Source organism: Ptychodera flava, chromosome 8 (assembly GCF_041260155.1).
Source record: "Ptychodera flava strain L36383 chromosome 8, AS_Pfla_20210202, whole genome shotgun sequence".
NCBI classification, from domain to species: domain Eukaryota; kingdom Metazoa; phylum Hemichordata; class Enteropneusta; family Ptychoderidae; genus Ptychodera; species Ptychodera flava.
The window spans coordinates 35,245,032-35,389,210 of record NC_091935.1 but is presented as its reverse complement, the minus strand read 5'-3'; the positions used below and the strand labels follow the sequence as shown (position 1 = coordinate 35,389,210).

The 144,179-nt window shown below is 37.7% G+C and overlaps 2 protein-coding genes across 2 annotated transcripts; one reads left to right on the top strand and one right to left on the bottom strand.

The window, feature by feature from the left end:
* Window positions 1–52,960: 52,960 nt before the first annotated feature.
* On the bottom strand, window positions 52,961–99,536 carry LOC139139174 (galanin receptor type 1-like). Its single transcript, XM_070707985.1, has 5 exons — window positions 99,306–99,536; window positions 66,524–67,149; window positions 57,388–57,511; window positions 56,463–56,831; window positions 52,961–54,222 (listed from the first exon to the last, which is right to left on the bottom strand). Exons 2-5 carry the CDS (start codon window positions 66,946–66,948, stop codon window positions 53,767–53,769), a joined length of 1,374 nt encoding a protein of 457 aa, XP_070564086.1. The 5' UTR covers window positions 66,949–67,149; window positions 99,306–99,536; the 3' UTR covers window positions 52,961–53,766.
* LOC139139173 (cholecystokinin receptor-like) lies at window positions 85,643–132,393 on the top strand. The gene is made up of 5 exons (XM_070707984.1): window positions 85,643–85,950; window positions 111,593–112,376; window positions 128,271–128,394; window positions 128,895–129,287; window positions 129,497–132,393. The coding sequence occupies exons 2-5, from the start codon at window positions 111,946–111,948 to the stop codon at window positions 129,992–129,994; spliced, it is 1,446 nt and encodes a 481-aa protein (XP_070564085.1). The 5' UTR covers window positions 85,643–85,950; window positions 111,593–111,945; the 3' UTR covers window positions 129,995–132,393.
* The last annotated feature ends 11,786 nt before the right edge of the window (window positions 132,394–144,179 follow it).

Genomic DNA, 144,179 nt, shown 5'->3' with positions numbered 1-144,179 from the left:
CCGAAGGACGCGCCGAAAATGCGACTGAATGATGAAATTTGTGGCTGACACGATGCATTTTAGGCAAGTATGAGCCCGTGTCGAAATTCAAAAACATACTGACCCCCCTATTGGGCATTTAAAACATGGTGACCCCCTATCACCAAAGTCCAAAACAGGGTGACTCCCTATGAATCCACCGCCCGCCCCCCCCCCCCCCAAGCCGAAGAAACTGACCAGTCCTTTAGTAACACACAGATGCAACTCCAACCGACCGTAAAATAAAATAAAGGATAAGAACATAGGGGTGTGTGGGTATAAGGTATCAGAACATAGGGGTGTCGGAATGTAGGGGTGTTGGAACATAGGGCGGTCACCGACAGAATATGCAAATATTGACTTGAGCGTGAGAAGTTACTCACTAGCAACCCTCCAAATTTGGACTTTGAGTGACAACGAACTGTAAAAAGTGCCATGAATAAAGCCTGTACTCTATCCGTTGTCTCGAATTGCGTTGTAGACGGTAATTTGCGATGGCAATGGCGTTGATTTCGGAAAGCAATAGAAGGTGAAATATGCCATTATCCTATTTTCACTATTTTTCAATCAATCAAACGCACCTTCTGAGTATTCCGTGCAGTAAGTTTGTACATCTTGTATTTGATTTTTAGCAGAGTCTGTACATGTAGGGCATATATTGGCATATGTTGGTAAACGGAAACACGGACGTTTTAACAGGCTTTGTGCCGGAGAAAAACGTAAAACTTCTGTAAGCCCTTTTAACATGTGACTGGAATTTTCGATCGAAAACACACATATATTTATTCAGACAGTTTCTACCTGATGTTCAATGGTCGAACTGAAATTTGTTAAACTTCTGATCTTAAAATCTTACTATCATTCAAGTATTAAACTCTGACAACTCATACAGACTTATTTCTGTCTCGAGCAAAACATTGTTTGCATTTGATGACCTATAGTCACCTCTGCCAACATGAGAGATACTGCCCTTTTACGGTGTAACAGATACTAAAATATTCGTATAGAATATACTGACTGCACAGAATTACAATCAGCCTGCTTACCTTCGTAAATGTCAATCTTTTTAAGTTTTTGTATTCAGGGATTAAAAGATGGTTGACTTGCAGACAGTAGCATTTTCATTTTCTTCTGAAGTTAACGGTGTCTTCGTATTCAGCTTACAACTTACTGAAAAATTGAACATGCTTACTGTCGACGGAATTGAATGTACATCTGAAACACACTTATTTTGTTGATAAGAGATTAATTAAGTTTCGTGAAATATACATAGCTTTAAATCGTGTTACTTTCTTGGTCTAAATTAATACCAGACAGCAAAAAATATGCACCGTAAGTACGCTGATTTGTCACCCTGTAGAGACAAATGTTAAATCTTAAAAGTTAATACCATGACAACTATTTTACAGTCGAGAGGTTGGTCTCATTCGGTTTCATAATTTTAATAGCAGCAATTTCGCCAGTGCTTGTGTACGTACAGGCATAATTAATTGAACACCTAAAAATTCAGGTAAACTTAGTTGATAAACAACTAATATGATTGTTTTTTAAATTAGCCAAACGATGGAACTGACGCCTCTGCACTACATTACAATTCAAACAGTTTCAAACAGAGCCATAAACATGTCAGTGGCTGTACATGTAAAGTGTGCCTTTTGTGTTCAACATCTTTCGTCTGTATGTGATCAATAATTTATCCATCTTCTCCTGTACGCATGATAAAATTTTAGTATTGATAGTACATGTATTCTTATTTATAAAAACTCCCTCTTACTACCTAAAGAGATGGACTTCGATTGCTTTCATCTGATGATATGAGATGATCAATTGTCCACTTAGACTAAACATAAATACTACAGTCTCATCCTTGGTCTCCTTGGTCTTATCAAAACCGATTGTCCAAACATCTGTGCCAGCTCAGTATATTTAAAAAGCCAATTTGACCTCCATACAACTGTTATTTAATTGTATTTGCTAACCTGATGGTGTCTTGTGTTGTACATGCTTGCAATATGTGTGGAATGTGACCAGGTCAGAGAAACCAGTAGGGAGACGAAGTTTTCACGTACTCAAGAAGACTAACTGTTACTGAACTTAGGCAGTGGCTACATACAGTGAAGAATACCCCAGGGTGAGACGCTGTAAAATATCATCGTGAAACCCAGTGACGTAAAGCGTCTCTGGTGAAGGTAGAAATGTCTCTGCGTTTGAAAGGCGAGGTTTCCCGTCGATAAAGCAGTTTTGACTGGAAAGGTCTACGAGTTATGAGAAAGGTACATCAAGGATTGAACACATTGTTTTAGCAGACGGAATCCCTTGTTGGTAGAGTAAACAGTTATAGAAAGCAGTGCCTCAAAGGTGAAAGCTTAGAAGAAATGTTATCTGAGTAGCTGAAGTGAGACAATATATAGGGGAGAGAGAGAGAGAGAGAGAGAGAGAGAGAGAGAGAGAGAGAGAGTGTTAGTTGAAATAGGTACATCGACATATAAGTATCTCGGCAATAACCTAGTTCCTCATTTGATTTCCACACTTGCATTTCGGTCCATCTCTATATATATTCTCTTATCGACATCCCGTACGACGATCGATTTATGGAATATTCTTTGTCTTCAAGTCCTTCTTTTTTGCAAACCAAATTCCATCAATCTCACCTTTTTAGATATTACAGCATGTGCGGTACATTTTGCAGCCACTGTTGTTTAAATGGCCGCAAAATTTGAAGTAATCTGAGAAATGTGATTTTTATGTCACATCTTGGGGAATGCTCGATTCTAAATCAAGTTGCTCTTGATCGAATGCTGGATACTGTAATAAAAGTAACCGTTGAAAATAACGCGATTACTGCGGAGCAAAAGGTCCGACCCCAAAACGTGACCGCGGACAATTTTATTTGAAGTAGATAAAGATGAATGACGTTATCATCATCATTTTCATGTCTGAATCACCCCGTGGATGCATTGTACACATCATAGCTACATCACATTCCGATGACAACAGACATTCGCCAAAAGTAGCGCATCGTCACTGAAATTTGCTACTTCCACCTGTGCAAGTCTCTCTCTTCCTATCTCTATTACCACATATACCTTGATGGTCACGATACCGATTCCCGTGCTACTTTCAAGAGCAAAGGCGCTTGCAAAATGGTCAATTTACGCTGAGTGTTATTTGGGGAAGGGCGCCTGACGCATTGCATCTACTGGCCACATTTCCTTTTGCATGGCCGACACTTGAAACATAGCTTCAAGTAAAACCATCCTCAGCGAAACTGAAAATGACGGGCAAATGGACGCGGATACCGCCACCAACAAGGCTGTGTACTAACATAAAATTGTAGCAATCCTTAACAAATTGACATGTTTTGTATTCTTACATCTTGTCACAGCGCCATCAAATCACCTAGCAACTCCTTTAACCCTCAACACCCCTCGGCCCAAATTCCCGCCAAATCCGAGTAGAATGCGACATTCTGGCAATAGATAAATCTATTAGGCCATGGTCCCTCGGAGGTACTGTGATTAGGCTGAAAACCGAAATACCGAAATCAAATTATCACTGAAGCTACTTGCCCAAATGATATACGTATTCATCAAGTTCAAACGGAATGAATGAAATAATCGAATGGCCGTATTGTGTACGGCGAAAAAACATTTTTTTTTCTTTATTTTTTTTTATTCATTTATTTAAACTGAGAAACACAAAGAGCAAAGGACAGAAAAACGCAAACAGGACAAAAAGCAAAAAGAGTTACAGGAGAAAAAAAGAGCACAAACTATTATTTCCACTTCATTCATTTTTCGGCGAAAAAATAATGTTACAAGTTTGTAAAAGGCAATCGTTTCGACGAACTAGATAGATCGCAAAATGAAAATTTAGCAATAAAGCTATAAATCGATGTGACTATTCAAAACACATTTATTGTTTGGTCGCGAAATGTCACGGATTATTGCTTTTCCCGTAAAAAAGGCGTCCGACGTTTCGGAATTGGAAGTTATTTATCATTTATTACTTGAACACCGGGTACGTCAACTGACAGATTGTACTGCACACTAACGCATTATCTCGAAAGTGGTTAGATATAAAGTACAAAGACACTGAAAATAACTCCACACAGCTTGAATCAAACAGCCAAAAACTGAAACATATGTTACTTTTTGAAACATTTACATATCTTAGTATAGCATCTTAATCTGAGCAGCAAATGCTTACATTGCCTTCATTCGAAAATAATTCAGCAAATTATATCGATCATATAACTGACAATTACAGACACTCTTAGCTGATAGGAAAACAGAGTAATGCATTTCTTAGTGTGTCCTCTGCAGGAGTTAGGTCACAATGGTTAAATACTTATAATTAGCTCTTTCTTGAATACATCATCCTTAATACTAGTAAATCATTTATAAGAGCACATAGTCATCGAAAGTTGCTCTGACATCAGTATCTAAAGTTATCTTTCGTCACCTTGGACCATTTCAATAGATGGGGTTAAATACATCACTCTTTGAACAAAAACACATCCTTACTGAGATAAGCTTAGAATAATATTCGTTAAGCTCCTATGGTACTACATGAAGTCTTAAGATCCTGTTATACTTGTCAGATCAAAAGTCATTAGGAGCCCCCTTGATTTAAAGCTGCAATGACAATATTGACGGCAAACAAAATAATGAATACCACTGAGGCAGCACCGTCAAATATCCCGCCATTTTGCTTCATCTGTAAGAACAAGATAAGGATTCATTAGAAGAATACTTTTTAAAATAACGATATGATTATTTTATCAATCTCATAAATATCACATTATTATTTGATTGGTGGGTGGAATTTATTCGAAATGAAACAATTTGCCCAAAATACGCAAAATGGGGTTGTATTGGGAAATGCTTCAGGCCGTATAAAGGAAAATGTACCACAGGACTGTTTTTGAGTCCAGAGGCAGGGAAGTTAAAACAATCTAGACAAAATTGGCGATTTATACGGTCTTACAAGTGTCAAGTAACAGTTGTATACAAACGCTATATATACCAAGTATCACAGTGGCAATTTAACCTTCATTACCTTGCAATGTCAATACACTATATAAGGAAAGTAAATTTTAATCAATTTAACGAACAATGCCCTTATGCATATCATATCTGTAGTCTTTACTCATCTTTGAGTACATTTGTATCAAGAGAGTAAAACGTAGGTATTAATATTCATCCATATACTTTACATGCCATCTACCGTAACTGACTCAGAAAACGACAGTAACAAATAGTATTCAATGTAAGAATACCATACACTCAGTGAATTACTATTTCACATTAAAACCATTGACACTACAGTGTCCTAAATTAGTCGAGTCCCTCGCCGGACTATTTCGCCTTCGGAAATTTTTGGCCTTCGCCAATACTCCGTCTAGCCGTGAAATTGATGATAAAGCAACAGTATGCAAAATTGCTAATTTTAATGTAAATGGTCGCCAACAGAGACCGTGATGTCACAGGCGTTAATCACTCAAAATGACCCTGTCATTTGACTTGTTCGGGGCGTAGCTACAATGTACTTATTGCGAGCAAAACAAACTAGCCAGAGAACGCGTAGCAGTTTTGCATGTAGCTTTATCATCGATCTCGCGGCCAGACGAAATGCGGACGAAGGCCAAGGGCAAAAATACTCCAGCGAGGGATTAGATAGTCCTAAATAAGCATGAACCCTTTTTCATACATGTGTTACACAGGGAGTGTTGTATTCGATGAATCGACTCAACCACTGAGCGAAATATAAATATTTACATGACTTTTTGTATAGAAAAGCAGCGAGTTTTTCGACATCACACAGCACTGCACGATATTGTAATATTTGCATCAATTGTTATATTCTTAGTATCTACTGTAATATATTGTTTATCAGACCAATTAATTATTCAGTTTTTTCTCTGTGTTTCTGACTTCACCTGTGTGTACTTTAGCTTTTCGTGACTACCTTCCGTTTTGCTTGAAACTATATCTCGATGTTTTATCCAGACGCAAATGTGTAACTCTATGATCAAATTTCATGCCAAAACGCTTCATCTGAGTCTTGTTGAAAAACTCAGATCATAAAGAACAAGTTGAAATCTATGAACTTACCCCAAAGACGAGAAGAATGCTCGCAATAACTTGCAATACAATCGATGTAATGGTCATCCCAAGTAGCACTTCGTAGTTTTTTAAACCTTGTCCGGAGGCAACGACATAGTTCAAGAGTCCCGCGGACGTTGTCAAGAGGTTCACATCCATAACTAATTCAGCCAATGCTCTTGGTCCTTCGAAAGTCTTCTGTAATAAATAATTAACCAATGTCGTACTGATTTAATAGGTGTAACAATAGTACATTTGTGTCGATGGAACAAAACTTGGCCATTGCTATGATTAGACATTTTCGCCAGTTTAAGATTGCATTGTACATAACACAGCGTATTAAGCAAATATCACTGATTTGGAAAGATTCATTTAATTGTAATTAATTTGTTAAAATATCGGCTAGCTTCATTTTTTAGAATGACAACCAGTCGAAATGTGGATTAGGAAAAAGTGTAAATTTATGCAAGTACAGAAGGTTTTCTTAGTTATTTCTATCAAAATATTATTGAAAGTAGACTATAATTTGGTGTTATAATATTGTACATTAACAGTGACAATATATTTTCCTATTTCTAAACGGGTCATGTCAAACATGATAGCTTCAATCAGGACGTTATAGTGGTGTATTATGTAACTGTGACGATGATTATTCTACAGTTTTTATAACATTTTAAAATAAGCATCTTCGTAGAGTTATTTGTGACTGTGTATTTCTCCGTAGATGTTTTTGTCAATTTTTGATACAGATAGTGTCTCTTTCCTTGGTCTCAACGTTCCTTGATTGAGTGCCAGAAGAATGGAACCGCTTGTTTATTTCAGTGATAGTGATATCTTTTGTGATTCACTGCAACTTAACAAAAATACCTTTTCAGTCTAGTCTATGTGACAATAATCTGTTTATGTCTCTTGCATGTAATTTCTTCATTTTCGATTTTGTAGTTGATTATATTTATATTTTATATTTCATTTTTTAACATGTCTGTTTTAAAAGCGGCTGCTAACTTGTGCTGTTGTCGAGAATGAAAGAAAATAAAATCTAATGCCTCTTGCTAAATGCAATTACTCACACTAACGATGGCCGTTGATATCCCATGTAATATTTTTCGTTGCAATCAACACTGTATTAAGCAAGTGTCAACTGATTCCGAATAAAGAATATTACATACACACATGCATGATGTATGACAATTACAAAACCTTCTTATCTGATTTGGCGATGTGTCCACTGCAGAATTTAGGAAATAATGGTTAAATACTTATAATTAGAAATTTCTGGTATACATCATCCTGAATAAATCATTAACAAGAACACCTAGTTATCGAAAGTTGCTCTGAAATCAGCATCTGAATTTATTTTTGATCATGATCTCAGACCATTTCAATAAACGGGGTTAAATACATCACTCTTTGAACATAAACACATCCCCACTGAGAAAAGCTTAGAATAATATTCGTTAAGCTCCTATGGTCTACATGAGGTCTTAAGACCCTATTATACTTGTCATACCAAAGTCATTATACGAGTCTCTTTCAATGAAAGCTGCAATGACGATATTAACGGCAAGCAAAATAATGAATACCTTCTGAGGATCGCCGTCACCATCTTGTGACATCTACAAGAACAAGATAAGGGTTCATTAGCAGAATACATTTTTAAAATAATGATATGATTATTTTATCAATTTCATAAATATCATATTATCATTTGATATGTGGATGGAATTTATTCAAAATGACATAATTTTTAAAAAATACACAAATTGTTCATTTTTACGAAATGCTTCAGGGCGTATAACAATGATTATTCTAAATTTCTGTAATAGTTTAAAATAAACATCTCTATAGGGATATTTGTGACTGTGTATTTCTCCTTAGATATTTTGTCACATTTTAATACAGACAGTGTCTCTTTTCTCGGTCTCAACGTTCCTTGATTGAGAGCCAGAAGAATGGACCCGCTTGTTTATTTCAGTAATATTGATATCTTTTGCGAATCACTGCAATTTTACAAAAATACCTTTGCAGTCTTGTCTATAGGACATAAATCTGTTGTATGTCTCTTTTAATATAATTTCTTCATTTTCAATTTTGTAGTTGGTTATATTTATATTTTATATTTCATGTTGTAACATGTGTGTTTTAAAAATGGCTGCTAACTTGCGCTGTTAGCGAGAATGAAATAAAGTAAAATGAGTAAAATATAATGCCTTTTTCAAACTTGCAAGTACTCACACTAACGATGGCCGTTGATATCCCATGTATAATATTTTTCGTTACAATCAACACTGTATCAAGTAAGTGTCAACTGATTCCGAATAAGGAATAATGCATGCATACATCCATCCAAACATCCATACATCCATACATGCACACACATACAGTCATACATACATACGTACATACGTACGTACATACACACATACATACATCCATACATACATACATACATACATACATACATACATACATACATACATACATACATACATACATACATACATACATACATACATACATACATACATACATACATACATACATACATACATACATACATACATACATACATACATACATACATCCATCCATCGAAAACAAATTAATCAACTCCAAAATCAGGGAAACTTTATGGGATTTCACAGTCAGATGGGGCATTTGAATGCAACTTTAGTTTCTAAGTTGAGACATTAGACAGTAAACATCTTAGTGTTTTCCGCCGCTTTCACAGTGATGTTTCGGTATAATTTACACCGAGTGAAAAGTTTGATGCCCCGATGGTACTCTGAAATTTTTCAAGGCCCCGGTTGAACACCCGAGGGTTTTGTGGTCCCCTACTTTTTTTCCTTGCCCTTGCTTTTAATTGTGTTCGTTCCCTAACAGAAGTACGGCAACAAGAGTGCATGTGTAAGCCATACGTACGAGCAAACTGCTATCATGACATTTCATAATTAAATTTTATACTGGGACTATGAGCTTTCTGTCTTGTGCATGGTCTTAGGGGCTTTTGCTCGCGTAGGTGTTGCTGTATACTAAACATAAAATAACACACTGAAGCAAATGGCAAAATTAATGATATACCAAATTAATTACCACCAAGAAAAATGTAATACGGTATCTCTGAACTCAATAAATGAAACTTTCCGTATAAGCGTACAATATTGTTCAACTCGACACACTCTTCAAAAAGAATATGACAAAACTCAACAGTCGGGGTCTTCGAAAGAAATAAAGATTTAAACAATGTGTCCATACACTAAAAACTCACTGGCTCACAAGAAAGATAAAAATCTTCAGCACGTTGGACTCCAGCTGTGTATTGTAGACGACCTTGCAAATTCGATTCACTGCCATGAAGCATCATCCCGTATTGAAAACGATAGGTGATTTATACAACTTCATTATTAAAACATTATGATTACACATGCTATGGCTGTGTTGCCATTGTCCTATCGTCTAAAGTGTACTGATTGTTCCATACTTTATATGCAATATCAAATCATATTTTCACTCTTACAGGAACCAGTTAAGCCAGGCATACCCGTTGGTATGTTCATATATCTGAGAGAACAGAATTCACAATACTCCGAACGACATTTGCACTTCAGTACCAGTCAAACTTTTGTTGCCTGCTTTCATTATTTAGCCATTATATTGAAGTACAAGCATAGTTTTACCAAAGACAAACAAATGAAGGCATTGAAATTGTCTCTGTTCATTTTTACAACACGCTTACGATACTGGAAACTCAACGGGAAATTGTAAATTTTTACTTAGTGGTTCGGAAAAAACTTACCTTGTTATATTGTTCACGATGAAGTTTAACCAAGTCAAAACGTAGTATTTACAGGTACCGAAATCTTGCAGATTGTGTCTGTTGCACCCTTGGACACAAACTTATATAGTGAAAGTATGAATGAGACCAAATCAACATATAAATGGTACAATAAAATATCCACCAATGACCATCTTCGAGATAATGACGTAAACGTTGTTAAATTACGCCCTTAACGACAGAATCAGGTCATGTAAACAATAAACTGGTCTAATGCAGTGCGAGCTTTGACGTGATTACCGAGTCAAAGACGTAAAGGCCCTATTGATAGACCGCAATATACATGTAGGTAAACCATGCACATTAAAGCAATAAAACTCAGTAAGGATAGGCTTGTCTACTTTCCATAACGTTTTAGTGAACAAGGGGATTGATGAATACAAAAATAAAGCAAATAATGTAAGTAAAATATGTGACAGAATTTTCAACCGTGTGGCACTGTATGATTCAGAGTTTTGGCTGTGTTTTTGCATTCCTAATTAGGGAATGATTAGACAAAAGTTTAAACTTCAGCATCTTTACTTTATGAAACTTATGACTACTACGTAACAACAGCAAGAAGCAAACACTTTTGATACGGCAATATTGCCGGCCCCGAAAATCGGAGGTTGCCGTACCAGAAGAAAACATCGGAATCGTAATTTGTGCCCACGCATGCGAAATATCTCACTGGCCCTGGCCAGAGAGCAAGTGATTGCCAATTAGATTTCATAAGGTTTCATCACCAGAGGTTCCATCTTGCAGACTAGTGACGGCTATCATCGGCAATTTCTTCCTTACTACGACTTTAAAAAGTGATCACAATGATACTGACTGTAACAGAAAACCGTTCTCGGACATTTTCCATGAGTTTGCGATTTCAGTCAAATCTTTAACTTGAATCATATACTAGCTGACATGAAACTGAAAAATTTTGTCCACTGTTCAATGATCGATATCACTGGCAAATGAATGACCTGTGATGCAGCAACTTTGAATTTGATGTTTTAATAAATAACACGTAATTAGCTTCGATTTTGTAGCCTTGGTTGGTGGGGATTGGGCTTCTGTCGTGCGGCTCGCGCCTTGCCCCAACCAGGGCTACAATTTCTCCCAATACCTGCTCGTGTAAAAGCTGCAGTGCGGATCTACACTGCATGGTCCAGGCACACACGGGGCCGCATTATCAGAGAATCTCCCCTTACCGTGTGCAAATTTCACCATAATCCTGCTCCAGATAATGTTAGAGCCCTTGTAACTCCTATCGATGGTCAACTTTACTCCTTGCGGCTGAAAAATGACAGTTTAATGACTCAGGCGCGAAGTCAATTCGAACCTGACCGCCGTCGTTGAACTCTGTACCCAGCCGACTTGTACCATTACATTTTAGGGGTGGCCGACAGGTGTGAGGGACTAATGAAAACGGTGGCACTAGCAGTAGCGCGCTAGTGGCAGTAGTTGTTATTTTAACGTTATCTTTTCGAAGGATTGTAAAAAGGTCATAGGACCGTTTGCTCCTTTTCAACTACTGCAAGAATACAACTATCGCTGAAAGCAATGAGAGACCAGTGACCATTGAAGAACTTGCCATCTTTATTTCTGAAGAAGTGAAAGAGATATTCACGCCATGCAAAGTCTGTCGTCTGGTCTTTGTCATTTTATACAGATGCTCTGACAACAAGAGGACACCGCAATATAATTATAAGATATCCAATCGATATTTACGGCTACTATACTATACGATATAGATCTCTAAGGCTATAAAATCTTCGATATATATCGGATATTTACCCGCCTAATTAACAAACTCTAGTATCATCTAGTAGCGAAGTTCGAACCAGACTAGCGCTTGGCCAGAGCTGTAAAGTGGTGAAATGTCTGACATATATTCGCGACTCTTTTTTATTCTTGAAGCTTATAGTGGTACAATTCCCGACTGTTTCAAATGTGCTGAAATAGTTCCGATTCATAAGGAGGCTCTAAGAGTGATGTCAACAACTATAGGCCTATCTCCCTCCTACCAGTTCTTCTACCTAAAATACTAGAAAAACATGTTTATATTAGTTTTTACAGTTTTATGCATTTAATCTTTTTGTCACAACTCACAATCATCAGACAACGTTAACATCACTCTTGTCACATTGCTTTAGTCAAGTTAACTGACCAGGGTCTATACTTTTACAGAATATGGATGAAGATTTACGTGAAGATTTTTTCATCGTTGATCATAACATTTTGCTGAGCGAACTTTCTGTGTACAGGTTTTCTGACTTGTCACTGAAGTGGTTTCGATCATACCTTACAGGAAGAAGTCAATGTTAGTTTTAGGTGTACACGCTCATGTTTTGTCGATTGGTGTGGTGTATCTCAGGAGTCCATTTTTGGTCCACTTCTGTTTTTGATCTTGTTATGTATGTCATTTTACCCCACACTCATCATGACATGACTGTAATTAGTCTGGAACATTCTCAACTTTGTGTAAAAATGGGAAGCTTAGATACTACTACTACTGTGACTACTACTACTACTACTACTACTACTACTACTACTACTACTACTACTACTACTACTAATAATAATAATAATAATAATAATAATAAAGGGACAAGTCTTCGTTGCGGTGCTTCAAATCTTATTAGATTTATTCAAAAACTGTTGAGCTCAATATCAAAGCAGGTATGTAAAACATGCTGATTACAAGGAATTTGTTACAAAGAGAAAGATGTATCCATGAAAAAGCACAGACGTGAAAATGATGTAAAGAAATCCTCATACAACCCGGCCTACTACGTCATAAAGATGTATGTTGACAGACAAGAAAATGCCGAAATTTTAAACTGATAAACACTGCATTATTGAAGTAGTCATGAACAAACGGATGGAGGAATTCCATCTGATTAAAATCAAAGGTAGAGTACGGCGACGTCTTCTTATGCGTACGCGGTACTCTCTCGCTGTCGCCTCTCACTACGCGACAGCGAGAGAATACCGCGTACGCATAAGAAGACGTCGCTGTACTCTACATCTGATTTTAATCAGATTGGAGGAAGTCGTTCCTATATTGACCCTATTTCCATACTGAATTCATCATGCACACTGTAAAGTTCACTATGGTTCGAAGCGAGACTACATAAATGTCCTGTGAGAAAATTAACCTGGAATGTAATCCGCGTTTGTGTAATGAGTTTATTAAGATAAAAAATGTTACGACCGTACAAAAACAGTAAAATACCTACGTGTAGTATACAAATAGCAAAGTATTTGGCAAAGTATAAGTATAGTTAAACTATAAATAAATATCGGCAATTTCACAGACCCGGCGTGCCGTGGCACAAGGCTAGTCATTGTAGTATCATCTAGAGTCCGGAAATCGCCGATAAATATTCGGTAAGTATAGGCGATTTCACAGACGCAGCGTGCTGAGGCACAAGGCAAGTCATTCTCGTCCAGTGTCGATCGGCGATTTCACAGTAATCCCGAAATCGTCGATATTTCAAACTTTGATACTAGATGGTAAATATCCGATTAAAAAAAATTGTGCAAAGTCACGCCGTCATGGACAAGAATGCCGTTTTGGCACCCCACTTCACACATTGTGACCTTTTTAGTCGAACAGATTTTGCTTGGAACCACTCTTTCCACATTGAACAACAGCGGCATCTTGTTCATGTAGTTGTACCATGAAGGTGGATGGTTGAACTTAGTTGTGAAAGTTGAACTAGTTATGGAGTTTAACTTAGGCACGCTCTGAACAATGTGCATGGGCACTAAGCTCTCACTGCTTTAAATGACCCGTTCCCGTGTAGGATTTATTGAACTAGTACGTAACTTTAATATTTGAGAAAGTTGGGAAGATACAGCAGAGGATTTATTGAACTAATTAAAATGCGTAGTTGAACTTCGGCAAAAGTATCTCTCTTTATTCACTAAGAGTTACATATTGTCATGAAAATTACCCATCCTTTCACTCCCATAAGCTAGTCCTACGAGTATGGCAAGAGTGTCCGGCTTTGGCTCCGGAGGCAGTGTAGGCTCGTAGGGCTACCCGTAAGCATGCTCATTCAGCTCCCTCACACCTGTCGGCCACCCCTAAAATGTAATGGTACAAGTCGGCTGGGTACAGAGTTCAACGACGGCGGTCAGGTTCGAATTGACTTCGCGCCTGAGTCATTAAACTGTCATTTTTCAGCCGCAAGGAGTAAAGTTGACCATCGATAGGAGTTACAAGGGCTCTAACATTATCTGGGAGCAGGATTATGGTGAAATTTGCACACGGTAAGGGGAGATTCTCTGATAATGCGGCCCCGTGTGTGCCTGGACCATGCAGTGTAGATCCGCACTGCAGCTTTTACACGAGCAGGTATTGGGAGAAATTGTAGCCCTGGTTGGGGCAAGGCGCGAGCCGCACGACAGAAGCCCAATCCCCACCAACCAAGGGCTACAATTATTGCAGCTAACACGTAATTAGCTTCGATTTTGCAAGCTACGCCAACAAAAACCAATTAGTTCTTGCAATCCTCAAGACATCATTTATATTTGATTCCAATCAGATGAGCTTCAAATGTTTATAGGCATGGGGTACAAGAAGTGAGCAGTACACCAAAATTAATATTTCCGCCAGTCAGTAAGTCAGTATTAGGTCTGTGATAATCAGCATCTTTAGTAAAGGACTCTCTATTTGCACTGTAGTACATGTGAATAATGCGTATCGATGACGCACATGATTACCATATGAAAGATATAACATCAAGATATCATTCAAATGAGCGAAAACAAACGCTTAAATAATTACCCGGGGAAGCTTGTCACAATTTGTTGCCATGGGTACGACGATAACATTCTACGGTGTAAAAGTATAGTATCGCGGGAATGTCATTAGGTCATGCTAATGGCATATGCTAATGACACATCATTGTGTGAGTTGTCTAGACATGACCAGGTGACCGTCGCTAAACGAGAACGAAGTTTAAGAATTAGTTTTGACAAATGTCGGATTTGTGTGTCTTCAAGTATTTAGAAAAATAATCTTATTTCGGGGCTTCATAGAGGAGTAACCGGTCAGAAATTGACACTATATAGGAACACATTGCCAGACTGGAACGCTTTCTCGCAATTTCAGGATTATCATGAAAGTCGTTAAAGGGATATGCGTCATTGCTGTTTTCTGGCAGTCCAGTCTACCAAGTATATTTATAAAAGGAAAGAAACTATGCAGTGAAAAGACAATTCTCAGCTGTTCAATTGTAATCGTTTATATTCCTAAATCATAATGTTCAAACAGGGACAGTATTATACAAAATAGCCAAATACTATTATCAATACATGTTGACTTATCTACAAACAATATTTTAAGACTTAGTTAATGACTATAACTGTTCTGAACCACTGGGACGTTTTGATGACCCCTACAGGACCCTGCAAGATCATACTATTGCAACGTTTGCAGTTAGTCGAACATTTATGTGGAAAGTGTAATATTTTTGTCTAGAAATAGGAAAAAAAAATATAAATGCCTTTCGCTGAATGGTCAATAATCAAACAGGTGGATTGGAACAGACTCGATTCGAAGTAAATTATAAGGTCATGGGAACTTACGAAAATTACATATTCAACTGATAGTCAGAAGTTAGATTATTAGTGAGACTGCCAAAAAGTAAGAGACAGAAACGGTTTAAACGTCTCCGATTTTAATGTATAATTTCTGTCAATTTTCGTTTTCATGTAGATCGACAGAGATTTTTGGTAATAAGTTAACAGGAAAGCGGAGACAGCCGAATGTCGCCTACGCGAAAATGGACCACCAGAGTTGTTAAGACAGATAATGTTATGGAGTGAAATATCGCGCTATACTACTGTATACTACCATTTTGATCCCTCTTTCACTCCGTACCTGAGAAGTCAGAGTGTCAGGTGTCGGTGACTTCCACCCCACGGACCTAGATCAATCATCATTTTACGACCAGTAGAAATTTTAGGGGGAATATGAGGAGGGGCAAAGGATTAATTTTCAAGTCTCAGTGCATCAGTCGTCTCTCTGCTCTCATTGAAGCAATTGAGTGTCGGATATTTCAACTTTTCCCGACACAGAAAGTGACCTTATTTGGATTATGACACTTCCACTATTGCACCCTATCAATGTTTTGCCGCCGGGGGGGGGAGTGCGGGACTAACAGGGGAATTTGATATTTTTTGTGTCTAGCCATGTCAAATTCCGAGTTCCCCACTCTCTGGCGATAAAATGATGTCGAATACACAGGGATGGGGGAAAATAGAGGTTCATGTACTGGTTACATGTGGATGACGAAAGCGAGAAAATTTGCTTCAACACAGATGAACTGCTTCTATGGAGGATGGCTTTCTCTACATGACTGACCAATCGTACACATACACTAGGGCATGAGGTTTGAAAATGGCTTGCAAGCTGAAAATCGTTCTCCTAAAATTAGCTGCGTGAGTGCTATAAGAAGATGACTGAATAGCTCTCTGAAAACATTACGTGAGTGCATGATAAAATTTTTCATGAAAATATCTTTTCTATTGTAATATAAAAAGAAGCAAGACAATACCGGGTATTTTGATATGATGTATGCCATGAAATAGGACAAGCAGTATTCTCCCGCCAAAATTTCCATGGCACATGGGCTATAAACTTTCAACATTTTTTCAAACAATAAATAGGCTTCAATGTGGCCTCTATTGCATTCATGAAGAAACGGATAAAGTTATACTTTTAAAAGGACAAGTATCGTAACTTTTCCGTGATTTTTTTTTCATACAGGGTATCGTAAATTGACGTTAAGACGAAACCTGTCGACTAACATGTTTGGTTTTAAACATGGATGTATTTCTTTACCTCCGTGGTTTTGAACTTCCCCCGATTACAAGGACTAGATTGTGCACGGCATCTCAATCCTGCCACAGGCAGCCGTTAGTTAAGTTGATTTTTTTGCTGCATTAATTGTGGCCCTCTAAACGTTCTGCGTGATCGTTGGTCTTCAACCAAAGTTCACAAGGCCGATTGTTGCCACGATATAACAAGTTTTCATTTCATAAAACAAAGCAAACTTATCGTAACAGTTACGTAGAAATTGACGATCCGTCCTGTATACTCTCGGAAGACGAGAGAAAGGCCGTGGCCGCAAATTATTTCGACAGGTACCATTTTACGAAGGAATGCAAACACTCACTAAACAAGCATATTGTAATATTGTATCACATTGTACCATCAAAATCGATCCATTCCAATGCTATAGAATCTGCATGCTTAACTTAATGGAACACTGCAAGCGTAATGTAAAATGTCGCAGGACAAAAATTTTGCGACATTGTCAAATCCCATGTCTCGCGTAACTGTAGCGATCAAATTCCCCACCATCGGGACACGACGTGAGATCATTTCCCCCGCTGGAAAATATTGATAAATGTATAATTCTAGGGTTCTCGATGATTGTCCACAAATGTGAGATTAGCCAAATGTTTTTGACACCTTTAACGAAACATGTACCTGGTTGGTCAAAGTGGCTGCTCTGACCATTAGTATGACCTCAGGCCTATATATTGGCCAGGTGTTGTGTTAGACATTCTGTTTGGTTGAAAATAAATAACTTCTAAACTACCAAAAAGCAGTTATTCCTCTACAAAGTTTTGATTGAGTCGCAAGCTGACTGCTTTTAACATCTATGAGCTGAGTAAAATTTACTCAACAATGTATCGACTTCCTGTTATGGGCTCCTGTACCTCCATGGTCGCAAAAACGAATATCCCCATGGAGGAAATGTTTTTCGAGCGGTGGCAGACATGCAATGACTGATACTTATTCTTGATCAGTGCTTCAGCCACACTAATAGCAGATATGCACACTAGTCTGGAGCAATTTATAATTTCAAAGATAACAAGGCAGTATTGCTGAAGGCAATGAGTACTTGGGCCGTGATAGAGTAATTTTGAGGACAATATATACTACTATTCAAATATGGTCTTGAATTTCCTCCTGTCAATTAGGCATTTGATTGACTGGTTATTAAACAAAGCAATGGCATGACAACGGCAAAATATGTCTAGCAACTTTTGTGGAGTTTGAGGCAGGGGTTCTTTATTTATAGTGGAAATTGCTTAAACTCCTTAAATATTCAAATTACAGCAAATTTCTTTTGTTCTCGATGGTAGATGTCTAATATTTAGATGGGCATATTTAGATTTCTACCCTATAGTTATCCCTATACACCAAAAATCGGACATCCAGCTCTATTGGCTTGCTCAGAATGAGATATGCGCATAATTAATAAGGTACAATATGTGGTGTCATAAGGTGTCCCATCATACCAAATATGAAGGGTGTAGCATTTGTAGTTACTGAGTTGTGGACAAATATATATATTTGAGGTCAAAGGTCATTGAGGTCATGTGACATTTTGTCAAATAATTGTATTGCTAAGTTATTCCTATATACCAAACATCAGACCTCTAGCTCTATTGGCTCGCTCAAAATTAGATATGCGCATAATTAATGAGGTACAATATGTGGTGTCATAAGGTGTCTTATCATACCAAATATGAAGGATGTAGCACTTGTGGTTACTGAGTTGTGGACAAATATATATATTTGAGGTCAAAGGTCATTGAGGTCACGTCACATTTTGTCATAATAATTGTATTGCTAAGTTATTCCTATATACCAAAAATCAGACCTCTAGCTCTATTGGCTCGCTCAAAATAATATATGCGCATAATTAATGAGGTACAATATGTGGCGTCATAAGGTGTCCCATCATACCAAATATGAAAGGTTTAGCACCTGTGGTTACTGAGTTATGGACAATAATGTATATTTGAGGTCAAAGGTCACCAAGGTCATATGATATTTTGTGAAAAAGTCTGAGATATCTGCGTGAACCGATGGACTCACTGATGGACTCACGGACGGATATGACCCAATCTATAAGCCCCCTGGACTTTATCCGTGGGGACAAAAAACTGTGTCAATGCATCCTTTAGGCAATATGAATACGATGAGAAATTTTTATTTTTCTTGGCCTTATACATGGGAGTCTATGGAGAACTGCCTTATACATGGGAGTCTATGGAGGTGTAAACTAAAAAGTCCTCTAACACGGCCAAATTCGATCGCATTGTGAAACAAATCGACGTGCATCTGTATGGGGTTGGGTACTATTCTTGTGCAAAGTTTGAAAGAAATTGACCAGGGCATGTCTGAGATATCTGCGTGAACGGACGGACGGACGGACTGACATGACCAAACCTATAACTCCCCCTGGACTTCGTCCGTGGGCACTAAAAACAACGCAACAGTTATTACAGCTACACCGGCGCGCCGCGGCGGTAGGTTCATATCCAGAGCCCCGTACGGTCTGCCGCCGTCGCTTGAAAATCTTACCTAGATGAAATTTTGTCTATAGGCTGAAATTTCGCCGAAGTTTGACAAAATTGCATCGATTTTTCAGGTTCATATCCGACATTTTTGAGTTTTGAGTGCAGACAGAAATAAGTTTTGAGGCAACATGGCTGCGACCCCATGTTGACCCCAAGCCCTGCGTACGATGCTATGTGCTACAGCTAACACACAGCATCGTACGCAGGGCTAAAAGTAGCGAGAGTTGCCGACATCGACGGTTATTTACGAGAAGTGAATAAAAGACTGTCATTTTTGGAAGCGATCGAGTAGCTGAGCTAGGCTGGGATGCGACTTGGGCCCAAGAACGCTGAATTTCGGCAGTAATTTGGCTTTTTACGTCAAGTCCCAAAATGGATTTGAAGTCACCGAACCTACGTACGGGTCTTTGCAGGGCTGTGCTGAGCGGGGCGATTAGCTGTAGCGGAACACACAGCATCGTACGCAGGGCTAGTTGACCCCAAGTGAAAATGTGTTCGCGATCAAATCTTCCTATATTTTTTCAGAATTTTCGACAAAATCATTGCTTCTTAAATCTTTTGTAAAATATAAAATACTAAAATAAAAATGCGATGTGCCATGTCTCCAGATTTCTAAAATATCGTTCGTTGACCGTTCGACGGAATACTCATTTCACAAACTTGTGACGCAGTTGAAATTCAATACTGACCGCCAATAATCTTAATGAGACGAGATCATTCTATACATCCTCCAAATTATCCAACCATTCGCGTTAGAGTTCAGCTCGCTTAGAGTATCATAACATTCTTCGGCCTTCGTTTAGATCGACCCTAATCTCTCCCATTCAGGAAATAAATACACAAGCTACCTTGACAAAACTTCGTGCACCATCGAGGACCAACGCACTACAAATCTGTCTTGACGTCATCATCTCCTTACATGGTAATCGGCATACCGTATTTTTTAGCAAAGGAGACACAGAATACGTCGGAGTATTCAGTTTCAAAACGTATTACATTGTGTGATGTTGTCAAAAAAAGGTAATGTTACTGCAGTGGTATAAATTACAAAACACAAAAGTTCAAATCAGTTTATATTGACTGGCTTTACCCAACATTTCATATTGTTTCTTATGCCAGATTTGACCACGTGCTTACTGGCGACCCCTTTACATGCAAATTTTGTGTCAAATGGTGTGTTCTGCTGGAAAAACAAACGTACGATTTCTATATGAAGGAGGCGAAATTTGCCCTCAAAACTCGAAACCACCCCTTTATGGGGTGTACCTAGCTATTTTGAACGAGCTTCTCGAATCTGCAGCTCTATTTCGAAATGATGGTGTGGTTTTCTCAGCTCAAGGATAAGTGTTCTCCATCGCTGTGGGCATTACTATTCTCAACTGGGGGTACAGTTTCCAGTCGTAATGTTTTTCATTGTGTCCGGGATATAAAACCTTTCTTTTTCACACTTAATACTTTGATTAACACTAGTCCACATCTTGTCAGCGATTAAACATGTTTCAAGTTTAAATGTTAAATTCTGGTCTCGAGCCCTCTTGTTCGACCAAACTGAAATTACCCCTCCCACTTTGGCTCGTCCAGTGGGTGTAGCAAGGGTCGTGCCATCGCCTAGGAAACGGAGGGTGCATTAATTGTTGCATTTCGATGCACATTTTGATTATATTCAGAAGATTTTGTGGCAAAAACTCAGATAGAGAAGCATTAATATTCACATCTCACTTATTCAAGACTGGCTGAGAGCAGCACTTCCATTCAGTTAACATCATTACGCCATTTATTATGCCCAGAAAGATGAAGCCAAGACATTTTGCCCTCCCTGGTCTCAGCCAGAAATGGTTATACCTTACAGAGTTTTTTCCCACGGAATGAAAACAAATGTACTTGGGCTGAGGCCCAAGTACAACAATCTCCAGCGTACACGAGGTTGTTGCGAAAATCCAATATGGCGCGGGGCAGACCACAATATATGTACTATATTTTGTGAAATCGCGCGAGTATCAGTGACGTCAAATTTATGGAAAGCGTGGCTCGCAAGATGATTATAACGCTTTGATATTAATTTTTGTGTGAAACTCTTTGAGTAGTGGTGATCGCAGTACTATGCTCTTATCGCATCCGATCTTGCGCATGCCTTGAGTGAATGCTATCGGCAGTAAGTTTCGCCCGGAATCACCGACTATAGAGGTAACTCCACTGCGTCGCTGTCAGAAAAAAACTAACGATTTCTCTTCGCATTCACAGACTTGGACCAAATCTAAGTGCAGTGGTACCGCTGGTCATTGCTAAATGCAAGAAATCTATAGGTACTTGCCTCGTTTTCTAGTAACATTGTAGGGTGGGAAAATCACAATGTTTGTGAAAGAGTTAATAAAAAGAGCGAAGGTCGGATTTCTCATTACACAATTACTCTCAGTCTCAGTAGGTCTAAACTTGATCTTCATAACTATTTCTGACATGCTGTTTACCTCCTAGCTTGTAACGCAGCCTCATGATGCATTTTAATTTTATTAGGTAAAGAACACTTTTTAAAGTCCATTTTTAGTACTTTAAAGGATTTCAATGTTATTTTTAAAACGTCAGCTAAAAGGTACTGGTGTTACTAATCTAACGTAAGATCCAACCTTTGACGATTCGGGTGTCATTAGTGTGAAAGCAGAGAGGTAAAGTAAACGTATGAATATTAATAGTTGTTGCTAACTGTTGTGTCTCTTGGCTCTGATAGTCACATCTGTTCACGTCTAGATCTGTGTTGGCGAAAAACTGTCATGGAAGTCATCGCTTCAACCTCTCTCTGCTATATTTTAAGTCGAGGGAGCATGACATATTTTTGAAGCCCATCGAGTGTTTCATAATTCTGCTTTCCGGATTTTTTCCGCTCTTCGGTTATGATGACCTTCCTATACCAACTAACCAAATGTTATCAAACACAAATACTGTAACACTAAGATGAATGATGGGGTCAGTTGAGTTTAACAACGTTAAGATTGTTGTGCCAGAAATCCAAGGTATAACGCTATGATATCTGTTAAGATTCGCTAATTTGTACACGCAAATAAATAAATAAATGATCAATAAATAAATATTATAAAATTGAAAACCCCTGCCTAAAGCATTGCAATTTTCGTTTGCCAGTTGTAAATAATGATTTACCTTGTATGTACAGTTGACATTACGGAGAGGGGATTTTGGAAGTATCGTGACAACGCGAGAGTAGGTTAAAACAGAATGAAATTGAACTCGATGAAACTACTTGTGTGGAATCATCTTTGGTGTCTGTAAAGGATTATCAAGTCACAGCTACTCGTTCCCAAGCACAGCTATCGTTGATACATGTACTGCGTTTATATCTTTTTTCATAACATTTGGTTTAAAATTGTAGAAACATGACGCGACTTAGGAGGCAAAAGATCTCGGAAAAAAATAAGACAGGGTTTTATCAACACATGTGACACTCTCAAGAATAATTCTAAAATCTTCACATTTGATTATTACAACACGGTACGGTTTTAGGGGTCTATCAACTGCAACTAATTTATTATCATATGTTGATTTTTGTTTCCAGTCTCTTTACTCCAAGAAGCAAGTTGACAGCATTTATATTGACTTTGCTAAGGCCTTTGGCACTGTCAACCACAAGCTGCTTTGTCATAAGCTCTGCTCATTTGGTTTGTGTGGTCCACTTCTTCATATTTGTTACTTCCTATCTTTCAGACAGATCTCAAAGTGTTGTTATTCATGGAAAGTCATCCTTTAGCACTCATGTCCCACCAGGGGTGCCTCAGGTCTTAATCTGATGACCCCTGATATTGTCTTATACATCAACGACCTCCCCTATGTACTTCTTCACAATCAGATCAGTATGTTTGGTACATGGTGACGACTATAAATTCCTTCGTAAAATAAAGTACTCTCTTAAATGGGCATTTAGTAAGGATCGTTAATTGGTGTACTTTGTTGAAGTTAAACTACAATCTTCTGAAATGCAATGTTTTTTCCTTCACCAACAAGAGAAATGTTATTTTGTATGATTATTCTATAGTGGTTGCCAGTCAAACAGTGTCAAAGATCAGGGACTTGGGTGTTATCTTAGTTTCTGATCTATCATTCAAAAATTCCATTGAAGCGTAAACAAGGTTTCATAATGCTCAGTTGGATAAAGAGATCCTGTACATTTTATTCTCCGAGAGCTTTGACATCCTTGTATGTATCTTTAGTAAGAAGCAGAATAGAGTAATGCTCTGTGATCTGGTCTCTCCATTGCCAATATTTGAGAGATGGTGCCGAGAAAATCCAAAAATGTTTACTGCAAAATTTGTGTTTGAAGATTATTGGGCATAATAGTAATTACAAACAGTTCTGCGTGCATTTTATTCTCCCTTCTCTCTCGCTTCGGTGGAAAGTTTGGATCGTACGTTTTTAAACGGAATTATTTCAGGGAGATTTTCTTGTCCCCACCTTGTATTTCAATCGCCATTTTATGCACCGTTAAAATGCCTTTGGGCTCCGTCTGTATTTCAAGTTCCATGTTGCAGGTTAAATATAATAAAATTTGATTTTATCCCTAGGACTATTAAAACTGTGCAATAACATTTCTGTCGATACAATTGTGCCTAATACTGCTCTTAAGACATTTGTGTCCAGAATATTTTTATCCTTAGAGTCCACTCTTTTTATACACGTTGTAAATATTGTATGTATTTTGAAACTCCTTCTGTTTAATTTTGTCTGTTACTATTGTACTGCTTGTTTGTTTGTTTTTGTTGTTTATTTTTAATGTTTATTTTCTCGGAGTCTGTAATTTAGCCTTTGAGCCTGTTAACAAAACAGTTAAATAAATAAATAAATATAAAAATATGCAAATCTTAATCTTGTAAATATCTGGCCACTATGTGAAGATTTGGGGAATAACAAAATCGCTGTTGTTTGACAGTCAAGTTTACCAACTACACTGATTAGAGGAAAAAACTAGGATATTTAAAGATTTTCTTAGCTTTTTTTTACAATTTTCAATACCGTTTAATCTCCTAAGCGACAATGTTCCAACACGACTAGCACCAAAAATATTACCAACACATGTTGACCTGTTCGCAAACGATGTTGTTTTTTCGTGATTGCAGTTGTTCTGATCCTAGGGGCCATTTTAGTGACGACTTAATGACCTAGCTTGATCATATGTTGCATTGAAGTTGACCAATTACATAGAAAAAAATGTATTTTTGCCAGGAAAACGAACAAAAATCACACTCTATGCTTATTGAAAATAACTGCCTGTCCCTGAATGTTCAACAAAATTGGTGGATTCGGTCAAACGAAATCCCTTCATGTATGACCGATGGAGATGTAGCGATAATTAACCAGTCAACTGATCGCCTGAAGTTACATTTCTTTGTAGGACAATCAAAATAAATGTGTGTAGACATAATATATTACCTCATTGATATGGACCTAATTTCTGTTCATTCGTGTTCGTTTTGCTTGACAGAATTTTCTACAATGGCTTACAAAAAAAAGAAGTAAACACGTTGTCACCCACGTGCAAGTGGACACAAAGTGTTCTTCCACCTGGTTACTTTAAGTGGTAAAATTTTGCGCGATAGGTATTAAAATGTTCCCACTAATTTACTCCCTACAAGGGAAATTACAGTATCAGGTCTCGGTGTTTTCCACACCACAAGCCTCCTCAATTGTCACTTTACCGAAAAACAATTATTGGTTATACTTCGGGAGAATGGGGTCAGCCAAAAATATAATTGTCAGTCGCAGAACACCAATAATTTCTCGCTGCCCAACAAGGATTAGTTATATCTGGACGTTGATTTAACCACCTTTACTGTAAGTCGAGAGAGCATGATGTATCTGTTAAGACTTATGATGGAGTTTTTCATAATGGTGTCTTGTCGGTACTGTCTTAACGATTATATTTTTCCATCAAACCCAACTTCACCTAACGTAAATACTGTGACACATATCTAAATAATGACCCCTCTGCAGAGAATTTTGGTAGTGTTAGAAATACAATACAAGAACCGTTGTGTCCACTGAAAGGTACGCGTTTGCACTATGAAGTCAAAATTGTCCATTTATTTAGCATTACACTCACATTAATGGGCAGAAACTTGATCATGTATGTGGTGATACAAAGATATCTCCCTATTTGCGCTACATTTCCTATTTGCACAATATATGTGCCGCGATCTAAGACGAGCCTCTGACAAACATAAGCTAGGTTCATGACAAGGGTTCTTGAAAACCTGCCAAAAAGGAATACCCAGAGGCATTTTTCCAAATGGAGTAGCAGTGCAAATTTTTTTTTACTGGTCATCAAGTTTGTAATGCGTTGTATATAAGGGAGCCGTCATTATTGACGGCCTGAAACTCCGAAATTTCGAGTGACCCTCCCTCCTTCACCAACCATGATGAATTTGAGTAACCTTCCTCTCTAACTCTGAAATTTTGACCATTCCCCACTTAGAAAAGTTAAATACCAATACATTTAATTGTAAAATTTACAAAATACAGCAACAGTAAAGACTCTTCAAATTCTGATGTACCCTGCTAGACTATCATCAGCTATCTCATGATGGCTCAAAAAAGGTGAACATATCAAAATGAAATTCAAAGTCACAATAAAATAAAGGTATAAAAGATCACGCAGTATCTAATCATATAGTATATTGTTTAATTTGGATGGATATTATGACACGGTTTTCACTAGGATATCTGACCGGGCAGAATTTGAAAGTACAGGGGGAGAACATGAGAGAGGCTTAGGGGGAAAGTGTCACAGGGGCTTTCCCCTATCTTGCATGGAAATTTTTAAGATATTGATGTGTGCAATGGTGCAGTCTGGTGCAATCTGAGAGTTTTTTAGTCCCCGCGGACGAAGTCCGGCGGGGACTTATAGATTGGGTCCCGTCTGTGCGTCCGTCCGTCCGTCCGTCCGTCCGTCCGTCATCAACAGTTTCTCAGACACAGCTAAACCAATTTCGTTCAAACTTGGCACAAAGGCATAGCACTATGACCTACAGATGCACGTTGATTTATTTTGTGATATGATACAATATGGGCGCGAGGCGGCCATTTTGTTGCGATTTTTCAGGTCTTTGGACCACAACTCAGACATCCTTGAACAGATTCTGTTCAAACTTGGCACAAAGGCATAACACAATGGCTTTTATATCCATGTGAAATTATTTCGCGATACGATCCAAAATGGGCGCGAGGCGGCCATTTTGTTGCGATTTTTCAAGTCTTTGGACCATAACTTATACAGCCTTGAACAGATTCTGTTCAAACTTGGCACAGAGGCATAACACTATGGCCTACATGTGCATGTCAAATTATTTTGTGATACGATCCAATATGGCCGCAAGGCGGCCATTTTGGTTGCCATTTTTCGTGTCTTCAAACCATAACTCAAATATCCTTGAACTGATTCTGTCCAAACTTGGCACAAAGGCATAACACTATAGCCTACAAACACATGTCGAATTACATTGTGATACTATCCAATATGGGCGTGTGGCGGCCATTTTGTTGCGATTTTTCATGTCTTTGGACCATAACTCAGACATCCTTGAACCGATTCTGTTCAAATTTGACACAAAAGCAAAACATTATGCCCTTCATATGCACACCAATTTATTTCATGATATGATCCAATATGGCCGACAGGCGGCCATTTTTTTGCAATTTTTTCATGTCTTTGAACCATAACTCAAACATCTTTGAACCGATGTTTTTCAAACTTGGCACAAAGGCAAAGCACTATGGCATACATATGCATGTATCAATTAACCTTGCGATAGGATACAATATGGCTGCAGAACTGCCATGTTGGAATTTTGCATGTCTTTGAAGCGTAATTCAAAGGTCATTACACCCATTTTGTCCAAACTTGGCACAAGATCAAGCACTATGGCATACATATACATGTCAATTTCTTCGTGACATTGTTCCAATATGCCTGCCAGATTGTCATTTTTTTTTTCCAATATCGCTGCCAGATGGTCATTTTTGGATTTTTTCATGTCTTTGAGGCTTAATCATATGCAAATATTCCTTAACCAATGTTGTTGAGACTTGGTACAAAGATACAGTACTATGGCATACATATGCATGTCTATTTTGTGCTATGATCCATATGGTCAATAGACAGCCATTTGATTTCAATTTTGGTGTGATTTTTTTATGTCTTTGAAACATAAACATAGGTCACTGTCCCTCGATGGACTGATTTTGTTCAAACGTGATACGAAGATAAAATACTATGGCTGCATTCTTGTGCACATTAATTTGTTTCATTATATGATCCCAAGTGGCTGATTACAACAACATACCCGATCCCATACCATTTCGAAAATTCCACCAAACCATGTGTATAGTATGTGCCGTCATGACACTAGAGGCAGTGAGGGCATTGTTGTGTGTGATGTAATCAAAAGTTCCTTCAGTGGTCATTACCGGCAGAGATGAGTCATTTATTGAACGTTCCTCAGATTATTTTATTATGCAAGTCACAGCCCGGATGCACCCGTTGCATCAATGTCATTCCACAGCTACCTAGACCACAGCTACCTAGACACCAAAGATTATAACAAAATGGACAAGCGGGGACTGTGTCATCAACGATGACTTGTCAATTTGTTTACTAAGTGAAACTGTTAGAATACCCATAGGGGGAGAGCACGAGAGGGGCTTCCCCCTCTCGTATTGGAAATTTTGAGAAATTGATGTGTTTAATGGTGCAATCTGAGAGGAGTTTCAGTTTATTTTGCACTCGGTAAAACTGTTTGAAAATGACATTGAACACTGATATTTTTTACATTTTTTGCATGATCAGTTTTTGAGTCACAATATTCAACAACCAAACAATGACAATACAATTTGTGAAAAACAGTTCTGTTTGCCAGAGACTGAAGACAAATGAATATACAGGAACGGAAAATCTGTGACCTTCTTGTGTCATTTCTACAGCTGCCAGCTTCTAATGAAAGCCTGAATATGGTATGTTTGCGATCCGGTGTTTGTGGTCAGAAAAACAAGGCTCACACATGTATTTCATTATATTTTGTTTTTCCTCAATTTTTCTTTGTCAAGGTACATCTTTCTAACAAATTTATATTGAGAAAATCATATATTGGCTTTAACACTAGTTGATTGACTCCTGTCTTGTGTTTTAAATTTTCACAATTTACAGAAGTCAAATAGTCCCCTTTAGATAGTGCCTATGCCATTGAGATATTGCAACAGAAATCGTGAAAATGATTTCTTGGGTCAGAAAATGGAAGGAAAACATTGAGTGTACTGAGGTGTAAAGTAGACCTATGTAGTGCATGCTTATATCATAAGTGCTGGGAAAAGAAACATAAGAATTGCTTGTGGTAAAACATTTGCGCCGCCTGTGGCGGCGCGCCGGCAAAGAATACATGAGAATAAGGTTTCCAAATTTTGCTTATTTCTGGTGCATTGTGACAATTTTTTTTTCTCTTCTGTCCGTTATGACAATTTTTTTTTTTCTCAGGCCATGACAGGATCAATTTTTTTTTCTTCTCTCTCACCTGGTGACAAATTTTTTTTTCTCAAAATCCTCCATACCCCCCCCCCCAGAAATCAAATGGTTCTCCCCTAATGGTACCTGCCATGCCGGCGAAGTTCTGCTGGGGTTAACGGCCCAACCCAGGCCAATAAAACACTGGGAGTCGTGTATTACAGCTCTCTGCCATTCGGCTTATATTCTTTAATGGTTAAATACAGCATTCAACAGGAACTACAGCAACAGCTTACTGGAACTAAAGCAACAGCTTTACTGCTAAACTCTCTGCTCTCTAAACTCTCTGCTTTAATACTTTACTCAGGATCGTACGTAGCTCCACTCAGCAGGGAATGAATGTCTGGAATGCCAAGTATGCCCACTGGAACTACACAGCAACGGAGTACGGAGAACTGGAATTTTCAAACTAATATTAACCCCTTGACTACCTATGTCGCCGGATATTTCCGGCGCCATATTGAATTACCATATACCTTGAGTGCCGGAAATATCCGGCACACTTAAATAGGCGTATTTGCTTCGTTTTTGTCGCTAAAAATCCCGTAATTTCGGCGCCTGCACGCAGCGCAACTAAGTTTGATGTATTCCGATCTGGCTTGAATGTGATTGCGCCACCGTACGTCCGAATATGGCCAAAATCCGGAAGCAAATGTCGTGACCCATGACCTCGACCCTGAAAGGTCAGGCTGATCACTGAAGCGTCGCGCTGATTGTTTACAGTTTTCAGAAGTACGGACGATCGCGAAGATGTTTATGGGTTTTTTTGTAATGAAATGAAATGTTTATTTATTGAAAACAAATGATTTATATGTAAATATGTTCTATTAACAGCAATATTCGTGAATGAAACTAGAGGAAATACAGTGTTTTACTATAAGCCAGTGAAATTTTATAGCAGCCATATTATCAATATGACTGGTCACATGACTGGTCATGTGTTTGGTCATGTGATATGTTGTTCCCTAAAATGTATTTTTAAATATTGTGAAATATTTTTTGATAAATTATAACCATTTTAGATGCATGTTTCTGCAAGGAAGACTTAAAGCAGGTGTTTACAAATATAAACTTTGTTGATTTTCAAATACATAATCATGTCAGATGCTGATGTTTATGGTTCATTTACTCTGCCTTTTGTGAGAAAAATCTTAAATAGGTACATCTATAAATAAAGTAAAGGGTAGTTATTATTACATATATGTAAGACAATGTCATGAAAATTGCAACTGTATTCAAATTTGCATCATTTTGTGGATTCAAAACACGTCCTGATGCTTCAAATATTCATATTCTTTGCCGACTCTGGTCACATGACGTGTCATGTGATCAGTCACGTGACCTGGAAATACAAAATTTATGTATGAAAAAGTGGAAAATTTCATGCTGATTCAGAAAATATATGGTTTATTGGTACTTACTAAATTTTTACTCTAAGCAGTGTTCATGCAATGACCACACCCCAGATTTTATCAATATTTACATAAGGGGCCTGGTATATAGGAATACATTGGCCTTGGTAGTCAAGGGGTTAAGAGCCACTGTGTATTTTCTAATAAACTTATTTTCACGCCTACGACATTTTAGTGCCTGATGTACAAGGCAGTGGTATTTTTTTACGAATTTTCATTAGTTCTACGCGTGAATTTTTTGATCGAAAAATTGATGCTTTGTAAAGTTTGGTCAAACATCAAATGTATTCACTTTTCCCCGGACGTTTTTTGATGAAAGTCATATGGTCAACCCGGTCAATGTAGTATCATTCGACTCTTAATGGTACGAAATGTGTCAAACTGTCATCCGACCCCTATCGACCCCTAGCGTTTTCACGTAATGGGGGCTTTCTTTCTGCCTACTTTTAGTGATTTTCTAAAATGTGGACGCCTTATGTAAACATAGCCAGGCCGTCAGGCCTGCAGTTGAGGACCGGGGCAGCAGGTCACCTCGACCCCTGTCCGTTCGACCCAAGTAATTCACACCCTCTTGTCGTTGTTTGTGGTCAAATCAATCCCGGTGCCTTAGTCACTTCGACCTCAGTCAGTTTTCATGTTACATGTACCTGACAACGTTTACTGAGTACATTATGCAACTGTTTCTGTGAGAAAAACTGCTGGCTTCGCTACAACAATCCACGGGGTAGCTGTGATATCGCAGCGGTACTTGTGGCGTGTCGAACGCGCTCGGGTCATTGGTTTGGGGTCATCACCACAGTCCCTGTGGCGATGACCCCAATGACTCGATCGCGTTCGCCACGAGTACCGCTGCGATATCACAGCTATCCACGGGGCTGTGAACACTCTGATACTTGTGGGAGGCCTGGGGTACCCCGGCCCCATTGTCATTTACTGACTGGGGAACGTGTCTCACTGAAGTACGGATGGATAAAGCATGTCATTTACTGATTTTTGGAAATAAAGCATTCGTCATTATCGCAATTGCTTGCCATATGCGGCAAGATTGGATGAGCGAGGCCGGTCCGCTCGCCTTGGTGTCTTGACGCCAAATGAGCCTATTTCCGGTTTAGGCGTTGGGCTTACAGCAATGCATTATAGGATATCTTCCAGGGCGGCGTGGATCAGTGTGTGTGTGTGTGTGTGTGTGTGCGAGTAGATATACGCATGCGTATTTCGTTCCCCCTCATGTAAACTTTTCAGAGCAGTGTGTGTGTGTGCGAGTAGATATACGCATGCGTATTTCGTTCCCCCTCATGTAAACTTTTCCGAGTAGCAGTGTGTGTGTGTGCGCGAGTGGATATACGCATGCGTACTTCGTTCCCCTCATGTAAACTTTTCGATCCTGTATGTGTGTATATGTATGTATGTATATATGTATGTATGTATGTATATGTATGTATGTATGTATGTATGTATGTATGTATGCATGTATGTATGTATATGAGTGTGTGGGTTTGTGTGTATGTGCGTGCGTGCGTGCATGAGTGCGTATGGGCTATGTATGTATGTATGTATGTGCGTGCGTGCGTGCATGAGTGCATATGGGCTTGTGTATGTATGTATGTATGTATGTATGTATGTATGTATGTATGTATGTATGTATGTATGTATGTATGTATGTGCGTGCGTGAGTGCATGTATGTATGTATGTATGAATGTATGTATGTATGTATGTATGTATGTATGTATGTATGTATGTATGTATGTATGTATGTATGTATGTATGTATGTATGTATGTATGTATGTATGTATGTATGTATGTATGTATGTATGTATGTATGCACGTACGTATGTATGTATGTATGTATGCACGTACGTATGCACGTATGTATGTATATGTCTGTCTTCATAGGTCTTGTGTGAATTGGTTCACATATATGTATGTTTTTTCACTCATATATGTATTTACTTATGTCTGTATTGATTTATTTATACTTATGCTATAGTAGTTTTTTATTGATAAATGCATGCAAATACACCCTTTTCGTATGAATATGTTCTTCTAATGTGTAAAATAATTATTTTACATTTGGCGCCTGGTAGAAAACACCGAGACCTGATAGTGTAATTTCTCTTGTATGGAGTAAATTAGTGGGAACGCTTTAATAAGCATCGCGCGAAATTTTACCACTTAAAGTAACCAGGTGGAAGAACACTTTGTGTCCACTTGCGCCTGGTTGACAACGTGTTTTCTTCGTTTTTTGTAAGTCATTGTAGAAAATTCTGTTAAGCAAAACGAACCTGGTACGAATGAACAGAAATTATGTCCATATCAATGAGGTAATGTATATTATGTCTACACACATTTATTTTGATTGTCCTACAAAGAAATGTAACTTCAGGCAATCAGTTGACTGGTTAATTATCGCTACATCTCCATCGGTCATACATGATGGGATTTCGTTTGACCGAATCCACCAATTTTGTTGAACATTCAGGGACAGGCAGTTATTTTCAATAAGCATAGAGTGTGATTTTTGTTCGTTTTCCTGGCAAAAATACATTTTTTTCTATGTAATTGGTCAACTTCAATGCAACATATGATCAAGCTAGGTCATTAAGGGGTCACCAAAATGGCCACTCGGATAATAACAACCAAAGTCACATAAAAACAACATCTTTTGCAAACAGGTCAACTTGTGTTGGTAATATTTTTGGTGCTAGTCGTGTTGAAACATTGTCGCTTAGGAGATTAAATGGTATTGAAAATTGAATAAAAAACTAAGACAATCTTTAAATATCCTAGTTTCTTTCCTCTTATCAATGTATTTGGTAAATTTGACTGCCAAACAACAGCGATTGTGTTAGCTCACACATCAAATTTTGCAGATTTTTATTTAATTTTATTCAATAAATTTTTATCCGTTCTAGTTCTGTTTTAACTGATTTTCAACTGAGACACAGCTCATTTGTATCAAAACTAGTGAGACAGGGATACACAACAAATAAACTCGTTAGGACTTTCAAAAAGTTTTACGGTCGATATGACAAAATTGTGGCCAAATATGACACCTCGGCCACTCAAATGATTAGCGACAGCATTCCCGGCTTTGACTTATTACAGTGATTCATATCCTGTATCATTTTATACAATATTTAGACAATTTTGGGACCAATCCTGACGGGTGTAGCATGCTAGCAGGGTACGCTTATCCATTCCGGACACCGGTACCACCACTAACTATCAGTGGTTCAGGATGGTCCTACTTGAATTTGTAAATCACAAATGTCCCATAGACCTGGTTATGTATTACCTTGAATGGAAATGATTATTGGACCTGGTTACCAGTTTAATGTCATATCATATTACCATGATTATTCTTTTCAGCTCTCTTTTTTTCTATCAAACAGTCCTTGTTTCTCTGTTGTACTTTATGTAAGTTTATGCGAAAGCTTTGGCAGGTTGGATTAAATTACACCGCCATGATCCTTTTGTTTTAGCTGTTTTTTCTGTAAATTCCTCTATCACACATGTTTAACGCCTTCACAGAATGCTCAAAGGAGCAGGTTACTCATCAGCTTTATCTAAACGTAAATTGACCTGCTTGATAAAAATGTAAATGGAAAATAAAGGGATTACACAATGTAAATACCGAAGGTAGAATGCGTCGTAAGCTTAGAGTTAACACAGGGAAGGTGGCCTTTTTGAATTTCAAGTATCGGTATATCTCGGGTAATTTGTTTCTCAAGTACATACATTTACACGGTGCCCCCGATTTTATTCTTGATTTTGAAAGAGAATTGTTGAAAATTCCTTGAGGAAAGTATGAGCAAAGGTTTAAATATTTCACTTTGGAGGCGCGTACTACCTTAATGTCAACAAGAACTAATACGACAACCAGGGATTGAGGCTAGGACTTCCCCTTTAAACGTGACTGGAGGAATTATCTGATTCTAAAAATTGCTATGATTTGCACTTTCACACCAAAGCATGGCAGGTTTCAAATTTACCGAAAGGACAAACGTTGAGGCTCGTTTTGTTGCAACTGGTGGATGAAGGGTGAAGGACAACAAGACATAATGTGTTTTTATACATACGTACAGCCTGGAGCCCTGGCTTTTGGTAGAATGCGCCTCGTGGATAGATATTCAGACACTCAAACTTTTTTCATTATTTTCTGATCCACCACTTGTGGGGGTTCATTTTAAAGCTCTTTGTGTAAAATAAAACTTTTAATTGTCTTAATTTTTTGAAAATCGAAAATTTTATTTTTCTCTGTAGAGCTAACACAGGGATGGCGGCCATTTTGAATTTCAAATATCGGTAAATCTTTGATAATTTGTTACTCTAGAACCACAATTTGCAGTTATCCTCAATTTTATTCTTGATTTCGAAAGAGAATGGTTGAAATATTCCTTGACGCAAATTAGAGAAACAGTCAAGTCTTTCAAGTTCGAGGCGCATACTACTTAAAGGGCCATTATTTGTAACTTTTGACCAGTTTTTACCTCGAAAATTCCATGTTGGAGGCTCATATTTGTTGCAAAATATTGTTTTACGAAGAAACAAACATGATTAGTGATGTTATAGCCAAAAAAACTGCTAATTTTTGTTCAAACGTGTTGCCGTTCAGAGCTCATTTGTTGACGTCTCATGCTCAGCGTGCTAGGGAGAACGCAGATATGGTGACGCCGCGATCACGCCAGATGTACAAGTTCACGTTTATTGCGGGATCCAAACAACATTGCGTCGAGGATTGCCAGACATCTGGCTACGCAACGTGCTCGGACAATGGACTACGACGTAAGTGCTGGGCATAAGTAATGAATATTTATTTCGAAATTGCTGTAAATGGCTCGCGCAGGTGCAGAAGAATGCCTACGTTGCAATCCGCGTGTCAACAGAGTTTGTATTTCTGTCCGGACAAAAATTGAAATTTTCGTTGTCAAATCACATGTTATTTAGTTGTAGGGCACGTAATGTTTCCGAATAATGTGCGATTCTCTGTTATTTGACAGGCTATTCAACATGAGCCAGTGATCATTTCAATCAAAACGAACGGAAAAATCGCAAGAAGATACAGCTAATTGAACTTTAAGGTGTTGAACCAGCGATAGGGAATTGCCTTCAATGCGCTAACAGCTCGGCGAGACTAACGTTTATGACCCTTGTGGCCCATATCACTGCCTGACTGCCCGACGAAACGCAATGTGGAAGTCACTTATTTCAACATACGTATGACTATTTCAATCTATTTCAATTCATTTTCTTGAAAAATTTAATTCAATTTCCTAATTTACGGCCCGCAACGCCATGATTCGGTAATAAAACAAACTTTTTTTTCAAATTTCCATCTTTTGCGATAATCTGCTGTAAAACCAAACCATGATTTTAAAAATAGTAATTCTTCACAAAAGTCGTATTTGATGAGCTTAGGGACACTTTATCAAAACACATTGTGAATGGTATGTCGAATTCAGGAAACAGAAAATTAACATGATCGTATTACATTTACTACTAATAAAAACTTTTCTGATACTTTTGATTGTCAAAATATTTCCATCCTTGAAATGCGCGGTTAGAAAATATGATAATTAAATTACTTATATTTTTCAAGATTAAAGGAAGTTTTGTTTACATGTGATAAAGTTTTGTTTTTATTGTACTTGCATTATTTTTTAATGTTAACCAAATTTTCTTTTCTAATCCGAAAAGAATGTTCGGATAAACAGTAATCACATTCTACAGTAGACTCAGCCTGTACATGGGTATCTTATTGTCAAATATGAGCACGATAATCATGGCAACACACTGTCAACCTACACCACTCAGGCCGATTGAACTTAAGTCGATCCATTGAATAAGTGTTTGTATACGAACAGTGGATACGTGCTACACAACAATCATGGCATTTAGTAAATGAGCTAGAATTACGTAAAGGTTACACTGCATTGTATTGCACACGAAGAGAGACCATACTGGAACGCAGGGCGAGTATTGACGTATAGTTACCTTGCAAAGAGAGACGCCTCTTCACAAAAATTTGAGATCGATCAACACAATAGACTGAGGACTGGGGAAGAGGGCTAGGTCTGAATCCTGTCGTAAGGTAAAAATGATACTCTCAGTATAAATTGTGGAGAGAAAAAAAATCCGTGGAATGCTATTTCAAAGAGACTAGAGCCGTATGCATGGCCAACACCAAAGAATACAAAACCTTTTATGATATTCGTGGATGCCTTTTCACGATCAATAACTCTTGAGATTTTTGACAGAAGCGAACAATAGTAGATGACGGTCTGATATGCTACTCCAGTTCGTCTGTGATTTATGCATCTCAAAAAAGCTGACTATGCATGTAGTCAAGGTATACAGAGATGTCTGCCAACAAGCCGGTCAAATAATTCCCTCGAATGCAATGACTTTAAGGTAGTAGACAACTCGACATTGAAAGACTTAAACATTTGCTCAAGCTGTCCTCAACGAAACTTTCAACAATTCTCTTACAAAATCGAGAATAAAAATCAGGGGTCAGTGTGCAAAGTTTTGAACTAGAGAAATTACATAACATTTTGAAATTCAATATTGTCGCCACCCATGTGTTACCTCTACGGGGAAAATAAAATTTTCGATTTAAAAAAAACAGGATGGAGGAAATATTTCTTACAATAAGAGCCTCAAAATGAGCCCGACAAGTGGTAGATCAGAAAAGATTAGTAAATATTTGGGAGCCTAAACACCTGTCCCCAATGCACATTCTATTTTTTAATAGCATGCATGTACATTAGAAGATGCTTTTCTCGCAATTTATGCTTTCTTTGTATCTTTACATTTTCTTCAGTAAACTTCACCGTAACATATTGTCAAAATTACGCAGCATGGAGCAAAGAAAATAGTTGTGTTAGAGCGTAGTGTGCGAGAAAACGACGACTTCTAAAAGTGTCATGTTTTCGTTCAGAATAGAGAGGAATGTTGATTGTAAAAGTAAAAACCACTGCCAAAAATATTACTGTTATTAGTTGCCAGTCGTTAATATTTATTTTTAATTATAGCTAGCTCAGAAAGTACGTAAATGTAAGCCTGAAGAGAATTATTCACAACAAACGTCATCGTCATTAACAGATATTATATGTAGACTACATGCATACCATCCAACACAGTCGACTTACGAGTGCGCCCAAGGTGACCCGCAGTACGCAAGATTGCGGACAATGGGTTCCGTTTTGGGAATATTGTCGCAAGGGCGCGTCCTGGCGGCAACACTTGTGTCAAGTTGCGGTTGCATACTGTCGATCAGTTTCTTTGTTGTTGGATACAACATCATCGTAAGAGCATAATTAAAATACAGCTAACCGGTTCCAAACATATTTATCTTTGATATATGTACTCCACTGGGCCTATGTTCTATAATGTTTAGTTTTGTAGAAATAGGACGACTGAACAGACGAAAAAAAATTAGGGTGAAAAACAGACAATCTTTTTTAAACGTATAGCACTCTCTGAATTTGGGTAATTTTTTTTTCTTCTCAAAATTAACAATTGAATCTCGTGAATATCCAACCACTATGTGAAGACTCGAGTGTTAATATCATCGCTGTTGTCTGGCTATCAAGTCTTAGACTACCAAAACACATTTATACGAGGAATGAAACATTTTCATAGTCGTTATTCAACTTTCATGACAGTTTCCTGGCCTAAGCAATACTGTTCCGACACAAACTAAAACACTATAAACAACAAATGTTGACTTGTGGTGCACACTATGATACAGTTGTTCTTATCAACGACGCCACTTTGGTGACCCCTAAATGACCTTGTTGATCATAACTGTGCCAAACCTGTCTTATTGGTCACCCTTACAGAGTGATTTCCTCTTCATTGTGGTCACCTTGCAGTGATCCTATGGCATTTTACCTTTGATGGGCCCTCCAAAGAACAGCCATCTCCTCCGTGTGGTCACTGGTCATAAGGAATTGATCCAAGTTGGAACAAAATCTGTGTATGATGGCCAGCAATCTGACTTTAAATGACCTCTGCCAAAATGATTTGAATGGAAAGCAAGAAATGGATCTATTCATACTGATCTATAGCAGCAAAATGATTTTTTCAGAAAGTAAAAACATATATCATGATTTTTGAGAGATCAATTATATTGGACTTTATTACAGCTGTTTTCTGTTCCTAAATTCACCGCTCAGCACAGCACCTACACTGAAATTAATGCCACACCCACGCACCCTCTATAGAAAGGCCACCTCCATAGAGTGGTCACTTTTTCTTTGACCCTTGGGTGACCACCACACAGAAAGTAAGAACATACAAATATCAAACTTCTCACAAGGTGCAAATAACCGCCTGTCTCTGAATGTTGAATAAAACAGGTAAATTTGTTCAAATGAAAATTCCATCATGGAGAGGTCGCTAATAGAAACTATAAAATTCTTCTTATTGCCGGAATTTAGATTATTTCTCAGACTATCAAAAACTAAACGTTTTTGTACATCCCTAGTATTCTGTCCATTTTCTTGTTCGACAGAATTTTCAGTAATCGCTTACAGGACAGCACGCGCATGTTGTTGCCCACTGGCGTGTGACCACTTAGAGTTCTTCCAACTGGTCAATTTTGAGTCACTGTGGTAAAATTTCGCCAAATTCTTATCAACCTTTCCTCCTGTTTACTCCCTACAAGAGAAATTACAGCGTCAGGTCTCGGTTTTATCATCTCTACAGATCACCTCCAATCATTTGCGACTAACAATCACTTAGGGCGTATAATTCAAAGGATGTCGAGCCAAAGGTATAATTGTCGGTCCAGTACATCTATCTTTTTTTAAAGATAAATTTATTTCAATACAGTCGCAAATAAAACAAATCTGCATAACTGTGAATGCGTTAAAATTACAATGAAATATGTCTGAAAAAAAATAGTCGTTTAACTACAAAGATCATCGTATAAATGCATTCAGGATGCATTCTTCTCCTTCAAGTCTTACAAGGCTTAAGAACTTTGTGATAAAATCCTCAGCTTTGTTCGTCATCTTATAAGTGAAATATAATGTATTCATCCATGAGGAAAGATAACATTTTAATTGCATAACATAGGATTGAAGGAAAACTTTAATCCCATCAAGAGTAGCCGAATTTCGAATATTCCAAACTGTATATTTTACAAAGGAAGTAATACAGTAAATAATGTCAGATGTTGCGTTATTATCATTTTCGATTCCTGCAATTGCTAATCTTTTGATATTGATATCGTTATATTTATCTTTTACATATGTACACTCAAATACGATGTGTTCCAGTGTTTCTTCTTGGCCACAAATATGGCATTTCCCGTCACTTAAATTGAAAGTTTTGGCCAAGCTTCCTGTGGCTAGGCCTATGAAAAATCTTCATTTACTGAATTGCTAACAATTCCTGTTGAATTAAGACGACTGAATAAAGTAGTTTTGTAATTGTCAGTGAGACTTAGATTCTCAGCCCGTTTTTGACCAATTTGACTTTTGACTGCATTCCATTTCTTATCAACTAATTTCCAATAAAGTGACTTGGTTTTGACATCGCTCTTTGTCAGACCATAATTCTCTAAGTCTAAAATACCATAGTTTTCTTCATTTTGGATGTTAGAAGTGATGATTTGTTTCCAGGAATCTGGAATAGCATTGAGGAGTGTTTCATACTCTGTCTTGATTTCCTCTTGCACATGTCTATTTGTACCTCCTCTAAGTTTTGCAATTATTTCCCACTGTTGAAGTTCCAGATGCCCTCAAGCCTTGAAATTCTACTCTTTGACCATTTTCATAAAAGAGGACACTTCCTTCATTCTTAATATTGTCGTTATACCACAGAACTTCACTAAGAAGATTCTGTTTTGATGTTGGTAAATTCACTCTTGTAAGTCTAAGTGACTTCTACGTATTTAACATATTCCCATACATCATAGGGGTTCGGTTGTTGTTGACTTTGAAATTTAGATGGAGATACTGATAATCACTATTCAGTTTATTGTCAAAAGTCGCTACGAAATTTTTTGATAAGCTGGCCCATTTAGGGGTCCCTTTATCGGGATTTTTTCAAATAATTTCGTAAGCCACTTTAATTGGAGTGCATTGATTTTTTCTTCAATATCGACAACTTTTTTGCCACAGTCATCATATCTTTGAAAATGCCCCTTTTTAAACTTTTGTTTGCCTCTCCAAATAAAATTCAATAATTTTCTATTTGCTTCGTTAATAATTTCTTTAGGTACGTGATCAAATGATGCCAGCTACCATAATTTTGATGCAGCCAGCATATTAGATTATTATTAGACAGATAGATATTAGACAGATTTCTAGTATACCGGATCTTAAGGCAGTTCGTAAATTTTTCCATCACTGTTTTCCAGTTTTCTCTAAATGTGTTACTGTTTCCAAACCCAACTCCCAAGATCTGTAAAACCTTGTTTAAAAAATCGATCTCTTCCACTGAATCATTGCGGGTTTTAAAACGCCCAGCCCATAAACCGTGCATCTATATCATCTCTCTATTCTCCCGACAAACCGCCCTCACTGTTTGTCGAGACAGCGTAATGTATTTGTGAGAGCTTATTGGGTTTTTCATGGTGATTCCGTTTTCTCCGACGGGTCTGACCGCTGTTGAGTAACTATTTCTCCGATCAAACCAAACGTCATCAAGCACAAATACATATTAACACTATTCTAAATAATGACATATCTGCAGAGAACACTGTTAAACTAAACAACGCTATGAATGCTGTGCCTAAAGTTACGTGTTTGCACTATGACATCTGTTAAGGTAGATCGCGCCTCGGGGACAGATATTCGAACTCTCAAACTTTTACAATTCTTTTCTGATATACCATTTGTGTGGGGGTTCATTTTAAAGCTCTTGGTGTTAGAAAACATTTTACCGACTTAGTTGTTCGAAATTCAAAACTTGTATTTTTCTCCATAAAGTTAACACAATGATGGCGGCCATTTTGAATTTTAAATATCGGTAAATCTTAGATTATTTGTTTCTTTAGTACCAAAATTTGCAGGGTGATCCCCATTTTTATTCTTGATTTTGAAAGAGACTGGATGAAAGATTCCTTTAGGAAAGTTTGAGCAAAAGTTTAAGTCTTTCACTTTCTAGGCGCATACTACCTTAAGATTCTACCCTGGAACACGCCGACGCACAAATCCGAGATCAACACATTTTCCTGCCATGATCGTTTACAGCTATACAATGATCAATCTGATTACAATCAGATACGGCGACGTCTTTACTTGCGCGGTATTCTCTTGCTGTCTTGGGAGACAGCCGCAAGGGAGCCGTTATTATTTTCGGCCTGGGGAGGAATTCCATCGGAAACTCTGAAATTTCGAGTACCCTCCTGCCAACCATAATGAATGTTAGTAAAACCCGTCTATAACACAGAAAGTTTGACCGACTCCCCCGGAATTTAACTCCCTGCCGCAAATTCTCTGGATGAAATGACCCTTAGCGACTTGTTGCGCGGGGGCGATAACACACGCTGTCTCTCAATTTGACAGAAGTGGGTCATTATTAGGGGCAACATCAAAAGTTCAATATAATAAATCTAACTTAATTGCTTAAGTTTGGCCCCAGACCCCCCCACCCCCCCTTCTAACTTAACTGACCTAAAATTGAAAAACATTGCGGACTCATACTCTGTACTATTTCTTTCAAACGACATACCAATGTACCATTGAATTAAATATAAATCGAAAAACCATTATAAAGTAACTAAATACCTTTATTGCAACCCAGAACACAACAATAACAACAACAATAAATTTGCACATAAGTCATAGACTCCACAGTCACTGTGCAAGGATCAGGCAGAAATCTCTACTGGTCGCTTGCAAGAATGTCAAGACGCTGAGATTCCTGTCTTCGCGTGTTCCAGCTGATACACAGGGAAGAACCAAATGGCAGGGTCTCTTCCAGACTAATAAAGTCACTAAGTGCTTGAACACAGCTTCACTTCGGAATCAGTCAACCAACATCAGCACCTGCACAATGCAAACAAATTAATATTATACAATAAATATTCAGAAATATGGTGCTTCCTGAAATATATCAATAGCCATGGAAATATGAATTGTATGATTTTTAATTGCACTATTAAGAAATACAATTCATATTTTCATGGCTATTCATGCATTTCATGAAGCACCATATTTCTCAGACATGTACAAAAATTTTGAGGGTTGCATAACAAAATTAGATATATTGTGAAACTGGTATAACATCTGAGTAGGTTTAGTGTTTTTCAGCAGATTTTGAAAATTAGTAGGGTATATGTACAATGTATATCCCATGGTAAATACATGTAGAATACATGCATTTTCCCTTTATACCAATGAACAAGTAAAATTTTTAACAAGAGCAAGTATCTAAAACCATGAAGTTGAAGCTAATTTAAACTTTCATGAAACCTTTTGTGTTGTTTACTTTTACAGGCAATTTTTATAATATACTTTGTTACAAATTTCAGTAGCGTAGGAAATCAAGCACACAAATGAACATTAATTCAAATCTGAAATGTAAAACTACACTACGCCATACAACTGAAAAAGTACAACTTACCTTGTGCCTGCTGTTTTGGGTGCTTGATATGATTGGTCACTTCAAAAAATGTCATGTAGTGATCACTATGGACGGCACTTAGAGTTTGGGTTGGTAGCTTGTTCCCCATACTCTTAAGGTAACTCATTAGAGTTGTAGCCTTGATAGCTGGGTTTATTGAACAGTGAGTGCACATTGGAGAAGGACATTTGGTGAATTCCAACATATATGTTCTGCACACAATGTCTTTGGAGAAATAGATACTCTTTTCGAAGCCTTTCCAGAGCTGGTGTCGCTCTGATTTCACGGATTCCCTTTTTGAATAGCTTTTCCACATTTTCATGATCTTTGTATGGTGTGTTTGTTTTCCTGCAAGGCACAGGAACTGGTATTATAGGAAAACCATCGTGATCTTTTCTCCAAAACTTATTCAACATTGAAATGGCATTATCATGGCATTACCATGGTCTCCACGTATAGAAAATACGTCGCTGCTATGTCCCACAATGGGGACATGAACGATTGGGCACCGACAACATCGGGGTTTAAAATTTCGGATGGATCGAGTTTTAATCTGATAGGAAACTTTGAATCAATCGCAGTCGGCTCTCACTAGTACATGCATCCTGTCGTGATTGATCAAAACGAACGCCACCGGTATTCGGGCTTTTATGGATGTACCTTCCGCATTTGAAATGGGGGACCTTTCCTGACTACGCTCATCTGACTCACGATTACCAGCAACACTTTCATCGGGTGAGTTCTGCTTAACCGAAAAATATTTCGAAATACCGGTATACTGTTTCGGCTCGACCTCCTGGGACAAAAACTCAACCAAAGATCGTCGGTCATTTTTGAATTTGGCATGCCACAATTTCGTTGCGCTCCCCTGTACATCAGCACGGGATTTTCCCTCTTGTTTTTGATATTTAACTCCCAAATCTTGTTCGTTAGTTTCTGAAAGTCGTTCGTAGGGATTTATACATTGTGTGAGGAGAACATATACGAGAAAATTCGAACTCACCAAATGTGCCTCACTATCCAAACCCGCAGCCGCTCAGCGTTTCTCAAATGTAAGTAAGTAATGTGTGCGCACGTGCACGTACACACCGGGAACTTGAACCACCTCGTCCAAGACCCCCATTTTGTAGCGCACATCTCAAATCTCGTATGCTGAACTTCGACCGGGTGGCTGGATCGATTTTAGTGTACAAAAAGCAGCCTTGAAATCGTAAAATTTGCAAAAAAAGACGTTAAATCGTTTTTGACGGCACAGAAATTAATTTGGTCAAAAACCCCCCACCCCCAAACTTAAGCAATTAAGTTTTTTTTCAAACATCGATCTTTTGACGGCGTCCCTTAAGAGTACAGGGATCTGTATTTTGGAGGCGAACGAACATGCCGAGATCATGTTATATTTCGTGGACGGACGTAGGCGTTTCGTCAAATATCCTGGACTTGGTGGCTAATCTGGATGGCAATGTAATGTGGTGAATCAGGTTTACTTTCAGTCAATTCTAAAACCAACACAGGATGTACTCTTAATAATTACCCACTTCAGCCAAATTGAGAGACAGCGTGTGTTATCGCCCACGCGCAACAAGTCGTTAAGGGTCATTTCATCGTATAGAATTTGCAGGGAGTTAAATTTCGTGTGAAACTGCGCGGTGTACCCTATCTCCACAGCTTTTGTGACCAAAATCCATGTAACACTATATACCACAAAGTTGGTCATATCCACACTACAGACCTTCAAACACAAATCGTCGTTGACACGTACGTGAGGCCAGTTTCACCACTCATTGTGCCATGAGCGACCTCTGCATTGACAAATTTAAGATTGGTGTAACGCTTTGAACAAAGCTAAAGGTTCATTCTGAAATACTAAAGTGTTATAAAGAGTGCGCCTGCGAATCGCTCTGATTTGACGGGAGTTCAACCCTGTTAAGATACTATAGTAATGATGCCAGATGCAGGAACATATATCCCTCAACTAGCACATAATCGAAGGCGAGCCTCGAATCATAAGGCGCTTAGATAAGGGGAGAACCATTTGAATTCTTGGGAGGGCGATAGAGGAAGTGGGTGTGGGAGCAATTTTTTTTCCAGTCAGAGTGATAGCAACTTTTTTTATACTGTCAGACCTGCATCATTTTTTTTTCAAATGGAGTAGCAGTGCATTTTTTTTAAATTTGTCATCAAGTTTGTAATGCGTTGTTCATAACTATACCACGTCACTGGTTCATAACTATAAATAACTTGTTCTGTGCAAGTAGAAAGAACTAGCAGTATGTATGCAAGATGTCTACCAACCATACTTCTTCTACTTAAATTTTTATGTACAAGAGGTAAGTGATAAAATATCCCTGAGGAGCTAAATGATCTGGGGAGTGCTGTACCCCTGACCCCTGTGAATTGCTTTCCTTTAAGCCATCATAGTAGTACCAGGAATCAGAAGTTTTCATAGCTGTAGTTTAGTACTCATTTTTTTATTTATGTTATTTTACTGAGATTCATCAGTATCTTGATGAGAAAGCCAGTGTTTCACATATCAAGGATGGTTCTATATATTCATTTTAAATTGCAACAAATGAAAACAAAATGGAAATTCTAGTATATTTACAACTTTAAACTATAGAACACTTTTCTGGTAAAATCAACTTTGCTCAGTACTATACCTGCTTTTCTTTAAAACAGTCAATTCCTTTTAAGTTCTCAGGGAAGATGTTATCTTTTGTGGTCAGAGAACGAGGCTCACACATTGTGTTTCATAACATTTGTTGTTCCTCAATTTTTCATTGTTAACTTGTACATCTTTCTAACATATTTCTATGTAGAGAATAATACAGTTTATATTGGTTTTAACACTAGTTTATTGACTCCTGTCCTGTGTTTAAATTTTCACAATTTCCAGAAATCAAATGCCATTGAGATATTGCAACAGAAATCCTGAAATATTTCTTGGGTCAGAAAAGGGAGGAAAACATTGAGTGCACTGAGGTGTAAAGTAGACCTATGTAGTGCATGTTTATATCATAAGTGCTGGGAAAAAACATAAGAATAGTTTGTAGTAAAAACATTTGCGCCGCCTATGGCGGCGCGCCGGCAAAGAATACATGAGAATAAAGTTTCCAAATTTTGCTCATTTCGGGTGTATTGTGTGACAATTTATTTTTTACTTCTGTCAGTTATGACAATTTTTTTTCAAGCCTTTACAGGATCAATTTTTTTCCTTTTATTTCACCTGGTGACAATTTTTGTTCTCAAAATCCTCCATATCCCCAGAAATCAAATGGTTCTCCCCTAACAGGGGGAATCGACATTAGAACTCTTTAGATATTATATTCCCCCATTATCACCGGCACTGAATTTTCGTTGGACGACTGTCGCTGAATTTCACAGTCCATGCTCTAGAATTCTTGTTTTGATGCTAAAACTACTCGTGAAACCGCTCTGAAACTCTTATAATAATAGTAACAACATCCCCGACAGGTGGATATATACACACTCGAAAATGTACGCGGAAGGCTTATTGCGACAGCGTTGCTGTTGTTGTATAGAACTAGCAGTCAATCTAATGTAACCAGAGGGAAGCCAGTATTTCTTTGACTGTCAATCGAATTTGAGGCATATAATAATTGTTTCTTTTCCACCGCCATTGTATATTTACGATGGCTTAATGAGGCCACAGGTAGAATTTTTTATTTCATACCTGTAATTATTTCATTTCATACCTGTAATTTTTTTCATACCTGTAATTTTTTTCATACCTGTAATTTTCATTTCATGCCTGTAATTGTTTTTGATACCTGTTAGCATTCTTGAATACAACAAGTATCTCTATCTACATGCACTACTCAAACACACTCGGAATCGACTCACTTCATGCCTGCAATGGAAAAGTTGCTGAAAAAGGAGTGATGACGACTGTAACCTCTACAAATGTAATAATCTCCACAAATGTAATATCAACCACAATTGTAATAAAATAGTCAACCATTAATGTAACAACCCGCAACCACAAATGTAATAAACAAATTAACCATAAATGTAATAAAACTCAACCATAAATGTAATAAACTTGAACTTGCATATGTGATCATTTGTTTATCAATGCCCTGAGTAAATAATAACTTTAATAAGACTAGTGTAATGTTATTGCATACTTTCCTGAAATTAGGTTTCCTTTTCGAAACACAGAATAGAATACTTTGAGAACGCTATCAGAAAATGGCGGTACTGATCAAACCGTTAGAAAATGGAAGTGGAACAGCAGTTCTAGACACTGATAATTACCGTAATAAGGAAGCGTCAAAATAACTCGTCAACCAGTGATATCACACAAAGTTTATGACAGATGACTCAGAACAAATAACAGAGAAATATAAAACCTTATGACAGAAACTTACGACACAAAACATGTTGACGAGAACATATATTTCAATCTAGTAAAAAACAATACGAACACTACCTTAATGAACAGAGTATAACAAACTTCAAGTGGGACAACATAGGAATACAGACAATCTATCGATTATTCCACACAATTTATCCACTGAAGACGAATTTGAGGCGATTGATTAAGAAAGTACGGCAATTTTCTTAAAAACAGCGTTAAAGGATCGTAGTGTTATACAGTCTTCCCCACTCTGGAGTAGAGACTGCACTGACGTTCAGATTACAGCTGTGTCTAGCCATGGCCAATCAGTTCCGTACACAAAACAGGGAAACGTAAAATACACTTTCAAATATGCAAAACAAACTAAACGCAAACAATTAAGAAATGAATAATGTGTGGAGTTGCTTTCCTTATTACATAGATCAATATTTAAGGGCTAATTCCTCAATTGCAACGACAAAATAGATTTATTACATTTATGGTTGACAAGTATTACATTTATGGGTGATTTTTTTATTACATTTATGGTTACCATTTATTACATTTGTGGTTGGTGTTTTTATTACATTTATGGTTGATTTTTGTTACATTTATGGGCGATATACATTTGTGGGTGCATTTTATTACAATTGTGGTTGATATTACATTTGTGGAGATTATTACATTTGTGGAGGTTACAACGACAGCCCATGATAAATGTCTTGTGGCAGCGATCGACTATATAGCACGGTGCGGAAAACAAGCGTTTTCAGCGTGAAGTTAATAAAACGTCGATTCTGAGGGCAACTGCGTGGAGCATGTAAATATGGATATTTGTTGGGTTCAACAATGCCATATTTGAGGCAAAAGTAGGCTTTTGACCAAGGCTGACAGCAAACAGTACCGGTAGGTTTAGCTGTGGAAACACAGCTATCAGTGTGGCGAGCCGGGTAGCGTGCGTCTATACGGATCATCAAAAGGTCAACCCCGCCACGGATACCCGTCATTTGACTATAGTCGTTCTGTTCGACTTGCCCGGGTCATTTTGTTTACTCTTACTAGTCCATGGAATTGCAAGATGGTAATTGTGAGGATACATTGATTTAAAATATTGATGAAATATTGATGCTTTTTGTTTTGAAATAAGTCACATTCACATTTTACTGCAGAAGTCAGCGATGTGATTGTCTGTCGCTGGATAGTCAATCAAACAGGTGGATTTGTAGCAACAAATGTGATATCGTGGAAACGGAGGGCTAGCGAAAATGGCAAATTCATCTGTAATGATTTCTTTCAGATTTCCCCCCCCCCCAAAAAAAAAAAAATATTATAAAAGTTGTAGATAGCGCTATTCACGTACCTGCTTTATCAGTTTATGTCATTTCTTGCTGTTTTCCTGTATCAAGATCCGACAAGGAAAGCAGGAGACAGCACGTTTTCGCTTAATAGAGGAGAGCAAAATAGTCTCTCCGATCGTCGTGCCATTGTCTAAAATTCAGCGCCATACTTGCATCAACTTCCCCCAATTTTTCCCCCGATACAAGGGAGGTCTCAGTATCTCAGGCGCGGGTGTTATCTGCTCTACAGTCCAACATCAATCATTTTAGCAGACATTGAGGAGATATGCCTCGGGGGATGGAAGCAAGGGACAGTTTGCTTCCAATACATCGATCATTTCTCAGAAACTCGCTTTGACCACTTTTCATTTTATTTCCAAAGAGTATAATGTGCCTGTGAAAACCCTTGTTTAAAGTTATTTTTCGTGAAAAAAATATTTTTCGCCGTGTTTCTCAGCCCCTTCCCCTATAAACACATCAGCTGTGCAGCTACTCACTATAATACATGATGTGTATGTTAATTTTAAGAACGCTTTGACTGTTGAACCTAATTCAAGATTGTTCTTGGTGTTCTGTTCAGACTCGCCTATTTCGCACGTCCTTGGATAAATCCTAGGCGTACATATCCCACCATTGTTTTTCTGACCTCTTGATCCATGCGAATCCATCGCGTACTTGCAACTTAGTAGACGAACGCCGGCGTTCTCGCCCACGTGCAACTGGACGCTCAGAAGTGGCTCCAGGTGGGCTGTTCAAGGGGAGTAAGATTACGGAACCGTAGCACAATTTCAAGATTTTGTCACGAAACGCCAGATCAGATAATACCATGTTCATGACATGAAATCCACAGACAGAGTCTGGCCAACTTAAAACATTGTTTGCGCCTGTCGGGTGTTCCATTTAGATGTTTTCGGGGCCAGGGATTTACTGTCAGCTTCAACGATGAACCTGACAAAGCTACCTTCGTTAAACACAGGGGTATCATTAACTGTATATGAAGTATTATTAATTCACCCAAGTATATTTGTGGTTTTTAATGAAATCTGTGACTTCCCCCAATATAGATCTTGATTGTTCAAATTTCCTTTCTACTTTTTCCCACAGAGACACCGACAAGGTTGGACCAATTACATCTTCCCATGATTCATTTCTTTTAGATGTTTTTCCCCTGTTAGTCCCTCTATCACACATGTTTAGCACCTCAATTCTCTGGATGCTTAAACGTGGTTAGCGGAATCAGTTGCTCTGGCAATCATTTTGACCCCCCCGCCCCCGCTATAAATGTTAAGGGAAGCCATTGGTGTACGGATAGAGGGGCAGATTTTTAACATACGTCTTCAGTTCGGCGGAATGAACGAGGTGCCGTGACGTTTGAGTTTCCGGCGGATGTAAATGATCGTCCATTTCGCTGAGTAAGCAAGATAAAGTACGGAGATATGATGACCACGTTTCATGGTACATTGTAGCTGTGTAGTTTAAGTGCACATCAGATAACAATGGATAGAACTTTCGAAGTAAAAAGAAAGGGAATATTTTTGTTTATATTTAAAGGAGTCGTGCTAGACTGAAATCGGTTAGAAATGCACACATTCTGATAAAATTAACGTTTGACATTACAAGTAATTCTAAAGAGGGCAGTCAACACGCCGGTCTTGGCATTCCTTACGTACAGTGTAAAACGTTACTTCACCGAACATCCGTCCTATAACCAGCAGTGGGATTCATGAAGTGTAATCTCGATACGGCCGCGTTTTTACGTTGATTTTCTGAACAAAATTACTTGCGAGAAAATAATTTCTTAAAATTTGTATTTTTAGTATTGTGAAACTGTTACCTAGCAAGGAAATTTAAAGAGCAGTTGCAAGTGGTCTAGCATTCAACGTTTACCTCCAATACTATTTCCATATTACTGATTAAATACCATTTTCTGCCGGTTAAAAACATCAAGTAATTGATGGATATTCAACACACATGTCCAGAAAATTTCAGCTGATGATCGTGTTTGGAATAAAAACCGTGAAGATCGTCAAATACCGTGACTTTACGTTCTCTCATTGCGCTCTGTAGCCCACGGTAGTTATCAGAGACGAACCTGGGACCTGTCTCTTTATTCCGACCGTTGAAAGTGCGCCCAAGTCCTAATCTGGCCTGCTTTCCTATGGTAAACTTTCATTTTGTGAACACCGTGTAGACTGATAAACATTTAAACTGAAAATTAGATTTACATGGCGATGGAAAAGGATTTTGACTTTATTGACGTATCTTCACGGTTTGTGTTACCGTCGAAATAGTTTAGCGTCCGCGTGTATGACCATCGGGTCTCCAATGTAAAGCTCTAGATCTCCCCCTATTCTCTCTGTTCTTGTAGACTCTGCTGGGAGAAGGAGCATATCTTGTGATGTTGACATCGCTCGGAGAGAAAAATTATGTCACGGTGACTCGAAGGGTGGGATACAGTTGAAAACACACATAACTAATCAGTTAGTATTAGATCTCTTCAGAAGCATATTTGAAGTATATACCATAAGATTGAATCTGTACTTTTGAATCAATTTGATCAATTATCATTCCGAATCGAGCAACATCCTGTTCTGGTAATGTCTCTTTAACATGTATATCAAACCAGCAGAACCGGTATGGTAGTCAGCAATCTGCTGTAAAGTGACGACAACTCAGTCAAATCTGTGATATGGAATGTCAACAACGCCGAAGAATAAAAACAAAAGACTATGGGCCAAATGGTCGTTAATGGCGTTCTGATATATAACACAAAGAAAGTGAATGGTGCCGTTCCCGAGATTGCAAACTTCCTTGTTCTTCTATCATTCATAAAAAAATTGTTGAAGTGCGTGAGGCCAGAAATCCACAGTCTGTGCTCCTCAACTGCGCGCGCCCGTGCATTTCTATTTTCTCTTTAAAGTTTTCTATCCGCGTAGCTATTCAGCTCTATGCTCCATAGCTTCACTCTCTCCTTCAGCGCTCTTGAGCTTGAAATACAGTACAGAAATCGACACAGACCAGCATTAAATACTATTTTGTATTTCATTTTATGATTCGTTGATATGAAATCTGGCTTGGTGTGATTTTCTGATGGATCTGACTGTGATCTGACTGATTGTCCAATAATCGTTTATATCAACTGGGAGCCGTCCATAAGCTTCTATCACAAAATTTTGCGCTCTCCCCTACATACACTCTCATTGCATTTTCAACTTTTTCCCTTCGTGCACTATTTTCACGTTAAAAACGGGTATCTAATCTGGCACTGCCGCTGTTTATCTCTATTAATTTGCGATATAAATATTTATATTTTGCAGCAGTTTTCATCTGTTGATACAATTATACTGTTGATTTGAATCACTCTATCAGTGGTGATGTTACAAACGAAACACTGAATGGTCTTTGATGGATAATCCTATTGTTCCGTAATGATTTACTTCACTATAAGCAGATAAGATTTCACAATGAGTTCCTGTCTGACAATCAACAAACAACGATCTTTAAAAAGTGAAAATTCCAGAAATCACTGTCATTTATTTTGATTACACACAATAGTCAAATGCTGCTCTAAGTTCACGTGATGCAAAACAACTGAGATAATATTCAACATTTCCTGTATATGAACCTGTGAGTCAGATCGCTACATACGATCTCGTCAACCAGATCTACGAAAAACAAGTACAGATAATCAGGCTATCCTGAAATCGTCGCTTCGAATGACACAATTCATGCCAAATGCACCCATCATTGTCCAAGGCAGACCAGCTACCATTGGCGACATCATCCACCAAAATAAACTAAAACACACTGAATCACAACCAATAACCATGGGGATGTAAGCCATGCAACAAAGCGAGATGAACCTGTTGCACCGTGATCCAAAATACGACCCACTTCAAATCGACAGTCACCGGTAAAAAACTTTCGCTATCAAACATGACGTGAACTGCAAATCAACCAATGCTATCTTCGCGCTTTTCTTGTAAGACATGCGGCGCGCGGCATTCAAAAATCGGTAAATCCTTACAAGCATTTCACAAACGTCTCAAGGGACACCGTTCAAACATCAACAAAAACAAATCTGACAGATCACCTATCTTGTACCCCACTTCCGGATTCCTGGTCACATTTTTTAGGAAGTAAGGCTTACTCGAACATTACGTCAGTTCATCCAACTAGTTACTTTTGTTTATATACTAAGAGATATTATATATATATATATATATATATATATATATATATATATATATATATATATATATACACACACACACACACACACACACACACACACACACACACACACACACACACACACACAATCATTCATTCACTGTTGGTGCACAAGTTCATCATTCGTTCATGATCTTAATCATAGCCATTCATTATTTCAATGTAGAAATGCGTTTATTCGTGCCTTTAGTTCAAAAGTAGGGTACTGATCATGTTTCTATTTTCAAAGGGGTTGTGATTTTTAAGCGATTAATGGATACCTGACTACCTGAAGTCATATCAAAGCTTGTTGCAGATGCACTCCCTTTACATGCGGTCATGCGACTCGTGTCACTCTCTTTGTAGTTCAATATTCCCCTCAACATGCCACTGCTTTATAGCATCATGTGAAAGCAACTCTACTGTGAAAGTGGGTCTATGATATAGCGGGCTCCAATCGAAAGCTCGAAATAAGTATTTAACTTGTGTATAGAGCCATCTGCATTTTCTATGCGCGTACTACTGTAGTAGTAACAGCTGTTATTGTCCAAATTATGATGTACCCGATAACCTCTGTAAATGAACAAAACATCTATTGAAGAGTATATTAGGGTTCAGAGATATTGATAGATGTCGAGAAAGGATTATGATACAGTGGAGAAAAGAGATTCCCCAGTACAAGTTACATACGATGAGTATTATCCGTATATTACATTGATGTGAATAATTTACATATAATTAGTACATTGGTTAAATGTAAAAACATGTGAAATTGTGCGTTTTGTCAAATTTGAAACATCAGCCGACATGTCAGATGCATATCATTACTAGTAACTGGTTTATAATCTTAAAATATCGATAGTCTTTTTTATCATACATGTTCTTGTTCTGATAACATTAAAATCACCCCTTTATACTAGTGGGGAGTTCGATGGTGTACATATATTGATCAAATGCCACAATGGCTCGTTTCTGTCTATACAGGCTACAGCTCACTGTGGATAATTCTTCTCGTTTTCTCCGTCGCTGTTTTGGATACATCTTGTTCAATCGCCAAGCTGTCTTCTTGTAGATACATCTCACCCTCTTCGCTGACCGCAATCGGCGACTTGGTGGTCCCGGAGCTTTGCGTGTGGGCGGATGAAACCACAGTCAGTGTACCGGCGGCGCTGTGACGCTTACTGCCGTGTGTGCGCGCCCTCTGACAGCACTTGCGACATACCGTGAAGAGCGACCGTCTGAACGAGCGTGAGATGAAAGAGTAACAAATTGGGTTCATGCAACTGTTGAGGTACGACAGCAAGTTGAAGGCGATGGCCAGATACGTTCTGATATGGCTGTACCTTGAGACAAAACCGAATTCTATCAGGAACACCAACCAGATCAGTGGACCCCAACACAGCATAAAGAGAGCAACGACCACTAGAAGCATAATTATCACCTAAGGGAATAAAAGTAGAGGAAAATACAAACACAAGATATCAATGAAGGAGAGGAAGAGGATTTGCAATGATTTGCCACTGACTTTGTGTTATTCTAAGCTAGACATGTATGCTGACGACCAGACTCTCCTTACATCTGGCAATTCAGTTGCCGATGTTAATCAGTCGCTCCAAAACGACGCCACTTCAGTGAACGATTGGGTAATTAAAAATTGCATGGTCATCAATGAAGGCAAATCGAAAGCCATGTTGGTTGGATCTCGCCAAAAATTAAAATGTGCAGACACTATCGGTGACAAATTTGATATTGCCATTAATGAGTTTAATATCTCGTGTGTTTAATTGGTGAAGATTTTAGGTGTAACATTGGATAATGTTATTGCTTGGGACAAACATATTGACGATTTATATCTCACTTCGAGTAGGAGAGTAGGTTTACTTCGACGATTGTTCAAATTCATTCCATGTCATCTTAGAAAAGTTCTGTACTACGGTTTAATACAGTGAGCTATTGATTACTGTTGTGTAGTTTGGGGAAATACAACTGTAAAAAATATCGAGAACGTGTATAAGTTACAGAAAAGAGCACTGAAGTTCTTCTCAATGTTGTTTTTAATACCTCAACCGATTCACTCTTTGAAGCAGCCAATGTTTTTTTTCCGTTAAACAACGCATATTTTATTTTACATGTGTTTTAGCCTATAAATGTCTTCTGAATACTGCACCAACATATCTCTCTGAGAAATTTGTGCCATTAAATGATATTCATGGTTACCAGACACGCTCTGCTTCAACACGTAAATTTCTACACCCTCAATCCCGTACACAAACAGGCCAGAGGACGTTTTCTGTGCGTGCCTTAAGTTTCTGGAACTCACTCGCTGATGATATTCGGTGTAGCCACAATGTTGAAATTTTTAAAGTTCGGCTGAAATGTTTTATTATGGATAATGTTGAAAAAATAGAACTTTTGTTTTTTGCTTCAAATTGTTGATTTTTTCTTTTTTTACAATTTTTAAATATTTTTTATGCTTTCAGACTTCATTGTATTTAACACTTATTGGCTTTTAAATCTTTGTGTTTAATTAGGAACCCATGGGAGATTACAGCCTTATTGGGTAATTTTAACTCGATTTGAGCATGTAAATGGGTAATCCTTTAATGTGAAATAAATAAATAAATAAATAAATAAATATAAAATTGGACAAATAGACGTAACAACATACATTTGTAGATAGCACAACAGACAAACACAGATAGGATACAAAGATAATGCAGAAAATAAGATAAGGACGAATATTAGATAGTTGTAAATTTGATGTAGTTTCTTCAAAATAACAATAATATTAAATCGATAAAAACGCTAATCATACCGATAGTTTGCCTTTCTTGCCATCGATACGAATGATTAATATAAAATTAATATCCGCTTACGCGTTTCGAAGGAACAGAGCAATTATAAATAATAATGGTTGTTCGATTTAATAGGCTGTACAAGTCCAGAATGCAATTACGCGAAACCTTAGGCACAGATCAAATTATTATCTTCGCATTCTTATAATGTTTTCATATCGCCTTCAGTTTAAAAATTAAGGACAGTCACAGTGTAATTAATTGAAGGGACAATTTTTGGCGACTTAATGGTACTGTGATTGCACATCAGAATTAACTGAAAATACAATTTGTTTTTTTTCCCTGCGAGAGACTAAAGGTTAATGATTGGCAGTCAAATTTGTTGTAACTTGGAACGATCCAGCATATATTTTGAACATTTTCGACTACTGACAGTGCTACTGAGCTAGGGTTTTGTCATTTTTTCTGAATGCCAATGATATACTTGAAGTTTACTTACGAGCGCAACAAGTGTACATTTATGTCTTTCCATGCATGCATTTGTTTGTTTGCTTGTAGATATGTGTGTATGTCTACCTTTCCGTCTCTGTTGTCTCGCTTGCTGTCCTTTTCTTTCTGCGTAATTGTCTTCCTCAAATGTTTATCTCCGTAAAAATTAGTTTTAATTGTTTTTCAGTTTGTCTCAGTGAGTCTCTCTTGCCTTCCCTTATTCCCGTCTCCTGCTCTACGTGTCTGTCTATCTGTATTTCTGTCTATCTCTCTCGCTTGGTAGGGCTGTGTGCCTGCCTGTGTGCGTGCGCGCGTGTGTCCCTTCCCTCTCCTTTCTGTCTGTCTGTCTGTCTGTCTGTCTGTCTGTCTCTCAAATACACACACAATTACCCCTTACCTGTTTACGATCTTGCTCTCGGCATCGTTTACGAGCCCTCCTCTTTTCAAATCTCGTCTCCGTATCTACATTTTCACTGGATTGTATGCTTGAAGACTGGCAGGATATTACACTGTGATAGCCATCGGCCGTCGAGTCCGAGCTTTCCAAACCATCCGTTACTTTATGGTGCACTCCTTTTGTCACAAAACGCCCTCTATTTAACTTGAATACTATTCCACAGTAACAGTACGCCATCATAAACAGCGGCACCAGATACATGCCAATCAACAAATACAGGGAATACGCCTTGCCCAGGACATCATTCGGCCAGGACGTAGCACAAGTGTGGTAAGTTGGGTGGCCTGGAGGGTCCCAGGAAAATTGTCTCTGAAACGACAGGAAAAACACTGAATGACTGGGACTCTTAATGTTTCTATTTGGTTTTTGTCACTCGAGAAATAAGAACAGCAACGGAATATATAAGCAGAACAGAAAATATTTACTATCTCAGCATTACGATCCGGTTACTAGCAGATTTTGATGAAATGTCAATCCTGAAGTGTCTATTTCGCATTCTCAAACTGTGTAATATCTTCAATGTGCTTCTTGGCCTTCGTCAATGTTTTTTTCTGTATCGTGTAAATATTTGCCACCCGTTTTTAATAAGTACCTGAATGAAGGTTTCCTTATGTACTAGTGTATGTTTTGTGTAGTCCGCTTTCGCCAACGGCTAGTCTTTGTAACATGAAACTACATGTCATCATGAGGCATTATTTAAATCACACATGCCAAGGGCGCCCCCATACTGAACAGGATGATGAGACAATAGCTCGATCTTCGCAAGACCTTCAACGGTGTTCCTGAAATTGTACCTAAGCGTTCTGCGTATTTAAAATAAATTGGCTCGATCTACGAGAAGAATACTGTTTCATGACTCGCTTACCTTGAAATAGAGCGGCGGAAAGCTGAACACCATGGCAACAGCCCACACCAGTATTATCACTTTTCGCGTTTTATTCGCCGTAAAGACAGATTGAGCCATTAAAGGGTGGACGATTGCCAGATACCTGCCGATAATAAACATTTTGGAGTCATGAATACTATTGAAGGCCAGTGACGGCAACAGTCAGCTAGTATACGCGCCATTAAAGGTAATGGACATGGTAGTTGAATTTCTCTGATGACGTTTTTTGCCGTATTTATACGCTTTTCTTTGCTTGTTTCGTAACGGTGCTTAAATTGAGACCCTCCTATTGTACTCTTCATTGGGACCATGATATGATTGTCTGTCGATTATTTTAATGAAGAAAATGTATCATGGAACGTATCCATCTGAACGGGTTAAAATCAACAATTTTGACACATGTAGGGCCGTTTATGCACAACTGCAACTTGAAGTGACCAATGTCACCTTTCTCGTTAGGAATATTTATCTGTGTTGACAGTAATAGAGCGTAATAGCGTGTTGAAGCTGTCGATAATCTAAATATGTAGTATGCTCAACGGCATTTGTAAAACTCATGATAGCTCCTGTGAGACTTGCACTACTGCCTAGTAAATTCTTAACAGATCTGACCAGGCTAATGCAATTTATCATTATACAGGTACGTGCAAGAGTTTGAGAGCCCTACGTGTGAAAATCCGTGATTGAGATTTCTTTAAGGCCATGAAGTTAATTTCTCCCATTTTAATCTCATCTACGGTTGTCTGATTCATTTTCATGATAACACATGAGCATTCAGAAAACACACTTCGAGGGCACAATTCAAAACTTCTGATTGATTAATTGATTTTCGGGCGGGCTGTTGATGACGTCACGTTCACAGAGAGTGAATTATGTCAAGTGTACTTTGTACCGGCTTGTAATTGTTTGGTCAAAAGGTACTGTAAATTCAATTATCTTGAACGTTACAATATTGCTTGTCACCGACCATTTGACACTAATCAAGAGTTAGCTTATCTTCCTATCATATGGTTTCTGTATTTAACTACAGTTCTCTGCCCGAACGCCTGGCGACATTAATGGAAGCCACTTCAAACGTTCACAATCTTTACTTCGGTTGTCGGCAAAAGCTCGCAGTCTTAGCGAAAACATGATCGTGCGAGATACACCTATTGGCGAAATTTTGACGACATTTTACCCTGGCTTCACAAAGAGAAGTCTAAGACTAAAATATGTTTGTTTACGCTATTCACCCAGGGTTTTTTTCACTTTGTTAGGCAGGGAGCCCCTTGAATTGTTTCATTTCTGTGCAATGTGATAACGGCAATCGCAAGAATCTATCTAGAGATGCGCAGAATGCTTAATTAGAGCACAGAAGAAGAACCCTTGATCAGGAATAGGGGCAACATAACACAGATTGAATCAACCGTACAGGTAGCCTGATTTACAATTCACTTTTTTTTCGGAGAGAGAGAGAGAGAGAGAGAGAGAGAGAGAGAGAGAGAGAGAGAGAGAGAGAGAGAGAGAGCTCTAGTGCAGAAAATTATAAGATGCATATTAAAAGTTGGATTGTCATCGATATGTAATTTTGATGCTTTGAAAAGAAAACAGTGCAGTGGTTCAGATATAAAGTGTGTATGTATCTATCCATCTATCTATCTATCTATCTATCTATCTATCTATCTATCTATCTATCTAAACACATTGTACAGGGCGTCACCTTCATTTTCCATTTCATAATTTAAGTGTAGCCGAATTGGTGATTAAGAATTCTGTCAACGTATTTAATCGACGAGTGACCCTATACGTCACCTGTCAGGGCACACCCATTAAAACTAATTTCATTTTCTCCCGCTGGAAACAAAAGTGGTGCCACTTGATTCGATTAAACCACGAGCAACTCTTCAAAGTAGCCTAGAAACATGCAGATACACGGTAATTATCGTCACGTCGCTTTTAAGGTAGGCTACAGGTAATGTGGTGGCGCTAGTGCATGCTATTATTTAAATGACTCTTATGTCAATTTCTCTAAGTGAGCTACCCTCGTGTAGCTAGCATGTGTACTTATCACAAAAAATGTCATAACGATCAATTTTGAACTTGCCGATTCATCTTGTTCGGTCATTCGATAAGCCCGACAGCAATAGCCATTCCAATTTTGCGTATAGAAGAAGTTTGTACAACGGATTGTATGTGTATGGTGTCAATTGCTCGGGCATCCCTTGCGGTTATTTTTTTTTTTTTGATTTCAATCATGACCTTTCCACCTTGATTTTTTTGACTAATTAAAACGTAAAAGTATGATCGATGCCCATGACAAGTACACGTTCATCCGCCCCGTCTCTAAAAGTTCCTATACCATATACGATTTGGAAATAAGTTGAAATAAAGTGAAAAAAATATTGATATGACGCAGCAATGTATCTTTTATGAAAAATTGCAGTCTAGACCTCGCAGTTATATTCGTTAACTTCGTATACAGTCTGTCTTCAGCGAAAACGTGAATACATTTGTTCGACTGCGATTTCAAGATGATCGATGAGGATAAATTTAGAATTATTTTACTTCCAAGTAACAATGACCTTCGTCAACATGGTTCCTCGAATCGATATGTTTGCGTACTTTCTGTCGCTAGTTATGGCGTCCCCCAACATAACTTCCACTCATTAACAGAGTGGTCATAATGGAAAGGTCGCAGTCAATGTTCGCATTCACTTTAATAGTCCACAAAGATATAGTTTAGTATCTGTCGCCACTCAAATCAATGAGACACGCATAGTACTATATGTACATAGCCAATATATTTCTTACGAGACGAAATTGACTAGTCAGGTCAACTTGGGTAGTAGTAATGCGGTATAAAGGACCTGGTGCACTTTATTACGTTCAGAGACCTGTTACGGGTCTACCGCGATGATACACCATTTGCCATATAGATTTTAGAAAGACATGTGTGTCATACTAGACAATACAAGGGTCGTTCATCATTTTAAAAGTCAGACAAAAAACTTTTCTTGTCAATCAAAGAAAATCGAAAACGCGGCACTAGAGTTATAGTGTGGCTGGAAATTACGATGAATACAGTCACGAGTAGTGTTATGAAATACGATTTTTCAATTTATGTCAGGGTGTGAGAATGATGTCTACTTCTGTCACTGTTAAGCTTCAGTGGATACACAACGGACAAATAGTCAATATATTGCTACGTGTTGCAAGAATGCTCTTGACAAATATGTGAAATATTGACACCTCGACTGTTTTCATTGCGTGATATAAAATACATCCGCTATGTGAATGCGATGTATTTATGACAGCCATGTGTAAAAGAATCTTAGAAATATCAACAACCGTGTTCAGCAATACATTGAAGGCTCCATTGAGTGAAACAGTCCTTCAGGTAGTAGACTAATTTTTGTTTTGGTTCAGCGAATTTCAATCTTACCAGGAACTTAAGTTTCATAGAAACCTCATTTGTCGCATCAGTGAATAACCGTACGAATTCCCAGCCCTGGCGAGGTTTTGCGCGACTTAATATGCGCGTAATGTGCGTCTCCACCAAGGGATACATCCATGGCGAGGGAAATAGGCGTTAGCTTGGAATCCACGTTCATTCGGATACCGAGTACAGGGATTAAATTCAATGATTTGACGGGGGTATCGTTGTGATGGAAAATGCTGATAATATACGTGTACGTCGTCGTTTGAGAAAATGTCTTCCCGGGAGATATGAGAGTACACAGAATTTTTTAAAAATACAACAATATAATATAGCATCCTTAAAGGCCCAATAGCTGTGTCTTTTTCGCATTATTTTTGTGATTTTACTTCCAAACTAAAACAAGTTCATTGGAATGTACTCATTGAGGGGTGTTTATACAGGTAGAATAAACTGTCCACTGGGACTAAATGTGCAATTTTGAGCAAGATAAATAATAAATGTTTGCCCAAACATAAAATGACGCCCTCATGCAAATAAAGCAAAAACACAGTACGCAGTGCATATATGCATTGGAATCTTCACAGAAACAACAGAGTAGTCCAATATAATGCGTAGTGTTGAATGTTTTCCACTAGGACACCATATGCTATGTTTTCTTTGTAATATTACCAAGTTTTAAAAATAGCGGGAAATCAAAATAACGGTTAAAATTTAAATTTACTTGTCCAATTTTTCAGTGGTAAAAGACTATATCCTGTAAATCTGTAAAATTTAAAGAAAACCAGAGAAAAAAGAAAGCCTTTTTCAGGTCGACAAATTTCAAGAGTTACAGCAACAAGGGCTTTAACCTCACTTAGGCCAAAAAAAAAAAAAGTTTGTTTCTCATCCCCGCGCGCGTCAATGTAGACCCGCCGCGCCAACCTTTTTTTTGCATCTCAAGAGGGAACGAAAAAAAATGAAAAAAACAAACTAAGAACAAATAAAACCGTTCGGATCATACCAAAGCAACACAAATATTTTATGATATACAAAACTGAACTAGACAGAACATTGAACATCACACAGTGCTGTAACATTCCATTCAGAACTGTACACTATGTCATTGAAAGCTATCAAAACTGCATTCTGCACTAATAGTCAAAAAGCAGCACTGTTGATATGCTAAAAATTTGCTGTGCATTTATCTCTGCATGCATTCCTATGTTCTCATGTTGTAAGCGCGTTGTGTTGATGGTTGAATAAAAAAAAGTAGCTGCAAAAAAAAAAACCCCGCGTCACCGCATCATTTTTCAAGATGCCTAGGATGAGAAAACAAACTATTTTTTTTTGGCCTTACGTCGAAAAATACACAGCACGCGTTTTGTTTCGACCGCTGAATATGTTAATAAGGTGATTCAACATTTGAATAAGCAATGGTAATTATGAATTATGTTGCATCGTAACACTACCACGGGTTGGAGTGATAGATCCGGTTGAGACTTACATGCCCATTAACTGCATCAGTTCTCTTTGTAACTTGTTGATGTCAAATTATGACAGTAATTTTCTCACGTAATTCTTTGAATTTTACTCATTAAATGGAATAGCTTTTTAATGCGTTTTTACTGCAATACAGAAACATTCATTCGTCGTAGAAAGTGCAAGTAACTTTAACTGCGTTCACAAATCAAATTTATCCTGAGAAGGATATGATTTTGTAGGTCGACTGGAAATTCTGCCTTGCAACGTTGGTTACTTAATAAAGACGACTGATAAATTCTGGCAGTCCACATCTTTCGTCAATTTGAAATCAGACCTAATTAGATTCCCAAGGTGAAACTTATCGGCTAGGACGATCTGTCTTCACTTTTGCAATTGAAATTATTTCCGTCTGTCACAGGCTGTGAAACGAAGCAGTACAATTAATCAGTTTTGATCGTATTGCTTCGTTGAATCGCTTGAATGTGGGCGCTGATTTGGCGTTGAATGGCGGCATCGCAAGTCCCACTGTGTTGAATCACGGGAAAGGTCAGCAATTTCCTGTTTGTTGCTGACGTTACGTTGACCCTTGATCATAATGCTTTGGCAATGACGTCATCATTTTTGCAGGCGAACAAAGACCGGCTATTGGTTCGTATTCCAAAAATAAAATTTCAGAAAGACGGAGAGTCAAGAATTGTGTATTCAGTCGCAGACAATCAGATATCTGGAAAGTTGACATTTGTGAAAAATTTAACAAATACTTTCGCATTCGAGATGTCGTGGTTATTTTTGTGACATTGCCTTTGGAAGGATATGTCGTGATTCATATCGTGAACCTTTCATGGTTTATATGAAAGGTCTTGAATTCCCTCTTACGTCAAACTCTGAAACAGCACGCTTTGTACTGGTTAACATTCCAGGAAACTGTGTCCCCATGACCGCATTGCTGATATACAACTAGTCATTAAACCTGATATTCCATCTAATTCTACCTGAATTTAATTCTTCCCCATGCTCTGTTATCGCGAATGTCGACCGCTCCGTATCTTCGGGTTCTTCCGGCTTTTCGAGTCAACATAACTTCCCGTCTCTGCGTTGTTTACAAGGTAGATGACTTTATCTTGCCTTTCATGTACCAGCTAGTCTACTCTAGAACTAGTTCAATTACTTTTTCGCCATGTATAGTTTTGTAACGTAAAACGAATCATGCTTCCGCGATGTGGCCATTACGGATACTGAGATCACCGATAATCCCTACCTTCCCCTCAATGATCGCACATCTAAAGCTATGATCGCATTCAGCTAAGTGAAAGGCAAAAGTCAAATACAACTGTAATGCCGCGCATTGGCAAAAGAAGACATGGAAATCGCGTTACTTCCAGGGATTACGTTCAGGATCCGAGAGATTCCATTTCCTTCCAGCCTCACAGATGTTGCCCGAATGACTAACTTGTCACGATAGATGCCATTTACTTCAAATTGCCAATGTTATGGATCAACACGCACGTTCTTCTCGGATCCACAAATGTATGTTCATATCAAACTATCTGACACATGATAACAATAGAACCATGCAATGTTCATCACCCACGACACAAGCATTAATGAAATAAACCATTTCTTTTCATTGGTTCGTTAATGCCTCAACGAAAATTTACAGATTTCGTGTCCGAAGAAAGAGTAGTATGACCTGTCCTACAAGAAAAAACATATATATATATATATATATATATATATATATATATATATATATATATATATATATATATATATATATATACCAAAACTTGTTTGTATCTTCTCAGAGGGGTAAAGTGCTCGATGCAGGGATGCAGAGCAATATTACAATAAATATGAGATCACATCAAGTATGTTTGGTACCTATTACTCGAGTTTCACGCATACACGCGATCGTCAGATAGGTAGATTTTATTGTGTGAAATTTGCTTCAGGTGCTTACATATAAGTGTCAGGTTGGGTCAAACCATTTGGTGTTGTGGGTTGGATTGAAATTTGACAAGTAAAATTTGTTTTCGTGTCGGCCACTTTGAGACCAACTCGGAACGCTTGTTTAAAAGGCTAGATTTATCTGCATTGATTATGAATAGCTTCTCTGTAAGGCAAAGGTTGCATTTCTTTGACACATTTGAGTAACTACTTGCTTTTGATAGGATTGACCATGATATATTAAATGGTTTGTCCTGAGATTTCAAGTGACAGACATATTTTGACAATTCTGTGCTGTTGGCGTATGCCTTACTTCGAAAAGATTGGACATGATTTGCATAGCGTGTTTTAAATGTGTTGTCAGTTAGACCGATGTAATGTTTCGCCTCATTGGCATCGCTTGTAACAGTAGCTTTATAGATTATGGATTTAGACTGGCAAGCCCCTGGAGTGGGCAATTGGTCTTGATGCGGCACTTACATACATCAGTGGGTTTTCTATCATTGCGCTGGGTGACCCGTTTGTTGTGTGATTTTATAATGCTGCCCATGTTGTGCATGCAGCTGTAGCATATATATATATATATATATATATATATATATATATATATATATATAATACATACATAAACTTTTGGTATTCGTCATCAAGCAGAATCTGAGCTGAAGTTTCCGTTAACCTTTGACGAGCAGTTGTGTATGGATTCTCTCAAGTTTCATGACCTCTCAACTGGAGGTCTTCTTATCAAGCAATAGTTGGCTCTCGCAGCTGAACCAACACCGATACAGTTTTAAAGCCAGTCATTTGCATATTTAAACTTTCCTTTTACTATAGAGCCTGAGGCTGTGATATCGGATTTATAAATCTGCGTGTTTGAATTTGGATGTGTTCCTTCACAGACGCTTGTCTGGTCTACTAATATGCAAAGTGTTTTCACCGAGATTGCATCATATCCAAGACTTCAATTTCCGAAACTTATAAAGAATACGGACTGCTATGGTATTTCAAATACAATCGAGGAGAAACGTGATTTTCGAATTTTTCCTATTTTAAATTAAAGGTCATCGTTAAGGTGTCCGTGGTCACGTGTTTAGATTAAGAAGGAATGAACTTTTAAAGAAGAATTTAAAGTTAAAGATATCAAAAGTTATTGAGAATTTCGCAGAAACTTGTAAACTTTTATCTGTCTTGAAAAAAGTGAATAAGGGGCTCCCTATCGGTTTTCAAAGAATGCAAAGACTAAATATGTGCAACGAATCTCATGTATTTCAACTGCTTTTGTAAAAGTTTTAGAGAATTTCAGTGCTACCCATTCAATTTTGCACATGATTTTTAAAGCGGGACTATTCAAACTTTCTTGCAATAAATTGAGAGTAAATTTCAGAACAGTCATTCTTAAGGAGAGTTTCCCTTTAAAAGGAGGGGGCCGTCGGAACTGACCCAAGAAGGTTTTATGGGACCCACACGACCTATGTGAACACTGTTTCTCACATTCCTGGCCGCTGGGAGTGCGGGATCGACGGTGTGGGAAAATCGATCCCACACTCTCAGAAATCGTTCCCACACACTGCAGTAAAAATTACACGAGCTCTGATTGGATGATAAACAGTCAGACTGAAACAGTCTATTTTGTTCCACGCGCAAAATGCTATCCAATGGCACGACGAGTAACACATGGACCGGAACTACAAAGTAAGCAGGTCAAAGTACAGTGGCAGATGGCAGAGTTTTCACGTTTTTTGATAATGTTGAACGTGCCCAATGTTAATTTAACGCATTTTATGGTCATGTGAGAAAAAGAATCTCACACACCGAGGACCTTGGATCAGATTTCTCACACTCGTTGGGGATATTTCGTCTCACACTCGCCTGCGGCTCGTGAGAGACAAAATATCCCCAACTCGTGTGAGAAATCTGATACCAGGTCTTGGGGGTGTAAGATTCTATTGATCCCAGGCCTGTTGACGATTGATAAAGATAAAACATATTTGTCATCATTTACATCGCAAAATTTACGTGAGTTTCCCTTTTAAAAGGAGGGGAGTCGTCGGAACTGACCCAAAAAGGTCGTATGGGACCCACACGACCTATGTGAACACTGTATCCAAGGTCTGTTGGCGATTGCTGAAAGTTTAAACTTATTTGTCATAATATACATTTACATAGCAAAATTTACATGTGCAGCTGCGTGATGCATCTGGATATCGTGCATGAAATACATTGTTTGTAAACAAGAAAGTCGCACAGGCGCAGTTCCGACGACCCCCCTCCTTTTAAAAGCATACTTACCTTTCGATACTCATGGCGGTCAACATAAACACGGAACAGGAACTAGACAACAAAGTGAGGTAGGACAGCGCTTTACACATAAATTCCCCGAGCACCCACTTCCAACTGAAATAGGTTGGCGTCTGGAACGGGATCACAATGGCGACCAGAATGAGGTCTGCAGTGGCAAGATTCGCCAGGAATGAGTTGGTCACGCCGTGTATTCCTTTGCACCGCCGTACAGTAAATATTACCAAGACGTTTCCGATCAGTCCAACAATAAACGTGATGCAGTAAACGATAGTGACTGGCAACAAGATATAAAGAGGCGGAGACCCCGGAGGAGAAAATCTCAGCGTCTCGTTCATTCTTAATGTAGAATCATTGCCATTGTCAAAATTCTCATCTTCGAAAAATGAAGAGTTGAGTTGGTCGAGGGAATCCATTGTAGTTCAAGTCGAGCATTAGTTGATATTTATCGGGCAAAACTTTTTACAACTTTGCGTTCTTGTGGCCTCCGTTGTTATCGTTTTCAGCAGGGAAAAGTTGAAACTCTATGAGAAAAATTATTGCTTGAATACGGGTCCGTTTGTAACAGTCTTCGGCCAGCTATGATGCGTTGAACGATGTAATCCAATCATTTTTTTCTACAGGAGTGAAAAACGCAAAGAGTTAATTAGTAAGAATCTATAAATAAGCATTAAATATTGGTTCATAAAATTGCTGTTCGAAATTAAGTGACCGTGAAACAAAATTTGTCACACTCATACTCAAGGTACCAATATAAAACATCCAGCTTTATTGCTGTTATACCACTCACTCTAGTCAATGTAACGTATATATGTCTATAAACACGTGATGAATTATTATTATGTATTAGGCTATCCCATGCACAAGTTACATTAGCTTATTGCCAACGAAATCTTAATTTAGGAGCCGTAATTTACTTGTAGAGAAACGATATGAAAATCGTTCGATGCTGGAAATCCCCGCCGGACCACTGTTTGTATACGCATTTCAACTGTCTCGTCTTCTGCCCTTGAAAATAATTTGACTGAGTTTGATGTCAGGAGTTATGCACGTGAATGACCACTTAATGTAAAAGAAACTCTAATCACAAAGCTGAACATAAGTCGAAAACAGGAATCGTTTCCACTGGGAAAAAAACTTTTTCAGAAATAAACCTGGATACGAGTAACTCTTTATGCTAGGGATAAGTCATTGACTCCTCACAAAGATTTCAAGTTCTTATAACCCTTCGGGACCACGATGGTTGCCGATGATAATCGATATTTCATCAATCAATTTGTGGGTCGTCTATTTTCAAGCACAAGCAAACTTAATTTCCCAGCGGCACGTGGCTCCAGATGAAGCTCTCCATAGCACTGTCTTTCAATTTTCCGACACCTTTTGCTTTAGTTTAGCTGCCAGACGATGTTATCTACTATAAAACTGATTATCCGTTTACAAGTCACGGAAGTAATCTCGTTTGAACACCTTTTTGATCATGAAGGTTATCACATAGAAAGGTAGGGGTGTTGTCTTGTAAATCCATAGTATTGATGTAAGTGATCGTAAGCATCAGCAATATCTTTTGCTGATGGTGACCCGCAAATAAATTAAAATGCAACAAAACTAGTTTGAATAGACATTTAAGTGTTGAAAAAAACTCGATATTAGTGATGAAACTAAGAAATTGAACAGGTATTGCAGAAAATACTAAAAGCAATACTTGTGGTCGGGAAAGCGACTATGACAAAGGGATTTAAAAAGGAGCCGCAGTGTCCTCCAGGAATGAAGGCGAATGTGAAATTGTTGAGTCTCTCTCATTTGAGTTACGATACCTTATAAAATGATAGGATTGAGTCAACACAACGGATTGATAAACTTCACGAGAAAACAAAACGGACCAGAGTTCCGCATGAATAAGAATTGTCGTGCGCAAATACCATATAGGAACACCAATGGCAACTTAAGTGTGAAATTAACCGCCAAGGGCGCCATTAAGGAATTTCTGCATATTGGATCCAATATAGTCACTGTTGTTGTCTAATTATAGTTTGGTATGAAGATATTCAACTATATCTCTTCCACAGGTAGGGATTTTTATTTATACAAGCGTCGTTATTTCAAATATATGAAGAATCATGGTCAATATAGCGCGCGTTCATTGATGACAAAAATCGGTGACCGCATGTGCCCGGTCAAAACCCTTTTTTATAGCTACCATATTGAACCATCAACTTTTCCTTAGGGGACATGCCGTGAGACCTTTGACAATACAGCATATGCGTAAAACCTCATGATCCCTTCAGGGGCTTAACATCTCGTTCTACATACAAGGTACACGATTTCTCGTGGAAGCGAGTTCAGATTTCGCACATGCATTGCACTCCAAAATATTATCGATCGGTGAATGAGGCACACTTATTTACTGGGGGTGGAAAAGGTCAATTCCTGTTAGAGAATAGCCTTGCACGGAATTGTTTTGATAAAATAGACATTAAATAATCTTTTTGGAATTGGGACTTTGCCCAATAAATGTATTTTTGCCTATAAAAATTTTATTGGCCAGCCGTGATTTCTATTTTTATCTGCTTAGATACCCTCGAGCGAGTCGAGGCATTTTGTGAGGTAACAAAAGAATAAATTTAACTATCAAATTTTTAAGTTGAACTTTCTACCTATAGTAATGATGATGACCAACTCATCGACCTCAAGCCGAATTTCCGCAAGATCTAATGACAGAAATATTCGCGCAACTGAAACTTTATCATTTTAAAAGGAAAAGAGTGAGACACGGCCGTGAGTGAGAAAACACAGGCTTCTCTTATTTATTCAGAATGCAGAAATCTCAGCTTCAGGACAATAGAAAGAACGCAGCTGCAATAAAGGGAACGCGGGAAACGAAAGCTTAGAGATGCTGCACGATGTTTTTGTGCGATTAGAACATGGGAAGCCAATTGTTTAAATTAATTTTTAAAAATACGGCTCAAGGGTGCTAGTGATATTTGAATCAATCATTTAGTTGACGAAAACATCGGTTCATACTGTCCTGATTAAAAATATCAGTTACTGCAATCACAGGGAAAAACTGTCCGGCTCATACGAATCAAAGTAGAAAAACACAAACAAACGCGAAGAAGATGAATTTATTCATACCTTTCCACGCAGAGAAGAATTCGGCTTTGCCGTTTAGTTATGCACTTTAGATATGAAGGGAGCCAAGAAAGAAAGTAAGGTCCATGAACTGTGAAAGGGAATTGGAAAATGGATGATGTTGAAAATCGGCGACTCTGTGATACATGCAGGATGCCAGTCTGCCTGAGTCTATATGTATTAATTTGCTTTTCAATTGGCGTGAAAGCTACAAGTGTTATTACAAATAGTAGAACTAATCTTGCAAACATATATAGTCCTTGGCGCAAATATTGTACTAATATCAAGACGCAGGTCAAGCAACAGGTCACTGTAAAATGTTTTGTTTTGATGATGGAAATGATACCGTACTAAAATGAGAAATGTTGCTCAATTATTATACCTGAATATTAGTTTGATGTTTGACAACCTGCAGAATGATCTGTAGTTTTTATTAAAGGGACATAAGCTGTAACTTGTGGCAAGTTTCTCAGTATTCTGTATATAAACTACCGTGTCTGACCCTAATCCATTTGTCATGCTGAAATTTCGAGTATTCTTTTTGTCAACACAGCTTGTATACGTGTGTAGTGATCATTGTTTATTGTTTACAAATGAATTCTAGTCCGGACTTGAATACAATTTTCAACAATAACAATGGAGGTTATACTCATATAGGTTGTGTTTATATGCTAAATAAATACTTGGCATTAAATTACAGTTTAGGGATTCGATGTTGGAAAACAACAGAACAAAAGTTCCGAAAAATAGCCAAAAGATACAGCTTGTGGAGCTTTAAACTGCGACAAGCTTTCACAAAAAACTACATGTTTGAAATGTTATGTTTAAGGACAAATTCTCGTCATCTTTTCCATGACAACCGAACAGCTGATGATAAATCTATGTTACGGAGTGCGGCGGACGGAGGGGTGATTAACGTAAAACAATCAAGCTTGAGACAGACCGGAAGAAATAGAGACGGAAAGACACTAGATGTTCATGACGCCGAAAATAGATTCATCCATTATACAGTACCGCGAAGAGAGGGTACGAAGAAATCAGTTGATGTCCTTTAAATGGCCCTCTCGTTAATATCGACCAGTCGATGTACTTTTCACATGATCTGCATGACATTTAAATATGTACGGCGAATTGTATCATATGAACCGATCAATTCCCGTCTCGCTTCAGAACGAGAAACAATGGCGTTACCGCTTCGCGAAGACGTTTACTGCTTCACATGCCACCTTACAAAAGTTACTCCAAGCTGTCTTCGCCGTCTTTCGGATACAGATTAATCGATTAAAGAGGACTGGCATGAAGGCTTGTGGGAATTTTTTGTGATCGGTCGCGTGGAGAACTCAAAAAATATACATGGCACTGATGTCCTTCAACTGCTAAAGGAAAAGGTTGTTCGCTTCCATTTTTTTAACTCTTTCAGTCAGTATCTTTCAAACTTTGCTGTCGCATTAAGGTAGAATGCGTGTCTGGCACAAATATTTGGATTCTCAAAATGAGTCAGAATGAAGTTTAAATGGTAAAGCGCGCCTTTAGCATAGTGATCTTGTGACCTCAAACACGCGACGGTGACGTCACACCAATTGTAATGCCATCTGGTAAGATCCAAGTCTCGTCAATTTTTGCAAAAGGAGGGTTATTGCGTGTGGCTGAATTTGTGAATGTAGCGAATATCTGAGAAATATTATGTCAACCATTCATATGAACAGATTTATTGAAATAATAAACGTACAAAGTCAATCCTAAAACTGCTTGAAGGGACTCAGTTGTCCACTGATCAGTACTACGCATTCGGATGCGATACAAAAGGCAAAATAAAGAATGTGAAAAAACAAGAAAACAGGTCCAATTGCAATAAAAAAGACTGTTTTGAATTTAGCATGTTTTGGAGTGGCATTAAATTAAATTATCGTCGTTTTTATAGACCGATAATTTAAGCAGCTACTATGCATAGGATTGACTTATCATGCATGAGATCCTTGGCCCAACTGAAGAACGCTGAGGCCATTTCTTATAGTATTAATCAGTGCTTGTCTGAGGGCGTCTTCCATGATTAATAAAAACAAAGCTACACCTTTGGATAGTGTTGAACTTTCTTTGGCGAAGTATGGGCCCCGCATTCTCCAGTCTTGAGATATCATCATATTGTATTTTTTTCCAAAGCAAGAGCATTTAGATTACCATAGCCGAATGGTCACGAAGTGTATCAGTACCTTGATTTAATCTTTTCGCGACTTCTTAAAGTTGAAAAGAAATCTTATTCTTAATTCAAATAAAAGCGCGTTCGGCGTTGAACAGCCATATTACAACGCAAGCACGGCGCCTAGTCTATGTCCTATCTCACAGACTGGCTCTTGTACAAAATTAGTAAACCTCCGGGCGGTTTGCTCTGACACGTGGAAATATTACGCTCTGAATGACGCAAAACAGGAACCGGCGGATTTTGGAAGTTGCGAGGGTACGAGCTGACTGACTAACGGGATATATGGAATGAGGTTCATCAGCGTCGATGACCGACATGCGCCACGTGATCTGATTTCGGAACTGAGCATGTCAACGAACGCACTTTGCAGTGCAGTCACAGGGGTATACAAAGTGAGAAACCTATTGCAATACGACCAGAGTTAAAAATATGCCCCCCCCCCCCGCGTTATTTCCGCAAAAAAGGTCAACTTGTCAGTAAAAATAATTTGAATTACGGGTAACCTTTGCATCCAGTACTGTAATCGTCTGTCTTTTTTTGCCCGTGGGATTACACGCTCAGTGTTAGTATCCATGTCGCGCAAAAAAGACATAAAAGTTAATATTTGAAATGTTAAAGGAATTCTATAAAAATGCCAAGATGAAAGACTTGTGTATTAAAGTGGTTTGTTTTAAATCAAATCCATCTCAACCCAAATCGTTTAATTTTGAAAGCAAATTTTCCCGCCTAGTCAGCTATGAAAGAAAATTAAACAGACCAATACTAATGTTTTAAAGTCAAAGTAATGAGCCTTTTTAATGCGTATCGTCCTCTGATATGTTTAAGTTCTTCAAATAAAAATATTGAGAAAAATTTTAAAGTTTGAACAGATTTTAAGAACTCTTTTTTCAAGTCACCGGGGCAAATAATTTGAACAAGTTTCTTTTACAAGTGAGAAAAGAAGACACAATTTGTGCTTTGGAAAGAGTTCGTAACAAATATCCACTGGCTCAGTATTTTACTGCTATTTTGTGTGATTATTGATTGTAATTTTATCCATTCACCCATGACTCGTATTTAGAGTTAAAACTCTGTTATTGTTGATCTTATTACACAATTACGTTTTTCCTCCAAGCTATGTCTCGGCTTTAATGAAATGAGATTTTTGTAACTCAATGAGTTATCGAGATTTTGTGAACAAAGATTGAATGACTGAATCAATCGGTCAATCAGCAAATTAACAAACAAATCAATCGATCGATCCATCGATCAATCAACACAACCAGTAAAAGGAAAGTCATACATTTTAAAGAAGAGACACATGTCTAGAAGTTACCCTCTTCTGATCCAATTATCATACAGAGTTCCGTTATTATTTATAGAGTTACGTCAAAATGTCGTTCACTTGTTACCTGTAGCATACTGTTAGAAGTCTAACGGCAGTAGCTGTGAACACACCCAATAAAACGACATATGGCATTTACACGGCATGTGTTAGATGGTTTGATCACGCATGGTATCCACGATACACGGAAAGGTATGGTGGTCTTTTCTGTATTTTGTTTTCAAAGTGGCGACGCATGTAAATGTATGTAAGACTAAGCAAATGTTTTATCTTTAATTCATATATATATATATATATATATATATATATATATATATATATATATATATATATATATATATATATATATATATATATATATATATATATATATATATATATATATATATATATATATATATATATATATTATATGTATGTACGTATGATTGAAGGCGCGCTAATAAGGTATCGTTTGAAATCCCAACTTCGACACTGCGAGGCACGTGAGGACACGCGGACAGACATAATTTACATCGGGAGTAACTGACACCAAAACAACCCTAGACACAGTAGAAGCTGTACCATGATGGGTGGCGTCTGTAGGCTTGTCTTCTTGAAATAAGGTGAGTCTCTTCTAAGTTTGAACTTCCGTTATCTCAACGCAGTGCCAAGTTGAGTATCCCAACTAAAAAAAATTAAAAGCGTCACATATTTTCACTATTGCTAATATCTACATTGTGTCTGTATTGTCAGAGCATCTTCTCGTGATGAGAGATCTGGCTGTTGCCATAGTAACAACATCACGCGCATAACCTGCAAGATTTATTGCGGTAAATGAAAAAATCATGGTTACGTATTCTTTGTTAATCATTCAGTTACATGTAGTCTGCAGGCAATGATTAAGAACTTGGGAACATAACATGATTGACTGAACAGGTGTGATCCAGACTGTTCGTATTGGAAGAACTTTTCTTTGAGGGAGAATATACTGTAATAATATTAAATTTGTTGATCCACATCTTGTACGGAATCATTTTGAAACTTGTACGGGCAACTTGTTTGTTTTCATGAAATTAAATAATTCATTAACCTTCAGAGATTTGAATCTCAAAAATCGTCAAATTTAGAGTTAATTGGTTCTCCACTTTATTATTCCACCTATAATATAATTCTACCCTAGCTTTTCGAAACTGAATTATCAATTTACTCGAGCAAAACATCGGCAAAAGTTTTATTCAACAATATCACTTTCAAGCCGAATATCATATATCAGCTTAATATACATCCCCGATACATCCTCGCAAGGTTATCATTCACCACAAGTCTCCGTTGAATTTAATAATCGATAAAATTGATGGTTAATTGGGAATATAATATCGTTAAACGGTCTGTCCATCGTATTGCCCTTGGTAATGCTGCATGCAAGAAGTTTTATGAAATCATTCTACAAAATATCAATGTTCGTTGTCTTTACTCAATGATTCTGTCGTGCTTTGAACCATTTGTCCGGCTTTTTGCCGTAAAACAGGACAGTGCAAGGTATTTTCAAAGTTGTAGTAAAGATGGTTGGTCATGGCAAACGTTTCATTTGATGATACATATGAAACACATCGTATGAGGAGTTTTAAACATAGGTAACTTTGTTAAATTGTGCTCCCGATGGACAACCATCAGTTATAATCGATTTTATGAGTCATGATGGCGGATTGAAAATTTGTCACCACGAAACCTAAAATTCTGATGATGCTTCTTGCAGTAGCATGCAAAATATTTCGCTCCTGAAACACCGTACCTCAGAAAATATAACCGCAATTACCAGTGCATTCTTTAATTGCAACTTTCTAAACCAAAGTCCCATTAGTTACGCGCAGTCACCTTTATATTCCACCCATGCAGCTCAACGGTTAGCTTAAATATCAGCTGATTTGCCTGTTGTAATGTGTTCCTAACTTTACTTACAAATGCGTCAAATTATTCGGAAGGCGATGAACCTGTCTTTAAGGAGGCCAATTTAATTTAAGTAGAAAGAAGAAGAGTTTTTGGAGGACACGATAACGCTACATAGACGCCAATAATATGAGTACTGTCTGGATATAAACAAGATATGTGAGTGTCTGTCTGTGCCGATTACAGCTCAGTAATTTTTTTCATAACTGTTGCCCTGGTGACCAAATCTTTAAATCTAGCTTTACCCATAAGATAATAACAAGTTGTGGTGTGCGAGTTCATGCGTTTCTTCATCTTCACTGAGAGGGCACAGCGGTTACTGTTCACAACAGCCTTTGCATCAATCACCCGGATGTACTGTCGATAGACAATGATATGTGATCATCGTATACTTAGTTACGTGGATATATATACTCTGTTGGTTGCAGCATCCGTTGTCATCGTTTTGTACACAGACCATATTTATGTCTTTATTTTCCCATTCGTGTTTTATTGGTTTGTTTTCTTCTTTAAACTCTGTCAACAAGTTCACATAATCACATGATCAACACAGTCGGTTTCAGTGAAGAGTCTGGTATTTTTTGCGCCAAAAATACAGAAAGCAAACATAAAATCTGGTCATGTCTTTGTAAGCATACACGCTTCCTGCTCTCAGTGTCTATATATAGCAATATTTTTCATGATTACGAACGAAGAAGTAAGTATTTTGTTTTCTGCACGTCACGACAGTTGCTGACAATGCCAAATATATGGCCTTACATATTGCCATACGTATAGTAAGCCCAGTGGCAGAACAGCGATAATACATTACGTGTATGCTTAAATATGTAGAAATCTTGAATGCTTATTTTACTGAAGATATTAGTTAATAAAGAGATGGCCTGCGAATGAAATCAGCTTCACCGAATTAGTTCTTCAGCTTTGCACAAGATTAAATACCACCTCTTCCTATTGTATATCGTATATTTCAAACATCCTTGGAAATTCGAACGTTGATTAGGCAAAGACGGTTCATACTGTAGGGGACAACACCATGACGAAAGTAACCTACTTTCACAGGCGTAATTTACCCAAGACGTACACAGAACTCATCCGTATAGGCCAATAAATGATCTCTTGTTTAATATCTGTCTTGATACGTGGTGTTGTACAGACGCTACAAGGGGGCAACATCAGTTAAATTTTAGGCGGTTTTTCTTTTGATGAGTGTTCCTCTCCGCAAAAATTGTGGTACTTTTTTTACTTTTTTATCGATCGTAGTTATTTCAAGAGAAGTGTGAACAAACTTTACTGGTTACACGCATGTGCATTTATTTCTTCAAGGGCAAGGATACTCACATATATGAGTAACTCGGTTTATTCTCATCCAAGTTTCTCGCTTAATCGTGTGTGTACTACGATATAACGTACGAGGTACGTCAAGGTCAAAGTGTTAAAGCACGGTCAATTTTTGGCTGCTGAAGTTAAGAAAACTGCGTAACTTAATCAGTGTTCAAACGTCAGACCTTTCTGGGGCAATTTGTGCCACACACGTAGAGAAAACAACGCGACAATGAAAAATATCCTCACTTTGTATGCTGTTGGAGAGAAAGACTCATGGGTACTATAGTCAAGAATTCTTGGAACCCTCCAGTGACCCATCCACTCGCCTTCATATTTATGACTGACACTACGCGAACACCTTAGTCTTCATCGACATAAATGTGGTTCCTGTTAAACTCAACAAGTAGCTTTGATGGTTGATTGATCAATTTCCTACCAATTAAAGGGATAAATGGTTTAGATTGGCTTTGGCTAGTTGTGTCTTTTGATCAATGAACAAGCACGATTCTATAAATATCCATTATATCTTTCACAAACAAGGGACAACATCTATCAGCAATTTGCAGCATTCAGGCATGAATACTAGGCGTCAAAAAGCTTTCTTTCAGTGAAGGAGACAGTTGGAACAACTGAATGGTGGTGATCAATCTGCAGGGTATGGTGCTTGTTTCAATTCTCACACGTTGTCTCGCTGCAGTTGTATCCCTGGAAAGAAAACCTTCAGGAGCATGGTTTACCCAGACGAACGCTGCAGCTGACGTCAGTCTTTGGTGCTCAGATCTGTCTCTGAACAATTCACCTGATCACTTGCATGGCTTCCAGTTCGTGGAAAATGTCAAGTCATGTGGATTGAGTGGATGCCGCGTATCACGAAAACAGCAGACCTTTCGTGACATATGGCAGCTTTGTCTTACAATGTTTATGGCTGCTCGAAAAGTTCGACGTACTTTTCTACGTGGTATTTTCGGCATGCCTGGACAACTCTAAATCGAACAATTTCCTGTGCCTCGGTTGTAAGCAAACGGTATAGTGCAACGCTGCGTATATTGAACATATAAAAATTGAATATGAATAAGGGAGGTATTAACACATTCTCTCTCTCTCTCTCTCTCTCTCTCTCTCTCTCTCTCTCTCTCTCTCTCTCTCGTAAAGCGCCGCGGTTATGGTTGTATACCACATTCTTTCGCATTGCATAAATGAAAGGTGAAATCAAAATACGAAGACACATGTACTCTCTCTCTTTGCACCCATGAAATTCCTGGAAGAAATGAAGGATTATACAAAAAAAATCCCGTGTTTATTAAAAGACAGTCCAACATACCATGGATGTGTATTCTATTAACATGTGTTTTATCTAAACAAGTGTGAAATAACATTGCCATGTCGTGATAGATTACTAATTTCTGCATTTCATTTCGCGAATTTGCTTGATACATGAACTTGTTTTCAGAGCTGTCAAGGAATATTTGAATATGTCCAAATACGCTTTTACCTCTATTAGGGAGAAAAAAGTCAGATTTCGATTATTTTCGATTCGCGGCTAACTTGTGATGAGAACAACGTTGCGCATCGTGAATTCAAATTCACAATATAGAAACTCCTGTGAAGAAAAAGACGGACGGTTAAAACGAAAGAATTACATCTGGCGTCCTAGTTTCCGTATCGCTCTACACTTTACATCAGACACTTTCTCCTCTTGAACACACTTCTTCAAAATGACATATAAACACAGACACAGACAGAAAGCTAGTGAGAGCGCTAGACAGTCCAGTCAATCTAAGCCAAAAAAGGGGTAAACCTAGGACTAATTGCAACAGAAATTATTTCTTCACCATGCATTTTGGAAAGGTCCCAGAAATAATATACTAAAAGTATAATAAAATCTAAGGGGTGCAACAGTGTCTAATTTGCATAAATGTAAAGGGGGCTCATGGGTATAAAATTGTCGCTGATAGATGGTTTCTACTTAAAATATGTGGCTAAACATGATTTTGATACAGGTTTTTTGGCTTATTTGCCTCGTTTCTTGTCTAGGCAATGTTGATGGCTATATTTATCGTCATAGAAATATTCCTCATTTGCATAAATCCAATATGGCCGCCACAACACCTCACTTTTCTTTGATTTTCTCTAATTAATAACTGTTTTTAAGCTACTACTGACAGCAATAGAATAATTTTTTCTCTTTGTATTTTAGAGAAGTCCCAGAATAACATACTAAAAGCCTAGTACAATCTAGAATTGTAAACAGTGCCTAATTTGCATAGATGTATTAAGATAATGGTTACAAATTTGGTGCTGATAGAATGTTTCTGCTAAAACTATTTGCCTAACGTGATATGTTATGCAGGATTTTAGCTTATTTGCCTTGTTTTTGGTCTAGGTAATGTTGATGGAAATATTTTGTCATCATAGGAATATTCCTCATTTGCATAAATCCAATATGGCCGCCACAACACCTCACTTTTCTTTGATTTTCTCTAATTAATAACTATTTTAAGCTACTACTGACAGCAACAGAATATTTTTTCACTTTGTATTTTAGAGAAGTCCTAGAATAACATACTAAAGCCTAGTACAATCTAGAATCGTAAACAGTGCCTAATTTGCATAGATGTGAAAGGATTATGGTTACAAACTTGGTGCTGATAGAATGTTTCTGCTAAAAATAATTGGCTAAACATGATATATGCAGGTTTTGGGATTATTTGCCTTGTTTTTTGTTTAAAAATGTGGATGCAAATATTTTGTCGACTAAGAGATATTTCTCATTTGCATAAATCCAATATGGCCGCCACAACACTTCGCTTTTCTTTGTATATCCCTAATTAATAACTATTTTAAGCTACTTCTGACAGCAATAGAATTATTTTTTCACCGTGTATTTTAGAGAGGTCCTAGAATGACATACTAAAAGTCCAATACAATCTAAGAGGTATAACATTACCTAATTTGTATAGATATAAACGGATAATGGGTGCAATACATTCACTGATAAAAGAAATATGCATATTGAATTGAGAAAAACGCGACATTATGTTCAAGTAATGTATGCATTTATCTTATTTTTTGGCCTGGCAATATTTTTGAATATATTTTATCGCCCGAGAAATATTCCCAATTGGCGTTAATCAAGTATGACTGCCACTGTGTTTCACTTTTCTCTGCATTTTACATAAAAGTTATATTTAATCTACAACAAAAGTAGTTTATGTTTGCGCTCTGTATTAAGGAAGGGTCTCAGGACGATAAATAAAATGACTAGTAAACCCTAGGAGGAAGGGGTGAGACAGTGCATAATTTGAATAAATGTAAAACTCAGTAATGGGAACAAAATCGTTGCTGTTAATAGATTTCTTAAAAATATATTGACCAAATTGACATTTTATTCAAGCAATTTGATTATTTAATGTAAATTTTTTGGTTGTAGGCAATGCATAAAATCATTTAAGATTCCTCATTTTACATAACTGCAATGTGCTCTTCCTACCACGTAACTTTTCCCTTTCTTTCACCTATAAAGGATTATATATAATGTTAAAAAATAACCGAGATCATTAGAACTATTTCTTCATTGTAAATTTTAGTAGGGACATGGAAATTACATACCGCAAGTTTAATGAAGTTGTGCATAAGACAACTAATTTACCCAAAATTCTAAATGGGTCATAGATGCTATACAAACCTGGTGCTGATAATCTATTTACGAAAGTGATTTAAGAGATAAGCTAGCATTGTAATGACTATGTAAGATCATTTTTGTGTTTTTAGTTTAGACAATGTTGTCAAATAAAAATGTTCTTATTTGCATTAGTCCAATTCAACCATGTCCCTTCCTTTTTCTAATTGGAACATGAATTATTTCTCACCTTAAATACTTAAAAGGTCCAATAAAAGGTATATTCAAAGTCTAATACAATCTACATTGCGCAACAGGGCTAATTGTAAAAGATTTTATAGGAAATGCCTACACTCTATTAAATGTAATACTTGAAACTTGAAATGTTATACAATATCGTAAAGAGAGATTGGAAGTTTTTACTAACATTGCTAAATATATTTTACCTAATTTTGAGCGATTCCTCATGTGCATAAATCCTATATGATGACCATTAAAATAATTTTCTTTAATTTTCCAAATTGACGTCAACTTATTTTAATTAATTATGTTATCAGTAAAATGAGAAGTTACATTAAGAGACACTACTTGTTTAAGTTATTTAATACTTTAAATTCTTCCTATCGAAAGATGTCCATTTTATAACTTGAATGAACATTTTGCTCAGTACAAAGAAATTGACATGGCTATTTATTTTCTGTGTATTTAACTCATTGTAATAATTATATACTAATAGGGCCTACAGAATGAAAAGCCCTGTAAAAATAAACAATTATTGATTCGTATAGTTCATTTCAATTATCTAGAGAATTTGCATAATGTCAATAACATTGGGAACTTACTGGAAGATTTGGATTTTCTTAATGCATACCAAATTGCTTGGCTAAATAACCAACACTTTGTACTGAGCGAGGCTGAAGAAAATTTGTGTTTCAGCTCTATTTTCTTTTATTTTCACCCTTACCCGTATTACTAATATAGATTAAGTGTTGGTAAAATGTAATTAAAGACCAGGTTGTGTGGTCACTGGTAAATCAGATATACTTTTGACTGTGTGCATCTTGCCTGATCATGCCACATACAGAAATTTATGATAATAATGTTAAATAAATTATAATGATCATGATGATATAGAGGTACAATTGTTATACTATACTGCCAATTATCATGAAATATGGATAACGAAAGCTGTTCCTTTATCAGCTAAAAGACATTACAATAATCAAAGGACACTGCTTTTCTCAAAATTTTGAAATTTCTTGAAGACAACAATTGAAAATTAATATAAAGTCATATAATGGACTGAAGAGAGAGATTTCCTGTTTAATCTTACCGTACACAGCCATAGCATTTGAGGAAAAACTAAAAAAAAATCTGTTGACTGAATCATGATAATCTAAATCACTGGTAAAAGCAAATCTAGATACTTTTCATAATGTTACATGGTCTAGGCTCTTTCTAATTTTATAACCTTGAAACAAGAAAACCAAAATGTGAAGGGATTTGCATCACAGAAGCTGCCGTTAACGAGTTTATCAATTAGGATATCAAATTTTGACATCAAATCATCATAAAATTGGTTATCCTCTATTTTGAACCTTATGGAAGTCTCACCTCAGAGTGGCCAGACTTTCAATTCCTTGAGTGATCGATCTTATTGGTAATAATACAAAAGTCTAATAATCTGCAAATGGGAAGTCCTTTACATAATAGCCCCACGAGTGATACTTGCACATCTAAGATCTGATATGATACGCAGTACAATTATATCATCCTATGCTTCACATCTTTTCATTGAGTTGCCCTTCCCCATACTTATGGGTTCTACAATGACCTGCAGCAGCATGAATAACCCCGGAAGAAAGCAAAATCTAGACTTTCTGTTGTCAACGAAAGGATTCTGGCTGTAAACAAATGAACCACCTAGAGGAAGATGTAAACAGAGAGGAAGAGGAAGAAATTTTGATATGATAATGACTATCATAATAATTGTCATCCCACTACCATCATGGTGATTCAAATGATGTTCGTATTTATACTAATGACAGTTTAATAATGAGAAAGATGATTCACAGGCACAACCGTTAAGTGTGGTGAACCATTTATTAGTAACTGAATATTTCCATCATCATTGAAGATAGTGACCAAAAGCATAAAATATTCCTTCAAAAATTTTACTGCAATCGAACATGTTGTAAGAGAAAATGACTGAAAATGACAATTGATGTCAAATTATGGAACACGTCCAATGATTTTTTTATGAATAACCTTATCGTCGTGAAAGAAAGAAGAATATTCAAAGAAAGAATTCTGATTCCTTTTATTTAAACAGTAATGCTCTGAAACTCTTCTCTTTATTCATTGCATTTCTGAATAACCAGAAAATGTCAATGGAAGCTATTGTAGGCTTATTGCATTCAGAAGACCGTTTGTGTCAATTATGCAAATTAGGCCTTTTGTATTAAAATAATTAGCATGCAAATTAGGTCAACCTCATTTGTTTTAGGTAATTCTTGCAAAACCTTAACAATTTCATAGAGAAAAAAATTGTTTAAATATGAGCTTAAACATTTATTTTGTCTGAAGTAGTGGAAAAACTGCGAATATATGCAAATTACTTAATTTGCATAATCTTTATTGTTCAAGACATTTAGAAAATAACCTGTTGAACCTTACTAAATTGTGTTGCAATGATAAAATCACTTGAATTTAGTTTACATGCCCAAAATGTGAGTGTAGCAGTCATTTTAAAGGCGATATATAGCTAATTTGAATATATGCAAATTTAACAAATTTGCACCCCTTAGATTTTCCTATACTTTTAATATGTCATTAGTGAGACCTTTCCAAAGGTCATGGTGAAGAAATAATTTCTGTTGCAATTAGTCCTAAGTTAAACCCTAAAATGACTGGACTATAGAGCTTGAAAATTAATATAGCCCGCCGTCCGTGACAATAATTCTCAATCGCAGATTCGTTCGGACTTGTCTACTCACAGATATCATTCTCAGAGACTCGACTATGACTCGCATATTTGGTCATAGAAGTAAAAAGCTATTTCACCTCAGCATGCATTTTATTTGTACTTTTCTTGAGATGAGGGGTGTCTTCGCTCTAAATGTCATATTGTTCTCACAAAGTGTGCAGTAATATTTCAAACGAAATGAAATAAAAAGAGGGAAGTCTCTGCGGTAAGGCGTATTATTTGGCGTGATGTCGCAAATTTATGAAAGTCCGGGAAGATTTTAAAATGTTGAAAGGTCCCCATGAATGAATATTGTGTCTGGAAGTTTTAAACGTTTAAAAAAAGAACAGAATTCCCATTTCTGATAATTAATCATGCTTGTTATTTAAATGTTGACATTAATGACTGCGATTTCTAAAGGGTATTTTATAAACATATATCCAATCATGTCGATTCAACATTGAATGTTTCAGGCTTGCCAGTGAACAACAGACCAGTTGGTAATACACCCTGGCTCTATAGTCTCGGGATCTAATCACGTGACACATTGAAATGGAGTATTCAAACTAAAGACTTGGTCCTTAATAAGCAGTTGATTGTTTGCTCACCGATCGTCATATACACTGACAGTCAAACATTGTTTCTCGTAAAGTCTCGTGCAGCGCCGAAAATGATGTAATACCATTTAAACGACAGACAGGAGGCATTTTATCATATCTGTCCCGGAATGCGCTATCGGTGGCGTCGGGGAAAGGGTGCATTTGAAGTGCATCCGGGTCATTGAAAGATAGCACATTATTGGGAAAACCCGGATGAGAACTGTTACGCCAAATGTGTATCCGTATTGAGGAATGTTACGGATACGATGATTGGCCCAAGGCTCTACATTTTCTCCTTTCTGTTATTTCATCTAGGCTTCAAAACCCTTTGCAGACTGATCAGTAACGTACAGAGCACTTCGTGCCTACTATACGTAAACTAGCCTACGGGTAATTACTTGAAATGTATGAAGTATTGCCGTCTTCAAATCTGACTTTAAATCTAAAAATTACAAAAAACCCGTATAGATCATGGCAAGATTTACTAACATCAAGTTAACGCTGTAGACCAGTTGTTTTGTCCCCCTTGGAATTTGAATTTCATACTTTGATTAAGGAGAAAATCTATGGCATCAGCTGTAGCCGAGAATAGAATCTAGCCGAGCCCTATGATACAAAGCCCTCTTCACGTTTTGCCTGCCCAGGTTGAAAGTAATTACTACCACTGCAAGGCGACGCCTTTTCACTCGTTTGAAACATTTCACCAACTGCACTTACCGTCAGATAATGGCATCTGTGCGTCAGAAGATAAATTAATTTTCACATAAGAAGGAAGTGGACTCGATTTGGAGATAGACGTATAATTGGCAGAATTTTCCCGTTCATTTTACAAAATTAGAATCATCTCTTTTCACTGAGCAGCGAACAGGATGATCAACATTGGGTTTCTGAATGTGTAGCACACGGAAGAGCGTCACACGTGGAGAGCATATCCGATGTAACAATCTGGTGTTCGATAACAACCCCGTAATGATGTTTCCAAGCGTTTTTTCTTCAAAGTTGATTTTTCACTCGCGCGAGATTAGACGTTGACTGAACGTGTGAAGACGATAAACAACTATTAGGAGTGTCCATTTTCCATCAATCCGCGTTAAACTATACTGTAATTGATGTAGAAACCACACATACACACATACACTGTATCTGTTACGCAATATCACAGAAAATGCAAGTGTAATTGCCTGTTGTGTCGCGACATATGGCTCTGAGAATGAGAGAGAGAGAGAGAGAGAGAGAGAGAGAGAGAGAGAGAGAGAGAGAGAGAGAGAGAGAGAGAGGGGGAAGAGAGAGAGAGAGAGAGGAGAGAGAGAGAGAGAGAGAGAGAGAGAGAGAGAGAGAGAGAGAGAGAGAGAGAGAGAGAGGAAACAGAGAGACAGAGTTAGACAGAGACAGACGACAGACAAACAGACAGACAGACAGACAAACAGACAGAGACAGTCTCAGAGACAAAGAGCCTGATTACACATGTATTTGATCGTATCTGGAAACTGTCCCCACAGATTTAGTTTTTTCCATAATGTTGAGTTACATTTTGACTCCACGACTACGGTTTGAAACAACAATCTAAACTCGATGTTTGTTCGATGTGAAATATTTATAATCTATTTATACTCTGTAGTACATAAATGACGTTTTTTATTTTGGCCATTTAGATTGTCAAATTCATCGAAAACGCATCCCTGGTACCGCCGTCGCCCACAGTTCTACTCGGAACACAGTGTTTATTGAAACGTAGGTTCAAGCTACGAAACAAACTGTGCTCGTATACGCTGGACTGTTTTATTGTGACACGTAGATTTTTTACACCTCTTCGAACCATGCAATATTCTATTGTCTTGATAGTGGATTTATTTCTGACGCGTTATATGTCGGGACATTCATTAGTTTTGGCAGACGGAGTTTCAATTAGCATTAAACTGTTCCTGTTTGTCTTGGCCATTTCACTCTCCATTCTCAATTGCTCTGCTAGGTAGTCCGATATTACTCCCCTAGGTTTGGTATATTTAAACTGTAAGGATTGCCTTATTGGACATAGACTGAATGCACTATATCCACACATTGCATTGAAAACGTCACATCATCCAGCAAGTCGCGCCCATTTATTATCATTTCGAGGGTTAGGCACATATTTTGAATATGGAATGTAGAAAACGCGGCCGGCACAGCTATGCTTAAACTCAACTAAGCCGCTGTTGGAGAAGTACGTCTGCACGACGCAAGCAACAGACTATTCCGTGATGTAACACCAATGACGACGACGGCTGACGATGGAAAGGGGATCGAAATTTCCTTTTCTTATGATGGGCTGAAGGAAACACAGCAATCTTAAGGTAGTCATCTAAATTCTTTTCACCATGTGTGCTTGAAATTTATGCATTTTATCCTTAATGTTAACATTACATATTGGCTTTGTGTTCATTTGTTCGCCTTATTTCGCTCTAGCAGTGAAACAAGTCTATTTGATCACTCAGTTCTTTATTTTTGAAAAAAAGGTACACTGTTTTACCCTGTCTTCAACTGCGGCCACTTAAAAAAGGAAATGGTCTCCCCTTTTTAACATGTTTTTTCTTTATCTAAGCGACAGTTCCTGACATCTTTTTCCCACACCAGAACACCTTCATCCGTAACAAGACTGTATGAATTATTTTACATAGTATCACCTTGCTCTTCTGTTTGACGCTACAATACACATGGGATGTAATCTAAGCCAGTTTGGTGCTTCATTTTGGCCAATTACTGCAGAAACCAGGGGAATCCGGCTTTGATAATGTGTTGGTTTCCGGGGTTATTATGCAATGAATAAGCGTTGATTTGCTTTTGTGGGAGCTAGAATGTCAACTCACATTATGAAGAGGTGTGGATTATCTTCATAATGTTTTCTAAGCAGACAGACGCATACTCGAATAGCCTTGTAAACCCTGTGAAACACAATCTGTATAATATCATTTCGACCGATTTGTTTGACTGTAGCAATTCAGCATATTCAAGACTTGATCATTATTGCATCTTTAAGAGCGCGTTCGATAATGCAGCCAACTTATTCACATTCCGAGTGAAAAAAAAAAATTTGACGTTACTGCCGAGCAATATTAATTGTTTGATCGGTGAACCAACTGATACTTGAGATATATGTCCGATTCAGCATTTTCTTGAAAACGCGACAAAAAAAATCGACATGGTACCATTAATCTTAAAACGGCAGTTTTTGCTATTTGCATTCTCAAATAATTGTAAACCTCTTTAATTCGAGGGCTACGGGTTTGTTATCACCGAGATACAGGGACGGAGTGTCAAATACTGCCACGTGGCTGAACGGTATCAGAATTCTGCAATCGCAGGAAGCTGAGAATTTAGCGTCTTTATTATTATTATTAAATTATATTGTAAAAGGATATTCATTTTCATGATATTGCTTCCCTAAGAGACATCTCTTGTCATCATTCATCACCCAGCAGATGTGTCCCCAGGACCCCGGCTTTAAAACTATGATACAAAACTCACACATACATCAATACATACATCCATCCATCCATCCATCCATCCATCCATCCATCCATCCATCCATCCATCCATACATCCATCCATCCATCCATCCATACATACATACATACATACATACATACATACATACATACATACATACATACATACATACATACATACATACATACATACATACATACATACATACATACATACATACATACATACACGTACAAATGCATCTACAAAGTCGTCTTATGGACGCATTTGTATGGTGTACATACATTCATATACAATGGCACTGTTTATAAAATCGTCTTTACTCTAGTTATGCATGAAGACTTCAGTGACAATCTTTCAACCATGTTGATGCAATCAAAATGTATCAACCATAAACACTCACCACGTCCTAAAGGTCAGGAGAGCGTTTCCAAAAATGTTAAGACTTAACTTTCCCTGAAGCTTTGCCCCTTTCCTTACCTGCATTAACATTTTACCTCGAGTCAATTTTACAATTTTAAAGTCTTTTCCGCGTCGTCGCCTATTACCAGAGCGAATTCCATTTTAACGCTAATGTCTTAAACTATAAACCTTTAATTTATAGGTATGTATCCCAGAGCCAGTTTTCGAGAAACGGTTATGACGGCTAAATAATGCCAAAACTGATGTATTTAATCTCCCAAAGATGGTAATGATTGTCGGACTGTTTTTGAAGTGCTCGTTGGTGTTTTGTTCGCGGGAAAAAGAGTTTTGACGAGCCTCTCGACCTTTGCCCTGAGATAATGCACTATGATGCTTTGATGGGCTTTTTGAAAGGGGATTTAATATGCCATATTACCCCTTTTCCATGGATACCCCGTCTGCCGGCATCGTATCATTTATTTCCTTGTAACGTTTTAACACTGTATTGAAGCCAAGCTCTGTCTGCATACCTTAGAGCGTATCTTCCTCTATGCTTTTAGGAATTTTCTCTCATCTCGAAGCTCTCGTCTTGAAGCCACACCATCTTGAAGCAACATTTTACTTTACTCAAACATTCAACTGGATTTCTTATCCATCGCCGTCGTATAAATGACGCGGTTTCGACGCACTGTCGCCACCATCGGTGTTACAATTTGACCTACCTATAACCAGTGATATTTCTGAGATGATATCCATAATAATGAACCTATCTTCTTCATACCTTATCTACGGCTAGCTTGACCTGGCTGCGATTAACGTCATGTTCAAGTCACATCTTTCCTCTGTTCTCTTCGCACCATATTTAAAGATACTGTAATGACAGCATGGTCTAAGATTGTAAACTGTCGCTAGTCTTACCTTGTAATTTATTCCGTGCCTATAGGATACTTCGTTTCCCAACAGTTCTGAACAATTTGACCTGCACTCTTTAGCATCACAAAACAAGTCCCTCAATTTGCTTGATTGTCACAAAAAGAGATTTGTACCAGCATAATACATCCTCCAGACGATGATAAGTATCAGTACACAACAAATGCACGTAACAGTGAAAATCGTCCATCCATCCTTGAATTCAGGTTTCGGAATTTACTCACCGTATGTCTATTTAACATTAATACCAAAAAATCGAGTTTCCCAGTCCATCTCTATACCTTCTCCGTCTCTTTGTTTTGCCTGTCCCTCCCTCTTTCTATTTGTTTATTCTTCCTCTCCCTCCCTCCCTCCCTCTGCCTCTTTCCTCCTCTCAATTTGTGAAACGTGCCAACCGTTGAGACATCAATGAAGTGTTTTAACTCGACGTGACTACTGTCTCCCCGTCACAAATAATACTTCTGCGAAGGTCTTAATAATTATTGATAGTATTTGCTGTAATTACTTATCGGCCTTGATGGTTATAAATAACAGCTTATGAGAGCCTTCGGTAATTTTTTAATGAAAGCCTAGTGTAGTATAGGCGTGTTTATTTCGAGCTCAAGCAATGTTTAACCTGGCAACGATTACTCTGGTTGAAAAGAGAGGAAATTGAAACTAAGGGAACGGGATTTTTGTCTGACTTTCAGCTGGAATCTGATAAGTAGTCGTTTTCTTTTTGATCTGTGCCCGACGCTCTCTTTGAGTCGAGCGATTGTAACTGATGTGGCGCTCACACCATCGACGCTTCCAGTGTTTCCATCGTCTCGACTAGAGTTGTGCTGTTTTAATTTGAATTCTATTAGACGTACATGATTTGTTTTGCTCCGGAAATTACATCCGTAAAGTGAACCGTGGTTAACTCACTTTTCCGTTCGTGTTACGTAATCATGACAGGTGTTGACGATGACACGATGCGACAAGCAGCATGGATCCACAATTATCGTTTGTTTGAATTGGGATCACCAACTTGAGCCCCATGTAGCCGATTATGTGAAAGTTTGTGCCTTTTCTGCGATGTTTTAGAACTCGAGGTGCATTTTAAAGATCATTAACAATGTTGAAGCACTGTCGCGTGTAAAGGTGCGTAAATCGTGATGCAACTTGCAGCAGTGAACATCGGCAGGATTAAAGTACACAGTAACCCAGCATGCGCCTCGAAAGTGAAACGCATAAACTTTTGCTCAAATTTTCTTCAGTGAAACTTTCAACCATTCTCTTACCAGATCAACAATAAAAATCAGGGGTCACCATGCAATGTTGGTGCTACAGTAGCAAATTACCCAACATTTACCGATATTTGAAATTCAAAATGGCCGCCATCCGTGTGTTCACTATATGATGAAGAATGACATTCTCATATTTCGATTTTCAAAAAACTAAGACGGTGAAAATTTTTCTTGCTCCAAGAGCTTTAAATGAACCCCCACAAGTGGTAGATCAGAAAAGACTGGCAAAAATTTGAGAGCACGAATATTTGTCCCCGAAGTGCGTTCTACCTTTTAGAAACAAAATTACCACTTCATACGCAGAGCTCAACTGTATCGCAAAGAAATTGCAGAATAATCAGGGCCTGTGTGCCGACACCTTCCAGTCGTGCATAACTGACGACTACACGGTCAACCACTTACAAAAATTGTATCATCCACAGAGATATTTTAACAACTTATCGAAAACACGTTTTCGATTACATTGAAAATGTAAACGATCAAATCATACTCAGCAAGAAAAGCTACATTCAATATTTCAAAACCCTCTTTGGCGGACGTTAACATATCTTTTGTGTTTACTGAAAAGTAGTATCCAGCCGGTGACGCAAAATATGACACGAAATCTTGACTTAATGGAAATAAGCAGATCTTCATGGATTCACACTTATTGAATTGATATCAAGATACGTGAATTTTCACAGACATATCAGTGTCTGTAGTTGTATGTATGCAGCTATGAATTATACTCATAAAAAGTCATATACAATATATATATATATATATATATATATATATATATATATATATATATATATATATATATATATGTAAACACACACGTGTCACGTGCATACATACATACATACATACATACATACATACATACATACATACATACATACATACATACATACATACATACATACATACATACATACATACATACATACATACATACATACATACATACATACATACATACGTACGTATGTACGTACGTACGTACATACATACATACATACATACATACATACATACATACATACATACATACATACATACATACATACATACATACATACATACATTCATACATACATACTAGTTATTCAACAAAATAATTCAAATCAGTTGGTAAAAGTTACGAAGTCTTAAAAACTTTTGCTTTTTCCATTCAGTGACTCAATATCATTTTACTCTCTCTCTCTCTCTCTCTCTCTCTCTCTCTCTCTCTCTCTCTCTCTCTCTCTCTCTCTCTCTCTCTCTCCCTCTCTCTCTCTCTCTCTCTCTCTCTCTCTCTCTCTCTCTCTCTCTCAGGCCATCTGTTAACAAGATTTGCCCAACGAATTTCCATTTGCTTCTCATCCCTTTAATTTTTGTTTTCCTGATTTGTCCGATCGTCCAGGTGTCTAGCCATCTCCGATTTTGCCGACATCAATGGACACTTGATGATATGAGATTCAAAAGTGAAAAATATCATTTTGCTTTAAGTGTACTAAAGATCTTAAAATTTAGAGGAATACATTTTGACACAGACAAGGTGAGACATGGTCGGACTAGACAAAGCAATGTCAACCGAAACATCTTCCAATGCACCGAAGGAATATAGGAAAATGTAAAACTGTTGACACACTTCAAAGATAAGGGTAAGAAGATTTCACTAGTCGTTGCCTAGGCAACAACTATTTCGCAGATCGATGACGGATTTCGGAAAGAGAAACGATCCCTTGAGAGGAAATATGATATCTCATGTTGCAAACATCGGCGGCCGACGACGTGGGCAAAACGTATTTCGAAAGCATTTGGGGCTTGATCGGTTGGTGATTGTGTTATGAGAATGAATTTAGCCTTGCACCCTGGAGAATGCCTATGATTAAGCAGATATCCTCCTACTCTTTGCATAATATTATATAATTTACTATTTAAACCACAGGCCCTGGAAAGAAAAAAGAGCCTATTAGAAAGCTTATTTAATTTTGACTGATCACTGTCTGTGAGTTATGCTGACTTAAGCAATCGCATTATAGGCTTTAGAGTCGAGAGATTACATGGAAGGGAAAGCAATATGGCTGACGGGTTGTAAATTAAGAGGGGTGGTCACACAGGGTGCAAATTTGTGAAGTTTAAACATTGGTAATGTAGTCAATCAGTGATGATTTGCCGTCTTTGTTTAACCCTGCATCGTTGACTTTCGGATTTTGTTACATCGAAGGGTGGTTCGATCATCCCGGTCTCCGTAAATCTTGATTTATGGCATCTTATGTTCGTTCATACGACCTTTAACGCACTGGCCCGCTTCCTTTGCCACCAAGCGGTAGCTGTGCAGTTCGTGCAGGAAAAAACAGCGGGAAAGCTTGAAACGCTAGGTTTCACAGGGCACCACTCTCAATCCCGTCAGCCTGGTGAGGATGATACGAGTAATTGTATCGTTTGCCACTGCGCAGATATTCAGTACCCGTTTAATTTCAACCATAAGCCGCATAAATTGATACGGCATCGTCTTATTTAGAAAGTGTATATTTTTGCAGTTTTCATGAAAACATCAAAGATCATTTGCAGATCTTATAATGGCGTACACGTTGTGGAAACTATCTACTTTATCTTAACGGATCCTACGATCTATCATTTCTTACTATCTTTTTTCTTTTATGATTGTATGTTTGTGCGTAAATGCCTTTTATCTTCTTATGACTCTACAGATTGTACAGGTTTTTATGGCCTATGCGTACCTAGATACTCTGCTAGACATAGACCTCTATTACATATCCCTTATTGTAGAGTTGATGTTACAAAAATGGCCTGATTGGACGTACGTCACGACTTTTTAATGATCTGATTGATAAGGTTTGCGATGTCGATGTTTTTGAAGAATCTCATTCAACTTTTAAAAGACATGTTAATTTGTTTTTGTCATTGTTTGATTTTTAGAGTACTTTTTTGTTTGTTTAAATTTTAGTGTAGTTTATCCTTGTTTTATTTTTTTGTCTGTAAGTGGCTGCCTGATGGCGCTGTTGATGATCAAATAAAATAAAATAAAATAAAAAATGTTGGTTTTGCCATGATCAATATTTTCATAGCGGTTGTAGGAAATTCAAGTCGTGACGAGAGGAAACACTTTTGTTCAAATATAGTAACTTACAATACCATTATTTGCCTACGTTTACCCAAAGTTCGCCCACTTTTCGCTGTTGAAAAGTGACCTAAATAACTAAGCTCCCCACTAAGCTGTGCAGTATCCGCGAAGCGCAATATTTTTACTTAACAAAAGAGAGTTTGACAGAACTTTAAAACACAGACCTTCCCTAAACAAAGCATTTCATTAGCGTCATCGCGGCAGTCTGGCTGATAAATTCGTGCATTACGTTGATTATACAGTCAATTTGCTGGTCAACAGGCAGGTCCTGGAGCAATCCTTCCTGAGCAAGCAGTTATTTGCGTAATTGAGTTCCCAGTCAGTGCAGGCCATGCAGTCTGCCTGCACAGACCCATTACGCTTTTGAAGTCGCCAAACAACGGGGCTAATAATGCAAGTGGCAATCATTATTTCAGATAGTCTAAAATGTTACAGGTACTCGGCAAAATTGTTAGTTTGAATTAGCTTTGATTGAAGTCATTTAAGTCAAATAGTTACAACAACTACGTGTACTGTGCCTTTTCAAGGTAGAACGCGTCCTGAAGATAGATATTTGGACTCTCAAACTTTCAAATATTGTTTTGGCCAACCTGTGTTGGACTCATTTTGAGGCTTACGGAGTAAATAAAGTTTCACCGGCTTAGTTTTTTGAACATCGGGAAATTTTAATTTAGAGATGTCCATTTTATATTTCAAATATCAGTAAATATTTGATAACTTGTTTTACTAGTACCAAAGTTTGCACGTTGACCCCCGATTTTTATTCTTGATGTTGAAAGAGAATCAAAGTTAAACGTTTGCTTGATGAGCGTTTGAGTATTCAATTTCCAACAAGTGGATATCTTGCATTTTTACCTTTTTTTTTCACAGAGAATTATGAAAGTAGCCTTGCGTTACAAAGATGTCGATCTCGGTTTTTTTATCCTCACAGTATATTGTGCCTTATGTAACTACATGGGTATTCGACGTATACTTTAATCTACAGGTTATATGGAAAAGTGAAACTATTATTTTTGAATGATATTTTTTCTCCTGTTTTTAAAACAAACGAAATAGACTACAAGTACGCTAACGGTGTAAGATGGAAATCCTAGTCTGTGAAATTGAGATTATTTAGCGCTCTGTACGAAAGCATAAAACGCTGTATGTACCTTGGTGGCCATAACATTTTACGGTAAGCCCTGAGAAGGCTCATAAGCAATTGAAATTTATTGATATGTGCACCACGTGACCGTGCCACGGGAGAGATCTGGATTATTTAGTGGTAGCATCGGGCGAGAGACGTCCGACGTATACCAGTAACGTGGCCGTAAAAAGTAAATTCTAGAGACGCCGAACTGTAAGGCCATGCATGAAGATACAGATATGATGCGAGAATGAGCGAGGAATGAATTATCATCGCTTCTAGAGGAATTAAGAAGTGATTGTCGAAAAAAAATTGTTTCGCCTTTGAAAATATAATACTCTATCAGGTAATTTTTCAGAGAAGTATTGAACAGCACCGCAAGCTGGCCAAGTTGAATTTTTATTTTCAGTGCCATTCAAGAGACAATCCTTTACTTGACTACTATTGACGTGTGTCCTCTACACAATAATTTTCTGCACGTAGCTTCTGTATTTAATAACGGAGATACTGTGATTTCCATCAAAGCTTGCTGCTGCGATCGACTTCACGATAACCCTTCTCAATTTCTTAAAAGAATGTTTGATTGTCTATCGGGGTCAATTTATCTTTATTATTTCAGCATCACATTGTCGGTATTTGACGTTGATCTTGATATTAAAGAAACAGCTAATCATCACAGACGGGTTGAAATGCCGAAGGAATGGACGGATTAGAACCATGCTCGTACAAAGTTGATGAGCCAAAGAAATGGGATTAATTTATGGTCGACAAATTCGTAGAAATGAGCGATCGTGAATATAAGTTCAAGCTGTCTTCTTTAGAATTTAGATGTTGCATGGAGGTTTCGAGTGCATTTTGCAGGCGCAGTGAACACTCGTTTTTGAACAGATATCTACCTAAGGTCACGTGACTGGACATTCAGTGCAGCTGGCGTCGACAAAATTGTGCCTTTTAGGAAATCATACGAGCAAATTGTTCTCAATTTAACGACAATTTTAATTTGTTGAGCATTTTGGCGTATCATAGCGCGAATACTCTTAACGGTCACATTACTGGGTCAGGCACCTATATTATTTTAATTCCAGAGGGGTCTAGAGGTTTGATCACAATATATTTTTACTCATAAAGCTGGTATTGATGTGTTCAGACTTCCAAATGATACTCAGGGCATCATCAATTCATATTTCCTCCTTGAAGTGTGCTAATGATGTTGTCCTCTTTTTGTAGTAAAATTGTTGTATTTTGTATTTGTGTACGGAATGCATAGTGCCCCTTCTCCTGTGCTGTTTATTGTGTAAGCTTCTCGTTGAATTACAAGGGAAATGCAAGCAAAATTATTCTTGTCTTTTTCTGTAGTGTTTTCGCTTGTGTTTGCAATGCCATATATTATACTAAATAAATCCAATCAAGTCATAATCAAATCAGTTAAATCATCTAAATCTGTTTTTATCAAAAGTTTGCGTGAACTTATACAAGTATCACTGATTTAAATATTCTGTACAAAGTCTGCCGTAGAATTGTTTACGTTGAAAGTATACGCAGTGGTGTTGAGGTAATGATCGTGTGTTGGTCTAGATGTCTGTTCATTTGTTTTTACAAGGCGAGCAGAAGAGTTTCTAGCTTGTCCTCAGCATCGGGAGCTTTCTGTGTACTTTCAAACCTTGTCGCCTGATTCAAGGCCATATTGATAAGACGAAAGTCTCCAACGATTAGAGCAACAGGCCATAAATCGATATGTTTGACATATTCCTGTCAAATAATCGCCATAATCAATCATACGCGTCATGAGTCGCTCTGCGGGACAACACTGCGGTCCATCGTGTGTTTGGGCTATGGCACCTCGCCGCTTTGTTGACGTCAGAAGCCGTATTTTAACGTTTTCACTTATGAAATTCGCCGACGTTTACATCGATAACGACTGCCTTTTCTGCTTAAATCACTCTGGTGTCGTGACCTTTAAATTGTACTGGGAGACCTGCCGTACTCATGGGATGGCCTCTGAATTAATAGTGCGTTTATCTCAGAATTGCCATGTACTTACATCTTAGTGCCGTCGATAAAACGCTCGGAGACACGGCTTAATGTTACTGCTCAATGCATGCAAGTAGTGGGCCTTTGGTTTTTTTCCAAAATAGCTCAACATGCTTCTTGACAACGTCCACATATGATATCGAATTCTGTCCCGATGCACAACCAACTGTGATTGAGAAACGGAACTATAAACAAGTCTCTTTGCAGATTTTTCTCATCCATGCACATTTTCTTTACATTCTGACTTTTTTCTAGTGACAAACTTAAATCTTCAAATCGAAGTGGTCTTGAAATATCTTTATGGGGAACAGGGCTGTTCGGGTATTCTCAAAATATGTACAATGTACAGTGTGTACACACACATACATGCATTGATGTATACTACCCTGAGCCACTCCTGCAAAGCAGTGGAGTCTTCGATCGTTCATGAACATTTTGCAAAAGCCCTATGATCGTAACACGCCGCCTACAAATGGCTGAATCAGCGAATTACTCGGATGCGAACCTGAAAGTTCAGTCGCCAATAACTTCATTAATTAACTGATTAACACGAGCCATTAACGTATCCTCCTGAGCTACGCGAAGTGTAAAAAGCGATGTATGTGAAAGTACCTGGGTCCTCGATCAGCAGCAAGTTGAGGACGATAAACATTCAACACTAAATGAGACAAAAATGTTCAAAGATTCAATGTTAGTCCCTCTTGTAATACTATGTCATTCTAATAGTATGTAATACTATTTTAAGTCGTATTATTTTGAAATGGTACGAATAAAATGGGAAAAAATATATATATAGTCATCAGGGACTGCTATCGCTCTAGATCATATGCGCCTCACGATGGAAATAACTGCATTCGAGCAATTTAGCCGTTCCATTCAGGCGAAAGATTCGTCTAGTCTTATCAAGTTTAATGCCCCCGTGGCACTCTGCAATGCTACTCAGCCAACTGGTTCAAGAGCTCGACAAGTATTTAAGGGATGACCTGTAGCAAGTTCAGATGCAGTTTCGCCGTCTTAAATGTGATTCCAACCGATGAATATTTGTCACTTTACTGTCGTCTCTACCCTGCCAATCAAGAAAAATGATCTCAGTCTGTCAGGACAACACACGATTCTAATACGGTGTTTGTGTGTAAAGCTCCCATAAACTGGAATTTAATATTCCATGGTTCAATTACTGGTGCTTTTCACAGAAGAAAATATCCTATATAATTTTATTTAAATACAACTCAGAGTGTTTACACGATGTTTTTTTTCTTATTTATGGTTGAAATTTACAATGTTGGCCAGTGAATTTCCTTTTGATATATAAACAAAATGAGGATTTGTTGGCGAAACTCAGTTTGCAGTGAATAATGATACATTTCTGTTTTAAGCTGTTGTCGCCTTTTCAATCAAGGTGATATATTAAGGTAGTGTGCGCGTCGAAAATAAAAGACTTAAACTTCTGCTCAAACTCTCCTCAAGGAGCCTTTCAACCATTATCTTTCAAAATCAAGAATAAAAATCGGGGGTCACCGTGCAAATTTTGGGACTAGCGCAACAAATTACCCGAGATTTAAGCTTACCAATATTTTAAAATTCAAAATGGCCGCCGCCATCCCTATCTTGACTCTATGCAGGAAAAAAAATCGATTTTCGATAAACTAAGACGGTTAAAAGTTTTCTTACATCAAGAGCTTCAAAATAAACCCCCACAAGTGGTAGATAAGAAAGGCATTGTAAACATTTAAGAGATCAAATATCTGTCTTCGAGGCGCATCTACCTTAAGATAGAATGCGCAATGCGCCTCGAGGACAAATATTCGGATTCTCAAACTTGTACCATTTTTTTCTGGCTTACCACTTATGGGGGCTCATTTTGAAGCTCGTAGAGTAATAAAGATTTCCACCCGTCTTAGTTTTTCAAAAATCGATCATTTTATTCTTCCCCTTAGAGTCACACCGTGACAGGGAGGACGGCCATTTTGAATTTCAAATATCGGTGAATGTTAGTTAATTTGTTTCTCCAGTTCAAAACTTTGCACGGTAACCCTTAATTTTGTTCTTGATTTGGAAACAGAATGGTTGAAAGCTTCACTGAGGAAAGTTTGAGTAAAAGTTTAAGCCATTCATTTTCGAGACGCGTACTACCTTAACACGTGAATCACCCTTCAAGGCGGCTGCAGTGATTTGCAACGAAGGAACGTATCAGGGAGAAAAAATTCATTCCAATTTTACGCTGAATTCATTTCCTTTAAAAGTTTGCAATCGTGTTCCAAGGCGACCTATTTCTTTAACGTGGACACAATCACTTAAATTACTCAGCTACAACACGACTTCCAAGCAGCAATATTAATTCCACGTCAAGAAAATCACTGCGCCATGATTATGTCTTGACTTATACCAGATTTTTACGGTGAAAAATGGTTTACAAATTACTTTTAGATATTTCAGCCATGGTAATATCGAATTTGTCTGGCTCAACTGATGTCGGAAGCAGTTTAAATGAAAAATGTGTAAGTCCAGGATATCTAGTGATATGAATCAACCCTGAAGAAGAGCGGTACACCATATAGCCATGGTAACTACAGATAAAGCTAAAATAGGGCGATTTTATAAACTGATAGGGAAGTAGACCGGTGTTACCTCTTCGAGAAACCCATGACCTCGACACGCATGTTGAATATCGATGAAATCAACAGAAGCTCTTCTTGAAAGTGTAAAAATCGATGACGCACTCTTACATCGCTTTGAAATATGTCCGCTATTCAAACCGCGCGTCTTCGACAAAATTACTCCAGATTCCACACAATACCGTGTTTAGGGCGAAGAAGTGACATTGCTACGTAAATAAGCGTGCCATCATTGGACTCAAGAGGCTGATTTCAGCATTGCGGAAGGCACGAATGAAACACCTTTACGACCGGGAAAATAAGGAAAGATAACTCGACGAATTGAAAGTGTATATAAAAATGCTACATAACTGACAAGAGATATTGATATTTTTGAGAAAGGTGACCGACCTCGAAGGAAAGTTGGCGAGGATGTGTGCTTATTCAGGTATCGCTGAAGACGAGAGACTACATTTAAAAGAATTTGCAAAGAAAATGAGACGAAAGGTATGTCATCAAATGTCAAGTTACTGAATAAAACAAAGGAACAAAGGACTCTTTGTATAGCATAAGATAGGGTTAGATCTGACACATCTAATTTTAAATTACTTCAAGAGCGCGCTGAAGTGCGAATTTTACGCGAGAGGGTGAACGTTTCAAAGATGATAATTCTAAGAGAGGCTTTCCTGTGTAATTCCGCAAAAGAAGCTTAAATACCAGTGATAAATGTACATACCCAACAAAGTCAAGCTAATCGTCGTGGCCCCTTTGGACAAAGAAGAGACAGAACCAAAAGGTGGGAGAGCTGGTGCGGAGCTGGAGAGTGGCTTCCAAAAATGAGAGCTATAATATATCAGTACTTGCAAGTATTCCCAACAGAGTGCAATTCGAAATTGCGAGTAGCGAGGGGTGCTTGAGTGCTTTATCGCGATTTTGTGACCCCCTCCGACGTTAACCCCGTTGTTCTATTTATTTTGAGACTAAACTAGTATACCCCCTCAGCTTTGAACATTATCCCTGGGCCTTCGGCTGCGTATAGTGAGCGGTAATTGAGTAATCTTTCATTCAACAAACGCCAGCTATCGAGCTTGTCGTCTGCGATTTGAGATTAATTCCTCTGTCAAAGACAAACAATCCCTTTCTAGAAGTTTAAATACCGCGGCGACCTTTGCTCGGTGGCAGTGCGGCTGCCCGGTGCCAAGTACGTCATTGGGAGATTTATCCCCCGCATCGTTCCTTTTTCATCGCATGGATCTAGTTTTCATGATCCCAGGTCAGGAAAAAGCCAAGAAATAAACAAGATTTAGCGTTATTATATCGAGTTTGCTTCGGTTATTTGACGCTTTCTATTTCGGATAATAAGTATATAACCTACTTGGGTGATTGCAATTCCCCGGACTATATGTGAGATTTAAATCGTTTGTCTTCTTTCGATGACGTACGTATGAGTTATGCTACTGGCTTTTACGAGCGATCATCGCTCGGATGATCTGTGTTACGTGGACGAATCAGCCAATGAGATGCCGAGTCTACTTAAAGCAGATCGTATTTCAAATGAAAGAGGCACGATAATTCTTCAAACATCACATTGCCGGGAGGTAAATTTATGACTTCCCTAGGGCGTCAAGGTGAAGATGACGAGCGCATCGTGTATATATTTCCACCATTATGATTTCGCAGATTATACGGATTCCTTGGCAACGTAAGTCTTAATCTTAAAAGATACTGTCATCGCTATGTACATGGGCGTGTCGGGGAAGAACTTTCGATCAATTAGACTTTCTAACGAAACTGTTTTACCGTAGACAGATTGCAATCATAAAAGAAGAAGAAGGCATTGATCGCCATTCTAAATGATGATGATGATGATGACAATGATGATATGCTGATGATGATGAGCGGGTTAAGTTTTTTTTCAGTATAACAATCATTTGAATTGATCTCATCCCTTGTCAAAATGCTGCAAACCTTGTCCGTTCTCTACACCAACAAAACACATTCACAAATCCAGAATGTTCCAATCTAAATCAACAGGTAACAAATGGCCGATGACGTACACAGGACACCATCTCAAAGAGTGACTCCGTTCTTCGTGAAATGGGTCAAAAAACTTCAGACTGCGCTTTTCGTTATGTACAATAATTAAAGTGTTGGTCGGATGTTGGTTATCTCAAATTTAATACCACCAAAATGCTCCTTGTAATAAAACGATAAATGTTGAATTAAACTTTTTTATTGATGTGGGAATACCCCACAAAGGGCAGAACGTGTTAGTAAATTACATCAAGGGAGACTGAAATAAGAGAAAGGACGTAAATGTTTATTTTTGTATCGTAAAATCTTACGAGAAGTAAGCGCCCGTGGCTCACTAACACTTGTAAACTGCCGACCGTCTCGTCTGACCCGCTGTTGTAGGGGAAAGGTCACCGCTAGCAACAGCGCCCCCAAATTTCAAATTTAATTTGCCCTCGATTTTCACTCGAAAAAATCATGATAAATGTTATCCCTCAAGCGTGAAGAGGTGACGCCACTTCGCCCTTCAAACTTGTAATATCGCTTACCTAGTCTCCGATTACACAGTCCTTTTAATATTGGGCTAAATCTCTACTTTTGTGAAATTTACTTTGGAACCAGGAATATGATTGAGTTAATCTAGGTTGTTTTCAACACTGTAATGGTTTGTGAACATGCATTCCCACTGCATCGGTGAAAATCTGTATGCAATAAATGTTGCTTAGTGTATGCTACGATCTTACAGATATAAAGACTATTATTATACACCTGTGCGTGTAATCTATGGAGTTTCGTCGTGCATTAAGTTTCGGTATCAGAGATGCGTTGTCCAATGATGCCGAGTTCAGGTGTTCATGGAAACTGTTTGACCTATGACCTTACAACACCTTTACGTCTACATGGGGAAAAACAAGAGAAGATTTTACATTTTTTACAAATAAATGTACATCTAAAATTCGGTACTTCATGCAGTGAATAATGATCAGTCCGAAACCTGTGAATTTGAGTGAAGTTGTGCTGCTGGACTACAATTTCTACCACGTGCACTGCGCTGCGCGGGTTGAAGTTTCGCTCAGTGAGCTTTAAATAGCGGACACGCGCTCAACGCGTTCCCAGTCTGCTCGCGATCATGCGACGCAGTGCGCGACGGGCATCCCCAAAAAACGCTTTCATTTCGACTTTTTCTGGTAAAATTTGACTGAAGAGGTGTATATTAACAAGGTTATTCACAAATATATGTACCGGGATTTCTATCCTCGTACATCGTAGGCTTCTGTATTGTCCGAGACGCTGACAATACCTCCGCTGCAAGATGTACTCGGACACAAATTCACGTTAAAACGCATAACGCCGGTCCATGGAATCACTGGCGATGTACACATTATCCTCGTTTGAACACATTACAATCCCTCTCCATTTTGGTTTCACCGTAATAATTACGCAAATAGCACATTTAAGTGCAGGCAATACGGTACTCTGAACTTTAAAACACAAATTTCACCCTCTTCATATCCCCTTGTTGCAATGTCGCCCTATGATAACCTATAGTATTTGAAGCAGGCATATGTATATATTAGATCCTAACCCGCTAAAGCTCACGGGTTTTGCCTTCAGCCTGAGATCTCACATCCCAAATCATCTATCATTCTTATAGCAGCGAACGAGAGTCTCGTTGCTTTCTTCACAAATAAATTTAATCCTTTTCCAGAGGCGATGTATTTTGAACTAATTGCCATTTCTCCCGTAACTAATGACGAATTTTACGTAATACCTTCCGGTGACTGTTTCGAATCCGCATCAAAAGTTTAGTACGTTACACAATCAACGGCTAAGCTTGGCGATTTGCAGCTATACGAAATTATACAACCGGAGTTGATCGTCGACAAACAAATGCCAAATGTCACATTTTCTCAATTATTCACACGGTGGCTTCCTTTGAGTAGTAATACTTGAAGCCAATTTATTCTTCAAATCCTTCTTGAGGGCAATCACTTGAACAAACGAATAGGAAAGAGTTACAAATGTGTTGCTCGACGCGGCCTTTATATCCCCTGAGGCGAAATTCAATCTCTATATGGATGATCCAGATGAAATAAATAAACTAACTTACATAGGTTTGAACTGAACAAGGTGGGATTATCAGACAGACAGACAGACAGACAGACAGACAGACAGAGACAGAGACAGAGAGATTGGTAGGGAGACAGACAGACGGTGAAATAAGACACCATTATTAATTAACAATGTCGAAGCTTTTCTCTTGCATATGAAAGAATTTGCTTATTTCATGATCAAACTGACAACCAAGTACAATAATTTGTTTTATCTTCTGTACCATTTTGTGCTGACGTTATATACACGCCTCGAAATTGGAAGATTGAAATTTGTGCTCAAACTTTTCGTAAGTAAACTTAAAACCATTCACTCTCGAAATAATAAAAATTAGGTGTTACGTGCAAAATTTGGCACTAGAGAAACAAATTACCTAATATTGAAATTCAAAATGGCCTCCTACTCTGTGTTAACTCTTATGGGAAAAATCAATTTTTGGATTTACACAAAACTGAGCCTGTGAAAACTTTAGTTACTCCACGCGCATGAACTTCAAATTTAGTCCACATGTAAGTGGCAGACAAAATATTGTAAAAGTTTAAGAGTTCGAATATCTGTTCGAATATCGAAGTGCATTCTACCGTAAACACTGAGTTTTAATACATTAATGTTAAAATCTCTTGGAACATAGGCTTCTCAGCGAATGCCTCTCGGAGAAGTATTTTTAATTAGGACGTTTAATATGGCTGTCAAGTTCAACGAAACAGATTACCAAGTAGCAATGAATCATTTTAAGATCAAGGAAAATGATTTGGCCAGGGCACACGACAGAGAGCACGCTGAGGCACCTCTCTTGTCGTTTGTTTCGCGAAAGGTAATTCACAAATGAAAAAGGCCTCTGTATCATAACTAAACTTTATTTACCTTTTCATGTATGTCGATTTAACGTTTTTCGCGGTGCATCATGGTCGGAAACCTATCCAAACAAAAAATCGATGGCAAATTTTTTTCGTCATCCGCTTACGGGCGATATGAGACATTAGACGTACTTTAGCCCTGTTCCTATAAAGAAATCAAAGGCAGCACGTATTGGGTTTATCTTTATGGGACGAAGTGCCATCCCCTATTCATAACAATTTACAAATAAGTTAGTTTATTGGTTGTCTCTACGTATCGCTAGGATAAAATGGATTTTTATGCTCGCAGGGATCCCTAGGCTGCCACTTTGCGCCAAATGAATCTGGTTAATTTCCACATCTCGCAAAAAATGAATTTTTATTATATTAACGCACTTTCCCCATAGGATTAGAAGAGCCTTCTGTTATGGATTCCTGCCCTACAATATGAGGTATTGAACCTTGCCATATGTTGAATTATCGACTGTGAATAGTTGGCGCAATAATCGTTATTACAGATAAAATGCACTCCTGTCAATCATAGCAGAACCCTTTGATGAATGAGATATTTACCGCGGTGCATACAAAATGAACAAAGAGTCGTTGACTTTCACTGCTCTGCTGCTGTCGGCGTCATTCCATCAAGTGAGCGCCACACAAACACTCCAACACCAACATAAAAATTGGCGGGTACTCTTGTGCGGAAACATTCGGCACTTTTACCCTAAAATACGAGGTGTGTGTTTGTGATCGTTCTGGATGAGGTATATTTGCACCGAGCGCAAACACGCTTTCAGACCCGGTTCCACAGTAACAAGGAATATGTTGAAATCAAGTTAACATTGAGAAGACGTAAATCACGAAGACACGTTCAGCTATAAGGGAACGTATTTTTAAAAAAAAATCGTGAGTATTTGAAGATCTTTACAGCAATAATGTTCAGGATCTCTTCGTCAGCATTACTTCATTTTTAACCCAGAAATTGTTTCGTTCGTCGTGAAATTTTGCTTCGCGAATGTTTAAGATCCCTCTAGTTTTTCGTTCATCTTCCACTGTGAAAGTTGCGGTCATTTCGATACCACCTTTATGACTTTGTAAATCTGCAGTCTTTCGGTGCAAATATACCTCGTTGAAAGGCTACATCCAGACTTTCGAATCATGTATCGTAGATTCAGTGTGTGTGAAAGAGAATTAATATGTCCTGAAATTTCGGACTTAAACAGCGGCCTCTCTTCGATTAGTGTAAGTTGGAGGTCTTGCTGTAAAGTTTAACTTCAACTTAAAGAATTGTTTTATAACTCTCTAAGATTTCTTCGCATGGGGTTTAGTAATTGCAGGTTATGTGTTTGTTTCCCTGTAGCACGAGCGAAGACAAATTATCCACTTGTAATTATCACATATCCGCTTTCAACAAAATCTTCTTCTTGCGAAGCTATTTCTCTCAGTTTGCTAATAACTCCGACACGCATATACTGGTACAAATGAGGTAATTACAAAAGCTAACGTAACAAGCATAAAAGCGTGGTCATTGATGGTCCTGTTGTTGAAAGCCGAAAATTGAAATTACCGTTCTATTACTTCAGCTTGATGAGTCTTTAACAGTCTGTCTGCTTATTAAATTTTATGAATTTATTAGCATTGAAGTATTTTTGAAAATCTACAGTCAATATTTTAGTAACTTTCCGGCAGTTCATTCGTCACAATCTTGAAGAGTGAGAGTCTATTCACCACTAAAATCATGGTTTTAAGTCTCTCTCTACCTCCTTCCCTCCCTCCCCTCTGTCTGTCTGTCTGTCTGTCTGTCTGTCTGTCTGTCTGTCTGTCTGTCTGTCTGTCTGTCTGTCTGTCTGTCTGTCTGTCTCTGTCTCTCTGTCTCTCTGTCTCTGTCTGTCTCTCTCTGTCTCTGTCTCTGTCTCTCTTTCTCTCTGACTCTCTCTTTCTTTCTTTCTTTACTGGCTTTCTCTAAATCTATCCTTCTCCTTGTGTCTCCCAATCGATTCCCCTTTCATTGCTGTGCATCTCATGAACATTCGTTCCTTTTCTCAACGACCTGGCTACGATGCACTACGATGCAATACATCCATGTCTTTAACTATTTTCAATATCAATGTATGTATCCAGTTGGCGTTTACGACACTGAAATAACTGAGAATATTTGTGTGGGCAAATAAGGCAATAAATTTCCTAAATCATACATCTCAATATATATATTCTCTTAAAATTGCCAGCTGAACGACAAATGCAATGACCGTTCCCCCATGAATGTATCCATTATGTCAATCTCGCACTGGGGTATCCCATTAAATCCACCTTAATTTTCTTTTCAATATTCCAGTCTCAAAAATTCTGACGCTGTAGAACACCAAACACTCAATAGAATTCCTCGACTGTTATTATCAGCAAAAGCCTGCATTAATGTGGCAAGTATTGAGATGGGTTGTCGTCTAATCTTAAAAAAAATATCGACTTGTACGGTAAATTCATGTAGGTCTGCTGTATCTTTGTGATTGCGTTTACTTTATTTTTTTCCTGTCATTATGTTGACCTCAACAAGAACCATCTTATCTAGTCTTTTTGTGCTGACACCATTTGGAAACGTATTAAGGCTACTTTTGTTGTATAGATGCTGTATAGAATCTCCCGATATAATAGCATAAAATTATGCACATCGGCAAAAATCTGCAAGAATCAAAATCCAATTCTGTTTTCAAGGAAGAATCAATACAAACTGGCCTGAAGCTGTTGGTTCTGAGACTAGCTTTTGAAATATCTTTATTGTGAATGCATGTAAGTAAGTTATTCTTCTGGGCAGAAGATTACATCCAGATAAGATTCTGTAACTGAGTAAAATGAAAGCGTGGTGAAAATGGTATTGCGTACAAAAGTGATTAGGTGAACATTTGTTTGGCAGACTAAACACATTCGCAATGTACCGTGGCCATAGATAAAGCGCTAGCGGGAGGAAGGTCTTTTCAAACTGTTTTTATGCGCTAACTACTAGCACCGTGTATCAATTGTACTTCCTAGTTTTCTCGTTTATATGTCCATGCAAGCGACTTGATTGATCACCATGACGTTAGATAGGCCAGTCATTTTTTGAGCTGTCACTTCTTTCATGAGTTCAGCAAGTTCACAAAATTAGATCCCTCACATGAACGACACTGTACCTTAAGTATAAAACGACAATACTTTCAAAGAGACTGGAAAATATGCATGACTTACGATCAAGCATTTCCTGGTTTACATTCGACGGCGAAGGATATCAATTGAAATAAATCGTGCATTCAACTGTTGAGAAAATTGAACTCACGTCATTCAATTTAAGGTGGCTTTTGTGCTTAACTAACATTACTTTCAAAGCAATATTTATCATCAGCGATGGCATGAAAACCCCTTATGCTATATATTTTTATAAAGCAGGAATCGTAAGTTTAGTATGGTAGCAGTAGTCTACTCGAAAGATGAGGGGGCTAGATATTTGGGGTAAAAAAACCTAAATTTTGGTAATAATGAAAATTAATTTAAGTTAAAAATAGACACTGCTTACGAAATTTGATATGTCATTTACAATTACTAGAGTTTATGTAGAAAAACAACAATTTCGTTTTGAGATATCTAATTTATTCTAAATGCCAGGAATAGAAAGACTGACATTTAAAAACGTGATTAATATCATGATAAGCATAATTGAAACGAATTTTAATCCAAATGCAGGAAAACAAAATATCAAAGTGTTGCATGATATTTCAGAGATGATATTTAAAAAGTTCACACAATTTGGCCAAGTCGGAGTAGAGTTGAATCCTTTAAAATATTGAAAACGGGAGAAAAAAACGGGAACTTGAAAGTGTGGGATTTGCATACATTTGCATAAATTGACACTTCTTCTAACGTAACATTCGACTGCTTGTCATGCTAAAAATAATCCCACTAACACTTCAATCTTGGTCGACAAATTACTGGAACTTTAACGAAATTTTTGCAAAAAATTGATATTGGCAAAAATACGTAGTATAACATGCGACGCCCCCTTAAGCATCTTCGAAGCTCTCTCTCTCTCTCTCTCTCTCTCTCTCTCTCTCTCTCTCTCTCTCTCTCTCTCTCTCTCTCTCTCTCTATATATATATATATAGGTGACCGTAGAACCATCAAGAGTATTTTGAAGCGGATAATGAGGATTGAGTGGTAGGACTGCACAAGCTATTTTTTATTATCCAATGTTTACCTCTATGAAGGCCAATATCAATGGACAGCCTTCTCGCCGAAATCGCCCCTGTGTTAGCTATATCACTAAGTTTAATTAAATCGAATGATGAAAATAACTACTAGGGATTTCTTAATAAGCAGAGCAATTCAAGTTGAAATTGCTCCTCAGTGAAATGTAAATTCTTCATTGTTATGAGTTTCCTGAATTCATTTCTTCTGTGCCTTCCTTTGATGGAAATATAATGGAGACGGCAGATGAAAATTATCCTAAACATGTACAGTTTTCGACAAATGATAGTAAAAACTATGCATGACAGTTTCGTACACTGTGAAAGCCAATTTTTGTGCTCGTACACTGTGAAAGCCAATTTTTGTGCGATTCAGCTAATAAAAACGCCTTCAGACCTTCTACGTCCCAAACCAAAACGTTTGTATAGAACATTGAAAATGTTTCTCAACTAGATCAGATAACTATCCGATCTCGTTGAGAGATAAAACTCAAATGTGATTTCGCTGAAAATCAGCATAATTTTGAAGGCATTTAATATTTAATTGTCTCAGAGGTTGTTAGAGTTTTATGTTTAGTAACTTTTATGGCTAATGGATGGATACAGTTAAATTGCTTCTTGCTATCACAGGTAAAACTTTAAAAACATTTATTCCGTTGCCTATTGCTGTGTTAGTGTATGTCCTATGTTCCAAATGTCAACTAACAATCTAACATACAAAACCTAATATCCATCGCTGTAACAAGTACACAATAGTTAGTCACAAAGTATACGGTTTTATTTGCATTGATGTTAAAAAGACAATAATGGTAAACATATATAGGCTTAAAAATGAATACTTAACAGCAACCTTACCCCGTCGCAAAGGAAAACGCACAGTAAGTAATTTTTGTTAACGGCTCTACACAAAACGATATTATTTATGCCTAATCGTTATGAATCAAGTAGGAGTTTTACGCTTTTAGTAATGCTTATGATTTAGGAAAAGGTAAGTAAAATTTCTGTTTTGCTGTTTGCGCCCCCGCTCGTGAAGAACACACACAAATATCCTTTGTTGCGTTATAGTGTCGCAAAAGCCTACAGAAAAGAAGCTATGCATTTTGTTTCGTCTACTTCAGCCACATCTAAACTAGTGAACTATCCGATATAGTGAGACGGTACCCTCGGGAAATATCGTCTGTAAGCTATAGTACCGTCTCGTGATTCATTCTGCTACGTTTTAAGTCACGATCAGAAAGGTATGGATGAAAGTAGAGAAGAAGCAGTATTAAAGAAGGGCAGGCTGATTTACCTTAACCAAAAATATGACCCTAAAGCACATAAACAGAAGTAACTCCACAATATACAATACACATTACAATACGTTACAATATTTTTTTGAAGTTCCTTTCACTCGACATAACTACACCTTAACCGGTTTTATTATGGGCGAACTCCTATGATATGCTAGCACATGAGACAAAATAGGGATTTTATGAAAAATGTCAAATATTCCTAATAAATATTCAACAGCGTGTTTACAAAGGACCGTAAATACATGTACCTTACCTTACATCACTACATACATGACTATGCGGCAAAATCATACATGTAATACATATAGAGAACCTAACCCAATAAAGCGGCAATACCATGTTAACAAAAGACAACAATAATGATGCAAGCAAAAAAAATCATATAAATTGATGTACACCACTACCTGTTGTTCGTGTTTAGAAACCACGATGACAAAATAATTCTGAAACAGTCAGAAAAATAGTGGAGAACGATCACACACTATAGCATTCCTACTTCCAGACAAAAAGCGGCTTAGCAGATTGAGGTAACGAAAAGTTAGAATAAGTCAGAGGGATATCCGTCAAAGTTAACAATCAGGCATCGGGGATAGTACAAGTAATCCGAAGAAACAGTAAGGCACATTAAAATCTGATCACGATAATGTCACTGGTGACCGAAGGCATTTGTATAAAACTAGAGTCGAACACAGCCGATCCATCAGGGTCTTGCCATAGTTTTCAAAGTCCAAAGATCGGCTTAAACAAATCGTGAAAGATTCATATATTATTATGTTTCGCCCCCAAGTTGAGATTGGCAGTAACAAGGCAGGCGCTACCTTTCCAACACTAGCAGAACGACTAACTGGGCTGACCAACCTAACTGTTCATTTCTGCAGAACTTGTTGCAAAGACGTCGAAAATATTGAGCGCAAAGAGAGAAAAGCAAATGTTGATTGAAGACTAAAACCACAGTACATGCGTGACCCATTTGTCATTTCAACGATGTCACGTATATTCATTGGTACACAATGTGCATATTTTAAAAGATAGCTGTCAAATATAAAACGCAAATTGAGTCTGTGTGTCATTTTCTGCGTTGGTTTTTAGAGTAAATTCAGAAATTGTGAGTAGAGCTAACGGTGAATTTTAGCGTAACTGTTTACAGTGAACACACTTACAGTGGATCTGCAGCATGATAGTACAAGTACCAGGTTACATCGTTAAAAATACCCACTCTCTAAAAGACTTGTAAGCCAGACACATTTATTCAGTTCTTTTATACGTTTTGCGGTAATTCATACCTACCAACTAAGCTAACACACAAACTTACCCTTGCTGTACCAAATAATAGCTATACCGCAAAATAAGCGGTTTTCTTTTCTAATAATAATATGGAAAGTAATAATTAAAAGACCGAGACGACGGATTGATTAGGCACCGAATGAATTCAAAACAGCAGGTTGTTCCTGTTCTTTCACTCAATAGATATGAACAATTATAAATAATTTAAAGCCAAGGTTGCCACTTCCAAGTTAATATTTAACAAATATAAAGCAACCGTGACGCAGTTGGGTCACGAATGCTACAGTGATAATCTGTCAGCTTCGGAACATCCACAGATAAAAGACGTTCGTCCGTCGAGCGTATATTATGGCGTTTTAATAAATGTGTACAGACATTAGTGCGTTTAAATGTGTTGACTATACAGCGTCAAGGTGACGATTTGTCGCATATTGTCTGTATGCATATTAAGTTCATTTTCTTGTCGCATTGCCTCGTTTTCCAAATGCAATGAATTCTGCTGACTACGCGGCAAAATCGTAGCCATCAACAGAAGCGGGTGGGCGTATTGTTGAATCTCTTTAGATTTCCATTCAGGGTGGAAGTGTGCCCGCTGTGCGCATTTACGTCTGCTCATCAACGTTAATATGTCACATGATGGGATTCAGTAGGGTTTCAGAAGAAAAACACAAAAAAATTGCGGGGAACTATCAACGCAGGATTCGATTTCCGGCCTCACTAACGTCAGTGTGTGTTTGCGTGTAACATCGGCTGACAGGAGTCAAGTGGGCATCATCCGAAGTAGCTTTACATATGACGTTTGGGGTTTCTTGTAAGTGCAGTGCTGGCTCTCAATTGGTTGAGGAACATTGACTTTCAGGCCAGACGAAGTATTACCAGTGTCCATTGTTCTGTGGATGCTAATCAATCAATTGATGAATTCAAACAGGTATTATGAGTTGGAAGGCCAGTGTCATATTTTGTTAGCTTTGAATATTATCGGTATTGTTTAGATTTTAAAATTGTTTTATTCGATCCATCGAAGAATTCAGTTATATCAGCGCTTGGAAAAATTGAGTTTAAATGTTTGTCTCATAGCAATAATTTTCCTGTTGATACTATCAAGAGTTCTTTTAAACTTCAAGTTCCAGATCGAAAGTTTTGTTCTGATTTTCACATATATAATTATTATTTACATATCTTGGCTGAAATGCAAATTCATTAAGTTGTTTATTTTATATTCTTTACCAAAATAAGTATGATTATTCGACTTCCTTCTATTTGTTACAGGTTTATTTGGAGTGCCTGATGGTCACCTGTTATATATAATCCGAGAACTCTACCCATAATTCGGTAACCTTAACTCTCCTTAGAGTTGGAATAGCATCACGTACAGTCGCTGCCAAAAGAGCGCTTATTGTATGAAGACTTGAAGAGCACAGGGGGCTCATAAATCTGGAAACCGTCAGACGTCCTTTCGGTTGATGCGACTTGACAAAAGAAAAACCGGCGGTAACTATCGCGGAATTGAATTAGTCGATAACACTGTTCTTTAAAAGGTAGCTTAACGCAGATAGAAGCCCAGGTAATTCAATTGGAACCGTACACTTAGTAGTATACTGAGTTTCACCGCACGGGCAACGATGGTGTTGCCGAACCAGACAGCGGTCTTTTCGACTCCCGATGCGTTCGTCGACTACTATGATAACGCCTCGTACGACTTTATGAATGAAACGCACCCGGGTTTCATGCCGCCTCAAGCAGCACCCTTGGTAGTCTGGCTACCCACGGTGCTAGTGTACAGCATCACTTTCATGATCGGTCTAGTCGGCAATGTCCTCGTCATCTTTGCCATACAGCGATGCAGACGCTTGCAGAACGTTACCAACTCGTTCCTCGCCAGCCTGGCCACAGCTGACCTGATCATTATCGTGATCGTCATCCCATTCCAGACCCCTACCTACTTCAGCTATAAGTGGGAATTGGGAGAGTTCATGTGCAAGATGCTGACTTATCTCACGCTGCTGTCAAGTTCATGTTCTGTCTTCATGTTGACAGCCATGAGCATTGAAAGGTAAGAGCAGCTGAATATTTAGAAAGGTGCGTTTCTGTGATTCTTTCCACCTAGGGTCTGACAAATAGAATTGCAGGTGCATGTTTTGTGTTCACTTTTTCACCAATGTCAACATCATGTGAAGTGTTTTCCAGTTTTGACTCGATCAAGAATTTGATAACAAACTGTGTAGCGACATGTATAATAACACGATGAAGTGTGCCTAAAGTTATAAAGCTTTATGTTTAGCATGATTATTATCGATCACAGATCACAGTCGCCTTTTATTGTAAACATGACCTCTATGGTATGTTTCATGATAAAGTGAATGTATGTATGTATGTATGTATGTATGTATGTATGTATGTATGTATGTATGTATGTATGTATGTATGTATGTATGTATGTATGTATGTATGTATGTATGTATGTATGTATGTATGTATGTATGTATGTATGTGTTTAGCCCTTGCATTCTTTTGGGGGGGGGGGCAGAGTGGTGTAGGTTGTGAGATGATGGCTTGGTAATGGCTGATTTTCAGTAGCAGTGATAAGTATCTGTGTGTGTATGTATGTATCTTTGTAGGTAGGTAAGTGGGTAGGTTGGTATAGGTATGCATACGTATGGCTTGAAAAATAAGGTGACACCGGTTTTCTCACGAGAAATCATTGTCATAGAATATTTGCTATTATAGTACAGTAGGACAACCAGAGGCTAAAAAATTCACCCGAAGTAATAAATTGCGTCTAACGGTCAATGTTGATCTAATATCAAACAGTATTTGTATTTGTCGTGATCGCGATAAGGTCGTTGAGCGTTGAGCGTGAAGAGGGCATTGTGCCGTTATATGGCTCGTACACGTACACACGTTCATTCCTTGGCTGCAAATTAAGTTCTTGTGTCACAGGTAATAACTTTCAGTGATCTTTAATGGAGTCATTTTTCAAAGATCTCCCTCGACGCTGCCGCTCACATTGTAAAGGCTTCAAGACCTGCGGACAACAATACCGATTCTTAAAGAATGAACGATTCTCATATATGCCAGATTTGATTACAGTAACTGTTATATAGTCGAACACCGATGAAGTAGCGCTCAGTTCAGGGCAATCAGTCAACAGGTAGTAATAGCGACTACATAGACCACAACCATATGTCTGACTAGATTTCACAAATAGTAAAATATTCTGTGTTCGTTGAGAAAATACAACGACAAAACAAATGTATTCGCTGTGAACACCTGTCTCTTTCTGCTTTTTCTGGTAAAGGTTGACATATGTCACAGTACAAACGGCTTTTGTTCCATTCTATAGTCAAATGACCATAATCTAAATATTTACTTACAATTTAACGAACGTATCATATACATACAGGCTGCAATATGGGTTTACAGTATATGAACCCTCCCTTGAACGCCTACGACAAACAGTAGGGATCAACAATTTGCAAAATACTTGACGATCAAACTTGATTCAAAATCTGACGGGATAGAGTCGCAGTTTTTCACGACTTTTTTTTATGTAATGAAAACAATGAAAGCCCTCCAGAAATCAAATATGAAATCATATAATGCAGATTTAGTTTGAACTTACTTTATTGTAAATCTGCCACGCTCCATAGACATGCGTGTGTGGTGTGTATGCGTCTGATTGTTTTCTGTATTTGTTCGGCTTGAAAGCGGAAATGAGGACCTGGTATCGTTTGTCAATTGCTCTTTCAGCAAACGTTAAATAAAGGCGTTACCAACTTCTCAAACGTTTCCAAAACTAAAATGGCAGATTAGATTAGTCGGCGAAATTTCACGCAAGTGTTTTGAACTATAACGCAGCTCAACGCTACCAAAAGGTCTTCAACTAATTACTACAACAGTTATATTTTAGCGAGTTTGTTCTATTTCAGACAAAAAAATCTTGTAATCGCCATTTTCATGAATAATGAAGGTCGACAGTGACTCTGATCGAGACATGCAAATGCATAACACTTGAACTTGATAAGTATCCACATAGGAGATAGGTTAAATTATCTGTAAAAAGATCGGTGATATTGTGACCATTAAAATGCGTGACAGTATTAGCAGATGTACGTGCACCCTAGTCACAATACCTTGAAAGATCGGTGGTTTTATTACGATCAAGTTATTAATTAGTTGTATAGCAGCCCACAATTTAGATTAACTTAATCAAATCAATATTTCATATCCTTGTTAATATCTTACAAGTGTACTGCCGTCGACTTATTTTCAAATATTACCCGAAGCCGTGGAAGAGCATTAATTTAACTTAACAGTTATATTAAAAGTCTTGATTACTTTTTCGTCGTTACATTGTTGTCGATGTATTTCAATTTTGATGTTGTTCTAGTTTCACCGAAAGATGCTTCCACTGGGAAAAATTTCTCGAGTCAATAGAACACCGGCGGATGAATATGCCATCAGTGATCAGCAACAAAGCGCTTGTACACTGGCAGCAACTTCCTGGGCCGTCCCTTTGGGGACAAACACGTGTCAACGTTCTAAGATTAGTTTCTCTCTCTCAATGTGGAAAGCACGACTACTTGATATAACTACCGGCTCCTTGTTTTCTTTATCACGAGCTGCAAGCTTGATTGTTGTTACAATTGTATTGTTGTCAAGTAGTATAAATACCCATTTCGCGGGAGATCGCTTACCGTCATGCCCCTGCCTATGGTAACTGTTCTATTGTACATTGCGGCTCGATTTCAAATAATCGAGCCTGAAGTCTACCCACAATGCAGCAGTCAACGTGTACCATAGTATCGTTCGAGATTGTTTCTGCTTACGTTTGAAATCTGGCCAGCCATCTTTCAATGTGAATTAAACTTAGAGCTCTGCCATAGATCATGTTGAAATCTGACTTCCTCTTGCCTTGATCAGTAACTTTTGTGAATTATATCAAATTTTGGAAGTGACTTCTTGCATAATACTTTCGTTTGGCCACATAATTACAAAACCATCAATCCTAATGCCTTTTAACGCAATACCGTATCTTAGCCTCGTGTTTTGTAATTTTTTAATTTTTCATCTTGTCACACTTAAACTTGCCTTCTCAGATATTTTCCATCCCAGTGTTTGCGAAATGAAATAACCATAGGTCTATGCTTGTTTGTCAGCGTTTCTATGTATTAGTCTGTATCTGTTTTCCCGTTTTTCTTCATAGGTCATCTATTGCTCTCTGTCGATCTCATCTCTGTACGTCGCTCCTCTTCGTCCATTGGTTCATTTCTTCTGTGCATTTGTTCAACTACCTAAGTTTATGATTATAATTCTAATTGACACTTTGTATCCGATAGAAATGATGCGTGCGCTCTTCGAAAACGTGATCTAACGATACCATTATCTCACCGTGTATATTCACAGTTACTGTAATAAATACGATACGCAGAAATTTCGTGAGTGTTCATATTTCAATAATAAAGCTTGTGAGCTTGACAATTGAATTCGTTGCTTGAATCGCCAAGGCGGATCAATGTATCCTTCAGGACCCATGCACTCAGGTCACCCTATCAGACATTTATTGACCAAATTGAGTTAGACAGTTGATTTCTTTGTCTCCTGTAAACTTGACCGCAAATTCAACGTGAATGCAAGGTTCCTTAAATCGATTGTGACAGGTCAATTCAACCGACATAATGTTGCCCATCGGTGGCAGGGTCTCTCATTTTTGACTTCCTCCAGGGATTATACTGACGCCGATCCAAATCTCTGCCAGATTATAGTGTAAGCCACACGTTAATCTATGATCATAGATATGTTCGCGATGTTTTATTTGTCTCTGACAAAACATATCACTTTCAAGAATGCCTGATAGGGAGTTTGGCTTTCTTATCACACCCCTTGAGATCTCACTTGTATCGCACGGTAAGCAATTCTGATCCCCTTTGATTTAAGAGACAGTGTTTTCGCGATGAGAAATAAGAAACCATCTTTTGCCATATCCTTGAGCAGAGAATTTCTTAGAAAACGCACTGCTCGTGAAAAACAGTGCAATACATTACATTGTAATACAGTAACATAAACCCAACAAATGAATACAGTGTACAATGATATATGATGTAATAATATGTGATATGATGGAATAAGGCTAACAAAAATACTCGATTTCGTTCATAGACGGATGTAATCCGGCGTCTGCCCAACGAACAGCAACGTTTTAGAGTCCAACATTAAGGCAGAAGACAAAACACACGGTAAATCATGTGAAATAGACTGCCATTGAAAGTAAAAGACGTCATCACTTTGATGAGGTGTATATGAGCATAGGCCTTTGTTGTTTAAGGTAGAAGGCGCCTCGGGGACAGATAGTCAGACTCTCTCATTTCTACAATGCTTTTCTGATCTACCACTTGTGGGGGCAGGGGGGCTCATTTTAAAGCTCTTGGGGAAAGAAACACTTTTATAGTCTTAGTTTTTCAAAAATGCAAAATTTAATTTTTCTCCATAGAGTTAACACAGGAATGGCGGCCATTTTGAATTTCAAATAGCGCAAAATGTTGGGTAATTTTTTTTCGCTATTTCTAAACTTTGCACGTTGACCCCCGATTTTTATCGCTTGTGTTTGGTAACAGAATGGTTGAAAGTTTCATTGAGGAAAGTTTGAGCAATAGTTTAAGTCTTTCACTTTCGAGGCGCATACTACCTTAACAGTGATCACCATTGGAACATAAAAGCTGAGCGAGTTGACGCGCATACTGTTTCCGGAGATCGTTTTTCAAAGTTTTGAACTACATATACCATTCATAAGAATCATACACCGAAGACCTTTTCTTTCACTTAAGACATCGAGTTTATTTGAAAAAATCGCTTGTCGTTTCCTTAAAGCTCAACCTCAAACGTCGCGCAAAGTCATCTTCAAAATACGTAAACGAATTGTCCCCACGTAATTTTCTTGATCGTGTCTTTGTACTAGTATATCACAACAAACAGAACACGTAATGCGTATATGATGTGTACTCTGTGTCTGTTTAATTTTCGGTGTGTACCCACCATTATACACTTCCACTGTTGAGAGAAATATCAACATCGCCACTTCGATAACGAAGACAATCACGATTTGTCTATATAAAAAAGTTACTTGCTTGACAATTTCTTGAATGCAATTTACAATCAAAGGAGGGTCAGCGCACGTACGCGATACAAAATGCCGTAAAAGTAAATTTGCCCGCACTAAATAGAATGTCAGAGCATATGAAGAGTGATGCGGAATTTCAAACCTGCAAAACATAGTAATGCGCCTTTAATGTCTTAACCTTGTCCCTATCCATGCCTGGAAGATTTAAATTTTGGTGAGGCCAACTCTGACATGAAAAATATCTGCTATCTGCACGATTGATCTCAGGAAGATGTTTGAAAACCGATGAATATGAGATTCTTTTAGATATACTGTATGCATCTGATTCTGGATTTGAAGAAACCTCTTTATACCTACGTTGGGCACTACTTTCCACCTTTTATAAAGAACAAATAGACACTCTCCGCTATACTGAACAGATCCCTATTTGCGGCTGAACTAATTACACGACATTTTTACTGTATCCTTGATTCGACTGCATGAGTTCCTTGACTCTATTATAGCACAAGAACTAAAAGGTCAGAGTAAATTTGTGAAAATAGAAATAGGCAATCCGCCGAAGCACTATACAAGGTGTTATCCTAGGAATGCTGACAAGAAGTTTGATATTTCCAGCTGCGATCAAACATTGACAGTTAGTGCGGGGCTTGACAGTAATGTTTACGTGATAATTCGGGCATTGTCCGCTTTCATCCTCAAAGAACGAACGCGCAGCGTTGTACTCGCTGAATGGATTGATAGCGCATGTATCGACGGTGTTAGATAATGCACGGGCGAAGTGTCATACGATATCTTCAGTTTATGGCGAAATCAGATTATCAAGTAATGTCAGGATAACATATCATGCCCTATAAGGGTCAGACGACTAATATCGTTAATAATATATTTTTGCAAAACAGTTATTCACGAAAGGAAATATACATTCATTTAAAAGTACTATAGGACGCGCTCAGAGTTAATATCTGCCTCTTAAATAAAAGACAGAGATATCATTTATCTCTTTCTATGTCAAAGCGAAATCGTAGTTCCATTAGTGGATCGTCCTTGTGATCGCACGTACGATTTATGATGATTATAGCTGCAGTCAAATGGTAGCTTATCTCTTTGACTGTTATAAATTTCACGTCGTATAAGACTAATGAATTTGAATGTTACAGTATTGCTACAAAAGTTAGAATAGAGCTCAAATAAAAAATACGACAGAGGCAAGTAGAACACGATATATACTTTAAACTATTGACCTATATATAATGAATCGAAAGATAATATATGTCCACTATATAAGTCAGTTATCGGATTTAGTATATTAGTCTATATTCATAACTTAACTGTATAAAGGAATATAGATTTATACATCTACACGTACATCTCTCTCTCTCTGTATATATATTATTAAATTTTTAAAACGGATATATATATTCATGTTTGCATACACGTGTTTGACGATACCTAGTTTTAGTCGGTAGTGTTTGCAATTACTGCAACAAATTCAAAAAGTTCAATTACATCACTTGATTGAAAGCTTCAGACGATATGTATTTAAGGTGTACATTATATAAGTATGCTTCGCTGATGGGCTCGAAGGCATAGATAGTGAAAGACGATTAACGTATTTCATCATTTATGTATTATTTATTCATTCATTTTGTTGTCTTATGCAAAATATATGAATCTAGAGTGACGATTCGACCTCACCAGAGTTAAACCATGATGTGATGTCTTTCAACCGACATCTAAAAGTCGATTTCGGAAGATTTTCCTGTGATGTGGGGACTTTCTAACTTTTGATTCAAGTTACATAAAAAAGACAAATCAGAAGACAACAACTATTTATCGACGACAAGGGACATTTGCATACAACATTTACTGCAATCAGTCTGTATGATGTATACACGTGTTTGACCACACCTCATTTTAATAGACAAGTAAACCCTGACTTTTATAGGATAACTATAGACTTTTAGAAGTGTCATTCAAATTTTCCGACGTGAAAGGATTACATAAAATGTCAATTTCATTGAAGTTTCTTTTATCATTTTGACTGTTTGGAGTGATAACGTTGTATAAATCTTCACATCAAATCAACACAAATAGAGTCAGCGTTGGTGATGCGTTTTTTCGATGAACCAAAGTATCCAAGATTAAGCGCTAAATGTCAAACACTTTTATACGTCATACGAAAATGATATATCCTGGAAAAGAACGTTGTAAGACAAGCCTGTCAGATCTTCTAGACACTCTCCAATAACTCGTTCTTGGCTGTTGGTAGCAGGAATGCTATTTTAATCCTCAAATAATTGAGACATTGGCGTGGCCATGTTGAACTGTAAATCTTTAAATTCACTACACAAGAGGTGATAAGGAAAAAGAGATTTCTGAGCAGCAATTGTTTATGGATTATTTAACATCGCAGATGATAGATAACAGTTGTCGCCAAAATTGCAAGACTGAACCGTTTAAGTCTAAGGTTCTGAACCGCAAAGAGCACACGGGCAAAAGATTCTGATCTCGAAACAATTACAGGAACACGTAGATTTGAAACAGCACTGCAACATCCTGTCGTGCGGTAGAACACTGCTCAGGAGTTACGCCTGCAACAGAGCTTAAATTGACACAAACCCTCTACAGGTTTGGGGCTTATCGGCTCAACTGTCAAACAGAACGAGAAATCCTTATAACAGACGATTGAGTCGGTAAAGGATTACCGCCGATAAGTAGTGGACTTCCCCGATATCATAATTGATCAATTCTTAATTGTTTTGTTTCGCACCGACTGTGTCCAAGGGATTTAAGTGTACTTTCTGACGCAATGACGAGTCCGATTAATTTTCAGTTCGCATGAAGCTTGTACTCGTACAGTCAACACTTGATTGACATCAGTGAAATCGAAGTAAGATATCACCTCAACGATGTACGTGATTTAACTGAAACGGTGTACCCAGAGCTTTTTTGTATCCCACTTTTTATCACAGATTCGTCGATATGTCTGATTTGATGTTGACAGGCCCTTTTGAAGGTTACTTAGAACTATACGTCCTGCGTTTTAAAGTACATGTAGTCAAAAACTTCTGAAAAAGGACACGGATGAAAGGCATACATTGACATATCTGTGATGTATAGACTGAGCTATTTTCTAATATAATTGGCATTCCTGAACTCTTTGGTATCGTCAGTCCACCCAAGACAATCAACGGACGAGCTGACAATCACACAAGTATTAAATTCGTAAATTATGTTCCTTGCATTTCTTATTTACTGTAAAGAATATTTTTTTCGACACATCACTTATAATTAACTTTCGTTCAAAATCAGTTCTAATGAAAGTGACGTTGAATTCAAATGGTGCTACTCAATTATGTTACTTGCTTTCAGTTTTAACTTAACTTTTATCTGGGAACTTACAAAATATGAAAGCCTTCCGTAGTAAGAAACTAAATACTAGTTACTATTATGCCACTTGCATGAATATCATAAAAACAGGAAATCACATATCCTGACATTTACCAAAAGTTCCATGGTGAATGCCTTTACCTACTTTGGACCTTCAAAATAAAATCACAGTGTTCTTATCGTATGACTTGTTTCAATTTCTGTTGAAGTCCTGAAAAATTTGTGTCATAGTTATAATAAAAGCATGAAGTGACAGGTTGAAATCCAATGGAACGGATAGGCTTTTTTCAGTAAATAAAATTTACCCCACAGGCTCCGAATAACCACTGTTCGCTGGTTGCCTCTGCGGTCGTGGCCCTACCAGCAGCAAGTAAAAAACATCTTTGCAGTCGCCGTCACTGAGATGACAAGTGCTGTGCAACGGCAAAATCCCTCTAGTCCGCAAAGAAAGATGCATTTTACTTGAAATAAGCGTCACTTACGCAGTTCTAATGGTGCGTGAAGTGTCACTAAGTTGTCATGATAGCTAAAAAAGGAAGCGTGTTATCCATTAAAATAATTTGTTTTCGGTGAAAAAGTTACAAACATTCGAACTAAAATGAAAGTCGTGCATTCATGGTGAAATGGTTCTGATTTTGAGTGGCGTCTAAGTACTTTTACCAAGGTGTCATGATCCTCTTCACAATCCTTTTTCTTAAATGTATTTTAAGAGTATCTCTCTCTTGTCAGACGTCAAGGTACCACTCTATCTTTCACACTTTTACTGACTATTTCACCGTTATCTCTGTGTTTGCATCAAAAAGCAAGCTGATGCCGATGTTTCTTGATCCGGGTAAATAATACATTCTGCGCACGTCCAATCAACATCTTAGGACTATCACCGCTGTCTTTAAACCCGCCGACATGCTGACGTGACCTAATCCAGTTAAAGGAAATGTGATATTCACAAATGTCAGAGTGCATTGTGAAGGGCTATATGTGACCTTAATAATTTAAACATAATATGTAGAAGGTCAGAAAGAATATGTAATGGGAAGCAGTGCTTAAAAGTTTTGAAATATTAATAACAAAATCCAATATATCAGAATAATAATCTGTAAATCTTCCTTGTAGAAGTGATTTGTCTTAGTGTTGGCAACCTTCATAAAGGTATATGTATACATCGCCAAGGATTAAGTTGAACTGTATCAAGGGCTTACAAAGACCCGGAGCTCTTCAATCCAGCCCAGTTGCTCAAAATTTAGACTTTTATGATGGAGTTAGAGTTAAACTTTGGATCTGTTTCATCTCATTAAAGCATAGATACCTAAGATTACTGATATTTTCAATGATAGGGTTTCATAAAATGTAGTATGTCTGAAGTAGTCTTTCGTCTTTACCTTGAAAAACTGAATAAATAGATTTTTACCATTAAAGAATAAATAAATTAATATATACACACATAAAATAAAACAAACATGATAAAAGGCAGGTGCACACATTAAATGATTAAAGAGGCATTATTTGGTTGTAATCTTGAAACAAAAAAAAACAAAAAACATTTTAAAAAAACAAAAATATATCAAGGCATAATCGATAATAATCTAGGACGAACAATGAAAAATGCAAAACTCAAATACTGTACAGTAGCTGATAAATTTTTAAATTTACATAAGTTAGACTCATATATTATTTACACACAAATTTCAATTTGTGTGGTGACTTGATATATTAGAGGGAGGACAGAAAGCGAAGCGAACGTGATCACAGTAAGTGAGGCTACCCACAATTCCCCTTGATTTGTGCACTCGGACATTATTTGCTGAAGGTTTCTTCAATTTTATCAGTTTCTGAACAATTTGAAACTTAGAATTTCATTTAAGGATTATTTGTTAAAATTATGTTCCAAAGTTATTGATTCAGTATAAAATCAAGAGTAAATTGAATAAGAAGTCGATGTTTGGAGATGCTAAAATTGTACACTTTTCAAGTTAAAGTTATCAGCAACCAAGATGGTCTAATCATACCACCTGCCAGACATGCAAATTTCCTTTGTCACAAACATTCAAAAAAATCAATACCCTTTCTTTTGCCAACACATATGCAACTTATTCCCTTAGTTTCCTTGAAAATATTATGTATGGCTGTCAAAAATCTATGTTGACAAAATTACAAAATTGCTATCTCCTCCGCGGAAAGGGGGTTATTCTTCTAATTATTCACAGTGAGAAATCAGAAAATTATGATTATCAAAACTATGTTGCCAGAAGTTTGAAATATGGACCGAGCTCTTCTCTGTACAGAAGAAATTTGCTTCAGTTCAGTGAGTGAGCTGTGTGTGCACCAATCATGGGGAATTGTGGGTAGCCTCACTTACTGTGGTGATGTGATGAGTTTTACAAGTACTCTCACATTGTACAGGTAAACTTACAAGTTATCACTATTTCATGTTTAAGGCAGTAGGCGCCTCGAAAGTGAAGGACTTATACTTTTGCTCAAACGTTCCTTTGTGAAACTATTAAACATTTTCATCAAGATCAGAGGTCACGGTGCAAATTTTGGTAATAGAAAAACAAATTAAAACAAATTTACCAATATTGGAAATTCATAATTGGCGACATCCCATAGTTTTGCATAGAAAAAATAAACATTTTCGATTTTCACAAAAACACAGTGCATTTCACATCGGTGCCACAACTCCGCGAATGAGACGGACGCATTGCACTTACAACACAAACGATTAGCTTGGGTATCACGACATATTTCAAGAAACTACTACAGTGCACATTGATAAAGCATCTAGTAGCGTTTCGATTGTTTAGAACAGGCTGTGTTAACACGTATAAGGAAGACATATCGGGGGAAACTGCTTGATGTCAAATACGTATGCCAAACGATAGTTTACAGGAGGTTAAAGTTCATGTCAAAGCTGTACAAGTGTCACTGCACGATGACAGGCGAATTTGCAAAGGTTGGAAAATGTAAACACTTCAGTGATTTTCCATTGATGACGAAAGAGAGATTCTACGTTGTTTGGTAACTTTAATATTATATGGTAATGGCCCTGTCACACTTTGACGATTTAGCCAGCGTAGGTCAACGAATGAAATTTGGCGAATACGCTTGGCGTACGTCGAATGCGTTATGAGTAAGTTTCAAGTTAAGAACACGCTGAAGCACGCTGGTATACGTCGTAGTACGGCGAGGTCGTCGAAAACTTTTGTGCGTGCACAAAACTTTTCAATGTATGCCAGCGTATGGCTCATACGTCCCGGATAGGGGACTATAATTAAAGTTGTAGGTAGGTTATGCGCTCGTTGACACATGATCACACACGATACTTGTAAGTTACTCATAATGCGTCGAGATAATTGAAAGGCGTTCCCAAAACATATTTTAACCTATTGGTACGTTATGAATACGCTATGTATACGCTCAAAATTAAAAAAGACATTGTATAGTTAGCAAGCCAGAGTTTTAGAGAAATTTTGATACGTCGGCGTACGCTGGCTAAATCATCAAGGTGTGACTGGGCCCTTACATGCTACTCTAAAAGGATCACTACACACTATCGTCTTTTGAATGTATGACACACGGAACTGATTTACTAGCTTTTCAAAATTACTTTGAATCGTCAGGTGTAGGAAATTGCCAGTGCACGTCATCATTGTTCGCTATTCCTCACTAAAAACTAATTTCGTGCAATTATAACATGGCAAGAAGTCGTACTAAAAGCCTTTTAATTGAGTGAAGGTTTGGTAGAGTGATACATGACCTTAGCGAGGAGTTCTAAAAATTTCCCTCGAAGAAAATCAACGTATGACTCACGGTTAATTACCATACTAAATATGAACTTTTGTAAATCCCAGGCCTGTGTCGGCAATTTTTATTTGCTGCAGTGAGACCTATTTTGATATTGATGACATTTTTCAACCTTTGCTGCATATGTATTAAAAGTATTCAATTGGTACACCATGAATGACGAAGGCGACACGAGTAAAATTATATCTCCCAGCTTTCAATCAAGCTCAATGACTGTCAACACCATTAAGTCAAATGATAAGAAAGATTTTGGTACACGGAAGCTTTTTGTCCAAAGGTCACGAAATATGTCAGCGAAAAACATCGCGATTTTGTGTTTTAAAAGCCATTAATAGATCCCAAATTTCTACATCTGATAAAATGTAATTGATGTTAACACGTTGGCAATTAACTACAATCATCCTTATTGCGATCCGCACTAATGTGTTAACTCCCTTGCATTGACAGCGTCGAGGCCTGATTCCCGCTTTCTTCTGATTGGCAGATCTGTAAAGTAATATGTGTGACCTTGATTGCAAGGTATTGAAGAAACAAACACACTTGAAGGATGGCTATGAACAAAAAAAATCGATGTTGGCATGGAAACTGCCGTAAAAAGTAAATGGCGTTCAAGCGCCTTTTAAGTCTCTTTACCGAGGAGAAAACGAGATGCTTGAGACCCTCAAATAATTAAGAAGCCAATAACCTGTCGTCCTGTATCAGTTAGCTTTCTATATAAGCCATATTAACATAAATAAAGAGTGTCCAAAATATCATTTGGAAAAAAGAACTACTTTTTGTCGCCATAGTGACTTTTCATGTACAGTTACATGTATGTATCTCCTTAACATCGACATAGGCATGAATACAAAACATGCGAGACAGGCAGTTCATCATTACGTTCTCGATGCCCTGATAAATTTCCCTTTATCTCTCAGGAAGTCATCACCCAAAAAATCTGAACCTAGAGCAAAAAGGAAATATGTAAGTGATTCCGATGACCTTCCCTATTTTTAATCCACCGATACACAAAAACATCTTTCTTTTTTCATTTTCAATGTGAATCAGAGCAATTTAAAATGCCATTAAAATTTCAGATCTATCCTTGTTAAAGGAATCCCACATTTTTAAGTTCAACCTTGTTTCTGGAGTAATTTGTTCAGCAATTTATATGCAGATAATTGCAAATGTTATATTCCCATAATCAATTCAGCATTTCTTATATTTTGTTTACTCCAGAAAAAAATGTGATGTATATAAACCCTTCCCCTTTCGGATTTTTAAAACAATTTGCACCATGAAGAAATTTATTCTTTATCTATGCAGACGACCTCTGATATCTGAAAATCTATCCATCTCCTATGACGCCTAACTCTCACTCGCTGCGTTTTGATACTGCTACAAGCAGTACATTTCGAAACTGATATAAGCTATACTGTAACAGACAATCAGGAAAACTTTCATTGTTGACGCCGTCCTTCTCAGAAGAAAATATGATTTTCCCTCCAAAGAATTAGACATAGAAAAAAAGATCGACAGTTGGAAATCGTCTTCCATTATGAATATGTACGGGGAGAAAATTGTCTCTGACATACACGCTGAAGTTTGTTTGGCAAAGTTTATCAATATCATAAGCAGAGCTTCCTCTAGGGTTTTCAAAGCTGCGTAAGGCTTTACGCAAATGGTTTTTTTTTTATTTGCGTAAAATGTATCAAAAACGCGTACAACTACACGTATGTACCTATAAATTAGCTATAAATCTCTGTCGACGGTATTCGTTTCTTTACTTTACCTGTCTACTATTTCCGACGATGTATTTTTGCTTCTTGAACTCTATCATCGCTGCTCTGAAGTCAAATTCGCCAAGTCTTGGCCCTTGCATTGTCATCATCATCAGGTCATTGATGACATCTGCACTCAGACAACTACGTTTCGATTTTTTTATCGTGCTTTAGGTACTGAACCCACGTTCACATGAGACAGATAAGACTGGAATCACTGCTGCAATTATGGTCAATTTTGTCGCGATGGAAACATGGAAAGTCACTGCTGCTCGATGGCTGGTTACCGTCGATGGTTTGCTTGCTTGACATCTTTTCTACTTCCACTTCTTTTGATGGTGCAAAGGACAGTCGATGGTCTTGACATACTTTGGAAGTACTGACTAAACCGTAGACAGCAATTTGAAAAAACTACCACACCACTCTGATCAAAAGTGTACGTTCCTCACTGCATAATAATCTTCCGAATTTTGCACTTTTTAATGATATCCGACGGTCGTGTCGAAGATGTTTCGAAGCTGAAATTACTAATCGCATTCAGTGTAATCGTTGTTACTCCGCCAGTCTATCAAAGTAATAACACTTTAATCAAGACTGTTTAAAGTAACACTTCGTTAGTCTAATTGAAGATATAGAGTTATAAGCTATAATAGATTTAAAATGGCGTGATCAAAAGACTCGATGCATCCAATTCTGAACAAGGAGATATTTTACAGAGAAAATCACACTTATGTACAGTCGACATTTCTACTTCTTTGGAAATCCGCCAACGACAGTATTGTTGATGATATATTAAGCAAATAATCATAACGGCCGAAAAACCAAGGAGTTTACGTCATCCCTTGTTTAGAAATTGTATGGTCGACAGGAGCGTTGCGACGACTAAAGTATTTCCTCGAAAGAGCATAAAGAGCAGTGCACGTTACCACTTTTGCTCACGTCTTTGTTACGGAGACTGCGTGTTTTTTTCAATGTGTATCTTATTACGCAAACGTCCATTTACTTTGCGTATTTCAGAGTATTGCGTATTTCAGTAATTATGCGTGAAATGCGCAGGATTTTGCGTTAACTGAAGCTGTGATCACAAGTCGTGGTATTTGTCTAAGATACATAATGAACTAAACTGTTTACTCGCATAAGACATACTGGATATGTGCATTTAGGGGGAACCGTACAAGGAGAGAGAGAGAGAGAGAGAGAGAGAGAGAGAGAGAGAGAGAGAGAGAGAGAGAGAGAGAGAGAGAGAGAGAGAGACGCGTGCAGGTTATTAGAAACGTGTGTATGCAGCTACGTTCCCATATCTTCATGAAAATTCCCGGTCGTACATGGGAATTATTCGAAAGGAGAGACAATAATCATACCCGATGAGCTGAGTTCAATTTTTATTGATATTACTATACAATTTACAGAAAAGATTTGCCACTCAGAAAGCTTGGATAGTATTATAAACTTTGTGTAGGTTTAGACTTTAGGCTTTATTACATGTCTTGAACGTAGCATGTCGCGCACTTCATAGGATTCAATGGTAACTCGTTGACGACGTCGCACCGCATCGTCATCATTTGACTGAAGGTATACCTGACCTATATTCAACATGACAACCTTGGATTTCAAAATGTTCAAATGACAAATGAGAGTGCTCTCTCTTTATGCTTGATTAAGAAAAAGCACAAAGTCTCCTTTGGTACAGCATGAGCTAGGTTAACTTTCAACTTTTTGATAGAGGCAGACTTTGGGCAGTGAATTCAATTTTTCCATTCTGCAGACTTTACGGAAAGAACGGCTTTAAGGTGAACCTCGAACGGACCGTAAGTTAAGATCAACGCTGGGTTGTCGGCAAATGCAGTGTCAATAATAATCTAAACGTTATTTGTTGCAGATACTTTGTGATTGTTCATCCACTTTTGGCAAAGTCAGTCATTACACTCGGACGAGCACGTAAGGTCATCATATCGGTTTGGTTGGTTGCCATGGTTTACAGTTTTCCTCCGTTGTACAGTAGGGTAAGTCTAGCCACAAAAAAGAAACCTTTGTATACAAAGTATTTTATAAACAAAATGGTCCGTCAGATCACTTTCATGATCAACTATTGGATTCAAAGTGCATATATATCATACTATAATCATACCATCGTACATACTTACCAAAAATTATTTATTCAGAATTCATTATAAACATCATCCAAATCACAATGATGATCACTGCAAATTAAAAAATACAAACAAACAAACAAACCAACAAACAAACAAACAAACAAACAAACAAACAAACAAACACACACACACATACATACATACATACATACATACATACATACATACATACATACATACATACATACATACATTCATACATACATACATACATACATACATACATTCAGACATACAGACATACATACACTATTTCTACATTAAATTATTTCGCGAAACGCCGGTATTCAAAAAAATGTACACATGTACATCAATCATTCTAATGATTTTTTTTTATATTATGATATCAGAGGCAGATCGCATATAAAAATGATGGTCATCCAACTTACCATACTTGTCACACCTACTGGCCAAATAATGTACTTGGGAAAATATATTCAATTTACCTGCTTCTCGGTATGTACCTGATACCGCTGTTCATAATGGTCTACTGCTACTCGAGGATAATTTACGAGTTATGGATTAGTACGAAGAAATCGCAGCAGCTTCAGAACAGACACGCATGCGCCCGCCGCCTGTGCAGCAATGGTCCTGGCTCTGCCGGTGGAGGTACCAATGGTGTTCTGAGATTGCCCGTGCCGACAACTGCAAGGACTCGAAGTTTGGACTGCGTTGATGCTGTCGACGAGCAGAAGCAGATAAAATTGTCAAGACGAGGGGATTTCGACCAGGGTAGAAAACAAGTGAGAATATTTTATAGTATTTGAAGGCGACAAATGTGCTGGGTCATATAAAAAAAGAAAACTCCCTACCACTAAAATGTTAAAACCTCATAAAAAGTAACATTTATTAACGTAAGTTTCCTTCCTGGTGTGAGATGTAGTTTACATGATAGTAGTATTTATCAACAGCTTGTTTATCTTTTCACTTCTTCCCTGTTTCTCGACTGTAGGTTATAGTGATGCTATTGGTTGTTGTGGCACTCTTCATGCTTTGCTGGGGTCCACTCATATGGCTGGTTTTCCTGATCGAGTTCGAGTTAGTGAAAAGGTTCAGCATCATCAGGACATACCTAGAGATCTCTTTCAACCTGTTCTCATACCTCAACAGCTGTATGAACCCCATATGCTACGCTTTCATCTCACGCACCTTCAGGGAGTGTTTCTTGTGGGCGTGTCGTACCTGCTGTCACCACACTGAATTCCGTGAACGCACTCGCCGCTCGGCCAGCTTGATTAGCAAGAGTACGGTGACCTCTCTGTACAGCAGAAGCTCCTTGAACAGAAGCTCCAGCACACTAAGAAATTCGGCCACCACCATATCATCACGTCAGCAGAGCCCCATGGTGGAGAATCCGCCGTGGAACATCCAGGATATCGGAGCATCAACGGTTATGAGCTTAAGAACAAACAACACTGTTAATGCAACAGGCGGTGAAAGCAATGTCTGAGGAGTGGAAATTTACTTTCGTGGTTATATGCTGTCATTATAAATACAAACTGTCTCGTCTCAAATAAGATCATAGATAGATCGTACACAGTGGTTTTGCATAATGGTTTTACGAAGTCTATCTTATGATCACTCATTAAAAAATTAAGGCTATTAAATGCTGATGTCATCAATTCAGATATCAATCAAAGTATTTTTTAGTTTTGACCATTGGCCATCAGAACAACTCAACATTCTTGTTAAATTCTTTCAGGATTGACACCACATGCACTTAACCTTTTCAGGCAAACAGTATATCAGCCATTCATCTCTACTCTTCCTTTAGTTAAAGCTGATTTTTATCTAGCTATTTCATACACTGAATACCGTTTGATCACCATGAAACACATCCATTGACGTCATATTAAGATTTAAACTACTATTGTGAATCACTCCTATACGAATAGCTTTATTTAAATGTGTCCCTAGCCTTATGCTAAGCAAACTGCTAATAAAAGAATTTGTTATATCACTTTGTTGAAAATACAGAGGAATGCGTGTCCCGCATTTAAAGTTCGACAATAGAGCTCGATAATTCTAGTTCTCCATCATTCAAAGGTTTTCGCAATATAGTGCTTTAGGAGTGTAAATGTGGTAACTTATGTGCCAAATATTTTCCTTTCTTAAAATTCATAATAATGTGTTGCAAAAATAGCAGAACACAAGAAGGAAGTATATTCTTTACGAAATTTGTAAGATAAAGCAAAGTTAATCCACGGTGATATGTATGCAAGCTGAATTATCAATGTTTTACGGTTTCGAACGTGAAAAGGAAAAACTCTAAAGGCCATTAGCCCTCCTGCCCTTTCCGGATAGTTTTTGTCTGTAAATGTTGAATCTGAACAAAATTTTTCTGCTGCATGTGCTATTGACTTAAGCGAAATACAGCTACTTTTAATTATTGTCTCAGTAACAAGTAAAAATTTTAAAAAGTTGCCTCTCAGAGTATAATTATTACATTAGTAAACATTTACGTTTTTCTTCACAGCAGAATTTATCAAGATGTGTATGATTTTGTAAAAACATGTCTGACTTTCCACCTTTTGTGTAAATCATTAAATAGTGATGTCACTTTTAGATGCAAAATTATACACAACACCGATGCCTCAAATCGGAGGGCCCTTTGTGACGCGAAATTTCATCTCAAAGGGGAAATGATCACTACTGTCTTTCATCATCAACGTTGAATTTCACCACGTCTATCATGGTTCGCCTTTGTTTCATTTCCAACACCAAATTATAGCTTTAATGTACAGTTTCTACTCACTGTTAAACAATGGAAATACAAGACTGAATTTTGTACAAATAGAATATAAGATTGTAATACAGTTGTTAGCGATAGTATAGTGCTTTCTTAAGTGCATCTTACAAGTTACAGTATTTTTACATGTGTAGTGAAAAGAGATATCAGATAGAATAAGTGTTAAAATCATGTTTATTTGGCAAAAAGTATATCACAAAAAGTTTAAATAAATTAATTGACATTTATAATATTGAATACAATGAGAGAATATGTCTTCATGAGATCAGAGATCCTATAATTTATTATTCTATAACAGGGTTCCCCCTGGGCACTGTAACAAAATGTCGATATGCATGAAACGATACTTCAGAAACAATACCGCATTGCTTCCTGTCTATTTTTCCAAAACAGATGAGATGACGTAATACTGTTTAGCTATAATCAGACGGCTGAACGTGATTCAACGTAATTAAAATGGCTGCATTGCCGTATTTTATGCAGACAAGGCATATCCAAACAAGCTACCAAAGTACAGTCACCAGGCCAAGTTTCCCCCTCTTTCGTAGAACTGTAATTAACGTTTTATATTTTGTGACATGGCTGTCTACACATACGAACGTCTTGTACATTGAATTACTTTGAATACAGGTTTGAATACAATGGTAATGAAAATAGTATATTACAAATGTAAAAATTTAGTAACATTCCTATATGTATATTGGTATTATTTGTTAATTTACTTAAGATGTTTTACTCTAATTTTGAGATTACATCACTATAGATTATGTGTATACAAGTATTTGCTTGATCTCCATCATGTAAGAGAGTGTATACATGCGTATTTACTGTATATATTTAATTAGACAATATTTATCCATATGTATTTAACAACAGATCTAAGGATCTTTTGGTTGCAAATGAATTACTGAACATGGCCGATCTGATCTTGCAGTCATATATTTGTTGAGTAATTATTTACTGAGTAAGCCCTTTGTTGAAATGGTTCATCCCCACATGTCAGATATCCAAAATGGCCCCCTATTCTATATTACAGAGAAAGGTAACATTGTGTAAATAATTTGTGACGAATAAACGAATAAAATGTCTTCTTGACCACACTTTCGGTGCTCATGTTGTAAATTTCTGAATCCAAGACGGATATTTCACGCTTTTTTGAAAAACCTTACTCTATGTTACCAAAGATGATTTTTTAGTATTTCATGTCAAATCATGGTTATAAAAAATTGTGCCAATCGAGCCAATTTATGTAGAATGTCTTTACTTTGTTATAGTTTTATATTTCTACCTATCTGCAGATAATACCACCAGGTCTAAATTCTTCCTGTACTTGTTAACAAGAAAAGTCGGAACATAATTGTTGGCGTCGTTTTGCTATTTGCCTCAGAACATTATACCCATGATGTCTTGTAATATGTTTGCTACAATACCAGTCGGTTAATAGTTTCTAAAGCTGACAACAGTTGACGTGATCATTGCATTTATCAGCGCCAAAATAATGCATACTACGTGACCGTGAATTGACAAATGACAACTAAGATTTTGGATAATGTGTATTGAAGAATCGATTAAGTATCTGTGAGTTTAAACTGTATGATAGATTCTTTTCCCAAAGTTGTATAGTTTAGTCAGATAGAACTTACCAATTTGCCTTTCTGATTCCAGGAAAACTTTGCAAATGGGGAGAGAAGGATATTGACGTATCATAATGATTCAATTTTTGCCATTTTCTGATAACTTGGGTGTGATACTGTAGCGACTTTAAAGTGGCACTCCCACTGGGTAACATTTTTAAAGCACATTTTGTTAATGCCAACGGTCGATATTTGACGTGGCGACTGCGCGCGGATAACGAGATATCGATAAAAACGTCCTCAAAACAGTAAAAATTTGAATTCCGGTGGCCCACCTAAATTCAGCTTCCGAACATCGAACGTTCAGCACTGGGGCCATTGTCAACTAAGCTATGGAGTACGAGTCTACGCTTACGCTGTTGTATGCCACAGTACCACTCGCGTCGGTGATCGGTCATGCCCCCCGGGGGAAAGCCGAGTCTTACTGACTCTGAGATAAAAGGGAAAACAAAGTTTGATTCCACCAGAATTCGCATAGGTGACTAGCACAGTAACGTGCGGTTGATACGTAGCGGCCGCAGAGTGGTATGCATAGACGCATACCACGCGCGCGGCGTACTGTGTGGCAGACGACAAAATGTAGTCATCGGAGGCGGCTAATATTTGACACGTAAAAACTGATGTTTATGTGGTATAGTACAACTGATTTAGAATAATGAAAACGACAAAAACTAAGGAGAAGTTTTACAAAACTTACCTGAGGTAATGGCATAATGCTGTATATAAAGTCTTTGCAGTGGGAAGTAAATTAATTGCGTCGTTCGAACTTATTGTAGACTCCCTAGAATATCGTTAATCAGCACAACAACAAACCTTCGGGGGATTTCGGGTCAAAATCAGAAACGATCGTAAAACTTCGGGATGTGAAAAATACGCTCGGGAAATGACATGTTTTTATTGATATCTCGCGATCCGCGCGCAGTCACCACGTCAAATATCGACCGTTGGCATTAAAAAATGTGTTTTAAAAATGTTACCAAGTGGGAGTGCCTCTTTAATGCTTTTTGTTTTTGAAAAATGGCTACTCTTTCTGCGTTTCTTGGTAATACCAAATACTCGCGAATGCGCAATCTCGCACCATTTCATTCATGAAAAACCTATGTTGCCTGAGTAACCAATGTCACACAACGGACCATGCCTGTAACGTTAAAACCAAAAATATTTTCCTCTCTTTTTTGTAAACAAAATACAATATTTTGATTCTCTTTTTCAAAAAAATATTCAAACTTAATTCACTAATACTGAAAACTAATAACAAAGCACTGTCTTGCAAATGTCTGTGATCAATACATAAAAATATGAAAGTTCCAAAGATACCCTATATAAAAAGGTTTTATTTGAACTGGGTTTTATTTCGACTGCGTTCACATTTCAAGAGACGCTTTTCCGATGCCACCTGTCAAGCTAATACGATATCCTGTTGCAAAGGCTAATCTCGCACGATTACATTCTAGGCTCCCAGACTTCCAAGGAAACATTCTGGATATCAAATGAACAATACTGTTACAAAAAGACACCTGTTTCGAAAGTTACAAATCTGAAATAAACATACAGGAGAGCAGTAAAAGTTCCTTTCCCAGTACCACGCACTACCTTTAGCTCAAGTCTGTTTGAATCGCCAGCGTCCAGAATTTCATATGTGATATATTCCCGATTGTATAATCGATACAACCTAATGGAATGCTTTTAGGGAAATTGTGTTTTCGAAAATCATTGCGGAACTGTAATAAAAGCGAAGGCACTTTTAGGAGACGGGTCGTATCACTTCTGTTTAGCTTGTCGAAAATGGGTCAATATCAAAGGGGCACTCAAACATTGAAATATGGCTATTCATTCAACCGCCATGAGCAAAACGGACGTTTGTGGAACTACCATATCATAGTTTCATGTATTCCTCCCAGTTGCGTTCTGCAAGATGAACACAAAATGAACGGAATCTAATACGAGCGACAAAGTCAGAGGAGTGGCAGAGACACGGACAGAGAAAAAGGAGCGATCCTTTCGTCTGCGATATTAAGTCAAATTTCTGAATGGAAACTTAATAGCTAATCTGCAATACTACCCCAGCCAACTTTTTGTGCTGCTTCGTTGGCAATAAAACAAATGTTACGAGAGCTTTTAAAAAAGGCGTCATACAAACAGGAAGACGACAGCTTCGGTAAAAGGAAATTCGTGTTTTACGGGGCGAAGAATTTGCACCGCATCGGACGCAATAGAGATGATTGTTATCTGTATTGGATGTAGAAAAAAAGAAAAATGTAAAAGGAGAAACAGTACAAAATGAACATCAGCAAATATACGTATTCAAATACTTTATACAATTAACAGTCTTTTAAAATGACAAGACGGAGTATTCATCAGAGAACCACATCAGAATTGCCTATTTTATTTTATTTTGAATCTCTTGCAGTAATCATACAGTTTAGTTCCTCACGGCAGCTGAAAGACTGACAGAAACGAAAACTTACCAATTACCCACATCGACTATAAAATGTCAGCGTGTGGCGACGGTTATCAGCCTGACGTAAAATGCCCCCCAGTGGTTTCAAATTTACAGCCGGTTTTTCCATCTAGAAAACAGAGCTGTATCAAAGATGAAAAAAATCACCACGTGTATCATAAAACCGAGATGTTTAGATAAAGCGATCACGTTCCCTAATGCAGCCTGTGGTAAAACGGCAAAAAATTGTTATTCCGTATCAACAAACAGACCGTGAGTTAGTAAGGGCTGCGATGACTATGATAGTGAGCAAGGTACATGTAAGAAGGTGATTTATAAACTGAGTATATTATGGAAGCAAGTTCTCCCCTTCCCTGCTAGATATTACGTTTTATGACATGGCGAGTTGTGTTGGCGTGAAATTAAGATTTGGGTTGCTCCTTTCAGGGATTACAATATTACCTTCTTGCGAAAGGGTTTGCCTCAGTTATCTGCAGGTTCTGCGCAGGTGCGGGGTGACGTCATGTGACCAGGTTTCAGTCTCTGTACAAGGACCTCACAATCATTGACCCAACGACGACGTTAGATGCTTAACTTATCTTCGTAGAGTTGTCGGTGGACATCAAAAGAAAAGACAAATCCGTTCTAAAACCTTCTCAGTTATCTAGGAGGAAACGCATTATGTAAGGGAAAGCCTTTTCCGACTCAGCAAATAGTAATTACAAACGACCCGATACGTATCAGATATCTTTCTTGATTTCCTCTTATGGTTTAAGAATAAGTGTATGACCAGAAGTAAATCTGCAATTGCCCATAACTATCCGAAGGGCAAATTTTAAAAACACGAGAAGTAGTCAGGATGGTGGGTGGAGGACTAGATGGCTTCATACCAATCCTATTAATTAATTATTTAAGTGCAGGCTTGAAGTCCCTGTGAGAATATATTTTAAACCATTACATGGGGAAAGGTGCAGGAATAATATAATGAAAATATACTAAGATACCAGGACGTCTACTCTCTTCACCATATTACCATGGGTTTTGAGTTGATCCTCAGTGATATAGATTATGGTATTGCTTTGTCGGGCATCTGCCGAAATAGAGAGGGAATCGGCACGCATTCTTTTCAATAATAAAGTTGTCTTACTTCTAAGATACTGAAATCATGAAGTGTACAGCTGTGTGAATATATTATATATTTATAAGTTTGTTGTATCATGATTGATTAAACTTTGTGATTCTGTATCATACTTGCATGCTAGAAAAAATCATGTCATACACGTATATTAATACTTATTGCCTAATCATGAGGGCTATAGCACCCGTTTACTACCCCGAGGGGCCGAGTGTTACAAGAAATACATGGTTATTCCCTAAGGCCGTAGGCCGAGGGGTATAGCGATGAGTTTCTGGTAACACACGGCCACTAAGCCGTGCATTACCATAAAGACTAGGTTATAGGCGCTTTGTAACACACCACATGCTCATGTTGTTTTATGTTATTTGATTTTAATGTGTTTTGGTATATGCACTACAATCATCTATTGTGAGAAGTTTACTTGCCAATTCCTTCGCAAAAGAAGCAAAAATATCCTAAGCATACCGCGCAATGCTCTTGATGGCACTTGAATCTTTGCTGGCGATGAGCTGTCCAAGTTACTACGCTATCGGAATGGAAATCTTACTCTTTTATTTAGAAGCTCGTCGCTCACTACGGACGCTCATTAGGTTCTAGTCACCCTCCATAGTTTGAAAGCTGCAGACGACACTACCCGTTTTTCCAAAGACTATTTCTCTCGAGAAAGTCTTTCAACAATACCCTCTAACGTCACTTTTTTGCGAGCCAGTCTTTTGCGAGCACGGTCTTTAAGATTGTAGAGCCCGTCTTTTCAGCTTTTTGCAAGAAATGCATTGTTAGTTCCTATGACGGAAGGCTGAGGGAAATAGCAATGTGTTTCTATAGTAATGCGTTACCATGAGGGGTGATAAAAAAGATGTTGTAATCCGCTAAAAGGACCAGTAATAGTGTAAACCACAACTCATGCTCTTTCCATGTACGTGTACTTTAATAAAAACACCGCAAAATATCTGTCAAATGTTCATCAAATCAGTTCTCCATAGCGCTAGCAGACTGCCAATTTCTATTAAAAAAAGAAGAGAAAACAAGACAGCGTTCGTTTGACTTTCTTTATTGCGTTTAGACCTTTGTTAAAAATCAGTTCTTTTAGTTCCCCCGCTGAATTAAATCATAAATCTTGATACGGTCTCGTCGGTCATCGTGCGTTGACCAGCCGTCATCAAAGATACAGACTTCCCTACGGAAAAAGCACTAAGATTAAAAAACCCTATGAGCTCACTTTTTAGAGGCATTAGACACAGACAGAATCTGTATTCTCGTCACGTGAGTTGTTCTGGTTATTCACGGCAAAGAATGAGCAAGTGGTGTGTTATAAGCTCACATACATTAAAAAATTATGGGGGAAGGACATACGAAGATATTAATTTCTTTGTTTAAATCGTCGAATCAGTTTGCCAAGGGAAGCCAAAGAAATCCTTTATCAATTCGTTGTTCGTAGATAATATATTACGTCGAATCTTGGATGCGAAAACCATCAAAATACGTCTACGATTACTAACATAAGAGTTCTCTGCGCGCTTTTAAATCGCATCGATTCTTCCCGGCATTGACATGTTTTCTCCACTGATCACGTGACACAGGTGTAGCGAAGTTCATTCATCAGTGAGGGACATTACATCTCCGTCAGAAATGTATGAGTGCAGTACTTAAACGTGTTTATGAAACAATGCTAGTAATTCCAAATGTTCATTTAATTGATAATAGTTCTATAAAATAACTTTAACTTTCAGTACATTTTCCCATACTGTCATTCGATCAGTTAGTCAAACACCGTTTCGTGCTTTACTCCTTCAATCATGTCGATGAGATAAGTTTCAACTTCTCAACGCTACATATATCAGCGTAACATCCAATATTATATCATGCCATTATATCGATGACGCAAATGCAGGGATCTGATTGTTCTAGACATGAAAAGCGCCGCGGTATATATCACTGTTGGCACACACGCGAACTCTCGGCAAGTGCTAAAATCCATTTTTGACATTTCATCCCAAAATTTCAATATAGTGTTATGATATAACAGCAATAAAACACCCCAAGGGATGGTATGCCACTCGATTTTGACCGGATCACTTCATATATGCACTCGCTATCGCTAGTGGTATACCATCCTTTGGGGTGTTCTATTACTTAATTATCGTTGCCAACTAAATTCAAGTCATGATTCATTTTGAACAATAAATTGTTAATTGTATACAATGTTGTGTTGACAATACTAATGCATAGAATGCAAACATATTTTAAGGAGAAAAATCACTTGCTTTGGGAACCAAAAAGAATGAAATGATCATGACGAGTCACAACTACAGTCGATGTCCATTGAAAATGCAAAACTGAGACAAGGTCTTATAAAATCAGAACGTATTCACCGAACTGTGCCATTTATTACTGTGTTTAATGACAGTTATTTCATCATATGATATAAGAAATGTCGCGATAGAGAAAATGCGGAAGTCCGATATCTTTATCTATCTGCGATGAATACCAAGAACTGAAGGAGGGCGTGATTTGCAAATAAGGGCCTTAGTAGAAGATTGAGGAATCCTCGCAAAACTTCCAGCCGTTTAATCGATCGTGAAATGAATTGGTCAGAAGTTAGTCAATAAAATACTGGGAAGTCATATGTTGATTGTATTTTTCATCTCCTGTCAATCTTTGTGAACTTGACGGTAGATGAATCATCTTGGAAGAGAATAAAATTAATTTCCGCTTCGTTAGCAGATCTCCTGTCCGTCGAAGAATTTGGTATTCGTCTATATGAGTTTTCTCAATATTATGCTCCTTTGTTAAAATAATTGCAAAGTATAGAAATGCTAAAATAAGCAATAGCGAGTCATTTTAGCTCTATAAATGTTGATTAGATTATTACTACTAACACCCTCATTGAGATCGAAACTTATTATGAGTTTTTTATCCAGTAACAGCTAAACATACATATGTCAAATTTCGTGTCACCTGACTAGGAGGTTGTAATTTTTGAATTCAAAAGAATTTATGACGACGACGACGATGATGATTACGATGACGACGATTGTAATGATGGCATTAGATTTCAGCTTTATTTTAAGACATCATACATGTAGACATATAGACACCAGTCCAGATTGCCTCTTAAACTCAAATTTTCCCGTGTACACCACTGCATGCTGTTTTGTGGAAACTACTGCACGCAGTTGTAGCAAAACCTACAAACGATTTTTCCATAGATCGGCACACTCCCCTGTCGCAATCTATTTAAGGTTGCATGCACCTTGAAAGTGAAAGACTTAAACTTTCCGTAAGGAATCTTTCAACCGTTCTCTTTCAAAATCAAGAATAAAAACCAGGGGTCACCGTGCAAATTTTAGAGAAACGAATTACCCGAGATTTACCAATGTTTGAACTTCAAAATGGCCGCCATCCCTGTGTTAATTTTTTGGAGTAAAAATGAAATTTTTGATTTTCGAAAAACTAAGCCGGGGATAGCTTTTCTTTCTCCCAGAGCTTCAAAATGAGTCCCCACAAGTGGTAGATCAGAAATGAATTGTATTAGTTTGAGAGTCCGAATATCTGTCTGGGATGCTCGATCTACCTTTAAGTTAATCAATCGTTATGCTTTTAGATGTCGAGAGGTGAAAACAGTAAATGTCTCTTGTCCGCTATTAATTCGAATCTGTATGACTGTTGCAACACTGTCTGGTATCCCATAACTGTGGTCTGGATAACAAACTGAGCAATAAGACATGAAGTTTTCAGTCGAGAAGGCGCTACGTAGCTTTCTGGCCTACATGTACATTTAAATATACAAGATAGTCAGAAACTGGCAAATGGTGATCTTTCCGACGGCGTTAGCCTAAAGGTAGCGTGCGCCTCAGGGACAGATATTCAACCTCTCAATTTTGTACAATACTATTTTGTTCTACCTATTATGAGACTTATTTAAAGTTCTTGAAGAAAGTTTGGACAAATTTACAGTTTTAGTTTTTCGAATATCGAAAACACATTTTCCCCAAAGAGTTAACGTAGGAACAGCGATCATTTTGGGTTTCAAATATCGGGAAATATTCAAGCAATAAAGCACACCCAGCGACGGTATACCACGAGATTTTGACCAGTTCACGACATATATGCATGAGTGATAGCGAATGCATATATGGAGTGAACTGGTCAAAATCGAGTGGTATACCGTCGCTGGGTGTGATTTATTGCTTAATTATAAGACGCCGCATGCTCATTCCGTTTGAGATCGGTGAGAATGCGTCACGTGAAGAGAAAATGGATACGTCTAGTCACCCTGTCTAAAAAAGTAACGTAAGATGGTATTTTTGACGGACTACATTCGTATAGGGAAATAGTTATTGGAAAATTGTCTGGTCACATGATCATATGCTTAGTGTTGTCTGCAGCTTTAAAACCATGGCACGTGACTAGAACATGATGAGCACCCGACTCTCTAACTAAAAAAGCCAGATTATCCATTCTCTACAGCGTAGGACCTTGAACAGCTTATCGACACCAAAGATTCACGTGCTACCAAGGACGTTGCGAGTATGCTTAGGACATTTTTGCTTCCTTTTGTGAAGAACTTGGCACTGTTGTCATTGCTGTTGTGGAGGACTCGCCAAGAAACTTCTCACAATGGATTGTGGTAGTGCATATATCAAAATACATTAAAAACCATAACATAAAACAACATGAGCATGTTGTGTGTCAGAAAACATCCATAACCTGGTCTTATTCGAGTCATGGCATCCCTCCATGACTCCTCATGGCCGTGCGTTACCAGAAACACATCGCTATACCTCTTCGTCCTACGGTCTCGGGAAATAGCGACGTGTTTCTGGCAACGCACGGCCCCTAGGGGTAATTAACGGGCCCTATAGCTCTCCTGACAAGTAGGTAATATGTGTGCAACATGTTTCTCTTGTAATAAATGTACACGATGCCCTGTGATTTTTACTCTCGATGTGGTAAGAGAATCGTCGGAAGTATAATCAAGGAAAGTTAAAAAAAACTATAAGTCTTTCACTTTCGAGGTGCATAGTACCTCAAGTCGTATGGAAACTTCAGTTGGACTGAGAAAAGTACTAACGTAATAAATCTCATCAGTTTTTAAATCAATCACAGAAATTTTTATTTAGATAATAGACAGCGTTGTATACGTAGGAACCGTATAACTGCATTTAGTGGGACATATCCATGAAAAAGACACGAATAACATAAGGTAATGTGTTTCCAAGTTCATGGGATTAGAAAACTTGAAGGAAAATCATTATGCTAGAAATGAAATATGAATCGACGATACGTTCTGTTGACGAGGTCGAACGAATATCTTGATGAGAAATTGACGCCGATTTCAAAATAATCGCGGGACGATACAGCTGCAGTAAGTGGACTATTTTCGTGTAATTTAAGTGCTTTCAAGTTCCCTGGCAACGTTCAATATGTCTTGAATCCATTTTGAGGCAGCACATATACTTGAATATCCAGTGAGGACCTTCATCATGTGCACACACGGTCTTCGGTGTGGGTGTTTTCTCCCTCATTCTGACTCGGATCGTCGCCTGATATCATGGTTAATGGGGAAAATAGTTTTCAGATGAGTGTTCTTTTTCCTCAAAATCTTCTCGATGATTGTGATTTTGGCATTCTGTTCGATCGTCATCACAGTTCCTTTGAAGGTGAATAGAAGCGAAAGAAAATGTTAAATTTCAAGGTCCCAAAATAAATTTTGACATCTTTCATAGACTTAACTACTGCGCTTAGCTCAGTTGAAAGATGATGATGATGATGATGATGATGATGATGATGATGATGATGATGATGATGATGGTGATGATGATGATGATGATGATGATGATGATGATAAGGAGGAGGAGGAGGAGGGGGATAATGATGATAACATTTATAAAGATAACGTCACCACCACTATTAAATGCAATTTCATGCATTAAAAGGTATTACCCAAATACTCATCACACGGGCGAATACCTCTCGAATACGATATCGGTTGAGCAGAATTTTATTAATACGTTATTGACGTCAGTGAAACTGAAACCTTACGCACACTGTGACATTTCCAAAAGGTTCAACATCAGCGGCTTGAAAGTATAATGTCTGTAGGTGCAATGCGTGACTGTAACCACACTCTGCACGGATGAGTTTAATGTCAAAATCACACGCACCGACCAGAGAAGGGGTAAGCTGTACTCTGTACGTGGTCAAATTGCATGACAGCCGTAAGAAGTGCCGCTCGTGTCAGTCATGGAACACGAAAACGGCAACAAATATGGCACCCTTCATATCAAAGTGAACATTATTAGTCCCTATATGTCGTTGAAATCGATTCCCATGATCAAGTAACCATGGAAACTCTACTCCTGTTCAAATAACAAACATGTTAAATCACATCGACTTGTTCAAAACTCATCTTCGATACTGCACCGAAGATGCTTTTGTGCCATCCCGATAAACTACCCCGCGGGAGAGCTGGGCCACCGAGCCGATTAATTCACCTTTGATTTTAAAGTAACAGGAGCTCACTCGGCTTCCTTTGATATGCCTAACTATAGATTGTAAAATTTGATTGATATTTAGCAAGAGGTATAGTTACTGAAACATAGAACATGTATAGCACGTTCAACCGCCATCGTTAAGCTTAACCTTCTTGTCTTCGTAAGACGCCTGGGCCGATTTTTTTCAAAGTTGGTGCAAGGACATAATCCTATTTCGTACATATGCACATTGACTTTTTAGCTCACGGGTGTGAATACGTGAGCTAATGTCATAGCGATGTGTGTCTGTGTGTCCGTGTGTGTGTGTGTGTGTGTGTGTGAGGGAGGGAGAGAGTGTGTGTGTATGCCTGTCTATCTGTCTGTCTGTCTGTTTACACAATAACTCAAAAACACCATACAGGTACCATATGCTACTTGCAAGAACTGGTTAGATTTTGGTTAGTGTAGCTTGCATATTAATGAAGTTTTGCAATATCATTTTTTTTCATATACTGTTTTCCCTATGGAGACAGTAATGACAGTGTCGACATAAATCAAGAAATACTGCACAAAATTTCATGAAACTATCCACAGATGACAATCTCAGAACATTATGATGACAATGTGAGTGTCATGTCAATTACCTGCTCATTGGCATATTTAATGAACTTTTGTAATTAGTGACATAACTCTGAAATTCCTGTACCAAATTAGATGATACATGCGGCAGACATTGATCTCATATAATCATATAATCTAATTGTACTTAGAAGCATTGGGCAGTACCAAGTTAATAAATAGCTCATTTGCATATTTTATGAAGTGTTGTAATTAGTCATATAACTCCGGAATAAATTTCAGTTACTGATAAATTGCCTGATTAATGTCAATACATGTCGAGTCATCAGCAGTCAACTGCAATGCTTGATAACTAAGTTTGTAATTTTGTCAAACTCAAAATCTGTACAAGTCATTTGTACATAACACGTCATTCCTTCCATTCAGGGGTCACATTAGCAGGTCAAGTTGTTCTGTTGAGTAAATGCTAAAATTTTCTAGTCTGTTTACTGGATATCCAACATTCTGTGAAGCGTACTACAATTAATGAACCTGTGTAAAACACGTGAGCACATTCAGTTCACATCTGGTTTCAGTATACATAATTCAATATGACCCCAAGTTTGCCACTTTGTTTCAT

What these genes read in the sequence shown, in the direction of transcription:
- LOC139139174 (XM_070707985.1), bottom strand. Translation starts at nt 66,948, where the DNA reads ATGGATTCCCTCGACCAACTCAACTCTTCATTTTTCGAAGATGAGAAT. An exon ending in TTCCGCCGCTCTATTTCAAG is followed by an intron (nt 56,832 to 57,387) that starts GTAAGCGAGTCA and finishes CTGTCGTTTCAG; the next exon opens with AGACAATTTTCCTGGGACCC. An exon ending in GAGAGCAAGATCGTAAACAG is followed by an intron (nt 54,223 to 56,462) that starts GTAAGGGGTAAT and finishes TTATTCCCTTAG; the next exon opens with GTGATAATTATGCTTCTAGT.
- LOC139139173 (XM_070707984.1), top strand. Translation starts at nt 111,946, where the DNA reads ATGGTGTTGCCGAACCAGACAGCGGTCTTTTCGACTCCCGATGCGTTC. An exon ending in ACAGCCATGAGCATTGAAAG is followed by an intron (nt 112,377 to 128,270) that starts GTAAGAGCAGCT and finishes TATTTGTTGCAG; the next exon opens with ATACTTTGTGATTGTTCATC. An exon ending in TTCCTCCGTTGTACAGTAGG is followed by an intron (nt 128,395 to 128,894) that starts GTAAGTCTAGCC and finishes TTATGATATCAG; the next exon opens with AGGCAGATCGCATATAAAAA.